Source organism: Clytia hemisphaerica, unplaced genomic scaffold (genome assembly GCF_902728285.1).
Source record: "Clytia hemisphaerica strain Z4C2 unplaced genomic scaffold, Clytia hemisphaerica genome assembly, whole genome shotgun sequence".
Taxonomy (NCBI): Eukaryota; Metazoa; Cnidaria; class Hydrozoa; order Leptothecata; family Clytiidae; genus Clytia; species Clytia hemisphaerica.
In genome coordinates this window covers 3649-118474 of record NW_027104192.1, presented here as the reverse complement: position 1 = coordinate 118474, position 114826 = coordinate 3649, and the positions used below count along the sequence as shown (strand labels likewise).

General features: G+C 35.4%; 14 protein-coding genes across 14 annotated transcripts; 7 read left to right on the top strand and 7 right to left on the bottom strand.

Annotated features, from left to right (window-relative positions):
* Nucleotides 1–8811: 8811 nt before the first annotated feature.
* Nucleotides 8812–19025, bottom strand: LOC136815123 (protein mono-ADP-ribosyltransferase PARP12-like). Its single transcript, XM_067071565.1, has 11 exons — nt 18919–19025; nt 16797–17200; nt 16528–16645; nt 16095–16270; nt 15050–15173; nt 14567–14789; nt 13657–13849; nt 11730–11914; nt 10899–11108; nt 10160–10415; nt 8812–9894 (listed from the first exon to the last, which is right to left on the bottom strand). The coding sequence occupies exons 1-11, from the start codon at nt 18941–18943 to the stop codon at nt 9733–9735; spliced, it is 2076 nt and encodes a 691-aa protein (XP_066927666.1). The 5' UTR covers nt 18944–19025; the 3' UTR covers nt 8812–9732.
* Nucleotides 19026–29514: 10489 nt separating this feature from the next.
* LOC136815091 (3-hydroxyisobutyryl-CoA hydrolase, mitochondrial-like) lies at nt 29515–37169 on the top strand. Its single transcript, XM_067071530.1, has 13 exons — nt 29515–29589; nt 29647–29766; nt 30059–30143; nt 30730–30804; nt 31308–31360; nt 31729–31807; nt 32139–32216; nt 33159–33226; nt 33439–33525; nt 33772–33827; nt 34182–34278; nt 34504–34608; nt 37051–37169. The coding sequence occupies exons 1-13, from the start codon at nt 29515–29517 to the stop codon at nt 37126–37128; spliced, it is 1056 nt and encodes a 351-aa protein (XP_066927631.1). The 3' UTR covers nt 37129–37169.
* A 2114-nt stretch (nt 37170–39283) lies between these two features.
* LOC136815121 (uncharacterized) lies at nt 39284–41735 on the top strand. Its single transcript, XM_067071560.1, has 4 exons — nt 39284–39475; nt 40361–40607; nt 40975–41125; nt 41601–41735. The coding sequence occupies exons 1-4, from the start codon at nt 39403–39405 to the stop codon at nt 41691–41693; spliced, it is 564 nt and encodes a 187-aa protein (XP_066927661.1). The 5' UTR covers nt 39284–39402; the 3' UTR covers nt 41694–41735.
* Nucleotides 41736–43381: 1646 nt separating this feature from the next.
* Nucleotides 43382–53341, bottom strand: LOC136815090 (superoxide dismutase [Mn], mitochondrial-like). Its single transcript, XM_067071529.1, has 5 exons — nt 53127–53341; nt 52742–52860; nt 45450–45556; nt 44065–44137; nt 43382–43628 (listed from the first exon to the last, which is right to left on the bottom strand). Exons 1-5 carry the CDS (start codon nt 53339–53341, stop codon nt 43483–43485), a joined length of 660 nt encoding a protein of 219 aa, XP_066927630.1. The 3' UTR covers nt 43382–43482.
* Nucleotides 46010–47911, top strand: LOC136815088 (uncharacterized). The gene is made up of 4 exons (XM_067071527.1): nt 46010–46410; nt 46534–47358; nt 47692–47771; nt 47900–47911. The coding sequence occupies exons 1-4, from the start codon at nt 46185–46187 to the stop codon at nt 47909–47911; spliced, it is 1143 nt and encodes a 380-aa protein (XP_066927628.1). The 5' UTR covers nt 46010–46184.
* On the top strand, nt 47628–48792 carry LOC136815087 (uncharacterized). The gene is made up of 2 exons (XM_067071526.1): nt 47628–48268; nt 48696–48792. Exons 1-2 carry the CDS (start codon nt 47970–47972, stop codon nt 48790–48792), a joined length of 396 nt encoding a protein of 131 aa, XP_066927627.1. The 5' UTR covers nt 47628–47969.
* A 350-nt stretch (nt 53342–53691) lies between the features above and the next one.
* LOC136815119 (superoxide dismutase [Mn], mitochondrial-like) lies at nt 53692–62164 on the bottom strand. Its single transcript, XM_067071559.1, has 4 exons — nt 61918–62164; nt 55247–55353; nt 54417–54489; nt 53692–54044 (listed from the first exon to the last, which is right to left on the bottom strand). The coding sequence occupies exons 1-4, from the start codon at nt 62144–62146 to the stop codon at nt 53902–53904; spliced, it is 552 nt and encodes a 183-aa protein (XP_066927660.1). The 5' UTR covers nt 62147–62164; the 3' UTR covers nt 53692–53901.
* LOC136815082 (uncharacterized) lies at nt 55749–59586 on the top strand. The gene is made up of 7 exons (XM_067071524.1): nt 55749–56115; nt 56333–57157; nt 57324–57900; nt 58205–58297; nt 58765–58882; nt 59219–59389; nt 59560–59586. The coding sequence occupies exons 1-7, from the start codon at nt 55890–55892 to the stop codon at nt 59584–59586; spliced, it is 2037 nt and encodes a 678-aa protein (XP_066927625.1). The 5' UTR covers nt 55749–55889.
* Nucleotides 62165–62481: 317 nt separating the features above from the next.
* On the bottom strand, nt 62482–71904 carry LOC136815118 (superoxide dismutase [Mn], mitochondrial-like). Its single transcript, XM_067071558.1, has 5 exons — nt 71649–71904; nt 70672–70788; nt 64198–64304; nt 63291–63363; nt 62482–62835 (listed from the first exon to the last, which is right to left on the bottom strand). Exons 1-5 carry the CDS (start codon nt 71875–71877, stop codon nt 62693–62695), a joined length of 669 nt encoding a protein of 222 aa, XP_066927659.1. The 5' UTR covers nt 71878–71904; the 3' UTR covers nt 62482–62692.
* Nucleotides 65592–69942, top strand: LOC136815117 (uncharacterized). The gene is made up of 9 exons (XM_067071557.1): nt 65592–66037; nt 66205–66781; nt 67224–67316; nt 67764–67881; nt 68185–68355; nt 68587–68720; nt 68938–69069; nt 69357–69449; nt 69700–69942. The coding sequence occupies exons 1-9, from the start codon at nt 65605–65607 to the stop codon at nt 69749–69751; spliced, it is 1803 nt and encodes a 600-aa protein (XP_066927658.1). The 5' UTR covers nt 65592–65604; the 3' UTR covers nt 69752–69942.
* Nucleotides 71905–72298: 394 nt separating the features above from the next.
* LOC136815116 (general transcription factor 3C polypeptide 5-like) lies at nt 72299–74433 on the bottom strand. Its single transcript, XM_067071556.1, has one exon. It carries the CDS (start codon nt 74331–74333, stop codon nt 72768–72770), a length of 1566 nt encoding a protein of 521 aa, XP_066927657.1. The 5' UTR covers nt 74334–74433; the 3' UTR covers nt 72299–72767.
* Nucleotides 74434–75296: 863 nt separating this feature from the next.
* On the bottom strand, nt 75297–82255 carry LOC136815115 (small glutamine-rich tetratricopeptide repeat-containing protein beta-like). Its single transcript, XM_067071555.1, has 10 exons — nt 82102–82255; nt 81568–81683; nt 81148–81196; nt 80876–80975; nt 80394–80498; nt 79885–79939; nt 77867–77957; nt 77074–77179; nt 76578–76811; nt 75297–76405 (listed from the first exon to the last, which is right to left on the bottom strand). Exons 1-10 carry the CDS (start codon nt 82202–82204, stop codon nt 76273–76275), a joined length of 1092 nt encoding a protein of 363 aa, XP_066927656.1. The 5' UTR covers nt 82205–82255; the 3' UTR covers nt 75297–76272.
* A 22063-nt stretch (nt 82256–104318) lies between these two features.
* LOC136815114 (large ribosomal subunit protein uL14-like) lies at nt 104319–109178 on the bottom strand. The gene is made up of 5 exons (XM_067071554.1): nt 108993–109178; nt 108556–108765; nt 105783–105854; nt 104924–104965; nt 104319–104424 (listed from the first exon to the last, which is right to left on the bottom strand). Exons 1-5 carry the CDS (start codon nt 109003–109005, stop codon nt 104342–104344), a joined length of 420 nt encoding a protein of 139 aa, XP_066927655.1. The 5' UTR covers nt 109006–109178; the 3' UTR covers nt 104319–104341.
* A 7-nt stretch (nt 109179–109185) lies between these two features.
* On the top strand, nt 109186–112316 carry LOC136815089 (carbohydrate deacetylase-like). Its single transcript, XM_067071528.1, has 4 exons — nt 109186–109554; nt 111198–111563; nt 111660–111670; nt 111906–112316. Exons 1-4 carry the CDS (start codon nt 109186–109188, stop codon nt 112192–112194), a joined length of 1035 nt encoding a protein of 344 aa, XP_066927629.1. The 3' UTR covers nt 112195–112316.
* The last annotated feature ends 2510 nt before the right edge of the window (nt 112317–114826 follow it).

Genomic DNA, 114826 nt, shown 5'->3' with positions numbered 1-114826 from the left:
AAGGACGAGAAAGTGTTCATTCTCCTTGACACAAACCACACAAACGTAAATTGCGCAAATATGTCTACTACAATAGGATAAGTTTATTTATATCTAAGTTTCTATTTCTTCAAAACATCGTTACGAGCAAAGTTTTTACCAAGAGAGTTTGATGCATAAAATCTGAAGTTTGTCAAATGTTGAATAACTTCTGAACGCACGCTGACTGATGGATCAGACTTCACAAGCATACTATACTGGCTCCTAATTTCTTAAATTTATGCAAAGCTTGACGCGGATCTCTGAAGTTGTTCAGAAAATCAACTTTTTCTGCTATTTCTCCTAACTAAGCTATCGATTTTATCTTATTTAGGATAAACCATCCTATTTAAGCGAAATACAAACATTTCTCCTAGTTTGCAATAGTACTTGACTGTTTTATGTTCTGGTTTACAGCCTGCAGAGCCTGGTCTCCCTAGAGCGTTTTGAATTCTCCATATGAGAATACAGTCCGCTTGCTTGCGCTCACTTCTCTAAAGCCGTAAGGACCAATCTACACGGTGTGGAGCAATTCTGAAGCAAAAATAGGATAGTCCTCCACTTGCTAGTGAACATAGAGCTTTCTGTTACATGAAAACATGAAAAAGAAGAAAACAGAGGCAAGTTCATTTTCCAAGAAAACATGGTTTGATGGTTGGTCATGATAATGCATGCAAACTTTTTTATGGGCTTTGGTGTAATCTTTGGATGTTTTAAATAGTTTTAGATCTTGTAATAGTAGGGGGAATTTTGTTCGATTTTTTGGAATAGCTTGACTGTTTTGTTAGAAGCACTTGTTATACATTTTTGGAAAGCTAAGGGGTAGGGGAATCGAAATTACTATGTTTCCAATTTTTTTTCGGACACTTTGGTGTGATTTTCGGACAAATATGACGGTCTCACGCAAAAATCATAGGGTTAAAAATTAATGAAAATTTAAGCTCGAGAAAACGGAGACCTGTTGTATATTTTTGGAAAGCTCTCAAAAAATTAAGATTAGAGATATATTGCAAGTATAGGTGATTTCAGTGTCTAACTCGAGATATTAACCCTTGAAAACCGTGTTTTTCAGCCAGAAACAGCTATTATTTTGTCCAGTTTTTGCGCTTTTTGAAGCTCAATATCTCGAGTTAGGTACTGAAATCACCTATACTTGCAATATATCTCTAATCCTAATTTTTTGAGAGCTTTCCAAAAATATACGACAGGTCTCCGTTTTCTCGAGCTAAAATTTTCATTAATTTTTAACCCTATGATTTTTGCCTGAGACCGTCATATTTGTCCGAAAATCACACCAAAGTGTCCGAAAAAAAATTGGAAACATAGTAATTTCAATTCCCCTACCCATTAGCTTTCCAAAAATGTATAACAAGTGCTTTTAACAAAACAGTCGAGCGATTTTACAAAATGCCCTCTACTATAAGACTGCTTTTTATTAATTTCTGTTTTTGCTGCCCTGGGTTGGCTAGGAAACATGGGTTTGCACTTTCTTTCTCTAGGGAGACCAAGCTCTATAATTTTAGAACTTTGTATGTTGAGGTAAATTTTGTTTTTTCTAAAATTTTTAGCTTGGATATCCAGGCTATGCAATGGTAAGCAGTCGAACTCGAAGGGATAAAATATTAAAAGCTTGAAAACCTTTTAGTGTCTGTCGTAAAATAGACTCGAAAATCAATATCCCATATATTCTACCACGCTATTCATGATATTCATCACTGCAGTGTCTTCTAACATTACATCACGGACAAAACAGCTGATTGGTTGAAAGTGACGTATTGACTGATATTACGTCAATTAAAATTTCAGCATCTAAAATTAAGCCAATCAAAAGTTATTTGAAAAATAAGTTTTGCTGACGTCAACGTTTTTACATTTTTTGCATTATTTATCCATACACTGTAAAAAATAATTTTCTAAAAAGTAGATAAAAATTCTTAATACTAGATAAATTATCCCGCTTTCAAGATAAATTTTCTATTCCGATGGGTAAGAAATTTTATCTTGATTTGAGATGGCATAGATTTTTTATCTAGAAGAATTTTCTTGTTTTAAGATTAAAACCAAGTGCACATTTCAACCTAAATTATCTTGTTTTAAGATGATATTTTTCTCAAAACAGGATAATATCATTAGATATTTTTTCTTGTCATATCTTGTTTTTAGATATTTTCACAATAGAGATCTTTCTTGATTTAAGTTATTGTATATGGGAATTACCCAGTTGACACATTGTAAAGACAGAAATGGGTACCGACAGAAATGCGTGATTTTCAATAAAATTGAGTCTGTATAATTTGAACCAAAAGGCTGGTGTTTCATCTTTTCTCCGTGATTAAAATGCCGCAAAAATCTCAAGCTCGACAGACCAACAATGCATCCATGGACGAATTGAGATCTTGGATCCTATCATCAACAAAAATAAAGTAGGCCTGTTGAAAGCCTTTCATATATACATCTTTAAGAGTAATAACAATTAACGAAAATATTAACATGTATACACCTTTATTTATCTGTACGCAAAAATTCCATTCAAAAACAATTCCAAGTTAAAATCCTTAGTGTATGCGAGACTTTGCTCGATGAAGGGATGGTTAAATTTAAGGTACAATAGAACTACAAAAAAGAAACCCAATGATATGGTCATTCGATTGCACTGAAAAAAAGTTTGAAAAGTACGAAAACGAACTGTATAAATTATTAGCAAAAATAAGCTCTACAAAAGTTCTAAAAAACTCGATAGTAGTTATAAAAATAAACCACAAAATGAAATACACCCCTGTCTCACAGCCCCGGTGGAACTTTTTTCCTCATTGGGGATAAGAATTTCAGTGCGAATAGTTTATTTCGAATAGGGAAGGAATCAAAGTTAATTTCCCAGCAGTGGGACTGAAATTTCAGGTTTTTTTCCTACCGGGACGAAATTTTTGTCAAATTTTTCAGTTGGGCGGGGGTCCCAGCGGCTCTGTGAGATAGAGGTGTCGAAATCGCTGGGTAGAAATTCTGAAGTCTTTTTACTGCATTATTAAAGCTTTCGTAATGAGAATCTTTACAACAAGTGTCTTTGAAGACGATCCGGTGCTAGATTGTCATGCATGCAGGTAATCAGCTCTGTCTGTTGGATAGTATTCGTGGAGCAAGTAAAACAAAACCATTAAACATAAGAAACCGAGTGGAAGCGGCTCCACCGTCAAAATCTTGCTACCGCACACGATAAACGATTTTCATGTCCTAACTTCTACCATTAGTCTTGGCATCTCAGGCAAACAGTTCTTTCTTTCTTGCGTTCGGTTGATCAGTCTCCTGTAGAAAAGGAAATTAGAATATATTAGACTTCACAAGCCAACATAGCTCAAAGATAAGTAAGTGCTTCTTTCCACCTACGTTTGCTAAATGACTCTGAAGAGATTTTGTACTTGGAGTGATGAAGACGCAAATATTGAAGGTGCTGGGTAAACAATTCAGAAGTTTTCTTACCTTTTGAAGACGACTTGTAGAGATGTAGACAAGTAGATGACGTTTCCCTTCAGGGTTTGCACTTCACTTTTCCTGAAAAAAAAATACAAAGAGCTTTGATTTCAATATAAATGGCTTGTACCAGAAAAAGTCCAAAATAGTATTCAAGGTTTTTACGCAGAAGCAAACGAGCTACTCCATTAAGGTAGCCCGGTAGTCTGCACAATTTAGGTAGCAGACATGACTACAAATTGTTTCCACACTGACTTGCCAATGTTACTGTTATCTTTCTAAGGTTTTGTAGAAACAAACGGGCCTTTCCATTAAGGTAGCCCGGTAGTCTGCACAATTTAGGTAGCACATGACTACAAATTGTTTCCACACTGACTTGCCAATGTTACTGTTATCTTTCTAAGGTTTTGTAGAAGCAAACGGGCCGCTCCATTAAGGTAGCCCGGTAGTCTGCACAATTTAGGTAGCACATGACTACAAATTGTTTCCACACTGACTTGCCAATGTTACAGTAATTTTTCTAAGGTTTTGTAGAAACAAACAGGCCGCTCCATTAAGGTAGCCCGGTAGTCTGCACAATTTAGGTAGCACATGACTACAAATTGTTTCTGCACTGACTTGCCAATGTTACTGTTATCTTTCTAAGGTTTTGTAGAAGCAAACGGGCCGCTCCATTAAGGTAGCCCGGTAGTCTGCACAATTTAGGTAGCACATGACTACAAATTGTTTCCGCACTAACTTGCCAATGTTACAGTAATTTTTCTAAGGTTTTGTAGAAACAAACGGGCGCTCCATTAAGGTAGCCCGGTAGTCTGCACAATTTAGGTAGCACATGACTACAAATTGTTTCTGCACTACTTGCCATGTTACAGTAATTTTTCTAAGGTTTTGTAGAAACAAACAGGCCGCTCCATTAAGGTAGCCCGGTAGTCTGCACAATTTAGGTAGCACATGACTACAAATTGTTTCTGCACTGACTTGCCAATGTTACTGTTATCTTTCTAAGGTTTTGTAGAAACAAACGGCCGCTCCATTAAGGTAGCCCGGTAGTCTGCACAATTTAGGTAGCACATGACTACAAATTGTTTCTGCACTACTTGCCAATGTTACTGTAATCTTTCTAAGGTTTTGTAGAAACAAACAGGCCGCTCCATTAAGGTAGCCCGGTAGTCTGCACAATTTAGGTAGCACATGACTACAAATTGTTTCTGCACTGACTTGCCAATGTTACTGTATCTTTCTAAGGTTTTGTAGAAACAAACGGGCCGCTCCATTAAGGTAGCCCGGTAGTCTGCACAATTTAGGTAGCACATGACTACAAATTGTTTCTGCACTGACTTGCCAATGTTACTGTTATCTTTCTAAGGTTTTGTAGAAACAAACGGGCCGCTCCATTAAGGTAGCCCGGTAGTCTGCACAATTTAGGTAGCACATGACTACAAATTGTTTCCACACTGACTTGCCAATGTTACTGTTATCTTTCTAAGGTTTTGTAGAAACAAACGGGCCGCTCCATTAAGGTAGCCCGGTAGTCTGCACAATTTAGGTAGCACATGACTACAAATTGTTTCTGCACTGACTTGCCAATGTTACAGTAATCTTTCTAAGGTTTTGTAGAAACAAACGGCCGCTCCATTAAGGTAGCCCGGTAGTCTGCACAATTTAGGTAGCACATGACTACAAATTGTTTCTGCACTGACTTGCCAATGTTACTGTATTTTTCTAAGGTTTTGTAGAAACAAACGGGCCGCTCCGTTAAGGTAGCCCGGTAGTCTGCACAATTTAGGTAGCACATGACTACAAATTGTTTCTGCACTAGCTTGCCAATGTTACAGTAATCTTTTTAAGGTTTTGTAGAAACAAACAGGCCGCTCCATTAAGGTAGCCCGTAGTCTGCACAATTTAGGTAGCACATGACTACAATTGTTTCTGCACTGACTTGCCAATGTTACTGTTATCTTTCTAAGGTTTTGTAGAAACAAACGGCCGCTTCTTAAGGTAGCCCGGTAGTCTGCACAATTTAGGTAGCACATGACTACAAATTGTTTCTGCACTAGTTGCAATGTTACGTAATCTTTCTAAGGTTTTGTAGAACAAACAGGCCGCTCCTTAAGGTAGCCCGGTAGTCTGCACAATTTAGATAGCACATGACTACAAATTGTTTTCCGCACTAACTTGCAATGTTACATAATCTTTCTAAGGTTTGTAGAAACAAACGGGCCGCTCCGTTAGGTAGCCCGGTAGTCTGCACAATTTAGGTAGCACATGACTACAAATTGTTTCTGCACTAGCTTGCCAATGTTACAGTATCTTTCTAAGGTTTTGTAGAACAAACGGCCGCTCCATTAAGGTAGCCCCGTAGTCTGCACAATTTTGTTAGCACAGGACTACAAATTGTTTTCTGCACTGACTTGCCAATGTTACTGTTATCTTCTAAGGTTTTGTAGAAACAAACTGGCCGCTCGTTAAGGTAGTCCGGTAGTCGCACAATTTAGGTAGTACATGACTACAAATTGTATTGCTGCCACGCATTTAAATGCTTGCCTATACAAGTGGTCTCATTCAAAATATTGATATCGTTACGAATCTTGCTAGAATAGATCCCTTATGCTTATTGTGATCATTAAGTGAAACAGGCTCAAACCAATTTGTAAGATTGTAGGTAGGTAGGTAGGTCAGTAAAGTTAACATATAAAAAAATACTTATCTTATAATCGCGTCGTGTCTTTGCTCTTCTTCCTCCCTCAAAAAGAATCTCTTCAATATACATACAAAACTTCTCACAAAAAAAACTTCAAAAAAATGTTAAAACCTTCGTAGTGAAATTTTTCATTCAATAAACTATTCTTTTGATTAAAAACAAAGAGTTTTTCATGCTTTAGTAAATCCTTTTATTCGCTTCGCGCCTTTCTCTATAGCTCTAGATATTTTTATCTGACCGCCCTAGAATATAAGAAATTTATCTAATTTTAGATAACGTACACTTATTTCAAAACTCGAAAATTTTAATCTTAATTTAAGAAATGAGTTCTTAAAATCAGTTAAGTTGTCTTAAATTGAGATGACTATCTAGCTAAGAAAATTATTTTTTAATATTGATATCGTTACGAATCTTGCTATAATATATCCCTTATGCTTATTGTGATCATTAAGTGAAACAGGCTCAAACCAATTTGTAAGATTGTAGGTAGGTAGGTAGGTTCAGTAAAGTTAACATATAAAAAAAATACTTATCTTATAATCGCGTCTTGTCTTGCTCTTCTTCTCTCTCTCAAAAAGAATCTCTTCAATATACCCCACAAAAAAAACTTCAAAAATGTTAAAACCTTCGTAGTAAATTTTTCATTCAATAACTATTTTTGATTAAAAACAAAGAATTTTTCATGCTTTATAAATCCTTTTATTCGCTTCGCGCCTTTCTCTATCTCTAGATATTTTCTCTGACCGCCCTAGAAGAAATTTTATCTAATTTTAAGATAACGTACACTTATTTCAAAACTCGAAAATTTTAATCTTAATTTAAGAAATGAGTTCTTAAAATCAGTTAAGTTTTCTTAAATTGAGATGACTATCTAGCTTAAGAAAATTATTTTTTACAGTGTATATCTTTATTTAGGCAAATAAAACAATTATCGAACAGCACTTTTCATATTCTACACCCTAATACGCTTCCAAAGGTATGAATGAAAACCTCTTGCGAGTGCTATGGTTAAAAATTACGAAATTGGACATGTCTTAAATGCCTGAATGAAAAATTCAGAAATGTCAAAAAACCGGTCTTTCCGGATTTTCCTGCATTTTTGCCGGAAAAAAAATGTTTTTCGAAAATCAGACTCCGTCACATTTTAGGTATTGTCATTTTACATCAGTGTGCAAAAGTACAGCGCGAGAAATTCAAAAAATACTGTCTTTCCGGCAAAAATAGGTCGTTCCGGCGATTTTTAAACAGTTCCGGCTTCAATAATCTATGTTACTGAAAATTGAAACATGCTTGCATGGTGGACATTGCTATTAATAATGTTTTTGAATGAAAAAACAACAAGTTATAAGGAAAAAGTCCAATGAAAATCCAGAAAAACGGCGATTTCCGGCATGTTTCCGGCATTTTCGGCCGGAAAAAAACTTTTCTTAAAAATTGGACTCGACCATGTTTTGGGCATTGTTAATACGCATCTTTAAGCAAAAAACCATAAAAAAACTAATGATAAAATCTCGAGAAAATGCCAAAAACCCATTTTTCCGGAAACTTTTTTTTTAGAAAATCGGGCTCCGTCACTTTTTAGGAATCATCATTTTGCATCATTGGGCTCTTCCAGAAAAAAATTTTACATGGGGGGTGGAGGATATATTGTCCGGGGGTAGCAAAAAATCATCAAAATTTGCCTTGTCCAGGGTGTAAATTTGCTCTGCCCGGGGGTAATTTGGTGTGTCCGGGTGGTAAAAACTATTGTCTGGGGGCCAAAAGTCACCCTGCCCGGGGGGTAAATCACTAAAATTGTTATATCTTCCAACCCCCATGTAAAATTTTTTTGTGGAAGAGCCCATCGTGCCAAAAAAACAGAAAAAAATAATGAGCCAATCCCGAGAAAAGCTGGTAACAGACGAACGAACGAACGAACGAACGAACGAACGAACGAACGAACGGAACGAACGAACGAACGAACGAACGAACGAACGAACGAACGAACGAACGAACGAACGAACGAACGAACGAACGAACGAACGAACGTGGGTTGATTTAAAGGTCATCCACCGGGGTACCCGGAGGTAGGTCCAAAAAGATAAAAAAAATTAAAAAAATTGAAAAGAATTAAAAAATACATATAGTAGGTCCGATTATACATCGGACGAAGGATCGAGACAAAAATACCATTAGATGCTAGAAAATTGATCAGATTGGTGTAATTATAATGTAAAATTTTGAACAAAGCTGCAAATTTGGACGGCCTAACACCCTATGGATTCATTATTCCCAGGCCTCTCTTTGGTCGTCTGGCGGACCTCTGGAATTTATTATCAAACGTAATATCTATGGAAGTATTCCTCGATGCTACAAATACATTTTAAAGAAAGAAATTTTGGCGGGAACTTAATTTGGCGGATTTGGTCAAAATATGCCAAATTAAGTTCCCGCTAAAATTTAATAACTTTCCCGTCATCCGCCAAATTCAAATTGCTCTATTTATTCCCCCAATGTGTGCTGTTTCAGGCTTTAAAACAGGTTTTTCCTAATTAATGGCGTTTTTGGACGCAAAAATGTCCTTCATCCGCCAAATTAAATCCATTCCTTTTATACTTTTATACTGTACATGTACGTGGAAAGCAGGCTATAGTCAGTATTCCATTTTCCGAGTGAAATTAAAGAAATAAAACAAAATGATTCCTTAATAAAGTTATCGTAAAGATGAAATAAAGAAATTTTAATCTGAAGCATCATAATCATGATGAGGATATGAGTGTCGATTCATAAACTTGTACAAAACTGGAGCTATTCACAGTTCTGAAATCCTTTTACAATCGCCACTTGTACTAGGCTCGTTCCCTGTACATTGTCGGCCTCTTGAATTTTAATGATAGCGCCAGACTACCGGATAATAGTGAGTTTACGTATTGGAGGATATCGAGGGCAACGGTAAGCGAATTCCACGCAAAACGCAAAAGTCGATAGTTGATGTACGGCTCTATTTCACCTTATGTGACACGCATCCCCTCTGATATGTTTTGATAAAGAGAAAACGTATCGTGTATAAAGTGCCTGTCCGAGAGTTACCCCAATTTTGGGGTAACCTGTTGCAATTTTCTTAAAAAACTTCAGAAATCCAATGATTTTATTAACTTCTAGCCATTCAAATTTTTTAATTAAAATCTAATGAACCTTGAGGATTCCTCAAACTTACTAATCAAGCTAATCAAGTTTCTAAAACTCAAAAACAAAAAAACGGCGGTAACTCTCGGACGGCGCTTTTATACGCGATACACATCCCTTATATCAAAACGTGTCAGATGGTATGCGTGCAGCCTAAAATTGCCTTTGCTAACCTAAACAGATGACGGTATTATTTTGGTGTTTTTACCGTCGTCAACCAAAGTGGACGGTGATTTTGGTGACATGTCAACTTTGCTTTATTATCATACCGTTATATACCGTCTCCTTCGATTTGTCTCGAATATATGAACTCGCAAATGTTCTAGCGCCAACCATTGACGTAACCTAAGGCCTTTACACAGGGATGATGTTACTCTCATTTTTCATCTTCTCAAAATTGAGCGTTTGTACTTAATCAAATATCTTGGATAGAATTGATCGCGTTCAAAAATGACGAAAATTGACGGATCTATGATGTCATTAACACAGCTGTCATATAGAATGTTCTTCTCTCGTTCTGGTGGTCGTGTGTAAGTTGAACAACCCTGTGATAAGAAAAGTAATACAAATATAATCTTTTTCTTATCAAAATTTTATGTTAGATATATTAAGAAAGGCTGACCACGATGTTTGCATAATGGTTGGCTATTCAAAAATGACAATTATCGGAGTTTGCAGCCGTCATTGTGGCTGTTTTATTTCAAATTTATCTTCCATTTCTCATATGCCGATTAAACAAACAAGGAATCAGAACTTAATTGGGTAAGTATAACAGTACAATGAAATGTTAACTAAAAAAATCAATTTTACCTTTGCACAGTAACCAACCAACACGTCTGCGTAAAACATTGAGCAAATTCCCGATACAGGATCAGAACTTGTGTAGGAGCAGCTGTAGGAAGTCTTCTTAGCAAAATAACTTCCTTTACCAAAGCTATGCTTTTCAACCATACGCCAATCGAAATTTTGTTGACATATTTTCTCGACAATATCGTTTCGAGTGCCATGCCAAAGTTGCATCTCCTTGACCTGACCTTTATTGCTTTCCTCCATGTTTTTCTTCTTGCTATGGTGTTTAATTAAAAATGGAAAAAAAATGTTGTGGCACTTAACATCTTAATAAAGAAGCGTCAAGTAATACCATAACACTAATAGCACCCGTGTCAAACGGAGATAAACATGTTTGAAATAATTTGTACACACGCTGGTTGTCTGAACACACAACAGATCATCAATTCTGTACACGTCACGCTCTTCCCTAAAGGTATGTGGCGAATGGGGCGTTCTGACCTTGCTTATAGTAAAATGTGTGTCATATTTAAGGTATGAAAGACATGAAATGAGATACCTTATTACACGAAAGTAAGTAGACACATAATCAACGACCTTGAAATTAACATGCAAAAAATTAACACGAATTTTATTGCTTTTCCAAGGAGACCACGGCTAGTTTTAATTAAGGGGGCGGGTTTTTATTAACACAAAATTTTTAAATTCGTGTTAATAAAATGACGTGTAATATTCGTGTAATGAGGTAATATTTACTGACCTTACATATTGTCGATAGAGCTGTCTGTTACAAATTTCTTCGACTGAAATTATATTGTAGTTCATTCGGCCTTCCATCGTTTGAGCAAAATCTCTTTCAATTTTACTACGGACGTCATTTTTGACCGGAATAGCAATATATCCGGTGACTGGGGCGGAAGTCCAGTGAACTGGAAAATCGTCTAATGAAGCAGACAGAGTCCTCTGTTTACTAAAAAATGAATTTCAAAAAACATCACTTTCATAACTACTCTTTAACTTTTATGGTAGAAACAAAAAAACATTGTTGAAGGGATTATTAGATAGTCTTTTCAGTCTAAACAAACCTTTCATATTGCTTCCTATTCTTGCTTAAGTCTCATCTATTAAGATGCTGCACTGAAAGCTGAAAAAGTTTGGAAGAACATTCTACTTAGCTTTTATTCTTATTATACGCGAGGAAGAAAGAAATTAACTACTTTTAATTGCTGCTGTTACCTGCCGTAACATATCTTAAGATATACCTACACATAAATTCCATCGCGAACAGCCCCGTCGTTTTGCATTTAATTCTATCACCGGAAAAAAACTAGGACTCCGGGTAGTTGAAAAATGAGCTTTGGAAAGTTGGACAGTTTCCAATATTAAGCCAACACCAGATTTTACGATTTTAGATTTTACCCTTTTTAATGTCATGCCGGCTATCCTAGGAAAAATAGCAGACATTTTTAGGGAAGATTAAGTAGAATCTCAGTCAGGGAAGTCAAATCCTATATGCAAAACGGCGAGACTCTTGACTATCCCTAGGTGTGGAGAAATACTTAAAACTTTGTAATTCGGAATTCTAATGTACCTTTCATTTTGAAATGGAGCTGGTCTTCTTCGAACACATCTTCTTTTATTTGTCTTGAGATTTTTTTGATTCATTAATTTGAATCTCAAACTGTAATAAAATTGAGCCGTTCTGAAATCCATTTTCGTTGGACCATCGTGGTTCTTGAACATGTCGTATTTATTTTCTATCATTTCAGACGTAGCCTAAAAAAATCAAAGAAAATAGCAATTTGATAAACATATATCGAAATTTGTAAGAAGATGGCCCAAAAATCCTATTTATAATATTACTTACAATTGACTTTAGACCGGTTTCCACTTTCACGCGAAAATGAGCGAAAACTTTTTGTCAATCGTTTTTGCCTGCAGAAAAGATTAAGTCATTAAAAAAGTTTCGAGCAAAAAATAAAAAGTTTAAAACCGTTAGCGTTACATCAGACTTACTCAATGGAATTGCTTTGTTTTTCAACCGACCAATGACCTTACAAAACCGTTAAAAAGTTTTCGCTCTTTTCGTGCGAAAGTGGAGACTGGTCTTTAGGAAGTATCTAACAATTTCTCAATTTAACTTCTCCACAAAACTCTCAGTTTTTCCACTGAATTCTAATCAACCGAGATACTGGAAAAGTTGTCGTGAATAGGTAATCAAAAGGCAATCGACACTAAGGAAAACATATTTATCCAAACATACTTTTCCAAGGGTATGTTTGCTACACCTCTGTTTCGCAGCCCCGGTGGAACCTTTTCCCATAGTCGGGATAAAAATGTCCATTAAAATCCCAAGGGGATAAGAATTCTATTGTTCCAATCTCAAAAGGTTCAGTGTGGATGGTTTTGGAGTGGGAGGTACTGGAAAGATTGCCGTGAAAGAGAGAGAGTCAAAAAGCAATCGACATCATAGCGAGCACCTCACTAAAAACCGGGATTTTTTTTAGTGAGTTCCACTTTGACGATTTTTGAAAATAGAAGCCTTTCAAGTATTTTGACGTAAATTCAATTTTTTTTTACTGCAAGGGCTTCAAAAGTTTAAAGTGACGTCAAAAAATTGAATGTTTGGAGCCCGAAAACCTTAGCCTGTTAGATGAAAACCGCTTTTTTATCGCAAGGTTTTGAATTGTGGAAGGAATCTACCTAAATTTTATTATTTTTATCTAACTTTCCTTTATATATTATATATTAAGATTTTACAGTCATGGTCATGGTTTTATTACAACTTTATAAACTTTGATAAATTTTTAAGTAAATAATGATGTAGCAAGTATCTATTTCTATTTTGTACCTCTGTATCTTGAAATTGCACGAGATCGACTTATTCCATCAAATACTAGTCTTGGAATCCTCGTTATTTTACATCCCTGTTTCAAAGACTGGCTATGGCTAGTGTTGAGAATTTCTTTGATTTTGGTTGTTTCTCTGCAAGAAAGAAAACCTTTGAAGAAAGGGGGTTTCCTTTATTAAATTAAGAGCCTCTCTTGATAATACCATTAATTGGAGCAGCTTGGAGACTTTTTTGCTTCTACAGTTCTTTCGTTATAAGGGCTGTATCAAAATCCCGAGGATTTTTTTGTTTTGATTTTATGCACGGATCTCTAAAATTAAGACTAGATTTGACATCGACGCGTAACCTCTCCATGAAAAAATCCTATTCGGCTGTCCATTCCAGTCTTTTCTTTCGAGTTCCGTGTTTTCTCCCCTTTATGCACTCCGCACGGAATCGACGTCACCCTCCACCGCAGAGCGAAGACTCTCGACAAACGCTTCAAAGTGTAACTGACCATAAAACAAAGAAAAAATTTGGTTTGTGGGAAGGTACTGGCTAGAAAACCTGGGCTCAAAGCATTCGAAAAAGTCACAAAGTGGAATAGACGTTAATTGCGTAGAAAGAACGCAGATGACGTCTAGTATAGGCTATCGACACCAAGGACAAAATACAAATCTAAAAATACCGTTCCAGGTAAATGATATTCGTGCCACGTTTCGTCGTCGTACCAATACCATTTCCATGTAGTTGTCAAGGGTTCGTTTGTTCCTTTAGATAATGCAGTAGAAGGCGTTGATATACGCTTAAATGTTGCTTTCAAATCACTGTATCTTGATTGAGTCAGGTCTTCGAAATTGACGCGAAAATTGGACGTAGCACTACATACATAAAAATAAAAACCCGATATTTAAGATAATAAAACGGTAAAAAGTTCTTCAAGGTTATAGCAAATTCGTAAAGAAATTTGAAATAGATTACAGAAGAAAGTTTTATAATTCTAATACTTTAAAGGAAAACTTCGAAAAATCAATGAAATTTCCTTCTTTTTTTCTCTAATTCCCCGTCCAGAACGGTTTTTCTTTTTGTTATACCTTTACGGGAAGGCCCTTATTTCACACTTCCCCGTTACCAATGCAGAAAAAAGAAACATCCTTTCACAGTTTTCACGAACTTTACTTGGTGCGCCAAGAAAATGGATACATGTTTTTGTCAAGATATTGAGAGGATAAAGATGTTTTTGTAGATTTTTAATTATTCCATAGAGGCAAGCTCAACTTAAATTTTGGTATTTAAAACTTTAAAATTTGTTCACTCAATCAAAAATTATACTTAAAGACTGAAAACTTTTACCTACCCAAAATGACAAAATTAATCAAAAACAGTTTTTAGTCAAAATTTAAATGAAGAATCGAACCTATTATCAAAGGTAATTTCAATCAAAATAAGATTTTTAAGCAAAATTGTTTTTATGTTTTTCGTGATCCTAAAAATACCATTTCGTATGAAAAGGATCTAAAAAGGCGCGCAAACTAATGGCATCCTCCCCATTTTCAATTAAGCCTAAAAGTATAAATAGAAATAAAATAGCTACATACAAATCCGTAGATTTAACGTCTCGAAATTTTTCCTCGATCGCTTCTGTAACATCTTTTGGGCATATACTGACTTCCGTTTCTCCTTGGATCTGATAGTACCAGCAATAAGGAAGGCTGTATGGAGGGTGGACGGCTGAACAGTTGTCCCCGTTAATGCATAGATTCTTTAAGTAAAATCCACAGATAAAGTCCTTTTTTGTTGGTGTCAAAAGTGACAGGGAACCTAGAATGACACACAGAGTATACAAAATTACAATAGGATTGAAGATAGAAAATTATGAAATAAAGAAGAAATACAAATAAAAACACGCTTATTGAAGCATAATTTTGTCTACTCTCCAAGTTAAATGTGCGTTATCAAAAGCGTTATTTCCACATGGGAAGTAGCTAAAAACAACTTTATTTAACGAGAATCTCTTTCTTTTGAAGGTACACGAAGCTTTACTAACATTAACACATCAAGCGGATTGTTACTTTACAAACCTATATCAGGTGTATATAATTTTTTGCATTGGGTTGACACCACAAAATAACCTCTGCTTTCCGCACAAGAAAAATATTTCTTCCCTTGAAAATTACCATTACACCCTCCGTCAATTGCTTTGTCCTGTTCAAAAAAAAAAATTAAATTGGGCGATTTTATAGAGTAGATAAAAAGTGTAATACAAACCATGGAGGTATAAAGAAACAGGAGAAGTATGCTATTGTAACCATGTTCGCCCTACGATTAAAAAAATTACGAGGTATGCATGCTCATAATCTCATATATCGTGCATTTTAATGAGCTCTTTTGTTGATAGGTGTAATCTTTTTGGCTAACTCAAGTGTCGGAAATAAGATGAGACGAGATTCATTGTTTCTGACATCGGCGTAAGAAAATATTTGGACTAAAAAAGGGCCTGTAAACTTTGCAATCCTTCATCAAATGATAAGATTTTTCGATCAACATTTTCTTTAAGGTGAACTCTATTGCTTAATACTTTCCTCCAAAATTCTCCAGCGACTTTTTGTCTACAAGTTGGGTCTGAAATTGTGTGTGCTTATAAAGAACTTTTTATTTTATGGCTGGAGAAAATATATTTTCAAAACAAAATTTAATTGATGACAAAATTGAACGCAAACTTATTTCGTGGAGCTAAATTTTATTTTATTCTCGTATATTAGAAGCATGCTTCGATGCTGATAGTAAGAATGTTCAGAGCAAACTTGAGTTCTACTAAAAAGTCGTATTTCATCGGGCGAGCCTAGAATTTCTTTTGATTTATTATATAAAAGGAATCAAAAGACTTTAACGACCAATTACCAACAAATTCATCTCCTGTCTTTCTTTATACCTCTATGTACAAACTATCATTTCAAAACTCCCTGTATTATGACAAAAGAGATACGGCAATCGGTATCGCGACTTTCAATTCCTTTTCCTTTGCAAGTTTCCAAACCAAAAATTATTGTTAACCCGAATTATCCCATATAAGAACAGGATATTCCAGGTTGAATCTACCTTTAATAAACTTCATGATAAACTCACCAGTTCGATTCCGGCCATTGAGTTATTCATTTCTTCAATGAAACCACACCAGCGAACAATCCCACGATATTGTTTTGAATGAATTGTCACCTCGACTGGAGTATTGACTTTCAAAGTGGCAGGTTCACTGGGAGATGCAGTAGTGTTTGTAGGCAAAGATTGCTTTGAGGGCAAACCTGAAATCAAATTACTTTATTTTTATTTCATCAAAAAATGAGTATTTATTATCGATACCCATTAAAAATGCTTCCCAGGTAGTTCAGGACTAAGAGTTAAAATAAAAATATGCCAACATATTTCTCGTTTGAGGCGGCATTTAAAAAAGTCCGAACTGTTTGGCTGGCTATTAGACAGAAATTAAAAAAAAAAATTTAAAGTTAATAATAAATCTTTACAATCAGTAAAAAAATATTTCTGCTTTCTATGTACTTACTTCCATTCTTTTTTGGGGGATGCAAGAAAGGACAAGTGATATTTTTACATGTATCACCTCTCCAAGAATTGCATATTTCAGCCTTTGTATTTGATGGATGACGATAAGCGCAACCCTCCTGAATTAAAGATAGATGAATATTAAATTAGGATAGAAACCTTTGAACGATATGCTGTAACGCTAACGCTATAGTAATAGAGTATAGTTTTAAAATGTCTAAGATTTGAGATATCAATTCGATCTAATGTGGTTGTATGATATTGATTAACCTGTTTTTTGCATCTTCCTTGCATGTAGAAATTGCAATCAGTTATTGGACGATAATCTTCACTTCCGTTGTTATCTTCCTGAGATGAAGAGCTGATACTTCTTTCCACTTTTTGAACATAGTCCTCAACTTCTATCCTACTACCATCAATGACTCGGCCATCCATGCTAACAATGGCTTTTTGAGATGATGTTGGGTTGATATAATTAACATAGCCCATACACTTTGAAGTTCCATCGTTATTTTTCAAAATAGTTACACCATTAGGAATGATGACTCCAAATCTTTTGAAATTATGAAATAATGTGTTTTCATTTGTTTGTTTACTGAGTGATTTGATCACAACTGGAAAGCTGGTCTGCGTTTTCTGTTGAACATTAACTGGATGAGGATGTGGCGATGATGCTGGAAATACAGGTTGTTAAATCTTATACAAGGTACATCACAAAAAGATTCTTTTCTTTTAACTTGATTTTCTCAAACTCTATGGACTCTAAAAGAAAATGAATTCTTTTACATAAGGGTAGAAGAAGGATCAGCTGAAAATTTTGATGGATCTTTTTTTATTTGGTTCATTAGATCAAAAGTTCTGAATGATTAAAAAGGTTTGTTTATATTGTAGAATTTTTTCGAATAATTCGAAATCAGCTTGTATCAAATATATATTGTAAGATTACATCATTTTCTTTCTAAAGTGAGCTTTTGCTAGGCAAAAAATACTTCAATCTCAATAAATAAAACCTGCTAGAAAATGCCAAAATTCCAAATTCTAAATTCCAGTATGACAGAAAACTTTTACGAGGAGAAAACTTTTGCAAATGACTCTCCCACTTGATTGGATGGTGCATGATTGGTTTCAATAATTGAGTATAATCTTGAGTATAATCTTGAGTATCAATTGATCATTGATTGATTTGAACAATCAATTGAACTTGCAGTCATTAAACAATATCCATCTCAAAGCCAATCGATAATTAATTGATTCAATGAGACAAAAAATGACGGATTGCTAAACGTGCAGCAGCGAGAATCAACCAAATGAATTTTGCCATTCAATTACCAAGACAACACTACGATTTGTTAGGCCTTGTTTATATGATAAAGTAAAAATAACTCTGTACATGTAAATGGGTCAGTGATTGAGGTACGGCAAAATTTCTGGGTGTGTGGATCTAGATGGGTTCTGTCTCCAACGTAGATTGAAATAGTCTTAAAATTACCATAATTTTTGGATCGCATTAGTAGACAGAAAATGAGCAAAATTTTTTAACGTGTCGTTTATACCTCCAAAACAATTTTATACACAATGGTGGAGCGCACATTTTCTCGGGCCATTTCTGAGAAGTTTGAATTATGGGAAAGGTGTATTACATCCTGTAGATGACTGATGTTGTTTTTTTCTGAAAGCTTAATTTCCCTAGTGTGACTAAACTAACTGTCTGTGTTTTTAGGTAGACGATTCGTCAACACGATCCTTGGATTTCACAATACAGCCCCTCCTTTTTTGAAATGCGATATCTCGGAATAATCAGAAAATAAAGAAATTATCAGTCGGTTGGACGTTGAACTTTCCAAAGCTAATATTTGACTACCCCGAGTCCTGGTCTTATTCTGCTAGAAAATTGGCAGTTGAATCTTATGGGCAGGAATTAGAATCCAATGCAATACAAAAATATTTTCAAATCAAAAAATGTGATGGACTATACTAGACATAAAAACAGACAAGAGCAGCCAACGGCTAGGAAATACAAAATAACTGTTCGGGAGGCCTTTTTTCACTGGAAAATATGAACTGTTATTTTCATAACCCGCTCCTGGGAAAATATATCTGTTCTGGGAGAAAATTAGTGTTCCTGGAAAACATGTATCTGTTCTGGGAGAAAATTAGTGTTCCTGGAAAACATGTATCTGTTATTGGCAAAAATTAGTGTTCCTGGAAAACAAGAATCTGTTATGAGAGATGGTGATGCTCCTCCTGGAAAAACCTGTCTGTTCTGAGTTGAGATTGCTCCAGTCACTCCTGGAAAAATATGTATGAATGAACTCAAACGAAAACAGTGTTACTTACTCTAGCTTGATCTGACATTTCATATTACAAATATAAATAAAATAAAAAATAATACCTTTTTTACGTGTAGAATATGCCATTTGTGGTCTCAAACTTCTTATTTTAAAATAAGAGATCAAAACCAAACCTTATCATACCGATCCTTGTCAAAAAAAGAGAGGGTCGATACTTTCACTTTTGATCGAATCAAAAAAAAAAATTAAAAGTGAAAGTACAAACAGTACATCCAGTGAATTTGAGATTACGTCATTGAAGTTCGAAATTACACAACAGTCCATGTTATGGTTAAGGCTCTTTCCTCGGCCCCAATGAGCATGGTCCAGTATAAGAGAAGCATTTTCCAAGTCCGATCCCCCTTGGTCGTGGCTTCTTCATAAAGACGAAAGACAGATCTGGACTTATTTCGTACTTTCCAGTCTCTTGTTCGTAGTTTTTCTGACTTTCTGGTTCTTTCTGAGTTATTTTCTATGTTTTCAAACTTGCTGAATGACTTACCAACAGATCGCCACTGGTGGGATTCGAATCCACTAAATGCAAAGTTCCGATGTTCAGAAGCCCAATGCCTTATCCACTGCGCCACGGATTCATGCCAGGTCGCCTGCGGGTCCTGACACTATTCCCGCATGCCGGATCCGAAAAATAGATACATGTCTTTCGTTTTTATGAAGAAGCCTTCGCCATCTCGGTCCCAGACACAGATCATCATTTTCCAGAAAGCTGAAAGAGGATATCAACATAAAATTTATTTAACCAATCTCACTGCTCAACTTTGTGGCAGAAGATGGTGAGATTTTTATTATCATTTTCATCTGTTGTTGCTACCTTTACAAGGGAAGAAATTTTTGCGGGAAGAAATTTGTTTGTGGAACAAGTTTTCACGGAATTTAATTTCGCGTTTTTTTTTACAAATCTGATTTCAACCATAGAAACTTGCAAAGTCTGCGAATAAGACCAATACCTTGATTAGCCTTTGTTTATTTTTTCATAAAGGTCAAAGGGGATGTCCAGCTTTTGTTTTTGATCAGGTATGAGACCCAGCAGGACCCAGGCCAGGCAGATAAGATAATTTATCACGTTTTTATCCAGGCGGTGTCAATCGAACTGTTCGATTATGGAACTAATCAAACTAAATCGAACTTTCTCGAACGATAGCTGTTCGATTACCAAACCCAATCGAACACCTATCGAACCGGGAAAACTTTCGTAAAGTTCGATGACTGTTCCATAGACCTTGAATTGTATGCAAAAATATAGGAACGAAAAAGCCGTGGTTGGATTTAGTTGGAAAATATGCAAAACATATGCAAGTTTACACAAAGATTAAAAAGACAACAAAGCATCTTATAAATAAATTTTATAATCATTAGAACAATAAAAGATGGAATTTCTTGATCCAAAAAGAAATATTTACCGAATGCGAACAACAAAATAGTCCGGCGGCGATCCAGGATCACCCTTACAATTAGTAAATATGGGTTTTTATTTTATTTTCCCATCATATGGTCCCTTGGGACCCCAAAACCAGTTTTTGCCAAGCTGGCAAAGCTTAATGGGGGCTTAAAGGGGGTAGGGTCATTTTAGCCTGGGGGTCCTTAGAAAGTCGATTTTTGAAGTTCTCATTTAGCTAAAACTGATTGTGCCATCAGATAGAGCTTGAAGAGTAGATCTCCAAAATGGGATCATTTGTCACATTTGGCAGACAGTATGGCAGACAATATGGCAGACAGTCTCCCGGAATTGGCTAATACGTCTTCAAAAATGCAATATTTTATGCTGACGTCAGCATTTTTGAGAGAATTTCCAGCGAAAAATACCAGTTTTAACAGATGCGTCTCGAAGTGTACTATCAATTAGAGGGGTCATTTATAGGGTTTCCTAGGCTACTATCAATTAGAGGGGTCATTTATAGGGTTTCCTAGGCTAGATCATGAGATATTTGAGTTTGAAATTTTGCTGACTCAGCATTTTTCAACGTTTTTTACCCTTTTCTGCTGAGTCAGCAAAATTTCAAACTTGATACAAAAAAGCCCTTTTCGCCGCCGGACTAAAAGCCTTTTAGGAATTTGTTCTTCAAGACATTGCATATTCTGTTTTCATGCCATTAAAAAATTCCACGAAGACGGAGTGCACACATCAACTTTCAAAACACGCAAACTGAAGGCAGTAATTATGACGTCACGCATTCAGCGGGTTCAGATCGATGTTTTGATTTGATTGTTTGGCGGTTCTATTCCCAGGAGAATAATTTACCGTCAGCCGAATAAGGATTATTTTTGTACCTTCGTGGGTGATTTTTCAGCTTGAGTTTATGTCTAATGTTATGGTTTTTTGAAGTGCTTGTTCTAAGAAGTGGGCGAATTTGATTATATATTTAATTTTTCTTCTACAAGATTACACTTTAATATAATGCTAATTATGCATGTAAGTTTCATATTAATACTTTCTTTTTGCATATGTTTTGCATACTTTCTAAGGGAATTTCACCACGGCAATTCGGCCACCATAATTTTTGCATACAATTCAATATGGCGGATGGAAAGGCAAAAAGGTTAATTATACAATTATAGTTGGATCGCAGTTCGATGAATACGATTGAGGTTCGATCAGTTCGATTAAGATCGATGAAGTTTGATTGGTTCGATTTAATCAATTTATACCTTGCCGCCCAATTTTTTATTTGTATTCCAAGGGCGTATTGTCATTGGCGGGCAATTCTAGCGGGCCATCCTAGCGGCCCATCCTATATCTATCCCATCGGATGGGACAAGCTGGAGCTTTTACAAGCTCTTTGGTCGTTAATTTTGTAAAAAAAAAAGATTTTAATTTTTATTTCTTTCTTTAAAGAAAGTGTCATCTCCAGACGATCTCAATCGAACGGAATCGACGATCGAACCAGTCTAACCATATCGAACGCAATCAACCGATTGAAATTCGATTGTCGAACGCAATCAAATCTCAATCGAACGTCAAAATTCTGGGTAATATTCGATTGGTTCGATTGTTGTTCGATTGGTTCGATCGTCAATTCCGTTCGATTGAGATCGTCTGACTTTATTCTTGCAGCTTTCCAACATCCAAGCTCTGAAACATCACAAGCCGAATGAAATTACTTTCGATTTCCCGTAGAAATTATGCAATGAACAATCCGGGGGTCAATGAATCAACGATCGAACGCAATCGAACATCAATCAAACGCAATCGAATATCAATCGAATCTGAAAATTGCGGTAATATTCGATGGAGATTCGATTGCGTTCGACAATCGAATTTCAATTGGTCGATTACGTTCGATTTGGTTCGACTGGTTCTATCGTCAATTCCGCTCGATTGAGATCGTCTGGTCATCTCTATTATTTCAAATGAGCAAATGAGTGAAGCATACGGTGCCTGTGTTTTGATTAAAAACAACCTCGTAATTTTCTGAAAGGTAAAGAAAAGTAGAATCAATCCGACACAATCATCGAACCACATCGAACTTTCATCGAACCACATCAAACTTAAATCGAACTCATCGAACATCAATCGCAGTTCATCGAACAAAGAACACTTATCGAACTAAATCGAACTTTTCGTAAAGTTCGATAGCTGTTCGATCAGGTTCGGTAAGCAAACAGTCATTGTTCAATTTTGTTCGATAAAGTTTGATGGTTCGATAATGAAAATCGGTTCGATAGGGTTCGGTTGACACCGCCTGGTTTTATTGGCTGCTGAGGGAAAGTAATGCATGCGGAGTGGTTGGTTATTCAATAGGTCCTCACGTTCTCCAAAACAACTATAATAAACCTTGATGGGGGGGGGCACTGACCTTAATGGTTGGCAGGGAGTAAATTTAAGATGCTCTCTCTAACTTTATCTTTATGTGCGATTTGAATTAGTTTTTTATAAACCACGAAGATGTCTCATAAATACCTTTTTATGCTTCAAATGGAATAAGAGAATTGGACTTGAAATCTTCACCATAAATATGAGCTTAAATAATAAACCTTCATGAGAGTTTCTTCAGGAAGTTTGATAGCGATTTCAATTTTAATCGAAAACTGGAACTTATTGACGTCAATATATCATTGCAGTGTATTTAAGAATATAAATGATATAAAAATGTTGCTGCATTTACGAATTTGAGGTCGATATGACGCGCCTTAAAAGACCAAATAATAAATACTTTGATTTCAAAACAATCATGGGTATATCCGAACTTACAGGACAACAACTTAAATATTATATCCACTTATTCTAGCGCGAAAGACCTTCGTTTTTTCCTGTGAATTGACTTTATTTTAAAAACTATTTTTTGTTTTTACTAACTTTTTCGTAGAAAGTGCCACACCTTCTACAGTTCGAAAGTTTATGTCACATGGTGTTTTGAATAATTGACGTCAGAATTATTTTTGTTAAAAAGTCACTGTAGGGGCTTCTTCAATTCAAACGTCAAATCCTTTTTTGAGAATAAGATTTTTTTTGTCTTAAAGGGGAATTAACGTTTCAAATTTGTCAACAAACAAATGACAGATTCAAATAGAGTTCACTGAGGCGATTTCAAATATATATGGTTTATAGGGCTTTACTCTTCTACATCCGGAATAAGAGTTGTTTGAAAATTCCCTTGTGTTACTATGGATACGAAAAATGTGACGTAGGGTGCGAGCTGTGTTTCCCTTTTTTATAAGGGAAGAGTGGTGAATGATGATCTAAAATGCAGTTTTTGAGTTTCTTTTTACTGTTAGAGAATTTACTGCACCTTTGGAATACTAACTACATTCTCCTAGTTTTATGTCTTCAACGTTTTGCTATAATTACTCTAAAAAAGATTCATTTCTAACGTTTTATATCTCTTTTACAACCAAATAGAGTGTAACAGTGAGAATAGTTGGAGCACACTTTACGTCACAAAATACACAGAGGGGGAGTTTTTCTCCATTGTAGAGTCAAAATTGTGAGAAATTAAAGATTGAATAACTCAATGAATAAAAGACATTTTGAAGTGGTTCTTTTTTTGTTCGATCACATTTTTCTTCCTCTTTAATATTTCGAAAAAAAATTTCAGGGTTAATTCCAAACGTTAATTCCCCTTTAAAACTGCACGAAATCCCTCTTTCATACAACCCCCTAGCAAAATTTGAGAATAACAGCTCAGCTACCATCTTGTGTTACATACATTTTTCATAAACTCATTTTATAGTAAGATATAACATAGTGTGCACCCCCCCCCCACTCTGCAGGGGGGGGGTTTGGATTTTTGGGTCCAAAACAGCCAGGTGGGAGTCTGAAATTTTGGACTTTCAGGTGGGGGAAATAGGTTGAGGTGGGACTAGAAATCTTTAGGTGGGACTCTTATGGAAATCTTGAAAGAAAAATTATTTTAAATTTTAGATTTTTACATATTTGTCTTTGAATCCTGTAATCTGTTTTTATGATCAATCTCTTTCATCAGTCTGAAACTAATAAATTACTAAAACTTTGTTTTTTTTTCATTTTTTTTCTATAAAGTTTACCTTCATGATTTTAAGAATTCTTTAAAAATATTCCAAAGCATATATAGGTTTTAATATTTTTGTTGAGTTTTTGATTCTTGTTAACCTTAGGTTACAAGACTTAGATTATAAATGAAGGATTGATAAAGAACTCTGCATTAAAAACTTAAATTCATATCACAGTTTGTTGTTGTTGAATTGTATTGCTTTACATTTCCTATCCGTGAACAAGTAAAAATTGAAGGGGAGGTCAGCACATCGAAATTTGGTAATTAAAAAATTTTTATTAAATAAAATCCCTATTTTAGGTGGGACTTGGAAAGTCAACTATCAGGTGGGAGTTTCTCAAGTTCTGGGACCTGAAATTTTAGGTGGGACCGTGACCCCCCCTGCACACTATGTTATAACTATTTAATTTTAAATGTTAAAAAAATTTGGAGGAAAATAAACTTGAGAAAAATGGTGATTTAAAAGATTTTACTTTTACTGTAATCAAAATAACAATTTAAAATCTTATTAAATTTTATTAGATTTTGAATATATAGCCCCATCCCCATCTCATTCAACAATCCCTACCTAAATTTGTAAAATCTTCAAACCACATCCTGATTGCAACTAAAATAAAAAATGTCACCCCTACCTACCTACGATTTCCCATCAGTTGCACCCCCACCTTTTTTTGAAAATCTAGGTATAATATAGGTTACCCGGTACACTAACAAACAAATAAGACGAAACACTACTGACAAAAAATAATAGCCTTATCCCCCCCCCCCCGGTAGGCACCATAAGGGATATCGCCAGAGGTACAAGGCCATATGAAAGAAAAAAAATTTTTGTTAGTAAAATTAATCAAAATAAACACATTAAGAGCCATTTTTTTTAAGAGTCTTCAGGGTGTGATACCTCATCCTCTTGGATTTTGATGAAATTTTGACCAAATGATCCATCACACAAGAAAATAAGACCCTGAAAATTTCACCTTGATATCTCAAGTAGTTTTGAAGATACAGCGTCTCAAAGATAGGCTACTAAGCGAAAATTGACCCCTAAAAATCATGAACTCTGGTGGGGAGCAGATTTTGAAAGCCAATGAATTTTTATTCAAGTACATTAGAAAGCTGATTTACAGTGGATTTCAAGAACTTTTTGTAGGGAATCAGAAAAAATCAAATTGAGTCTCCAAAATTTTCCCCGAAAATCTCTAGCACCTCCTGTAGAGGGCTTCAAACTTTGTGTAATCTTGGTTTGGAAGCACTTTTAGCTGTCTGCTGATGGTCCTTGGAGACTTTTTTGAAGCAAACTTTTGACCTGGAGTGGTTTACTGGTGGGTTTTGGCCACAAAAATAACATTTTCAGGATTTCTATTTTTGCGTAACCGTCAAAAATGGCCGAAAAAATTGCTATTTCGGCTGATCTGGAGCAAAATTCAAGATGGCGTATCTTTTTTAACCTTCTACAAATTTTTTTTGAAACTTTCAGTAATGCTTCCTTAGTAGGTCTAGTTTATAACCTCAAAAAATCTCAGTGGGGCCTGGAAGTCTCTTAAAGATATGATAAATTGAAAATTTGCTTAACTTCGTTGTTTTTTCCCTCCTAAAATGCTAAATCAGGCCCACTTAAGGGCTCTAAAGGTAAATTTTTGTCAAAATATTGGTTGATCTTCTCTAGCCAACTAATCATTGGCATTAAGGGAAAACAACTGTAAAAAAATTCAGGTCATTTACATTAACAGATGACATTTTATGACTGTTTCTTTATTTTTTTAAGTATAGAATATGTAAAAAAATGGGACTGATATCTGGCCTTTCCTACCATTCCAGGGCCTATATTTTCAGGAAAAGCCTCAACCTTTCACAGTTTGGTAAATATTATTCCTAAAAATAAGCAGGTTACTTCAACTAAATGGGTTTAACAGTACTTAATTCCTATTCAAAAACTTTTTAGACTCATTCAGAAATCCTACTTTGACAATAATTTGCGCTTTACCGCAAAATTTCTATGTCCAAGTGTCGTGATTAACTTTAGACTGTCCAATATTTCTTGTCCAGAAGATTTAAACATCATTGTTTGCAGTATCTCATAAAATATCACCCTAGTAATGTTGCTTAGTTATTTAAGAATCAACAAGTAAGGCTGTCAGTGTACACAAATATAGAGATATTGGACAGTCTAAAGTTAATCACGACACTTGGACTTAGAAATTTTGCGGTAAAGCGCTAATTATTGTCAAAGTAGGATTTCTGAATGAGTCTACAAAGTTTTTGAATAGGAATTAAGTACTTTTAAACCCATTTAGTTGAAGTAACCTGCTTATTTTTAGGAATAATATTTACCAAACTGTGAAAGGTTGAGGCTTTTCCTGAAAATATAGGCCCTGGAATGGTAGGAAAGGCCAGATATCAGTCCCATTTTTTTACATATTCTATACTTAAAAATAAAGAAACAGTCATAAAATGTCATCTGTTAATGTAAATGACCTGAATTTTTTTACAGTTGTTCCCTTAATGCCAATGATTAGTTGGCTAGAGAAGATCAACCAATATTTTGACAAAAATTTACCTTTAGAGCCCTTAAGTGGGCCTGATTTAGCATTTTAGGAGGGAAAAAACAACGAAGTTAAGCAAATTTTCAATTGATCATATCTTTAAGAGACTTCCAGGCCCCACTGAGATTTTTTGAGGTTATAAACTAGACCTACTAAGGAAGCATTACTGAAAGTTTCAAAAAAATTTGTAGAAGGTTAAAAAAGATACGCCATCTTGAATTTTGCTCCAGATCAGCCGAAATAGCAATTTTTTCGGCCATTTTTGACGGTTACGCAAAAATAGAAATCCTGAAAATGTTATTTTTGTGGCCAAAACCCACCAGTAAACCACTCCAGGTCAAAAGTTTGCTTCAAAAAAGTCTCCAAGGACCATCAGCAGACAGCTAAAAGTGCTTCCAAACCAAGATTACACAAAGTTTGAAGCCCTCTACAGGAGGTGCTAGAGATTTTCGGGGAAAATTTTGGAGACTCAATTTGATTTTTTCTGATTCCCTACAAAAAGTTCTTGAAATCCACTGTAAATCAGCTTTCTAATGTACTTGAATAAAAATTCATTGGCTTTCAAAATCTGCTCCCCACCAGAGTTCATGATTTTTAGGGGTCAATTTCCGCTTAGTAGCCTATCTTTGAGACTCTGTATCTTCAAAACTACTTGAGATATCAAGGTGAAATTTTCATGGTCTTATTTTCTTGTGTGATGGATCATTTGGTCAAAATTTCATTAAAATCTAAGAGGGTGAGGTATCACACTTTCTTTATTCTGAAGATTTTTAAAAAAAATGGCTCTTAAGAATAGATGAAAAAGGTGAGCTATGATTTTTGATATTAAAATAGTTTAAAATAGTGCCCCACTGAACCTACCGGTTTCATGCATAAAAGTAACCAAAGTCAAAGAACAAAGAATTGCTTGGTTTAGAAGTGAAGTTAGGCTTTCATCACCATATGATAAAAGCCGACAAAACTTAAAGGGTTTAAGTGGGAAAAAATTTATGCGTAAGGTATGAAGCTTGTTGAATAGAGATTGTCTTTCATGAGAATATATAGAGCAATGCAAAATAAAGTGATTAAAGTGATGTGGATTTTCAACAGAGTTTGTCTGACAACCACAGAAAGGGTCTAAAGTATCACTAAAACGGTGCCTAAACTTGTGCTCATTGAGATGACTGAATCCAACACGAAGCCTATTGTTATTGAGAAGGACAACACCTTGATTATCTGGGACATCAAAAACGTGACACTGGTTCGGTCTCAAGAATTTATAAATAGCTTTCTTAAAGGTTTTAATAGAAGGTGATTTCTTATATCATCGTCCAGGATATTCCACTGCAGTAGGGAAAGAAGGGCTTTCAATGCACAAGCTAAACTGGCAATTGCAACAACAATGGAAACTATCTAGTTCTAAAACTAGACCTTTTAATAATCAGGATGTCATATTGTGTATAATTAAAAACATCAACAGCATTAAAACAATGACACATTAGTGCATAATTTATAAGTGAGCATTATTTTTTTCTTATCGTTGTTTTAATGCTGGAATTTTTTATTTTTTATTCAACATGACATCATTTATTAGCAAAAAGGTCTATTACCGTAGGAATGTCAACTTTTTTAACAAGTTTCTTAGTTCTGGAGATGAATTGTTTAGACAATTATTTAGACACGTTGGTAGGTTACCATTCCCCTTCCTGCAAAAGGCCAAGTGTATGCCCAACTCTATAATATATTGATGCACTTCTAGTTTACTTGTTTACCTGGGTTAAAAAGTCTTATATCTTTGCATGTTGTCTTTTTTTCAGGAAATACATATAAAAACATTACAATATTAATTGAATGATGTTCTTGAAACCAAGATATATCAGCTCGCCATTTCAGGTAAGATTTTTAGTTTGTACAATAGATTTGTTATAAATGGTGTCCACTGAAAAAAATTAAGTTTGTTGCAAATACCTGTTGACAAAAAATAAATCCAGACATATGTCTGGAATTAAAAGTCTTTTGTTCTTTTTTGTGACAAAGTTAAAAATGATAAACGATGTAGAACGAAAACGTTTTCATTTTTCATCGCTTATTTCTTTTCACCCTATTGCAAATAAAACAATAGGTTTTTAATTCCAGACATCTGTCTGGATTTATTTTTTGCGACAAATTTGCGATTAACTTGTTTTAGTAACCAAATTTCAATATTATCAATTATTTTTAATTTTCTGACAGCTAGACTTTATTTTAATTGAAAGTCTTTAAAAAAAAAACTTATAACTTTACTTTTAGACTTGCAAGAGGCTTTTCTCAAAGACATCAATAATGGTAAGTATTTTGATATGTAACCTAGGAAATAATTTCATCATACAAACAATTATACTTTTTAACTTTTTGGAAGTTGTACATTTTAAAAACAGAAGTGAGCTTTAAAATAGTTCTCATCTATATTGCCGGAAGGCTGGGTGTTTTCTCCAAAGATTTTTCAAAAAAGAGGGGATCTAGTGAGCTATTTCACAAAGGGGGTAATAATTTATCTGTGGGGGGAGCCTAAAGTTTTTGGGGGCTGACTCAGGAGGAAACTATGGTTTTATACTTTCTCTGATCATTTCTGTTTAGATTATTTGTAATAAGCTATTTTACAAAGGGGACAATAATGGGGAGATCCTATAATTTCTGGGGAGGAAAGAAAACTTATGGTTTTTTGCCATTGAAAAATACTTTCATTTCTGTTTATATTATTTGTAATAAGCTATTTGTTCATGTACTCTCTCCTTCGAACTGTTAGGCCTCTGATGAAGCATTGCTTGAAGTAAGAAAAAAGACAGGTTTGATCACATTAAATCGTCCAAAAGCTTTGAATGCGCTTAATCTGCCAATGATCAGAACCATCCACCCTGTTTTAAAAGTAAGTCATTATCAAAGAATCATACAATGTTTGGTAAAAATGATTCCTAGGTAAATATCTCTACCATCTCGTTCTATTTACGGACACCTTATCAATATATTGCTGGAACTCAGCAATATATCGTCAATATATTGCCAATATATTGCTTGGCAATATATTGTGTAGTGTTTGTAGCCCTTATAGTTAATTAAGTATCAACGAGAAAAAATAAGGAAGAAAATATATGGGTCAGATTGAGCTGTCCCAAAACTAATTACATTGAAAAGCTCTTTGATTGATTTACATTTTGTAGGCTTGGAACACAGACAACGACATTGGTTGTGTTATAATTAAAGGAGCTGGTGAAAAAGCTTTTTGTGCTGGTGGTGATGTTAAATGTAAGCACTCAACAATCTTATACTATAATACCGAGGGGTACTAGGCTTGCAAGGCGACAGAAATCGAAAATTGACCAGAATCGAACCTTAGATAGACTTTTTTCAAATCTTTTGTCAATTTTCATTCGATTTTTGTCCAAATTTGGGAAAAGTTGAGAGATTTTTGGACCCTTACTTACAGAGACTCAATTTAGCAAAACTTTGTATACTGTATATGAAAATAAGAATTAGTTTTTTTGTGGTAACAACATATTTTCTAACATGATCATTCTGGATCATTGATCAACATGAAATTTTCTCGAATCATGGTTTAAATTAGAACTCAATACTCCATTGTATTAGGGGTGATAAAGAGGATTTTCTGAACATAAGTAATATTGCTTTCTCGTGTCGCATGCCTTTTTTTCCAACTCTTATATTAGTGAATGATGGTTGTTCTTATTGGATTTTATATGTTTGCCTGATCGTTAATTTCAAAATTAAATTAACTTTTAGCATCATAGTGCTGACGATTTTATAAGAGAACAAACGAGTTTTGCTGAACAAATCCTTATTTAATATATTTTCGTTTTGCTTTTTTTTTCAGCAATTGCAGTCAACAGAGGGAGTGATTTGGGAAAAGAATTTTTCAAAGAGGAGTACAGGCTCAATCTAGAAATTGGTTCGTTGTTTTTGCTTTGCATGTTTTTATCTTTTTATAAGCGTAACGTTTACTGACACCTAGATAGATACGGTGAAAAAATAAACATATCATAAGCATATTTTATTAGTTTTGTTATGGAAGGATTTTTTTTTTCTTCAGAAGTATATCACAAGCATGATTTGGGCTTGATTCTAAAATATAAGCTAAGCATAACTGAGCCTATTTTCCAAAAAGTATGCTTATAAGAAAAACATGTACTGTGTCAATTCACTGTTCAAATTTCAATGATAACTTTCTAATCGTATGGCCAACTAATCTGAGTTCTGAGAAACTTCATTGAGGATATTGAAAGAATTTGAAAATTGATTATTGCATTTACAGAGTTTGCATTTTTCTTTCTTGGAGGTTTACAACATACCTTACTGTGCGGCTTTTCTTTTTGAGAGTTTTTATTTTTTTAACCCACATGTTTGTGCTTTGACCTTCAAATATACCTGAAAATTTGTATTTTTTACTTACAGGACAACTTTCGAAACCTTATGTGGCATTGATCAATGGTATTACGATGGGTGGTGTGAGTAAAAATTTATCAGTAAAATAATCAATAAACTTCAACCTCTACTCAATTTTGAACTTTAAAATAAAGCACGGAATTTAATGTTTTAAGTATGTTAAGGAAATCGATTTTTCACGCTTTCAAAATTGTATTATTCTAATAATTTCTATAGAAATATTTTCTAGTAGAGGTCTTTAGAAAAAGTCACTTACTGTTAAAACTGGATTTTTTACACTATAAAATTGCTACTTTGAAATCAAAAAAAAAATTCTAAATTGAAAATATGATATTGATAATTTGAATAATATAATCAAAATATGAATTCATACTTACAAAAATATCAAATATATATATTGCATTTAAACAAATATCTCATTCTTGCACAGGGTGTTGGTCTATCAGTGCATGGACGTTACAGAGTGGCTACTGAGAAAACTTTGTTTGCTATGCCTGAAACTGCTATTGGTAAACTAACCAAGTTGTTGTTTTCATTCTAATGCTTCTAGTTTTATAGAGTCTATCTGATTTCATATAGAATCATTGTTCTGTTTTCATCCATGCTCTACATTGAAAATGATTTTGGGTCAGTTTTGGCAAAGAAGTTTACCACAAACAGTGCAATATTTTTTTTAAATATTTAGATATGAAAACTAATGGCCAGTTATCTGCATTGGTAAAACTGAAGAGAACATGAAAATTTTGATGGTTGAAGTAATAAAATTTTTAACTCATTTAAAAGACTGGAGAAAATTTAGTTGAATCTTTTTTGTGGATGACGTTTTCTTCTTTTTTTCAGGTTTGTTCCCCGATGTTGGAGGCGGTCATTTCTTACCACGATTGGAAGGGAAATTGGGTCTGTTCCTTGCATTGACAGGTAATATCATATCCTCCGGGATGATAAACAAATTTATAATATGCAGAGTTTTTTTTTTTTTTGATAATTTTGGTATTAAGTTCTTTAATTTTGTGCTAAATTTCAATTAAGCTGGTACATGTTTGAGTATTCTTGTCAAAAACATGATTTACTAATCAGAATAATTGGCTCAGAAGGTAGACTTTCTTAGGCTACGTCATATCTTTCTTCGTTTCGAGCGTAAAACTCCTACTCTTCGGGCTATGAGCACTGCTCTTGTTTTGAATATTGAAATTCTCCAGATAAATCGCATGCGCACTGAGGTTTTAATAGAAACAATAGAGAGTTTCGAAACCTAAGCCAATCAGCTGTCTTTTAAGCATTCTTTTATTTAATATCTCTATTGATAAACATCTTTTGTGAATGTTGTCTATTATGTTTAAACCTATTAATAAGCAATTCCCGGTGGGGGTCACTAGTGGCCGCCTATAGCGGCCACTAGTGACCCCCACATGACTTACATGATTTACTAATCAGAATAATTGGCTCAGAAGGTAGACTTTCTTAGGCTACGTCATATCTTTCTTCGTTTCGAGCGTAAAACTCCTACTCTTCGGGCTATGAGCACTGCTCTTGTTTTGAATATTGAAATTCTCCAGATAAATCGCATGCGCACTGAGGTTTTAATAGAAACAATAGAGAGTTTCGAAACCTAAGCCAATCAGCTGTCTTTTAAGCATTCTTTTATTTAATATCTCTATTGATAAACATCTTTTGTGAATGTTGTCTATTATGTTTAAACCTATTAATAAGCAATTCCCGGTGGGGGTCACTAGTGGCCGCCTATAGCAGTGCCTATAGACCAAGAGTAAGGCCTAAAAGCCTGGATCTGTCTATTGTGTAGACTAGACTTTCTTAAATAAAGATAACACTTTGAATCTTTCTCTGCGTTTTAATTTCCAGGAAATCGTTTAAAAGCACGTGATTTGTTATTTTCTGGAGTGGCTACACATTTTGTTGACACGCGAGAAGTAAGAAACTTTTAGTTTGATTTATTTAATTAATTTTCCACACACTTGCTTCACTCCCTCTGCGAGGACAAAAAAACATACTTAGGGCTCTTTTTTACCACTACCATTAGCCTCGCAACAAATTATATTTGTCTGTTGGTTTTTTTGTTTGTCTCAGAAAACAAAGTATAAGTAATCAACAATGGATTTTCTTAATTCAAATATTCTTATAGCTTCCTTACTTGGAAGACGAGTTGTTGAATTTGGAAGACCCAAGTCACGAAACCGTCAAAGACGTTCTAGATTCGTATCATAATAAGGTGGTTGTAAATTCTTTGTGTATTTTCTTTGAGGAAGCCACCAAACTAATAGTGATTTCTTTCAGAGTTTTTTTCCTGATTACTTTCTTCTGGCGCTGTAAAAAAGATATTCATTATAAACTCAGATAAACTTGATCCTATTGATACTAGCTAACATTATTCTCCCCCCAAACCTGTTATTCCTTCATGTATGCGTTCTTCTGTTTTTCAATATAATTTAAAAGTTTCTTCCCTTCTTCTTTCTAGTGTCACGATCCAGAGACTCTATTCACACTACACGATAAAGTTGACACCATCAACAAGTAAGTTTCATTCAAATTCCACTTGTTAGAAATTTTCATGTTGTTTTTGAGTCATTCCTGCTCTTTCAGTTTTTGCAGTAAATTTTGATGGAGCCTCTACATTAAATTTTTTGTTTGATCCCATTCGACTTATAATGGTCAAAAATTAAAAATCTAGACTCTGCTACTGGAATTGTTATTCAGTCACTTATAGCTTTGGATCACAAATTGTGTCTCTTACAGAACATTTCTCATAAAGGACTTGGCCGCCAGTCAGCTTTGGAACAGATGAACGCTATATTCTTAAATATTCAATAACCTATGATTAAAGAGTCGGCGATTTAAACAAATATATCTTTATTTCTTTATCTTTAGATTATTTGGTGGTAAAGATATCGAGAGTATATTTCAAGCGTTAGAAAACGATGGTTCAGAGTGGGCTGTCAAACAATTGGAAACTCTAAAGAAAATGGTATGTCCATCTATTAAATTAAGAAATAATAGTGTAGCTTTAGCTATTTTAATAGCGTTTTGAGAGTCATAATTTAATGCTATTGTCATTGACTTTTGAATGATTGTATTGTGGATACTGACGCTAATTAAACGAAAATTAAACAAAAGTTATGTTTTCGGGAAAGAAATTCTGAATGTTTTTTAAATATTCTCTTCAATCTCCCGTTTCTTATCCTTAACTTAGAGTCCAGTCTCCATGAAAATCACAATGCGACAATTAGAGGAGGGTGGAAAACTTTCATTAGCTGAAACTCTAAAAATGGAGTATCGAATGTCTCAAGGATGTATGGTAAGTGATCTGGAATGTCGTGATCAGTGCACATCATCTTTTTATTGTAACTTTGCTACATCTATATATTAATAGCCGTAGTCTGTATGTGTGTTTGTTGGTTTGTTTGTTTTTTGTGTGTCACTTTCGTTTTCGCAAGCAATGTTTTGTTCTTTTAAAAGATGACTTTTATTTTGTTCTTGCTCCACAAATTTGTTTAACAATATTCGCGCCGTTTTATAAAGACTTTGTTTTGATTGATAGATGGATTAGACTTTTTCTTTTTTTTTCTTTCTTTTCTTTTGTTTTATGTTTTCGAATGTAATTAACGACCCTATTTGATTTGAGACATTCGAATTCTTTTCAAAACAAAAGAAATCTTTTAAACATAATCTATTAAAGAAAAGAACAAATTTGAAATAAAACACAAGAATCACATAACAAGTTTGTTAGAACAACAGCAACATTATAAATATATATATTCAAAAGGCAGTAAAAACTAGAATTCTTTCTTCGTAAAATGGGACCTTTAAACATGTATGTCGATAATTATTTTGCTGTAAATCTAAGTCATTGTTGAATTTGAAAAATTAGGGTATAGACAAAACGCTGAACGGCGGAACGACGGAATGCCGGAACCGGAATAGCTGTTCCGGCCGGAATAGCTATTCCGCGGAATATGATTTTTTTTAATGTTTTGTATTCCGCGGAATATGATTTTTTTTATTCTGCACATAATATGATTTTATATCTTTTTTGTGTAGATTCCAAAAGGAGTGGTCCGAAGTCCTGAAAAGTTCATGGCAATGCTCTAGTGGGGGGGTCATAACTCATCGTATTGGAGTCCCCGGTGGGATGGAAAGCAGTGGGACGTTTCTACAACTCGTGAACCACTTGGTGCTGACGTATACCTTCAGCCAAGTCTAAAAAATACTCTGAGGGGTCCCTATTGAGCTCTGGGCCAAGTCAAGCTAGCGAAGGTATTAGATGGCTGAGAAATAACACTTTTGTACGTACGGAAGTTGGCCCAGTGGTTTAAGGCGCTGGGTTCACGCACTAGTGATCCTCTTATCGAAGCGTGTCAAAGTCACCTGTGAAACTTTTATCCAAGTTTTGATGGTTCATGTTTTTTTGGGTGTAAATTCCGAAAAAATAGGTCCGAAGTCCTGAAAAGTTGACGGAAGGGCGCTACGACGAGACCGTAAATGACCCCCTCCTCTAGCGCCGGACTGGGTAGCGTAGGTCTCACGACTTGAAACTTTCTGGAGACATCAAGCATATCGAAGGGGGGTTTCATCACTTCCAAATTTCATCACTCCACCGGACCGCGCAAGGTACGCTGCATCATATTCCGCGGAATAGCTATTACAAAAAATAAAAAATATTAAAAAAATCATATTCCGCGGAATAGCTATTCCGGCCGGAACAGCTATTCCGGTTCCGGCATTCCGGCATTCCGCCGTTCAGCGTTTTGTCTCCACCCGAAAAATTATTGAAGTTATGACGAAGTTATTTTATAAAAAGCAACATAAAATTGCGCTATCACGCTTTTTTGTCTGCGTGTCCTAGCTGCCTTCCGGAGGGACTATGGTTGCGAGCTGACTTTCGGCCCTGCCCCTCGGACCCTTAGCAGAATAAAGAGGAGAAGAAACAAGGGAATTTGTGTGAATTTTAATTCACTTTTTGGAACTAATTTGACCAAATTTCTATTTTTCTGGGGGCAAAAAGTTGAAATTTTCCTATTTTTCTAATCTTTAGTGGGACTGAAGTTTGATTTTCCGATTTTTCAAACTGCAATGTTTCAAAAAAGGCACCCTTAAGGCCGGCACATACCCATACCCATAGCCTTCTCTTGCCCCCCCCCCCCCCCCGGGCTGCCTTTTTTCGAGGAATCGCGTGTCATGTCTATTCAAATTTCACTCTGCTTATCTTGACATCAAAGTTTTCTTAAACATCAAGAACTACGGCAAATATAACGCGAGCGAAGCAAGAAAAAAAATCTAATTACAGAGCCGTCTCGGACGTCGCTGGTCGCCGGTCCGGTGTAATTTGGGAATGACGCCCTTTCTGTTTTCTGATCATTTTTACCACAAAAATCTTTTTCAAAATATGGTTAAAAGATACGTCAGCCGGGAGGGATAGAGTCAAACTTTGAAGATAATTATTCCCTTTAATTTTGATTTCATCGTGTTTTAAGCCACCTTCCCAACATACCAAAAGACTTTAAATGCGTTCAGCAAACAGCTAAACCGGCGTGCGACGCCGGGTACCGGCTAGTTCTTATTAATGATGAATAGAAAGCTCTCTGCTCTGGCCCAAAACATGTCCATTCTTTCAAAAGGTAGCTTAGTACTACTGGGAAGGAATGTTTTAGATACTAATTTGAGGCTTTTTTTCTCGATGGATCAGTTTCCCTTTAGCACCAAAAACTACCTGAGTATATATTCTTTTGCAATCTTTCAGGAAAATGATGACTTTTATGAGGGAATCCGTGCAGGTAATAATTTTGTTTCAACAGTGTTACATCGACTAAGCTTCTGACCTATAAGACCCGGAAGACATGGTGCTTTAACAAGAATCCTTCCCTACTTTAAAACCGATTTTAGATCTCCACTTTTACGATTGCTCTGCACCAACTCCGAAACATATTCCGATACTATATATTCATACCCTGCTGCTGTGTAACATCTCAATACCATAATGAAGGGCTTTCCCCATTAGTCCAGGGAAAGCCTAAAAGCCCGAATACGTTTTTAAGGTTCCTAAGTAAAGAAAAATCTGAGAATTCAATTGATAAAGATTTAAGAAGTATTTTCCTTTATTTTGTAGTTCTAATCGATCGAGATCATAGTCCAAAGTGGAGCCCATCAACGATCGAAGGTGTTTCTCAAGAATTAGAAGATTCTTATTTCCAAAGACTTTCTGAAGATAGAGAGTTAGTTTTCTGAAGAGATACAAGTGACATATGACGTGAGGAGATTTATTTCATATGCTATATGGGTACAAGGGTAAATTTGGGTAGCTGGCAGTTAAGGGTGATTGTCGTACAATCCAAGGTGTCGGCTATAATGGCTAAATAAAGAGAACATAGATACTATGGTGTAAGCCTTATGAATTTCATTCAATATGATTAATATGATGTATTCTTGATATGCACCACTGGAGAGTCTTCTGAGAACTTTTAAAAGTTTCCACTATTTTAAACAATAGAAAAAAGTGATGTATTGGGTGGAACAAAACAAAAAAGTTGCATAATTTTCGTGAAGTCATTGCAGTGGTGAATATCATGAATTGGCGCAATTATTTTTAAATTGACGTTCGAGCCTGAGCTGATTACTCGACCTCTTAAATTAAAGCATACACACTCTTCTCTGAAATTATTTTACTGTTAAGTTTTGTCTCAAAAACTCATTGCCATTGTTTAGAAATATTTTGACTGAGATTTATTTTTATTACCGCTTTTAATCGACGGTTTTTATTTGAAAAAAAACTGAAAATTTTGTATCAGATTTTGTTTCTTTTGGTTCTTTCTAGGTATGATTTTTTTTTAATTGATAGATAGTAAATATTGAATTGAAGATTTTTATGAACTGACTCTCTTGTTTATTACTTTTTTTTCGAATATGTTTTGCCAGATGTTTGAATATTTGTAACGGCTGAAAAATTATTTGAAGTGCTCGTATAAGTTATAGTGTTGCATAACTAAAAATCTGCTAGCTTTTTAGGGGCGGTGACCCAGTGGTATAAGGCGTTAGGGCGGCCACAAACACGCCCTTTCCCGTGTTCTGTCCATCCGAAAAGAAGCTGACCATGGACTCGATGAAAACAGTTGAAATATTTTAACTTTAACGTCCATGTTGCTGGGTTATTATACGTAAAAAATATAGAATCTTTTTATTAATTTTTTAAACTTTTTTTCTGAAAAAATTAAATTTTCTGGAGAGACTCTTGTCAGTTGTCTCTTTCAAAATATTTCGAACTTATACAAGTATTATAGTCATAAGTGATAGATAATCCTATTTAAAAAAAAGTTTACCAATATTTATATATTCTTTGGTCTGTAACACATTATTTAATTCATTCTTTTCTCTTTTAGGTTTTAGGTTCATATAAAGACTTCGTTTGTCCCACATATCCACTCAGTCGGTTTGATGATGAGATTTTGATTTTTTGATATATTTTACTGATTACTTGATTTCATTATTAAGAACTAACTGTCTCTAAACGCTTTGAAGATATATATGTTTTTTATAAGAACAAGCGATGTAAGAACTTAAGGCTTCGATGGCCAAAATTTAAGAACAATTTAAGACCAGTCTAAGGCTTTGTGAATTTTAAAATACCAAACTTCTTGAGAATATGCAAAATATTCACAAAATGGTGAAAATAAGAACACTTTGAGAACATTTTGAGTTTAAAACTTTTTTATATCTCTTTTTTTAAAGATTTTTTTCTCTCAATGTTAGTTGCCTTAATAAAGGTTTTTTTTTTAGTTTTACAACAAAATTCCTTTTGACACCCTATCTAACCTACATAACCTACTATTACTGTCGAAATTGATTATTGATGTGTCTTTTCTCTTGAGAAAACGTACGGGATCAATATTTAATGAGATGCACAGCTGTGTTTTAAGATTCTCACAACATTTATATAAAACAATATTGTACAAACTAATACAAACTAACTCTTTAATATTTGTAGCAGATTTTTAGGCTATAAAAACTTTGTCTCTTTTTCTTGTCTATCAGTCATCACAGATCTCTGCTTGCACAACGTTTTGAAGCAGTATTGTATTGAATTGACAGCAAAGAAGCAATGATGAAGTTGATTTTGGGGATCGTTTTTGCATTGATTGCATCAATCCAAGCTGATTTGAGTTGGAAAAACTGTAAGTGTCTTGCTTGAAATTTAACAGATCGTATTTTTCCAGTCAAGTATAGATAAAACCAATGAAACAGATATAATTTTCTGAAGAAAAAAAGCAGATTAAAAAATTAACTTTCCTGTAAGATCGTATCCGTTTTACAATCCTAAACAGATCATTACTATTTCTTTCTTTGAAACTGTCTGTTTTTATCATTTACATACCAGCTAGAAAAACGCTCTTAACGCAGAACGTATTTAGATTTCAAGCTGGAAACATCCAGAGGTTTTTAGTTTTAAAAAAGCTACTGTAAGATACTTCATACCGTAACATGATGACACTTTGCTGATGGACAAAATTTGAAGAAGGTGCACATTGATTACGTAACACGGGGAATTTTGGAGCTAAACCACATCACCGATTTGTTCATCAGACTCCCCCTCAGATTCTATGACTAATGAGTTAGTTAATAAAGTATCACACTTGGTCCATCAGACACCTTGCATTTTTTTTTTTAGTCTTTTTCGATTCCATCGTTTTTTAATAATTGTGAAAGTTGATGAAAATGGCATTTTCTTTTTACCGAAAATCTAAAAACCTTTCAATAATATATAGCTAATTTTGATCGTCTCATTCTGAAATTTTTTAATGTTGCAAAAAATGAATGGTAAAAATTTGGGCAGACGTAATAGACGTAGTAGTAGAGTAATTATGGACTAAAACTATTTAATTGTTTAGAGCAAAATAAGGGACTCTATTTTGACATATTTTCAAAAATTAATAAAGGGGGATCCTAATAAGGTCCGAGTGGTGTGAAAAAAAATTAACAAACGGGGGGGGGGCTTTTATTAGGCACCTGTGGAGTAATGCCCTTCCCTGGATGTATTTCTCTTTTTTTTATTTTCACAGGTGATAGTAAATCTTTCATTAAGATCGATGATATTTCACCCAGAGGAGAAATCAACAAGGATACTCAACTTAAAGCTAAAATTACTTCCACCTCGACATACACTGATGCCAACATGAAAGCCGTTGTCGAAGTTGTGGTGAAGAAGGACAGCTGGTTTGGTATGATTACTATTCCAAAATGGGTGATGGGAATTGTCGCACCTATCATCGCCGCACAAATCCCTGGAGTCAAACACTTGAGCGGAAAGTAAGTCTTCACTTTTTTCAAGTCAATTCTCAAGTCTAAAATCAAAAATTCAGAGTTGAATCGTTTGTTTTTTTCATGGCAGAAGTAATTTAAAGCAATTAAAAATCGTTTTTGATGGTTTTTACAGGGAATTCCACTTTTTCTTCGGTTTCTTAAACATTTGGTTTTTTCCAAAAATCGTCCGTGCCCTCTCCCCCTGTTGAGGATATCAGCCATCCATCATTCACTTTATTAAAGTGACCATGACCATGCAGCGTCGCTTCCTTTCTTTCAAATGCCCCTCATAAATATCAAAACATTTAAAGGGATATTTGGCTTCTCCCGGACATAAAGTTTTCACATTAAAATTACTGTTATTGTTTTCTAGCAAATTCGAAGTGGGATGTGAAGCTGCCAAGAACTTTTTACCAGAATGCCCACCAAAAGTTGGCACATATGATGTAGGACCAGTTGACTTGAAAAAAATATTCGAGCAAGTGAAAGCGAAAGGTGGTATCGCCGTCACTTACATTGGATCCGTAAGTTTTGTATTACATTTCGAATTAGGTGTACGTTTGCAAAACTTTGAAGCCTTTGGATGTTCTTAACTTTTTGATATTCTTAGCATAATCTTATTTTCACTATTTTGTGAGTATTTTTTTCTTATAAAAAAACGTGTATTTTCATATACATGGGGGACGAGAAGTTTTTTTCGCGTTGGTGCAATACAACATGCTCCATCCGACCAAAACAAGAAAAAAAGTGCGTGTCTTAAGGTGTTTTTTTTTTATTCATAAGCCAAAAAGTGTGGGAAATATATACCCAAAAGACACGCTGATTTTGTCCCTGGGACAATGGAGCAAAATTGATTCGAATCAATTTTGAGAGAGCGTTTCAGGTTGGTGGGATGGAGCATGTTGCATTGCACCAACGCGAAAAAAACTTCTCGTATCCCCAAGCCTTAAAGATATTACTTTTGATTACCAAACATCAAATATTTCTTCTTGATTTTAGGGAACTTATGAGATCAAAGCTGACGTCACTATTTCACAGACGCAAGAAACTTTGGCTTGTTTGGAGCTCGACAACTTGAAAATCAAAATGTAAAATTATTTTCATAACAAGAAAAAAGAAAGTAAAACACAAAAACCAGTGTTCATTATTTTCCCTTTCCTAAAGTTTGGCTACGGTCATAAAAACTTATTTCAGAGAACCTTGCCCTCGTATTCTAGAAAAACTGGATAGATAAAGCTAATTTGCAAGTCTCAAAAACCTCAATCTCGAGGCCCAAATCCCCCCTAAATTTTTGTTCTCACGTTTTAGTATCACCATTTTGGATCATTGTGCAAAACATCAGAAAAAAATACCAAGCAAAATCACTAGGAATGCTCGTTTCCCTAAAGGGGCCGTCCACATAGTACGTACTCACTGGGGGGGGTGGCACTCCAGGTAAGTGACCTACCGGACGTGCGGCCCTTCAGGGTAGGTTTTTTGGACTTTGGAAAAAGCACTGTAAGGGTTGATTTTGATTTGTGAGCAAGTAGGAAAATTTTGAGGTAAAATTTGAGAAATTTCAAAAAAATTGCACTGTAAGGGTCCGAAGGGTCGATTTTCAGCCAAATTTTTCCTTCACTGTGAGGGTCCGATTTTAGAGACCTGATTTTTGGCCGAAGGTTCGGTCGTTTTCAAAATCGAGTGCAACCCCGGGGTTCTTCTCAAAAGCGTATTCTTGCGTCCAGGGGGAGGGGAGGGGTCAAAAGAAAATTTACGTACGCAAGTTTTTTCATTACTCTTTTTTGCTTGTTTTTTTTTGTCGATTTTTACGCTTCTTATACGAAGCATGTATGATATAAAGGTCCAAGCGATTTGAATTCGAAATTTTCTTCAACCAAGGAGGAGGGGGGTGTGTGAAAAAGTACGTACTTACCAGGGGCTTTAGCCATTTGCTTAAGCTTGCGTTTAGGGGGGAGGGGTACTCGATTTTCTATATTTTAGTGCTTTACGTACTATGTGGACGGCCCCACACAAGTTCGAAAATCTGATATTTTTAAGGCCAAAAAAATCTACTACTACTTTAGCTACTTTTTAACGATCCTTACTCTCTCTGTCCTTAAGCAAAATTTGAAAAAAACTAATGAAGCAAATTTGAACCAGGGTTAAGATTATTTTTTATTTGGTAATATTCTATATTCTTGAATATCTTTTCAACGAGCAAGAGACCGCTGTTTGTTCAAAATTCTATTAAACATTATATAGGGTGTCCCAAAAAAGAAGAAGAGGTTGTTGCGTGTGTTTAAAAAAATGTAAGAAAATATATACCAACACGATAATTGTTTTTACAACAGTCATTATGATTAAAAAGAATCAACTTTCTTTACAATTTTCATGACGTTAAAGTTATCGAGAGATGTTTTTTGTGAAAGTAAATCACAAAAGATGTCTCATGACAATTAATATGACACAGTACTCTTAGGTTCCAAATAAACGGAGGGGGTGGAAATTTTTCTAGATTTTAATAAACGGAGGGGGGCCTAATTGCCGGGGGGTTGGAAATTGTACTTCTGAAACTCAAAAATAAGGTAAAAATAGGCTAAAATCATGCTATTTAGAGCAAAATAAGGGGCCTTCTCTTTGACAGCTGAAAATATTCTTAAAGATTTTAGAATAAATAGAAATAGGGAAGAAACAATTTCTAGTTGTTAAAAATATATTCTTTTTAAAATTTCTAATAAATAAATTTTAATTCGTAAATTAAAAAAAAGAGTTAAATTCATCATATTTAGTTTTTTACAAAAAGTTCCAATCAATCATAGCTCTCAGCCTGTCAGCGCTGGATTTTAAAGAAATTTTCCACGAGATGACAGAAAATGAAGACAGTATAATAAGGTCTTTCCTACTATCCCATAGCGTTCTCGTATCGTTCAGATACATTTGACCAGTTGACAATATCGAAGATGGCTTTGACGTAATCCGGACGAACGTTCTTATACTGTAGGTAATAGGCGTGTTCCCAAACGTCAATACCAAGCAACGGGATACGTCCTGAAAAAAAGAAACGGAATGAAAGACATTATTTTGATGGGTAGCCTGGCTCTTGGGGACGAGTTGGAGTTTTTACAAGCTCTTATTTGATTTGGTTGGTCGTTAACGGGTAATAAAACAATTTTGTTACTTTTTCTTAAGAACGCGTCATTTTTATTACTTCAAATGACCAATTATTAAAAAATCTTATAAAAGCTCCATCTCATCCGGGCTCTGGCGATTTGACACTAAGGGTTTACAATGGTTAATCTAATGTCATGAAATTTCTTGAATGGCCTGTTTAAAGTAGTTTTAGCATCCTTTTCTATCATAATCTTTATTTCAGTAATTTTCAGGGATAATAAAGCTAGAAAATTAAGTCTCATTTTACCTAAAACTTTACAAAAACTTAAATTCATGATTGTCTATATAAAAGATACTAATGCATTTTTCTTACCGGTGGTCGATTGTAGAGGATCTTGGTTTGGCATGGCATCGATTGTCAACATTGAAGTCTTTTTATCATAACCCTGTTGGTTGGTAAAGAAATTGTTCAATACAGTGGCTCTCTCTTTTTAATTCTATTATTCGAACCTTTCCTTAATCCAACCTACTTCTTGTTTCTGGTCAAGGAGAAAACAATATAACACATTTCCTAACCCAAGTCTAATAGACTCCCCACTACTGTAGAGTTCGAATAGCGAGTGTTATAAAAGAGGAGTGGGCCAAACCAATATTTTGATAAAAAATCAACGAAATGCATTTTTAAGGAAAGTAATTTTCGCTGATTTTCGTAAATACACTTTTCTCGAAAACGCATATAAAATAATTGAAAACCTCGTTTTAAATGATTTATTGCTACGATACTTGAAACTCGTTAGACATAATGTTTGCAATATTTAGTTTTACGGTTTTATATCAAAATACGCGATCTTTTGGGAAAACATATTAACATATTACATATGTAAATGTGGTTTGAAGTAATTATTTCGTTTGAAAACGAGGCCCGCAATGCTGTTGATTTATCTTAAGAAGTGTGTATTTGACATTTTTCATTCGTAGGTTTTTAGAAATATTATACGCGACACATTGTGCTTCACGGGTTTTAATTAACGTGGTTTTATAACAAAACGACACGCAATAACTAAAGTCTGTTCACGATAAGTGTGCACTTTTTTTTCTTTTACCTATAACTTTTGAAGGAACCCTTCAATCTTTATAAATTTGGTATCATTCGAAAGATATTAGTGAGTGGAACAATTTGAAATAAAAAAGTTTTTAAAAAAATTCTAAAAATGAAGATGAAAATGAAGAAGAAAAAAATGAAGATTTTGTAGAAAAGTGCTATAACTTTCATTTTCACTGGAGAGATTCTTTGATCTTAAGAGATCATCACTGTGAAAAAATTTCATTAAAATATTTATTCAATATAAAGTTATGATACAAAGTTAATAAGTGATTGACCGCAAAAAAACAGCAAAAAACTGCAGAAAACAGCGTTTTTAGACGTCAATCAGCTTATAACTTTGTTTGATATCTTTTGACTTAATGTTTATTTTTGAGAAATTTTTTCACAGTGATGACGTTCGATAATGAAGGAGTCACTTCAGTGAAAATGATAACTATAGCACCTTTCTACAAGATCTTCATTTTTTTCTTCTTCATTTTCATCTTCATTTTCAGAATTTTTTATCGATTTATTTAATCCAAATTGTTCCACTCACTAATATCTTTCTAACGATACCAAATTTATAAAGATTGAAGAATTCCTTCAAAAGTTATGGGTAAATGAAAAAATAGTGCACACTTATCGTGAATAGACTTTAGTTATCAATCACTTACCAGCCATCCCCAACCAGAGCCTTGAAAAGCAACAGTTGCATTTGTCAATTGTTCTTTCATGTTTGCAAATGATCCGAAATCACGAACGATTGCTGCTAACAAATCACCTGCAAGAGATAAAGAGAATAAAATAAAATACTTATGAGTTCTTCATGATCGGGATGAAGCAGTTTTTCGATTTTTTGTTGTCCACCAACTTCTGTAAAAATTGATTACAATCAAAATCTATTGAAATCGCTTAAAATTCTTATCTTAAAATTATCCTGAAATATCTTTTATAAAACTATTTTCAAGAAATATTTTTTTTCAGTCTTTCGCCGTATTGATCAATAAAGACTTATTTTCGCGATAAGAAAATGCCAAAATTCGATGAAATAAATATATAATATTTGGACCAAGAGATATACATTAGAATAAATCTAAATATTATAAGACTAAATTAGTTAAAAACGAATAAATTCGATGAAATTGATCAAAAATTGACGTCACAAAAACTTATTGACGTCAAATAATATAAAGAAAGCCACTTTCATGAATTCAATTCAGTTTCGTTTGAAAACCCAACCTACCAAGCCATAAAAAGTTTGAAAGGAGCTTTTTTGAAGTTGGAGTTATAGTGAAATATATTTTAATTGGATTAAAAGAAGTCAATTCAATTAAAAATTAACCAGACTCTGTTGCAGGAACAGAGAATTTAGTTTTTTTCAAAATAAAAACCATCGGTTCGTCATAAAAATGAGGAACTCTTTAAAGGTTTTTGTTTTGCCGTGCCAAGACTTGGGTCTTTGGCAAGAGGAGCGGGATGTCGTTGAACAGGAGATTCAAGAGAGATCCTTCCTATTGAATCAAAAGCGAGAGAAGAGAGAGTGGGAAAGCCGCTTTAACGCGCCTGAAAAACAACATTACGACAAGAAGCAAAGTCGCGTAAAAGAGATGGAGAAACGTGTTCAACATATAATTGGTAAATTAATTACTTTCTTCGTTCTTCTACTGATAAGAAAATAAGATTTTTACTTCAGGATCCCTCCCCCAAAAGAAGGTGAACAAAACAAAAACCTGACCATGTTTCTTTTTATTCCTTCAGAGCGAGAGAACCGCATCAATTTGAGCGGGGGTCGACGGAAATCAATGCAATGCATCAAACCCAACGTTAATTTCTATGAGAACTGTCTAACAAGCGGAGCCGTGGCAGATAGTAAGTCAAATTTATCCAGGTACTCAAACTCCACTGTCTTTGGATGTTTAAACATATCACAAGAACCATCATTGGTATCATCATATCATAAAATGAGATTCTCTAGATACATGAATGACCTTGAACCTAAGCAAGTTGTATCAAGCACATCATTGAATTTACGACCAACTCCATCTGAGAAACGAATGAAGACATCTTCCTTGCAATACCCAGAGTCGTCCGGAATGCCCAAGGTTCAATCAGAAGTCAGTGTTGAATTGAAACATCTAAAAGAAGTCGAAATGGAGGCTAAAGCTCAATGGAAAGCTAGAGTCGTGTTTAAAGATTGCTTGGAGCTCTGCACTCCAGAGCTTAAGGATGAGTTGAGAAAATTGGACTCCACCATTAGCGAGGAGGCTTTGGATAAAACCATGACGCGTTTCATGCAGTTCGATTCCGTTCGTCGAAGTTTGACTGAAGTTGAGCGTATTACAAATATCATGGACCCAGGACTTTTGTCTGGTGAACGTGTCAAGCATTACCGTGCGATTGTTAACGATTATCTCGGAGAACATGGACTTTCAGATGAAAATGGACCAGTAAAGGATCGAGAATTGAGCAACGGTTGCAAGTTGTTTCATGAGATGGACGAGGAAGACCAAAAGACGTTAGATAAATTTCAAGAAATCTTGAAAAAGAAACGAGAAATTGCCAAATCTGCTAAAGATGATAAAGGTGAGGAGACTTTTTCATTGTGTTGTTCAAATACATGTTTTTTTTTTATAAGCAAGTGTCTGCCCCTACATCAGGCTCGCAATATGCTTAGCATTATATTGTTCTCAAACAATAGAGCCATTGTTTAGGTACCCAAAACCGAGCCTGCATATGCTTATAAACGTTATGCTTATAAAAGAAAAAACATGTAACATATCCTAAAGTTTCGCAATTTATAAGTTTCAAAGAAAGAATTTAGTGGAATCTAAACTTAAATGAGAAACGTTGAAAGTGTCTCCTAATAAGGTCACTGTCAATAATCTAAACATTTTGCGTTACTTTTTGGTTTCACAGATCAAGCGAGTGAGCGAAAAGAAGTTTTGCCACAGCTTCCAATCAAATATAATGTCCATCCAGAAACATACAACGACAAAGTAAACAAAGCTGTAGCGCAAGTCAATGCTTCCGTCAAGGAGGCTACGGTCTACGTACCACAAAAAACAGGCAAAGAACGAAAAAGTGCTTTCTATAACCTGAGCAAAAGGTTTGACACTGATCTCAGGCGACAACATGAGAAAAAGAAGGCCGAACGCGAAAAACAAACCGGCCTATTCATTGGAAATCGGACAATTATGCCGGTCCCAAAACATCGACGTTACGAAGCGTCCGCAATGACGTTAGATGAACGCCGTGAGAACGCCGAAGAATTGATGGAGAAATTTCGTCACGAAGTCGCGAACGCGCTGACGATTGACGAAGGTGCCGGTCACCGTATGTCTGCAGACGCGTATTGCAAGTTCTTGATCGATAACGCTTATGATTACGGCGTACCACCACGTTACGTCGAAGAGCCGCGCGTCCGACGAAAAATTCAAGAAGGCAGTTATCCTAATTGGACAGTAAAAGAGGAGGAACTTTCCGCTATTTTGAGGTATGTCCGTTTATGAATGACAAATTATTCTGTTGATTTTCATTTATTATGGTAGACAATAAGAACTTTATTTTGGCTTTTTTGGTGCTCTGTACACAAAAAGTCTACACCGTTTACTGTAATACAGTAGAATCGTACAATCTGTGTTTATATTGTTTCTTTTGAGAAAGATTATACGTCGAACCTTAGTAAGGAAGATAAGACACGTTTTTTATTCTGCTACTGCCAGGTGGCAATATTCAGGCAACAAAATTACTGGCATTTCTATACATGTATCGAACACCGTAAAAAAAATTGAAGAAAAACTTACGCCAAACCTTAGATTTTTTATATAGATATGGGTTCGGGTATAGGTACAGACAGAACAAAGCAAATTTAAACACAAAGACGAATAAAGATCAATCATTTTACTTTTTCACTTTTTTAGATTCGCCTGGAAAGGCAAATTGAAGAAATTGCGTAAAGTGTTGAAAGAAGAGAAATTTCAACAGAAAATCAACAGAGTTGATCCACAAAAGAGGTAAAATGATGGATTAAAATATGAAAGATAGTTCTAAGAATTTGTCGAGTAAACTAGAAGGGTTTTTATGTTTTGGGCCGTTTCCTTCCGGGAATGCTCACACGGAGAAACCAAAACATTTGAACAAGTCATCCATTATTTTCCTTATTTACACTCTAATGAGGTGGTTTTACATCGATGGGGACTATATTTTTCAATGTGTTTCTCTTCACATTAACAGGACCGCACTACATTACGCTGCTTCTTGGGGATGCATTAAAACTTTAAATATCTTATTGAGATGTCCTGGTATCGATGTCAACAAACAAGACTACCATGGCAAAACTCCACTCTATAAAGTAAGTGACTATGGTCATTTCTGTTTGCCGATGTTCAGACCGAGTAACTTTCATGATTTTCTTAAACATGTTTTTGTTTTAGCGAAAATTATGAATAAGGATCAATTCCATCAGGGAAATTCTTCTACGTTGGTATATTTTTTCAGAGAGCTTGGGCTGTGTTTTTCAATGGAGATTCAATTGAATATTAAACCTCTTTTTGGTGATTCTGGCACCATCAGAACGAGCTCGACAATACACTGTACAATGATAATCATATTTACTACATATGAATAAATTTCTTCTATTTAGGCCATGGAAATCGGTTCCATCGAGTGCGTCAAAGCGTTGATCAAAGCAGGCGCTAACACACGTATCAAGGCACAAGATTCTCGTGATGCTTTGACTCATTTATTGCATTTCTATGGTGATGAACGCTTCGAGATGTTCAAACTTCTGTGGGATGTCTCACCAAGAACAAACGTAAGTTACACACCGCACTCTCCCTTTAAGAGGCCTAGGTCCTAGATTAAAATGTGAAGGCATCTTCGACAGGCATTGAGGCAAATTTCTTCCACTTAACATTGTTCAAAGTCTGCTTATAACACTCCCGAAAAATGTGTTCCCATTTCGTCTTCTAGGCTCTTATCTTAGCTATTTTAATGTAATGGAATAGTATGTTGACTTAAAACTTATTGAAATTTCAATGTTCAATTTTCCAATTTTCTTCACAGGCTGAAAGCAGATTGGGTGAAATGAGCTTTCTACATATGGCTTTGATGAACAATAAACACATTGTCGTTCTGAAGTGTATCGATTACATGTTGCACCAAGGACTCGGTGTGAACGCCAGAGAAGGCAACGGACGGTAAGTGATTGCAACAACATTATTTTCTACTAGTATCTACTTTTATTTTGGCTTTGTTGGATTTTAAAGCTCTTCTGCATTTTTAGTTCCCCTGAAGAACTTCAAGGGAAATTTTAATTGTCCAATTGGCAAAAAGGATAAGATTGTTAACATTCAAACTCACGTCTTATTACATCGTTGTTAGAGACAAGAATGGGGAATCCAATATATCTCCATGATCTAATTTCCATGCTTTAAATCTTTCAACTTCGACTTATAGAACCGCAGCTCATGTTGCAGTCATTGATGGACGAGCAGATATTCTTCAATTATTGATGGCTCACCAGATGAACCCTCTTTACGAAGATCTCGACAATAAGACTGTCATCGATTATGCTCAACCCGACTCCAAGTAAGTCTTCGTGCAATCGATTCTTTATCACACGATCGCAATCGATTCTCTATCACATGATCGCCTTTACAAGGAAAATAACACAGACCGATCGAATTCAATTGAATATCATAGTTTCTACCCCCTACATTTAGGGGGGGGGGGTCTATACTGATTTCCTAAGAGGGGGTGTGAAATTTTAAATGAATTTCCTAAGGGGGGTTAGCACTTAAGGGGGGGGGTCCTCTTACCTAAGTAGGGGGGTCTTGACCCCTCTAGAAACTATGAATATAATTTGAATCGAAGTAGCTGTCATTTCGATTTTGTTCGGTATATTTGTTCTAAGATTTATCAAACTTCAAGCGAGTTTAATGAAAATTAAGGAAATTAAGGTGGAGGTTGAATTGTTATATTACATTTTGAATTCAAAACTAATGATGATAACTCATTTCTTCATTTTCTTCGTTTTTCAGAATTTACAACGTTTTGCAAAATTATTTCGAGTATGGTCCAGGTGACATTGCAGAAGCCTCTAACCTTCGTGATGGCTCAAACAAACACAATATGTAAGCAAGTAGATTTCAGTAGAATCTTTCTTTCTTTGTGTTTCCATTATTAATTAATTAGACCTGATTGGTGAAGTGGTCAATCAAGAATGTGTCTATGTGATAATGGACAAGTAAATTTAAACTGGCAATGCCTTCAATACAGTAAACAGCAAATGTATCTGAGACAAAACTCACTTTGAAATGGAGGACGTTTTCCTTTTTGTAGGCACTTGACTTAGACTCATTGTACAATATTTTAATCGTTGGTCTTTCTTTTCTTTCGTTTTCAGCCGACAAGCAGAAGCATACCGAACCAATTATTTCGGACATAGATTTCTCTGATTCCATTCATCAGCCGTTGTGTCTATATATTTATATAATTTTTTATCAAACGTTTTTTTGATATTTTCATAAAAATCAAAAAATTTTAACCTAGGATTTTGTAATAGCTTTTTCATAAATAATTTTGTTTTTTCTTCGCAGATTTTTTCCTCATTTTCCAATGTTTGTATATTATTTTTCTCATCGTGGATTTTTTTCTTAATTATTTACCATTGTAAATATATACCTATACCGTAAATTTATTAAAATTCTTCTTCACTCGTCTCATATCCGTCTTTTCTCCTTTATCTTTGGATACGCCAGGTTAGACCAGCAGCCGAGGCAGTGGATTGTGTCACTTCGTAGGGCACCCCTTAGATCAGGGCAAATTTTTGATATTATGCTCCTAATAGGGTGTAGAATTGACAAAAAAAATTGCCCTTCGAATCTCCTGCAGTTTTCGAGTGAATCGATTTTTAGTTAATCGATAGAACTTATCAAGGGTCCCCCCTTTACTAACGGTTTTTTCGAAGTCTGAAAATCAAATATCTGAGGATACCAACGGATTCAGCGTGAAAAGTAGATAAAGAAAATTGGGTTATTTGTTAAGTTTCGACCACCTGGTGCTGAGAAATGGCATTTTTAAGGCGAAAAATCGATGTTTTTGGCGTTTTCCGATGACGTCAGCATTTTCCTATGAGCATTTTCAGAAAAAATCATTCCCACAACTGGATAGCCCTGAATTAGAAGTATCCAAAAATGGTATGGTTTGTTAACTTTCGATGTCTAGATCTCGAGATATTTTAGTTTAAATATTGAAAATTATGGATATTTTTTGCTGAGTCAGCAGTTTTTCAGCATATTTATCCACCTTAAAAATGCATTATCTCGAGATCTATACATTGAAAGTTGACAAACCATATCATTTTTGGATACTACTAATTCAGGGCTATCCAGCTGTGGGAATGATTTTTTCTGAAAATGCTCATAGGAAAATGCTGACGTCATCGGAAAACGCCAAAAATGTCGATTTTTCGCCTTAAAAATGCCATTTCTCGGCACCAGGTGGTCGAAACTTAACAAATAACCCCATTTTCTTTATCTACTTTCACGCTGAATCCGTTGGTATTCTCAAATATTTGATTTTCAGACTTCGAAAAAACCATTAGTAAAGGGGGGACCCTTGATAAGTTCTATCGATTAACTAAAATTCGATTCACTCGAAAACTGCAGGAGATTCGAAGGGCAAATTTTTTTTTTCAATTTTACACCCTATTAGGAGCATAATATCAAAAATTTGCCCTGATCTAAGGGGTGCCCTACGAAAACCATTTTAAAGGCCTTTTTTGAATCTCGGACGCTGGTCTAGTATATATAAATCGACCACGTTTTAAATCATAGGACAATTAGTTTCAGATAACCTTAAGTGGATAGATTTTCGCGTAGAATTATTTTCGCAAATCAGGTAGAATTTAAAGAACCTAATCTCGGAATAACAAATCTGGCCGACATATAAGGAGTGTCTTTACCTTCGGGTTCGCCTCCACCGTTGGGTGAGAGATTGGTCCAGAAAGATGGTGTGATTAGACGTGGAATCCTCCGTTGAATCGAAGTGCTGGTTGAAGTCATATCACTTTTGGTACGTCGCCTGAAGAAATAAGATGCCAATCAACCAATGAAAAAGTTCAAGTAAAAGATGGTTTAAATACCTACCTCTATAATTCCATCAAGGGACCAAGACTTCTATTAAATAATAGAAAGATTTGGAATAGGGAGTATTTTTATACTACTTTTAAGCAAAGGGGGCCTAATTCGAATTACAGAAAGAATTGACCCAATCGGTCCAGTTTGAATTGAACAGGTTGAATTTAATGAAAATCTTGAAGTAGAATCTGTGAGATTAAATGACATTACTCGCCTTGAGACAGAGCATCTTGTAATTGTTCTTCCGCGGCGTTCAAATTATTAACGTACGTTTGATGATGTTTAGAATGATGAAGGGTCATAATTTCTTCAGGGATGATTGGTTGCAATGATGAGTATTCAGTGTGTTTTGATGCAACTTGCACTGTTTGCAGAGCTTGTTTTGAAAGTGCACCACGCGTGTTTCGGGCGACTGTCGATAGCATTTTTATGTTTTAATTATTAAGTCTCTGTAAAATGAAAACATTTTATAATATATTAGAGCAACATATTAGTAATATCAGAATCAGAAAGACTTTCCTATGAAGACCAGATAGCATAAACTAAAAGAAAGTTTGATAATAAGTCATGTTACCAAAAACATTGTTTCATTAACGGGACGAGGCTTTATTTGAAAAAATGTCTTCTACGTCACAAGTCATAGATAGACAAACAGTTTGCATAGAGGTCTCAACCGAATTGTAATCTGAAAGATAATTCAATGCAGCATTTCCTTGTATTTGTATTTGTTCAGACAATGGGTGGGGAGAGAGTAACCGAAATATATTTTGACATATCTAGTTGTTAAAAATATATTCTTTCTAAAATTTCTAATGAAGAAATTTTAATTCGTAAATTAAAAAAAAAGTTAAATTCGTCATATTTAGTTTTTTACAAAAATTGATCCAGACCTGGATTTTCAAAATTTTTTGAAGAGATTACCCTTGACCTGGTCATTCAATCCAGCCAGGAAATGAAAACAGTAATTTAAGTTCTTTCTCTACAATCACATAGCGTTCTCGTATCGTTCAGATACATTTGACCAGTTGACAATATCGAAGATGGCTTTGACGTAATCCGGACGAACGTTCTTATACTGTAGGTAATAAGCGTGTTCCCAAACGTCAATACCAAGCAACGGGATACGTCCTGAAATAAAGAAACGGAATGAATGATATTATTTTGATGGGTATCCTGGCTGTGGCGATTTGACACTAAGGGTTAACAATGGTTAATTTAATGTCATTGATTTTCTTGAATGACCTGTTTAAAGTAGTTTTAGCATCATTTTCTATCATAATTTTTATTTCAGTAATTTTCAGGGATAATATAGTCTACATAATATACAGCTCCAGGCTTTTAGGCCTTACTCGAGTAGGAGTTTTACGCTGGAAACGAAGGAAGATATGACGTAGCCAAGGATAATAAAGCTGGAAAATTAAGTCTCATTTTGCTTAAAACTTTAAACATACTTAAAAAATTTATGAATGTCTGTAAAAGATACTAATGCAATTTCCTTACCAGTGGTCGATTGTAGAGGGTCTTGGTTTGCCATGGCATCGATTGTTAACATCGAAGTCTTTTTATCATAACCCTGTCGGTTGGCAAGGAAAGAAGTGTTACAAAGAGATGGCCAAACTAATATTTTAATAACAAAACCGACGAAATGGGCTCTTCCAGAAAATATCCGTACATGGGGGGTGGAGGATATATTGTCCAGGTGGTAGGAAAATCATCAAAATTGTACGGGGAGCCAAAAGTCACTTTGTCCGAGGGGTATATCACTGAAAATTGTTATATCCTCCACCCCCCCCATTTTTAAGGAAAGCAATTTTCGCGAATACACTCTTCTCGAAAATGCATAAAATAATTGCAAACCTCGTTCTCAAAGACTTACCTTATCGGCCCTTTTTACGCCGGCCCTTTATTGGCGTTATTTTTGGGCACGTGGCGTAATAAGTGCCAAGATTTTGCAATTTTTACCTAAAAGTGGCGTTCATTTTCTATCATTATTTTTCAATTTAAAGGATTTTAGGTATGATTCGAAGACAAAAATTATCCATATCTAAGACCTTACACGAAAATCAGTAATTTTGAATGGGATTTTCAACAATTTACTACCGAATTTTTTAAACATTATTTACGAATTTGAAGTATAAGTAGCCATTTTTACAAATTTTGGCGTAAAAGGGGCCCGCGTTAAATTAGGGCCGGCGTAAAAGGGCCAATAAAATATATTAATATTATACGCGATACATTGTGCTTCACGGGTTTGAATTTACGTGAATTTATAACAAAACGAAAAAAGCGAAGCGACTTCTTCGCACAAAAACTAGTTATCCAGCACTTACCAGCCATCCCCAACCGGAGCCTTGAACAGCAACAGTTGCATTCGTCAATTGTTCTTTCATGTTTGCAAATGATCCGAAATCACGAACGATCGCTGCTAACAAATCACCTGCAAGAGATAAAGAGAATAAAATGAAATACTTTTGAATTCAAGATCGGAATGAAGCTATTTTTCGATTTTTTGTTATTCACCAACTTCTGTAAAAATTGATTACAATCAAAATCTATTGAAATCGCTTAAAATTCTTATCTTAAAATCATCCTGAAATATCTTTTATAAAACTATTTTCAAGAAATATTTTTTTTAGACTTTCGCCGTATTGATCAATAAAGACTTACTTTCGCGATAGGAAAATACCAAAATTCGATGAAATTGATTTAAGATATCAAAAATTGACGTCACAAAAACTTATTGACGTCAAATAATATAAAGAATGCGACTTTTATGAATTCAATCCAGTTTCGTTCGAAAACCCAACCTATCAAGCCGTAAAAGTTTGAAAAGAGCTTTTTGAGTTGGATTTATAGTGCAATATATTTTAATTGGATTAAAAGAAGTCAATTCAATCAAAAATCAACCAGACTCTGTTGCAGGAACAGAGAATTTAGATTTTTCAAAATAAAAACCATCAGTTCGTCATAAAAATGAGGAACTCTTTAAAGGTTTTTGTTTTGCCGTGCCAAGACTTGGGTCTTTGGCAAGAGGAGCGGGATGTCGTTGAACAGGTGATTCAAGAGAGATCCTTCCTTTTGAATCAAAAGCAAGAGAAGGGAGAGTGGGAAAGCTGCTTTAACGCGCCTGAAAAACAACATTACGCTAAGAAGCAAAGTCGCGTAAAAGAGATGGAGAAACGTGTTGAACAAATCATGGGTAAGTTGTTTAATTTCTTTGCTTTTCTTAGGAGTGAATAGGAGCTATTTTTCTCGAATGAAATCCATTTACGCTGTCGAATAATTTGCATGATTTCCCAAGTTCCGTTGGGTCGAGAACAAGACGGCTCAGACGTCTTGAAATCACATCAGTTCAGATTCTTTCACAGCAAAGTGACCAAAATAAACTTGATTATGCTTTAATATTATTTCCACAGAGCGTGAGAACCGCATCAATTTGAGCGGGGGTCGACGGAAATCCATGCAATGCATCAAACCCAACGTTAATTTCTATGAGAACTGTCTAACAAGTGGAGCCATGGCAGATAGTAAGCCAAATTTATCTAGATCCTCAAACTCTACTGTCTTTGGATGTTTAAAAATATCACAAGAACCAACATTGGTATCATCAAATCATAAAAGGAGATTCTCTCGATACATGAATGACCTTGAACCTAAGAAAGTTGCACCAAGCACATCATTGTACTTACGACCAACTCCATCTGAGAAACGAATGAAGACATCTTCCTTGCAATACCCTGAGTCATCAGGAATGCCCGAGGTTCAATCAGAAGTCAATGTTGAATTGAAACATCTAAAAGAAGTCGAAATGGAGGCTAAAGCTCAATGGAAAGCCAGAGTCGTGTTTAAAGAATGCTTGGAGCTGTGCACTCCAGAGCTTAAGGATGAGTTGAGGAAATTGGACTCCACCATTAGCGAGGAGGCTTTGGATAAAACCATGATGCGTTTCATGCAGTTCGATTCCGTTCGCCGAAGTTTGACTGAAGTTGAGCGTATTACAAATATCATGGACCCAGGACTTTTGTCTGGTGAACGTGTCAAGCATTACCGTGCGATTGTTAACGATTATCTCGGAGGACATGGACTTTCAGATGAACATGGACCAGTAAAGGATCGAGAATTGAGCAACGGTTGCAAGTTGTTTCATGAGATGGACGAGGAAGACCAAAAGACGTTAGATAAATTTCAAGAAAACTTGAAAAAGAAACGAGAAGCTGCCAAATCTGCCAAGCAAAATAAAGGTGAGGAGACCTTTTCATTGTGTTGTTAAAATAACATACCCCGCAATTTTTAAGTTTCAAAGAAAAATTAGTGGTATCTAAACTTAAATGAGAAACGTTTAAAGTGTCTCCTAAGAAGGTCACTGTCAATAATCTAAACATTTTGCGTTACTTTTTGGTTTCACAGATCAAGCGAGTGAGCGAAAAGAAGTTTTGCCACAGCTTCCAATCAAATATTCTGTCCATCCAGAAACATACAACGACAAAGTAAATAAAGCTGTAGCGCAAGTCAATGCTTCCGTCAAGAGAGCCACGGTCTACGTACCACAAAAAACAGGCAAAGAACGAAAAAGTGCTTTCTATAACCTGAGCAAAAGGTTTGACGCTGATCTCAGGCGACAACATGAGAAAAAGAAAACCGAACGCGAAAAACAAACCGGCTTATTTATTGGAAACCGGACAATCGTTCCGGTTCCGAAACATCGACGTTACGAAGCGTCCGCAATGACGTTAGATGAACGCCGTGAGAACACAGAAGAATTGATGGAGAAGTTTCGTCACGAAGTCGCGAACGCGTTGACGATTGACGAAGGTGCCGGTCACCGTATGTCTGCAGATGCGTATTGCAAGTTCTTGATCGATAACGCGTATGATTACGGTGTACCACCACGTTACGTCGAAGAGCCGCGCGTCCGACGAAAAATTCAAGAAGGCAGTTATCCTAATTGGACAGTAAAAGAGGAGGAACTTTCCGCTATTTTGAGGTATGTCCGTTATTGAATGACAAATCATTCTTTTAATTTCTTTTTACTATGGTAGACAAAAAAACTTCGTTGATGAAAGTCAATTTTGGCTTTGCTATTCTGTACACAAAAATTCACACCGTTTAAAGCAGTACAATCATACAATCTTTGTTATATATTGTCTCTTTTGAGAAAGATTCTACGCAAAACCTTAGAAATTCTGTATAGATGTGGGGTCGGTTCCAGGTAGAGACAGACCAAAGAAAATTCAAACACAAATACGAATAAAGATTCATTTTCAATCTTTCTACTATTCTACTTTTAGATTCGCCTGGAAAGGCAAATTGAAGAAATTACGTAAGGTGTTGAAGGAAGATAAGTTTCAACAGAAAATCAACAGAGTTGACGCACAAAAGAGGTAAAATGATGGACTAAAATATGAAAGATAGTTCTAAGAATTTGATGAGTAAGCTAGAAGGGTTAAAATACAAAGCAGAGTAGTCTTATGCTACAATTATAAAACAAAGCCAAAAGGTTTACTCGCCTGGTTTGTCCCAGGATGATAAAAATTGTTAATACGGTTGACTTTCTCTCTGTCTAATTCGATCTTCGGTGGACCAAAAATGTTATCAAATCGGAGAAATATTCGAATTACAGAGAGTAAATTAAACTACTTTTCAACCAAAAGGGAACAATATTTTAGTTCAAATTACAGAAAGATTCAAATAATAGAAGTTCGAACTAAAGCGAGTTGACTGTATTAATTTTGGACTGTTCACACGAAGAAGCTTTTGAGCATCATTTATCGTATTCGCACTCTAATTTGAGGTAATTTTATATCCATGGGGACTATATCTTTTAATGTGTCTCTCTTCACTTTCACAGGACCGCACTGCACTTCGCCGCTTCTTGGGGATGCATTAAAACTTTAAATATCTTATTGAGATGTCCTGGTGTCGATGTCAACAAGCAAGACAACCATGGCAAAACTCCACTCTATAAAGTAAGTGACTGGTCATTTATGTTTGACGGTGTTAAAACCGAGTAACTTTAAAGGTTTTCTTAAGACAGGTTTTTTTTTTAGTGAGAATTATGAATAAAGATCAATTCCATTAGCTAGGAACATTCTTCTACATCAGTGAATTTTGTGACATATTCGTTGTCCGAGATTTTGAGCTGTATTTTCAATGGAGATTCAATTGATCGTATAACATGTAAACTCTTTTCGGTGATTCTGGCTCCACCAGTTAACATAAAAAAATCGAGTGTGTTCTCGAGTGCCGGCTATACACTATACAATGACCATATTAACACATATGATGAACTTTCTCTCGTTTAGGCCATGGAAGTCGGTTCCATCGAGTGCGTCAAAGCGTTGATCAAAGCAGGCGCTAACACACGTATCAAGGCACAAGATTCTCGCGATGCTTTAACTTATTTATTGCATTTCTATGGTGATGAACGCTTCGAGATGTTCAAACTTCTGTGGGACGTCTCACTAAGAACAAACGTAAGTTATACACCGCACGCACCCTCCCTTTGGGAGGCCTAGGTTCTAGATTGAATCATAATGACATCTTCGATATACATGTTTATCACCAAGAGGCATTGAGGCAAATTTCTTCCACTTAACATTGTTCAAAGTCTGCTTATAACACTCCAGAAAAATTTGTCTTCTAGGCTCTTATCTTAGCTATTTTAATGTAATGGAATAGTATGTTGACTTGAAACTTATTGAAATTTCAATATCCAATTTTCTTCACAGACTGAAAGCAGATTGGGCGAAATGAGCTTTCTACATATGGCTTTGATGAACAATAAACACATCGTTGTTCTGAAGTGTATCGATTACATGTTGCACCAAGGACTCGATGTGAACGCCAGAGAAGGCAACGGGCGGTAAGTGATTGCAACAACATTATTTTCTACTTATATCTGCTTTGTTTTGGCTTTAGTTGGAAGATAATCTCCTATATTGATAGCTCTCCAGGGCTTTTGAGGAAATCGCATATCCAATTGCCGAAAAAGATAACATTGTTAACATTCAAATTCAAGTCTTATGACAAAATGGAATAAATGTATCAATATGCAATTCCCATCCTTTAACTTTTTCAACTTCAACTTATAGAACCGCAGCTCACATTGCAGTCATTGATGGACGAGCAGATATTCTTCAATTATTGATGGCTCACCAGATGAACCCTCTTTACGAAGATCTCGACAATAAGACTGTCATCGATTATGTTCATCTCCGTGTAATCGATTCGTTATCACACGATTGCAATCGAAAAGAAACGAACACCAGACCAATCGAATTAAATCGAATCTAATTGATCAATTAAAATTTGATTGTCGAATTTGATTCGAAGTAGTTGTCATTTTACCGTTTTCGATTTTGTTCTTCGGTATTTGTTCAAGCAAGTTATCGAATTCCAATCGGATACACCTCTTCTCGAAAATGATTAAATAATTACCAACCTCGTTCTCAATGACTTGTTGCCAGGATACTTCAATGTCGTCAGACATAATTGATGTTTTCAAGAGTTTGCGGTACTGTATCAAAATTGAAAACGGTCTTTTGGGAAAACATATTACATGTGTAAATGTCGTTTGAAGTAATCATTTCATTTGAAAACGAGGCCCGAGATGGTGTTGACTTATCGCTAGAATATTGTATTGATAAAATTACGCGATTAATGTTTGGATGACATTATAAATCAAAAACGAATGATGATAACTCATTTCTTCATTTTCTTCGTTTTTCAGAATTTACAACTTTTTGCAAAATTATTTCGAGGATGGTCCAGGTGACATTGCAGAAGCATCCAACCTTCGTGATGGTTCAAACAAACACAACATGTAAGCAAGTAGATTTCAGTAGAATCTTTATTTCTTTGTGTTTCCATTATTAATTAATTAGACCTGATTGGTTAAGTGGTCAATCAAGAATGTGTCTATGTGATGATGGACAAGTAAACTTAAACTGGCAATGCCTTCAATACAGTAAAACAGCAAATGTATCTGAGACAAAACTCAAAAGTTTTGAAATGGAGGACGTTTTCCTTTTTTTTGGCACTTGACTTAGACTTTTTGTATAATATTTTAATCGTTGGTCCTTCTTTTCTTACGTTTTCAGGCGACAAGCAGAAGCATACCGAACCAAATATTTCGGACATAGATTTCTCTGATTCCATTCATCAGCCGTTGTGTCTATATATTTATATATTTTTTTATCAAACGTTTTTTTAATATTTTCATAAAAATCAAAAAATTTTAACCTTGGATTTTGTAATAGCTTTTTTATAAATAATTTTGTTTTTTCTTTGCAGATTTTTTCTCATTTTTCAATGTTTGTAAATTATTTTTCTCATCGTGGATTTTTTTCTTAATTATTTACCTTGTAAATATATACCTATACCGTAAATTTAATAAAATTCTTCTTCACTCGTCTCATATCCATTTTTTCTCCTTTATCTTTGGATAGGCCAGATATATAAATCGACCACGTTTTAAATCATAGGACAGTTAGTTTCAGATCACCTTAAGTGGATAGATTTTCGCGTAGAATTATTTTCGCGAATCAGGTAGAATTTAAAGAACCTAATCTCGGAATAACCAATCTGGCCGACATATAAGGAGTGTCTTTACCTTTGGGTTCGCCTCCACCGTTGGGTGAGAGATTGGTCCAGAAGATGGTGTGATTGACGTGGCCTCCTCCGTTGAATCGAAGTGCTGGTTGAAGTCATATCAATTTTGGTAAGTGGCCTGAAGAAATAAGATGCCAATTAACCAATGAAAAAGTTCAAGTAAAAGATGATTTAAATACCTATCTCTATAATTCCATCTTAAAGGGACCAAAACTTTATTGCATAATAGAAAGATTTGGAATAGAGAGTATTTTTTATACTACTTTTAAGCAAAGGGGGCCTAATTCGAATTACAGAAAAAATTGACCCAACCGGTCCAGTCCAGGTTGAATTTAATGAAAATCTTGAAGTAGAATCTGTGAGTTAGATTAAATGACATTCCTCATATCACCTTGAGACAGAGCATCTTGTAGCTGTTCTTCCGCGGCGTTCAAATTATTGACGTACGTTTGATGATGTTTAGAATGATGAAGGGTCATAATTTCTTCAGGGATGATTGGTTCCAATGACGAGTATTCATAATCGAGAGCTGGTAAAGTGTGTTTTGATGCAACTTGCACTGTTTGCAGAGCTTGTTTTGAAAGTGCACGACGCGTGTTTCGGGCAACTGTCGATAGCATTTTTATGTTTTGATTATTAAGTCTTTACAAAATAAAAACATCTTATAATATATTAGAGCAACAAATTAGTAATATCAGAATCAGAAAGACTTCCCTATAAAGACCAGATAGCATAAACTAAAAGAAAGTATGATAATAAGTCATGTTACCAAAAACATTGTTTCATAAACGGGACGAGGCTTGCTCTACGTCACAAGTCATAGATAGACAAACAGTTTGCATAGAGGTCTCAACCGAATTGTAATCTGAAAGATAATTCAATGCAGCATTTCTTTGTATTTGTATTTGTTCAGACAATGGGTGGGGAGAGAGTAACCTAAATATATTGTGACATATCTAGTTGTTAAAAATATATTCTTTCTAAAATTTCTAATGAAGAAATTTTAATTCGTAAATTAAAAAAAAGAGCTAAATTCATCATATTTAGTTTTTTACAAAAATTGATCCAGACCTGGATTTTCAAAATTTTTTGAAGAGATTACCCTCGACCTGCTCATTCAATCCAGCCAGGAAATGAAAACATTAATTTAAGTTCTTTCTCTACAATCACATAGCGTTCTCGTATCGTTCAGAGACATTTGACCAGTTGACAATATCGAAGATGGCTTTGACGTAATCAGGACGAACGTTCTTATACTGTAGGTAATAAGCGTGTTCCCAAACGTCAATACCAAGCAACGGGATACGTCCTGAAATAAAGAAACGGAATGAATGATATTATTTTGATGGGTAGCCTGGCTCTGGGGGACGAGATGGAGTTTTTACAAGCTCTTATTTGATTTCGTTGGTCGTTAACCAGTAATAAAAAATTTTGTTACTTTTTCTTAAGGATGCATCATTTTTATTACTTCAAATGAACAATTTAATGTCATTGATTTTCTTGAATGGGCTGTTTAAAGTAATTTTAGCATCACTTTCTATCATAATTTTTATTTCAGTAATTTTCAGGGATAAAATAGTCTACATAATATACAGCTCCAGGCTTTAAGGCCTTACTAGAGTAGGAGTTTTACGCTGGAAACGAAGGAAGATATGACGTAGCCAAGGATAATAAAGCTGGAAAATGATGTCTCATTTTGCTTAAAACTTTACAAATACTTAAATTTATGAATGTCTGTAAAATATAATAATGCATTTTCCTTACCGGTTGTCGATTGTAGAGGGTCTTGGTTTGCCATAGCATCGATTGTTAACATCGAAGTCTTTTTATCATAACCCTGTCGGTTGGCGAGGAAAGAAGTGTTACAAAGAGATATCCAAACTAGTAATTTAATAACAAAACCGACGAAATGGGCTCTTCCAGAAAATGTCCGTACATGGGGGGTGGAGGATATTTTGTCCATGTGGTAGGAAAATCATCAAAATTGTACGGGGAGCCAAAGTCACTTTGTCCGAGGGGTATATCACTGAAAATTGTTATATCCTCCACCCCCCCCCCCACCCCCCATTTTTAAGGAAAGCAATTTTTGCGAATACACTCATACACTCTTCTCGAAAATGCATAAAATAATTGCAAACCTCGTTCTCAAAGACTTACCTTATCGGCCCTTTTTACGCCGGCCCTTTATTGGCGCTATATTTTTGGGCACGTGGCGTAATAAGTGCCAAGATTTTGCAATCTTTACCTAAAAGTGGCGTTAATTTTCTATCATTTTTTTTCAATTTAAAGGATTTTAGGTATGATTCGAAGACAAAAATTATCCATATCTAAGACCTCACGAAAATCAGTAATTTTGAATGGGATTTTCAACAATTTACTACCGAAACTTTTAAAGATTATTTACTAATTTGAAGTATAAGTAGCCATTTTTACAAATTTTGGCGTTATTAACGGCCCTAATTGGCCTAAGCCCAAAATTAGACTGTGGTGTAATAAGGGCCCGCGTAAAAGGGGCCCACGTTAAATTAGGGCCGGCGTAAAAAGGGCCAATAAGATATATCAATATTATACGCGATACATTGTGCTTCACGGGTTTGAATTTACGTGATTTTATAACAAAACGAAAAAAGCGAAGAATTGTTCGCGCAAAAACTATTTATCCAACACTTACCAGCCATCCCCAACCGGAGCCTTGAACAGCAACAGTTGCATTCGTCAATTGTTCTTTCATGTTTGCAAATGATCCGAAATCACGAACGATCGCTGCTAACAAATCACCTGCAAGAGATTAAGAATCAAAATTTATTGAAATCGCTTAAAATTCTTATCCTAAAATTATCCTGAAACATCTTTTATGAAACCGATGAAACTATTTTCAAGAAATATTTATTTTCAGATTTTCGCTGTATTGATCATAAAGACTTTCGCGAAAAAAAAAGAAAAAAATACAAAAATTCGATGAAACTTGATAACATATCAAAAATTGACGTCACAAAAACTTATTGACGTCAAATAATATAAAGAAAGCCACTTTTATGAATTCAATTCAGTTTCGTTTGAAAACCCAACCTACCAAGCCGTAAAAGTTTGAAAAGAGCTTTTTGAAGTTGGATTTATAGTGAAATATATTTTAATTGGATTAAAAGAAGTCAATTCAATTAAAAATCAACCAGACTCTGTTGCAGGAACAGAGAATTTAGTTTTTTCAAAATAAAAACCATCAGTTTGTCACAAAAATGAGGAACTCTTTAAAGGTTTTTGTTTTGCCGTGCCAAGACTTGGGTCTTTGGCAAGAGGAGCGGGATGTCGTTGAACAGGAGATTCAAGAGAAATCCTTCCTTTTGAATCAAAAGCGAGAGAAGGAAGAGTCTGTAAGCCGCGTCAACGCGCCTGAAAAACAACATTACGAGAAGAAGCAAAGTCGCGTAAAAGAAATGGAGAGACGTGTTGAGCAGATCATGGGTAAGTTGTTTAATTAACCTTAAAAAAGTGAATAGGAGCATTTCTTCGATTTTTCTCGAATGAAATCCATTTACGCTGTCGAATAATTTGCATGATAGCGTGAATTGAAGTTCCGCTGGGTCGAGAACAAGACGGCTCAGACGTTTTGAAATCACATCAGTTCAGATTCTTTACAGCAAAGTGACCAAAATAAACTTGATTATGCTTTAATATTATTTCCACAGAGCGTGAGAACTGCATCAATTTGAGCGGGGGTCGACGGAAATCCATGCAATGCATCAAACCCAACGTTAATTTCTATGAGAACTGTCTAGCAAGTGGAGGCATGGCAGATAGTAAGCTAGATTTATCTAGATACTCAAACTCCACTATCTTTGGATGTTTAAACATATCACAAGAACCAACATTGGTATCATCAAATCATAAAATGAGATTCTCTAGATATATGAATGACTTGGAACCGAAGAAAGTTGCATCAAACACATCATTGTACTTACGACCAACTCCATCTGAGAAACGAATGAAGACATCTTCCTTGCAATACCCTGAGTCATCAGGAATGCCCGAGGTTCAATCAGAAGTCAATGTTGAATTGAAACATCTGAAAGAAGTCGAAATGGAGGCTAAAGCTCAGTGGAAAGCCAGAGTCGTGTTTAAAGATTGCTTAGAGCTGTGCACTCCAGAGCTTAAGGATGAGTTGAGGAAATTGGACTCCACCATTAGCGAGGAGGCTTTGGATAAAACCATGATGCGTTTCATGCAGTTCGATTCCGTTCGTCGAAGTTTGACTGAAGTTGAGCGTGTTACAAATATCATGGACCCAGGACTTTTGTCTGGTGAACGTGTCAAGCATTACCGTGCGATTGTTAATGATTATCTCGGAGAACATGGACTTTCAGATGAACATGTACCAGTAAAGGATCGAGAATCGAGCAACGGTTGCAAGTTGTTTCATGAGATGGACGACGAAGACAAGAAGACATTGGATAAATTTCAAGAAATCTTGAAAAAGAAACGAGAAGTTGCCAAATCTGCCAAGGAAAATAAAGGTGATGAGACCTTTTCATTGTGTTGTTAAAATAACATACCCCGCAATTTATAAGTTTCAAAGAAAAAATTAGTGGTATCTAAACTTAAATGAGAAATGTTTAAAGGGTCTCCTAAGAAGGTCACTGTCAATAATCTAAACATTTTGCGTTACTTTTTGGTTTCACAGATCAAGCGAGTGAGCGAAAAGAAGTTTTGCCACAGCTTCCAATCAAATATTCTGTCCATCCAGAAACATACAACGACAAAGTAAACAAAGCTGTAGTGCAAGTCAATGCTTCCGTCAAGAGAGCTACGGTCTACGTACCACAAAAAACAGGCAAAGAACGAAAAAGTGTTTTCTATAACCTGAGCAAAAGGTTTGACACTGATCTCAGGCGACAACATGAGAAAAAGAAGGTCGAACGCGAAAAACAAACCGGCCTATTTATTGGAAACCGGACAATCGTTCCTGTTCCGAAACATCGACGTTACGAAGCGTCCGCAATGACGTTAGATGAGCGCCGTGAGAACGCAGAAGAATTGATGGAGAAATTTCGTCACGAAGTCGCGAACTCGTTGACGATTGACGAAGGTGCCGGTCACCGTATGTCTGCAGATGCGTATTGCAAGTTCTTGATCGATAACGCGTATGATTACGGTGTACCACCACGTTACGTCGAAGAGCCGCGCGTCCGACGAAAAATTCAAGAAGGCAGTTATCCTAATTGGACAGTAAAAGAGGAGGAACTTTCCGCTATTTTGAGGTATGTCCGTTATTGAATGACAAATCATTCTTTTAATTTCTTTTTACTATGGTAGACAAAAAAAACTTTGTTGATGAACGTAAATTTTTGCTTTGCTGCTCTGTACACAAAAAATGTCTACACCGTTACAGTTACAATCGTACGTAGTCCGTGTTTATATCGTCTCTTTTGAGAAAAAAGGTTCTACGCCAAACCTTAGTAAGGAAGAAAAGAAACGTTTCTTATCCTCGCCAGGTGACAATCTTCAGGTAACTAAAAATTACTGACATCCCTCTACATATGTATCGATCACTGTAAAAAAAAACTGAAGAAAAACTTATGCCAAACCTTAGAATTTCGGCATAGATATGGGTTCGGGTTTAGGTACAGACAGCTCAAAGCAAATTCGGACACAAAGATTAAAGGATTCATTGTTAATCATTTTACTTTTTCACATTTTTAGATTCGCCTGGAAAGGCAAATTGAAGAAATTACGTAAAGCGTTGAAAGAAGAGAAATTTCAACAGAAAATCAACAGAGTTGACGCACAAAAGAGGTAAAATAATGGACTAAAGTAAAATATGAAAGGTAGTTCTGAGCATTTGACGAGTAAGCTAGAAGGGTTCAAATACAAAGCAGAGTAACCTTGTGCTACGATTATAAAACAAAGCCAAAAGGTTTACTCACCTGGTGTGTTGACTTTCTCTCTGTCTAATTCGATCTTCAGGGGACCTAAGATTTTTCTTCAAATTGGAGAAATACTCGAATTACAGAGAGTAATTTGAACCACTTTTTCAACCAAAGGGGACCAATATTTTAGTTCAAATTACAGAATGATTCAAATAATAGAAGTTTAAGAGAGTTGACTATATTAATTTTGGACTGTTCTCAAAGCAAAACTTATGAACAAGTCATCCATTATTTTCCGTATTTACACTCTAATGAGGTGATTTTATATCCATGGGGACAATATCTTTCAATGTGTTTCTTTTCACTTTAACAGGACCGCACTGCACTTCGCCGCTTCTTGGGGATGCATTAAAACTTTAAATATCTTATTGAGATGTCCTGGTATCGATGTCAACAAACAAGACTACCATGGCAAAACTCCACTCTATAAAGTAAGTGACTGGTGTCACCGGTGTTAGGTAGCTTTCAAGATTTTCTTAAGACAGGTTATTGTTTTAGTGAAAATTATGAATAAAGATTAGTAATTCTATCAGGGAAATTCTCCTACGTTGGTATATTTTGTGACTCGTTTTCAGAGATTTTGAGCTGTGTTTTTCAATGGAGATTCAATTGATCATTAAATCTCTTTTTGGTGATTCTGGCACCATCAGTTAACATCACGAACTCGAAAATACACTGGATATACAGTGTACAGTAAACATATTAACACATATGTTGAACTTTCTCTCGTTTAGGCCATGGAAATCGGTTCCATCGAGTGTGTCAAAGCGTTGGTCAAAGCAGGCGCTAACACACGCATCAAGGCACAAGATTCTCGTGATCCTTTAACTTATCTGTTGCATTTCTATGGTGATGAACGCTTCGAAATGTTCAAACTTTTGTGGGACGTCTCACCAAGAATAAATGTAAGCTATACACCGCAATCTCCCTTTAAGAGGCCTTAGAACCTAGGCATCTTAACAACATCTTCAGTTTGTATTTTTAGCATCAAGAAGCATTTTGGGATAAAATACTGTACTCTCTTAAAAGTAACATTGTTTATTTTCTGCATGAAAAACTGGATCCATTTCGTCGATTTTAGCTATTTTTGATCAAATGAAATTGTAGGCTTATTGAAATTTCAATTTTCTCCACAGGGGAAAAGCAGATTGGGCGAAATGAGCTTTCTACATATGGCTTTGATGAACAATAAACACATTGTAGTTCTGAAGTGTATCGATTACATGTTGCACCAAGGACTTGATGTGAACGCCAGAGAAGGCAACGGTCGGTAAGTGATTGCAACCATATTATGTTCTACGAGTATCTGCTTTGTTTTGTTGGAAGAAACTCTCCTACATGAGGAAATCTCATGTCCAAGTGGCGGAAAAGATAACATTGCTCACATTCAAATTCATATCTTATGACATATTCGTTTAAAGACAAAATGGAATAAATGTATCAATACGCAATTCCCATGCTTTAACTCTTTCAACTTCAACTTATAGAACCGCAGCTCATATTGCAGTCATTGATGGACGAGCAGATATTCTTCAATTATTGATGGCTCACCAGATGAACCCTCTTTACGAAGATCTCGACAATAAGACTGTCATCGATTATGCTCAACCCGACTCAAAGTAAGTATCTTCGTACAATCGATTATTTATCACACGATTGCAATCGAAAGGAAACGAACACCAGACCAAATCAAATTAAATCGAATCTAATTCATCAATTAAGATTTCATTGTCGAATTTGTTTCCAAGTAGTTGGCATTTTACCGTTTTCGATTTAGTTCGATGTATATTCTAGGAGTGATAGAATTCCAACCGAATTCATAAAAATTGCGCAATCAAGGTTTGGATGACATTCTGAATCTAAAGCTAATGATTATAAGTCATCTTCCGTTCTCTTCGTTTTTCAGGATTTACAACCTCTTGCAAAATTACTTCGAGTACGGTCCAGGCGACATTGCAGAAGCCTCAAACCTCCGTGATGGCTCAAACAAACAAAATGTGTAAGCAAGTAAATTTCAATAGAATATTTTTTACGTGTTCCCCTTATAATTAACTAGACCTGATTGTTAAAGAAGTCAATCGGGAATGTGTTCAAGTAATGAAGACAAGTAAATTGACAATCCTTTCAACAAAAAGATCTGTCTGGAACTAATTTTTAATGTTTTGAAGTGAAAACATTCTTCTGTTGTTGGCACTTGACACAAACTCATCGTACAACATTTTAATCACCCTCTTTTTTTTCGTTTTCAGGCGACAAGCAGAGGAATACAGAACCAAATATTTCGGTCATCAATTTCTCTGATTTCATTCATCAGCCGTAGCGTCGCATTTTATATATTCTTTATCAAACGTATATTTAATATTCTCATAAAAATCAAAAAAATTTAACCTAGGATTTTGTACATAACTTTTATATAAATAATTTTGTTTTTTCTTCGCAGATTTTTTTCCCATTTCTCAATTTTTGTAAATTATTCTTCTCATCATGGATTTGTTTTTATTATTTACCTTGTAAATATATACCTATACCGTAAATTGAGCGAAATTCTTCTTCAGTCGTCTTATACAGAGGTTCTCTCGTTTATCTCATAAGCATTATCATGGTTTCAGCCCACTTTTCAGGTGCCCCCATTGAAGCATGGTGCCCCCAACGAGTTAAGGCCCATTGAGAAATTGCTTTGAGTTAAGTACGCTCTTTCTTATCATAAGGTTTTATCTTCTCTATGCTAGCGCGGGAAGCGCACACGCATGAGAAAAAAGCTTTGTTATTATGCTATTAAGATGGCGGCTGTAAATCAAAACAATCACATTTGAAAAATATAGCAAAAGATGACGTGGAAAGAATTAAGAATCTAAATTGGATGGGAAACTGGGTGCTGGGGTAAAAAATTCAATAATTTTAAATATTTTGAAATATTCAATATGGAAAATATACACAGCCCCCAGAGCTTCGATCAAAACAGCTAGGTACCCCAATGAATAGGTAACCCCAAAGATTTGCAAAATATTAGCCCCCAATCCCTAACCTGGTCTAGGTGCTTCTTAGATTTCTGGGGGGCTGACACTATGATTATAATAGCATCATCTCTAGACAGGCCAGAGCTAAGCCATATATGAATCCATCATGTTTCAATCATAGGCATAAAGTTAGTATAAGAGTTTAACCCAATCTTGGGCTAAGCAATTTGGACCAGCACAATGATGTATCAAAAGTGTCTATACCTTTGGGTTCGCCTCCACCGTTGGGTGAGAGATTGGTCCAGAAGATGGTGTGATTGATGTGTCCTCCTCCGTTGAATCGAAGTGCAGGTTGAAGTCCTATCACTTTTGGTAAGTCGCCTGAAAAAATAATGTATACCGAGTTTATCGTTCTACGTCATCTGCAATTTCAGCTTTACTTAACTCATTTGGCGTCAATCGATACTTCGATTATCAGCCGCATCGAGAGAGAGAGAGATAATGAGTGAAGAAATGAGACGCTTATCAACCAATGAAAGATCAAGTACAAGATCGTTGACTCTCTCTAATCCGATCTTAAAGGGATCAACACATTTGAATTCTAGAAAGGTTCGGATTACGGAGAGTATTGTACACTATTTTTTAGCTCAGAGCACCAATGTTTTAATTCGGATCATTCAAAGATTCGAATAATATATGTTCAAATTAGAGCGTGTAGATTTCCTTCCCACCTTTAGGTAGACAGCTTAAGAAAAAGCAAATCTTCGGGTCGCCGTTGACTTCATTCGTAAACATACTTACTTAGATTATCTAGTTTGGTTTATAATTATGAAATAAAGTGACCGTCAGGAAACCCAATCTTAGCTCAAAAAGCTATAAATGGTGACACAAATCAATTTATTAAGTTTATCTTTAGAAGTCGGCCATCGAATTTTAATAATAAATCTTAAGAGACTGTCCAACTAACGTTTCCAGACCATCTAAAAAGAACGACAAATAACTATTGAAAACGACAAAAAGAACGACAAATGAAAAAAAGGCAAAGAACGACCCCCGACCTCAGAAATGACACCACCGCTACTTATTCATTCCTTTTACTAAATTGCGCTAAATAACGCATTTTTAAACATTTTCAAACATGGGATTTTGCTAAGCATAATGAGCCTCGATCCGATTTATAAAAAAAGAGTGTGTATAGTTAAAATTATAATCTGTAGGTTGAATCAAATGACATCCCTCACCTTGAGACAGAGCATCTTGTAATTGTTCTTCCGCGGCGTTCAAATTATTGACGTACGTTTGATGATGTTTAGAGTGATGAAGGGTCATAATTTCTTCAGAGATGATTGGTTGCAATGATGAGTATTCATAATCTAGAGCTGGTAAAGTGTGTTTTGATGCCACTTGTACTGATTGCAGAGCTTGTTTTGAAAGTGCACGACGCGTGTTTCGAGCGACTGTCGACAGCATCTTTTATGTTTTAATTAATTAGTCTCTGTAAAATAGAAAAACATAATAATATTAGAAACAGCACTGCGATATCAGACTACAGAAAACAACAAAACCGTGACTTTTTTATTAAAGCCAAATAATAATGCAAATGGTCAGCATCGAAAGCTCATACGAGTCATTGATCAAATGTTTTGAGTACAGTAAACTCTCTATTATCTTGAAACTCTCTTCAATTCGAAGCTCTCTGTAATCCATTATCCGCTATCCACAGCCCCGACTCGGATGAGTCCACTCCATTGTTTTGATTTCTCTTTGTTTAATAATACAAAGAATAACTACATATGGTTAAAAGAGACAGAACGCATGCGTGTTACAATTATGCAGGATTCTTTACAGGAACAGACTGTAAAATAGGATAAGAAAGGAACAGACTACCATCAAACCGTGTACAATAGAGTATTTTGTATATGTGTACAATTAGGTTCAAATCCTAGCAATAATAGTGACTTACAAAGTTAATGAAAATACAAGATTGCTGAGGGCGTCACATTTCATGGTCACATGCTAGCTACACACAGTTTGGGTTCGACTTAACAAGAGACAAAGCATCATATGTCTAAAGTCATCGCGTTGAAAAGATCATATATAGAACTATTAGATACAGTGGAGCCTCTTTAACTCGAAACAGGTTTTGGTCCCTTTAGTTAACAATGCTTATAAATCTTACTCCATAATTTGAAATATCCTTAACTCGAACAAATTTGTGTTTCCCCATGCGTGTTCGAGTTATGGAGACTCCACAGTAAATTCGAACCAAATTCTCTTAATCCTCTTAATAAAACTTAGGGCCCTTATCTAGCGCAAAAAAGGTGTGATCAAATCCGAAGAGAATTTATGATTTTCAATTCTCAAGCATAAACATTAAATTCTTCTTCATCATAGAATTGGCCAGTATCCATACTATAATCATCATCACCTTGTAACATTTGTGTGTAGCTTAACATCTGTGTGGAGGAGGGCGGTTCCGTGTCTCGTTCGTACATGTCTTCGTCGTAAAGCGCTCCTTCACGGAACCTCTCTTCCTCTTTGACACCGCCTCCTTCACCCTGTACATCAGAATGAACGCCTGCTTCACCGCCACCAGTTTTATCACTGCTGAGATTTTCAGATTTTTGTTTCTCGTATTGCCTCTCAAAATAGGCGTCAACCGTTTTCGTCATCTCGTTACGGATCCGTCCCATTGTACCTTGTGGAAACCATCCCTCTCTCTCATCGCACCTGGTTTCCATACCGTCATTCTCAACGATGATTTTCTGAACAGCTGGATCGTGAATATCACACAATTGTAACATCATACTCCGCGAATGAATCATTTTATTTGGATGAAAAATATACGGTTCTTTATCACCTTCTTCTTTGTTCTCTGGCTCATTACAGGCGGCGAGGACTGACTTTGAGGCCGGTGCCCTGGACACAATATTTCTCAAATTACGAGGTAAGTAATCTTTATTGGATCTTCGAGCGGGTACCATCATCTTATAGCATTTCTTATTCTCTTTTGATCGTCTCAAACGAAACTCAACCATTTGATAACGTTTAGCTTTCGGATCTTTTCTCGGGTCGTAGCCCATGCGACACCAAAGGGTCCTCCAAGGTCCACTTAACCAGTAATAAGCAAAATACTGTAAGACTTTCTTCAATCGCTCAGGAGTGACATCCACCAAACATGATATTGCAAGCTTGGACCATAACGGTCTCTCGTTAAACATAAGTTCGAGTTGTTTTATTGCATCCGCATCTGGACCTTTATTCAAATTTTCAATAATGGTACAAGCTTTTTCTGTAGGTTTACTTGGCACATCTGCACTTGAATAAAGGGCAGCCATAGACTCTGTATGACGACGCTTCCGTATAGAATCAATACCGATTTCCGGCGCTTTAGCAACTGTTTTAATCCCGGTAACTAGATCCGGTTTGTATTGGTAAACTCCAGCGGAATCGAGTCTCGCGAAGACAGGCGGTGCAAAATAAGGTGGAAAGTCAGTGTTCCCTAGCTCACTAGTATGAATTGATTTAAAATAATTCCATAGCGGTTCAGGTGTCAAATATTGATAGTCCATGAGAGTCTGAAACCGATAACGATCACGTGATATACCTACAATGTCTTGTTCGTATTCGAATTCATCAGTTCCTTTCTTTCTTCGGCGCCGTACTTTTAATAATAAACCAGTAAATGGTAGCAAATCGGCGCATGCGTTATGAGCATTTAAATCTTCAGGTCGATACGTCATTTGAAGACGTTGTTTACCGCTCCGATAAGTTTCAGAAATTTTTTCTTCACCACCCAGGGTTGCCAGCATTTTGTCTACATTCTTTATGAACCCAGGGTATTCGATAAAGACAAGCCTTTTGGTTGTGACTTTTTTGAAACGTGATGGGTCATTCTGTATCTCATCTTCAATCTTGACTTCCATTTTTATTTAACTGAAAATAAATAACCCAATAAAAAAGGTTTGAATTTATGATCAGTAATTGGCGAAGAAAATGATGTTGAGTTTCCCTACAGAGTGCAGAGAGTTGAACCACTATAATTATAAGAGCCATAGAACTTCAACAATTTAAACCACATTTCATAAGCGATGAAAAAATTATCCAAAGGCAACTTCTTTGAAATCGAAGACACTTATGCAATACTAGCCGTAAAAATGCAAGCAATCTTTGAGGCAAAACTTTTAATGTAATAGCTCTTGTAGTTACATGGAAATTATAAAAAAAGGATCTAAAAATATGAAAAATATACAACATCCACAAAAAAAGAATTTTCAAACACATTAAAATCTTCTTTGTTTACGAATCATATTCTGCTCTCGAATTTTCATTTTTCGTTCTCTTTTGAAAAATGCTTTCCCATCAACCTCGGGTGACATGTCTTTGAATTCACGTTTAGGGCCACCCAGGGTCCACAACCAATCCGGGTATTCCGAATCGGGTTTTAACTGGGTTTCTTCGCCTTCTTTGAAATAATTTGCACCAGGGCATGTTGTTGGAAAGTTTGTTGATGAATAACAAGCTCTGCACATGTTCATGATTGACTGTGGTCGCTTTAAAAAAGGCTGGATCCAAGGTAGCATTCTTTATTTGTTTGTTTATTTAATTTTTTCTATTTTACTCTGTAATGAAAAAAGAAGAATATAAGACTCGTAAGATTCCTTACAAGATTGCTAAACTTTAAATTAAAACTTCAAACCGAACAACTGTCACTACTAGACCCTATTACTACGTTCATACAACCTAATATGACATTGTGAGATTTTATAAGCTCTGCTTTGAATAAAATCTTAAGTTCAATTCATTTATATAGCATAAAGGTTTTCAAGGTTTGGCTAAGTTAAATGACTCCGCCATTATAAAAGAAAAACTCAACTCTGAAGAGATGATTCCTTATGCAAGTAAGTCGTGTTCAAACGCACCTTAAAATAATTTAAAGGGTTCTCAGGAAAATAAAAATGATAAATGATAAAAGTCACGACCGGTGAAAGAACAGATTAAAAAGAATTTTCCGCATCTATTTAGAATGACTTGCCAAACGCCAAAGTGGGCATCCAAAGTAAGCAGCCAGAATGATGAAAAATATTTGCATCTAGAAAACAGGTGCCTAAATAATTCTATATAAATGTAACTGAAATAAAAAATATACATTCTACAAACTAAATTTCGCCATAGTCCTTATAAAAAACACTGGTCTGGAAGCTTATTGTTTTAACTTTTTGTTAGCTTTTCCTTTGTTAATATCAAAAGGTAAAATCGATTTGCTCAGTTTTTGATCACGTTACCAAGTACTCCTCTTGGGATTGGTTTAAGATTTAATCACATGATCAAACTATTTTTCTCAACACAAGTTCAAGTAAGAAACAATGGAAAGAAACAAAAGGCTTCCAGAGCAGGGTTCTATATACGGACTATGATTTCACTTATAAGGAAGTTAATATTATGACACATGGGTTAGGTTGATTTGAAAAAAGTTTCAGCTCAGCTAAGAAACCTGAGGAAGAAATTCGAGCAATATTGCAATCAGAGCATTTTGAAAGAGTTAAGAAACTAAAAATTGGCATATCGTTTAGATATCCCCTGCCTATACCGATAAAGATTGTATCATTATGTATTTCTTTTTTGAAAGATGATCTTGAAATTGAACGGTTATTTACTAAACTACCGCTAGGGATTTGATGTAAAACATCACCATCAGCCACCAACAGTAAACTTGACCGTGCAGTGAGAATCGGGTCTTCATTAAAGAAGAAACTCTGGTATGCACCATTTTAAAGGTTTCCTTCGTCTCATTTGTCAAACTGTCACCATTTGAAAGACATTTTCAATTTCAATAATTTCATTATATAAAGATTTTATTTAATTTTATTTTTGATTATTTTCATCAGAAGGAGGGGGATTCTTTGGATCTTGGTCTTGTCCTTGTTGAAACTGTTCGCGAAGTGACTCAGCTAATTCTGGATTTTGCTCTCTTAACTGGGCAGCAACTTGTTGGGAACTAAAGAAACGAAAAATTGAATGATGCTATATTGGACTTTGTAAGAATTATGTACCAAGCAATTTTTAAACGTTTAAAAAAATTTGTAAATAATTTTCAAGCAAACCTATTTCGTGATTTTTTCTTTAGAATCAAATCAAGATTACATCTTAATCAAGAGTAAATAACATACGCATTCATGAGATTGCCAAAGTCCAATCCAGCTGGCATTTGGAAGTTTCCTGGAAAGCCACCAGGCATTCCAGCTACAGGATCTCCTTCTGGTGGAGCTGGTCCTTCTGTGGGCTGTCGGTCATTTGTTAAAGTTTCTTCATCTTCTTCTGGTAGACTTCCAGCTCCTGGCATTCCCGGCATACCTGGCATTCCCGGCATACCACCGCCCATACCACCCATCATGCTTGAAAACCTGGTTGAAATACAAAATTAAGAAGATTTGACAGGCATTGTAAATACCTGTATTATAGGGTATTTACACTCACAGAATAATGAAACTTTGCATGCTTTTTAACTGCTGCAGTATATACCCATACATTTATCAAAAAGAAATATTGGAGGATCATTTTATAAATTAAGATGTACATTATGTTATTTAATGGTTTTAAAGAGTTTCAAATAATGGAAGCTCTTCAAAATGTTGATTATAAGAAGTCTGTAAAATAAAAGCTTACATGTTCTGCATGGCTGGGTTTGTCATGAAATTTTGTGCCATGTTCATAACAGCTGGATTTGATAGTAATGAGTTGATATCCAGTCCAGCCAGTGGATTACTTTGTGCTGAAAATAAATAATTTGGCTTAAATAACTTTTAGTTTAGGAGGGTTTATGGTCTGACTTATATTTTCAAATAATCATATTCCTCATATTAAATCTTCAAAAAAAATTTCTCCTGGTTCAAAAGTTATGACATGACACAAGAATATTTGAGAATTGCTGATTTCAAAAGTGTGCTCAGATTTCTGGGACAAGATGAAGTTTTTACAAGCTCTTATTTGATTTGGTTGGTTCGTTAAGATGTAATAAAAGAATCTTATTACTTTTTCTAAAGAACGAGTCATCTCTATCACTTTAAATGACCAATTAGTGAAGTATCTTGTAAAAACTCCAGCTCATCCCAGATTTCTTAGATCAAAAGTTACAGCCCTGTAAGGTAGGTCTATTTAAGCTATCTTTGGACATTGACAGTTTCCCCTACGGATTACTTAAAAGAAAATATTTTTTCCGAGGCAAAAGTATTTTTATATGTTTTCACATATGTTTTGACTAGTTGTACTCCTCATTATTTTATCATTGACTACATCATAGGTTGCTCTCAAAAAAACTCTCAAAAAACTCTAAAAAGTAGGTGGAAACTAAGGTGGAAACTTTACTTTTTTAACAATTTCTTAACGTCCTTTTTTACTACAGTAGAAATTTATACACCGTTGAAAAGAAGCTAAAAGAAAGCAATAACGAAAAATTTACTTGGTTGTGAGGGCTGTTGGCTTTTTAATTGATCTTTCGCTAAATTCAAATTAGTTTTGTATGATGCATTTTCTGGTTCGAGAGTTAGTGCCTAAAAGAAAAAAAAGAATATGATAATATGATTAACAAGTTGAGATGAGATGAAAGCTATTCAATAAATAGAAGAATCCCAATTCCAAACACAGTATCTTTTTATTATCTTAGGTTAGGATAATTATTGTCAAACTCTGCTTCAAACTTTTGCTTGGCGCCAACTTAACTGTACTTAACGACGCACGAAAAAAATAAATTGTATTGTATGGTCGACCTTGACAAATACTGCTTGTACATCAAACGAGTACATCATAGTGCTGGCATTTTATCCCTGTATTTCTTAGTGTGATTGAAACTGGTAACACTGTTTATTGAAAGTAGAAGAAAAGATTTGCAAAGGAAAACTCATTTTGTGTCTTCGTGGTAATCAAACCTCAGCCTCCAGCATGGGTAAGTAGATAATCACTCTACGCTACTATGTAAAATGAGAATTAAAATTTTAAGAGCCATTTTTTTTAAAAATCTTCAGAATAAAGAATGATACCTCACCCTCTTAGATTTTGATGAAATTTTGACCAAATGATCTATCACACAAGAAAATAAGACCTATTCAAAAACTTTTTAGACTCATTCAGAAATCCTACTTTGACAATAATTTGCGCTTTACCGCAAAATTTCTAAGTCCAAGTGTTGTGATTAGCTTTAGACTATCCAATATTTCTTGTCCAGAAGATTTAAACAGCATTGTTTGCAGTATCTCATAAATTATCACCCTAGTAATGTTGCTTAGTTATTTAAGAATCAACAAGTAAGACTGTTAGTGTACACTATTATAGAGATATTGGACAGTCTAAAGCTAATCATGAAAATTTTGCGGTAAAGCGCAAATTATTGTCAAAGTAGGATTTCTGAATGAGTCTAAAAAGTTTTTGAATAGGAATTGAGTACTGTTAAACCCATTAAGTTGAAGTAACCTGCTTATATTTAAGATTAATATTCACCAAACTGTGAAAGGTTGAGTTTTTTTCTGGAAATATAGGCCCTGGAATGGTAGGAAACGCCAGATGTCAGTGTCATTTTTTTACATATTCTGTACTTAAAAATAAAGAAACTGTCATAAAATGTCATCTGTTGATGGAAATAACCTGAAATCTTTTTCAGTTGTTCCTCTAATGCCAATGATTAGTTGGCTAGAGAAGATCAACCAATATTTTGACAAAATTATCCTGTTAGAGCCCTTAAGTGGGCCTGATTTAGCATTTTAAGAGCGAGAAAACAACGAAGTTAAGCAAATTTTCAATCGATCATATCTTTAAGAGACTTCAAAAGCCCATTGAGATTTTTTTGAGGCTATAAACTAGACCTACTAAGGAAGCCTTGCTGAAAATTTCAAAAAAAATTGGTGTTGCCTTAAAAAGATACGCCATCTTGAATTTTGCTCCAGGTCTGCCAAAATAGCAATTTTTTCGGCCATTTTTTATGGTTACGCAAAGATGGAAATCCTGAAAATGTTATTTTTGTGGCCAAAACCCACCAGGTCAAAAGTTTACTTCAAAAAAGTCCCAAGGACCATCAGCAGCCAGCTAAAAGTGCCAGATTACGCAAAGTTTGAAGCCCTCTACAGGAGGTGCTAGAGATTTTCGGGGAAAATTTTGGAAACTCAATTTGATTTTTTCTGATTCCCTACAAAAAGTTCTTGAAATCCACTGTAAATCAGCTTTCTAATGTACTTGAATAAAAATTCATTGGCTTTCAAAATCTGCTCCCCACCAGAGTTCATGATTTTTAGGGGTCAATTTTCGCTTAGTAGCCTATCTTTGAGACGCTGTATCTTCAAAACTACTTGAGATATCAAGGTGAAATTTTCAGGGTCTTATTTTCTTGTGTGATAGATCATTTGGTCTAAATTTCAGCAAAATCCAAGAGGGTGAGGTATCACACCCTGAAGACTCTTAAAAAAAATGGCTCTTAACTGTAACCCTTACATGTTCATAGCTATCTATTGATTTTTGATACTCTTTATTTGCAAGATGTGCTAACCTGGAAAAAAAATTAAAGTTGGTAACATAATGAAACTCCAAGAGTGAGACGAAAAGACAAAGGATGAATGGGAAGTTATAAAACATATGAATTGTTATGAATAAGTGAAAAATAAGAGACAGAGACAACTTGCCCCCTGAAACCCCCCCCCCCTCCCCCCTGGAACTTTGCCCTGGAGTTTTGCCCCTGTCACATTTAGATAAAAATGTCTTCAGGGAGGTTTGGGTAAAACCAAAGACTCCTTTAAAATCTGAGGTATGCAGTATAACTTAATAAGATAGAGGACTTGCTACGACAAGAGTTTAAGTCTTGAAACTTTAGGTAAAGCTTTGAATGCACCTGCAGGCAACACGTTTTATTGTTTGTCATCAAAAGAGACAAAAGCATTTCAAATATAGTTGACCTGAGACTAAAATAAATTAAAGAACTATTATGTATTAACATCATGACATACCCCATTCTACCATAAGCTTTCCCATAGGAAGGGTCTATTCGTATCGCTTCTTTGCAATCATCTACTGCTTGTGTATGTTTCTCTAATTTTGTATATGCAGCTCCTCTAGAAAATTGAAGATAAAATACTTATAAACCAAACCCTAGTTACATACATCCAAATTACACACAACATTTTATACAGCATGAAACTATGACTATATATACTTACTACAAAATCTAAAAGCCTCATTCTTAATAACTTAAACATCTCTGTCATATCATCGAGCACTTTTGGCACTAAGAAAAACCAGAATGGTGTTGGTATACATTACTATATTCAAATAACGTGAAACAATTTTAGTTATTTGTTATTTTTATTGGTATACTTTGAGCACTATAATTTCAAATATTGCACTCCTTCTTTCTCTTGTCGACCCAACTTCAACTGGAGCTTTTTATTATTGCTTATTGGAATTCAAAAGAGAAATTTGCAGTCCAAACCTGTTGCAGTAATATATTGCATTTCTACTGTCGAGTTTGATGGCCTTTGTATAGCAATCAACAGCCCCAGAATAATTTGCTTCTTTCATTAAACCATTTCCTGTAAAAAAGTAAAACTTGCATTTTCAGCCTAATAAAGCCAGCAGAATTTGCTAAATGTCGGTCCAGGGAAACCACAGATATCTTATATAAAAAATAGAAGATCTATCTAGTGTTTTACAACAGCTTTTGTGGAGCAAACCAGGAAATTTATTCTATGATAATAAGATTACCTCTCAGTTTTTCTTCTTCAGCTAACCTTTTTTCTTCTTCAGATGGTCCCTAGAATTAAACAAAGAATATCGAGCTCCATGATATGCTTTGTTTATTTTTTAAATAAAAAGACGTACATTTGTTACATCAATTTTGCTTACTTTATTGCGTAAAATGTATTATATATGATGATCTTTCATTTTTTTAGTTACCAAATGTCACAAAAAAGTAGTGAGAACCAACCAGTCATACTTGACGTGCAAATCCAAATAATTGTCAAATCAAATGACAATGAAATTAAATGACAATGATATTAACATTCTTCAATTCTTTTTATTAATTTCAAGCTAAAACATTGAGTACAAAAAAAAATTTCAAGTATGGGACAATTGCAAAGAAAATCACACTTGAATATCTTAATTTATAGTCAACTTCAGTACCTTATTGGTTTGAGGAGCTGGCGAACAATTTTCTTGATAAATATTGAGCAAATTCGTGCCATGTGGTGGTGTAATACCTTCAATACTGTAAGCGCTCTCCAAACATTGCATAGCAACTAAAAATTTTTTAATAAAAAAAAAAACAATCTAAATCAACTGACGTCCAATATTTGAACAGTCAATTAATAAGCTCTACTCTTTGATATTTGATATATTGTAATAAATATTTTTGCAGCATCGAAATTAACTATATTATGATATTTTGATGGCCATCTAAGGTGTATTAAAGGTCTTTAATAAACATATCTTTCCCTGCATGATAATGCTGGTCGCTGGTCTTTCGAAAGAAAATGAGTAGCCATTCTGTTAACATATCTTAATGTTTATATTTTATAGGGAACATTATAAAGTTAGTTGACTGGCCTTTCTACATTTATTCACACCACATTTCCACACATTCCATAAGTTCCATTTTATGACTCTCTTGTTTCCTGGTTATAGAATCTAAGATAATTCCAAAAGGAATGTAGATACCTTCTAATCCTTCTGCTGCATCTTCTCCAAGTTGGCCACTTTGAATTTCTGATTTCAAAAAATCAACAAAAGCTACTACAAGATTTCTCTTAATATCACTCATTTTGTTTGTTAGTTATATTAAATAGTAGAAATCTAAAAAGAAAATAGAGAGAATCAATCAAATGCAATAGAACAATTTGGCAAAATCCAGTTAGGTACTGGCTTTTTGACACCTTGGAAAAATAGCAGTCACAAAACTTTTATTTGTTTCAATTGTTGATTCTAAAGATTGAATTTTTTCTTATCTTTAGTTCTCAAACGAAAGCAAGAATTTGAAGTTAGCCCTATTTTTCAGAGAATCCTTTTTAATTGGATGGAAGTGTCAACCTTCATTTGATTGGACACTTCTTTTTTAAACAATCATATGACAATTTTTTGATTGGGCAAAATAATGGAGCTTTCACAAGTGTTTGCGATTGAACAAAATAAAGCAATCAAAATATTTTCCAAGGGGGATGAATTTTTAGTTTTTCTTCTAGTTCTTCATGCTCGCCAATCCGAGGAGTCTTGATGGTGCCGTAGTATAGTGGTATACCTTGACTTCTGTGCAGACGGCAAGGGTTCGATTCCCACTCACGGCAGTTCACTTGGCAAGTGAACGTTCCTTCGCCCGGGTCAACCCATGCCATGTGAGGGGAATTGGGTAGTCAGTTCAAGGTGCTGACAGGACGTTCATTAGTAAACGTCTATAGTTGCAAAAATAGGCCTCTAAAGCCTCCTGCAACTCAACCAAATAGAAATAGAAATAGAAATTAAGAGAACAATTAAAATGACGTGTCCAAAACAAACTTGTAAAACAATTGAAACAATCAAAATTAATCATATTTGGTTTGATTTTTTATTTTGACATGTGACATTTGTTTTGATTTTGTATCCGCTGCATACAGTTTGTTTACAAATTTCGCAAGTACTGTTACGTCCCTTTAAGCTATAATATGATGTTGGTTACTTGATTGGAATACTGTTTTGTTTGGTTACATTCTGGTCTTGATTATTCTGGTCTGTAAATTTTCATAGTGTCCTCCTAGGTTGGTTCCCCCACTAAAAATCAAGATTTTTCTCCATATTCCCCCCTCTTTTATTTCCCCCACCATATTTCAAAATTTTTCGGTTCCCCCCTCTTTTTTGAATTCCCCCAGCTATTTGAAGATTTTGCGGTTCCCCATATGGTTAACATAAAAATGCCTTAAATCAAGTTTGAAATTTTGGAAAGCTTGAAAAAATAGCCTTGAAAGTGCTGGAAAAATGAAATTGTATTGAAAAGTTGGTTTATCCCAAAAGATTTGCTGATTTTATTGCTTAAACAGGTTTTGCAACAAGATCATCTTGAGATCAGTGAAGTTCCCCCAGTCAAAATCTCCTAAATTTATGGTTTTCCCCCCTCTTTATTTTCCCCCAGCAAATTTCAAATTTTTCATTTTCCCCCATACTTTAAAAAAAGGGCCAAAATCAGAATCACTATGATTTTTAAAGTAGGAAAGGAAAAAAGCAGTAGATTTTCACTACCTGTCAGAGAACAGCAACTGTGACAAATGTTTTGTGATAATCTTAAATCTAACTTTATCAAACCATCAATGAAAGGTTTTAGCACCATATTATAATGAAATTAAGTGTCATTTAACAAAATTAAGGGTGAAAAGTGGTACCCCAATAAGTACCCCAATTAGGGTACCATGCTTTTTAAAATAACCCTAAATCTCCAGACGGTGTCAATTGAATGATTCCAACATCAATTGATCAATCAATTGATTCAATTGCATTCACTCACTTTCATCAATGTTTGGGAGGAGGCAACGGTCTTTTGAATAACTAATCACTCCAGCAGAATTTTTCCTAATGATAACGTCATATTATTGATATGTCTCTCTAGGGGTAGGGGGTAGAGTAACTTTTTTGGGGGTATCTTCAGATCTTCTTCGCCTGGTGTTTTTTCTGTTCCATATAAAGATAGAAGATATTTAAAAAACCCCAGGGGGTTTGGCCAATTTTGGACTTCTGATCTTAAAAATTGCGCAGAATGCATCACAATAGGTTAAATTTTCATAAAAAAACACTAAATCTTGAATTTGAGCAAGTTTTGGAAGAGATATGAAGAATAAACCTCAAAAAAGCTGATTTTTTGGTAAAAAAGCCCCCCGGCCAGTTTTTTGGGCTGGAATTCATCAAAAATGCATAAAATTTAAAAAAAAAATTTTTAAATGTCTTCTATCATTATATGGAACAGAAAAAGCACCAGGCGAAGAAGATCTGAAGATACCAACTTTTACCCCCTACCCCTAGTCTCTCACAACACAGCTGTTACCTACCGTCAACTGCTCTAACTTGGGACTATCTGACAAAACATGGGACGGCAATTTGACCACCATTTCACCAAACCTCCAAATTCATTTGATTTGAATTAAGGAACGGCGCATCTAAAAATACACGATTTCTCTTACGATTTTACAGTAGAAAATACAGACCAGATATATGCAACAGTCCCATGTTTCTGTCGATATTGTTACTAACACATTTTATCTTTTGTTCTTATAGAGTAGATTAAGAGAGAGGGCTTGGTCCCCAAAATATATATTATACGAAAGCTAAAAGTATATGTGTCAACTTCATCAATGGTAGCAGAATGGCTATGAAGATTAAGACACCAGAGTACAAAAGTGGTTACTATGAGAGATATCGGATTGAACTCCAAGCGTGGCGAGAAATTACCGACCTAGAAGCAGAGAAACAGGGCATAGCTATAGCCCTCACACTCCCAGAAGATGATGAAAGTGGAATTCGAAAGAAAGTTTTTGATGAGCTGTCTATAACTGACTTAAAAGGACAAGATGGTTTGGACAAATTACTGAGATTTATGGATAAAAAGTTAAAGAAGGACGATCTTGCCGACAGCTGGGAGAAATTCAAGCACTTTTGAAGAATACGAGAAAAAGGAACAGTCTATTACTGAATACATTTCCAAATTCGATCAGAACTATAACAAAATGTCGAAAAAAGGAATGACCCTCCCTTCAGAAATACTTGAATTCAAGCTGTTGAAACAAGCCAATTTGGGCAATGAAGAGAGACTTCTAGTGTTAACTGGAATGGATTACAAAAACAAGAAAGAACTTTATGAACAAGCGAAACTTTCTTTGAAAAAGTTTAAAGGGGACCAAGTCTCTGAAATTTCCAATGGTGTGAAAGCAGCAAATCTTGAAACTGTTTGCTTAACGGAAGATGAAGTCTTGTATACAAATCACCGACAACAAAACAACAACGGAAGACGTGGCCGTGGCAGTTATCGTGGAGGTGCTCATCGTGGAGGTGCTAATCGAGGTGCTTATCGAGGAGGTGCTCGTTCCAGACCACAACAAAATTGGCAGCAGCAAGAATCTGATTCTACACGTCCTTCCAGAAAGATTAATCCAAAGAACTCTGAAGGGAAACTATTGACATGTGCAAGCTGTGGTTCATATAAACACTTACTTCCTGAATGTCCAGACAGCTGGGAAAATCTTGCTAAAACTAACAAAAACAATTCGCAGGAATTCTGTCTCTATACTGGAGCAGATACATCCAAACCAGATAATGCACTTCTTCGCTCAGAAGCTGCATTTTGTGCCGTGCTTGACTGTGCTTGTTCGAGCACAGTTTGTGGAACATCCTGGTTTCAGAACTATACTCAAATGCTCAATGAAGAGGAGAAGAAGAAAATCAAGCAGTTCACTGGAGGCAGACTGTTCAAGTTTGGCGGTGGTGAAGTTCTTTCCTCAATTGCCTGTTACGAAATCCCTGCGTATCTTGCTGGGAAAGAGATAACAATCGTTACTGACGTTGTCGATTCTGACATCCCTCTTCTGCTGTCCATCAAAGCAATGAAGAAAGCAGGTATCATCCTCGATCTGGTCAACGACTCAGCTGAGATCTTTGGCAAAGTTGTATCCTTAAATCATACATCATCAGGACACTACTGCGTCTCAATTGCCAAAGAATTTGATGTTTCTCAAGTGTTTGCAGTCAAAATTGCAGAACTGGAAGATAGTGACAGATACAAAGCTTTACTGAAGCTGCACAGACAATTTGCGCATCCATCGATGGTGAAGCTGATATCCCTTCTCAAAGATTCCAACAGTTGGTCAGACGAATTTAAACCCCTGCTTCTGGAAATCCACCAAAGATGTGAGCTGTGCAAGATGTATCCTACAACCCCTCCACGACCAGCTGTTGCGTTGCCATTAGCAGCCCAATTCAATGACAAAGTTGCCCTCGACTTAAAGAAGTGGGAAGATAAATGGATTCTCCACATGATAGACATGTGGTCTCGTCTCACAGTGTCAAAGTTCATCTCTCGTAAGAAGCCAACAGAAGTCATCGACAACATCATGCTGCACTGGTGTGGTGCAGGATATGGCATTATGTAAAGTATCGTTACAGACAATGGAGGTGAATTCAATGCTGATGAAATCAGAGAAGTGTCTAGCATCTTGAACATCCAAACAATTACAACAGCTGCAGAGAGTCCATTTCAAAATGGTTTGTGTGAAAGGAATCATGCAATTACTGACATCATGCTTCTCAAGTTGAAAGAACAATGTCCACGAACACCAATTGACGTTCTTCTAGCATGGGCAAACACACCACGAAACAGTTTGCAAATGTGGCATGGATTCAGCAGTTACCAGCTTGTCTTTGGCAAGAATCCCAACGTACCAAATGTTATGACAGACAACATTGCGGCTTTGCAAGGCACAACATCTGAAACCCTTGCTACTCACCTAAATGCTTTACATGCATCAAGAAAAGCATTTATTGAATCTGAATCCAGTGAGCGTATTCGACGTGCTCTCTACAGCAAGATCCGAGTATCTGAGCAGATCTTCAACAATGGCGATCGAGTGTTCTACATGCGTGAAGGTTCAAAGAAATGGCTTGGCCCAGCCAAAGTGGTGTTTCAAGATGGCAAAGTGATATTTATTCGTCACGGAGGAATAATGGTTCGTGTTTCTCCAAATCGTCTCATAAAAGCACCAGAGGATCCAACACTCACACCAATGGAAAACAATGCCAAATCGCGTGGAGAAGAATTTGAGCAGCCAATACAGACACCAATCAATCATAAACCCTTGGTTGAAGTTTTGTCAAAACATGATGGATCCAGATCAAAAACATTCACTGAGGAAGATGTTAGTATCAATAAAAGAACCGCCAGAGGTGATAACGATCCACCAAATCCAGACGAATCAAAAAGACCAGCAACACCAACAACAAGACAGGGACCGTCATTATCTGTGTCTCCAACAGTTAATGATGCAATCTCAGTTCAATCATCATTCCAGAAAGAAGCCACATCATCTCAACAATCGCCTATCATCTCTTCCAAAGCTTCACCTAAAGATTCTACATCCAAACGTTCATCGAGAAATTCATCAATAACAGCTCCATCACCAAAAGATCCAACACGTCAAACTGTGAAATTTAAAGACTCATCCTTAGAAACATCCACATCAAGAACAAAACAGACAGCAAAGAACCAGACGTTTCCAAAGAAGGGTGAAACCATCTCAATCAAGCAATCCTCAGAGTGGCAGTCTGCAAAGGTAATAAGTCGTGCTGGTAAAGCCAATGGGAAGTTCAAAAGCTGGTTCAACCTGGAAAGCTCAGAAGACCAATCTCCGATGGCTATTGATTTAGAAAAATGTGAGTGAAAGCAAATTCCTGATGCTCCTGAAGAAGTCAATATTGTTATCATACCAAAGAATCAACAACAAACACCTGACTGTGAACGAGCAAAGCTGGAGGAGATTGAGAAGCTCAAACAATTCAATACATTTTCAGTAGTTAAAGACGAAGGGCAATTTCGTATATCAACAACATGGGTGTTATGGGAGAAGAATGGTGGTGTCCGAGCACGTCTTGTTGCAAGAGGCTATGAGGAATCATTCAAAGAAAGGACAGACTCACCCACAGTTTCAAAGAATGTCCTGCGAACATTTCTGGCAATTGCGCCAAACACGAATTGGGATGTCAAGACAACTGATATCAAATCTGCATTTTTGCAAGGAAAAACAATCTCAAGGGAAATACATGTGTCTCCTCCAAAAGAAACTGAGTTGAAAGGAAAACTTTGGAAACTACAGAAGTGTCTCTATGGGTTAAACGACGCAGCCCGACAATTCTACGCAAGTGTTGCAGATGAGTTAACAAAGCAAGGATGTATACAATCAATTTTGGATCCAGCAGTCTTCTACTACAAGTTAAACGATTCTCTCCAAGGATTCATTGTGTGCCATGTTGATGATTTTCTCCATGCTGGAAACAATCGATTTGAGACGGACATTATCAAACCACTTCACCAAAGATTTCATGCTGGAAGATGTGAAGAAGAAACATTCAACTATGTTGGTTTTCACCTGACTCAAACATCAGATGGCATCACTATCTCCCAAAATGATTATGTTCAAAGTTTACCAGATGTTGAAATATCACCAGAACGAATGTCTCAAAAATGTGAAAAGTTAACTCCTGAAGAAACAACAACATCCAGAGCTTTGGTTGGCAAACTTAATTGGGCTGTTCAAGGATCAAGACCAGACTTCGCCTTCCACGTTGTCTATTTCAGTACAAAATTTAATGATGCAACAGTCAACGATCTAATACAACTAAAGAAATGTATCAGAAAACTGAAAGAGAGTTCCTGTGAAGTGATATTTCCAACCCTTGGTCACCCAGGATCCTGGGGTATCACAGTGTTTTCAGATGCTGCACATGCTAACCTCAATGGTGTGAACAGTACGTCTGGTCATATTGTCTTTCTCACTGGAGAAAACCGACGTTGTGCATCGATGCTAATCAAAAATAGTGTGACATTGGAAAAAATGGCCAAAAACAACCTTTTGAAATAACTCCCCAGGTATTTTGAATCTAGCCTTCAAATCTCAGAGGCTTATAGAACTCAAGACGAGGATATGATTGAAAAAAGAAATTTTGTTAATTGAGCCAAAATTGTGGCTGCAAATCAAAAAATGTCGATTTTTTTAGAATGTAAGCCACATCAAAACTAGAGATGATACAAAAAAGAAACCTTCAGCTCTCGATGGTAGAAAGATTGAATTTTACGAAAAGCATTAAATGTACATGATATTCCACTGTTAAACGTTCTATTTTGTGGCTTACATTAAAGGAATATTTTTGTCAGAAATTAAGCGTTTAACCTGCTCCATACGCTTCTAAAACATTTGTAGCTACTCAAAATGATCTAAAATCCAATTTAGAATCACCAGAATACTTTCAAAATGTTGTGAAGTCGTAATTTGAGCACAAAATGTGGCTTACTTGGAGGTAAATGCAAGATAATACCGTTAACATGACAATACAGATAATTGATCCATTAAGAAAGCAGGGTTTGTATTTTATATCAAATTTGAAAGGAAACCATCAATAGTAGTCTTTTCATGATTAGATGAGCATTTTTTGTGGCTGACAGACAAAATTAAGTTACACTAGGTACTGTTCTAGCTTCATAAACCACCACTGAAATCGATTTGAATCACATTGTTTGATAAATGCTTTACAGTCATGTTTTTGGATCTGTAAGCCACAATAATGTGCATTTATAATTACAAAATATAAGGCTATTCTCTTTATATTTGATAAATAATCAAAGAAATAGTTTAAGGCTTGATAGTCAATGGACTTCCAGCCTGTATAATTTCTGATTATCTCCCCCGCTGTAAGCCACATTTTTTACTCACAGAAGGGCAGTAAGCCACGATTTAATACAAAATGTAATGTGTCAATAAATAAATAAACATTCGGCTATCCATTACTTGGAAAATCTAAATAAAATCTTTGTCAAAGATCTATAATGCATTTATATCCATTTTAATAGAGCTTCTTATCGAGTCCGTAAGCCACCAAAATGTACTTTTATCAACTATATTTTACTTTTTTCCTTGATATTCAGCCATAAATTGATGGTTTTCCTAATCAAAGTGAAAGAAAATATTGAAATAAAAAAATCACAGCACTTTTATGATGTAAGCCACATTTTCTCTCATTTAACAATATGTAAGCCACATTTTTGGATTGAATATGAGAAATCCAAACCTTTTCTGAGAACTTGCAGAAGGAACTAATGTCATATCTAATTCCATTGCTGAGAAATAGCTTCTCAAAGATTGCAGGTAGGGTAAGCCACTCGGCATGTCAGCCACAGAATTTACTCACACTTTAGACAGCTATAGATCAATTTTGAGTCAGCCACAAAATTTCATTCTTTTTGCAACAGAAAGCTGAACTATTCAGCTTAACAACAGATGCATTTACAAATGTAAGCCACAAAATGGTTTCACTCTATGAGCAAAGTTGTGGCTGACTGTAAAAATGTCACAAAACAGGGGTTAATTTTTGATTAGCATCCATCGCTCTCGTGGAGTTGCAACAAGATCAAACGTGTGGTACATTCTTCCTTGGCAGCAGAAGCATTGAGCTTACAAGAAGGACTCGAGGATGGTTTATATCACCAATCTATGATACAGGAGCTATTTGGCAAAAATTGTGCAACCAACATCAAGGCTTACACCGACAGTAAAAGCCTCATTGAAGCCATAAACTCCACAAAGCTAGTTGATGACAAGAGATTACGTATTGATATTGGTGCCATCAAGGAATCTATTCAAAAGCATGAAGCCGACGTTCGCTGGTGTCCAGGATCAAAACAGCTGGCAAACTGCTTGACGAAAAAAGGTGCCCAATCGAATGACCTTCTCCGTGTTATTCAAACAGGTCGCCTGGATTGAATAATGAGACTTTATACACAAAATGTTGTTATTCTTATTGGTGATGATTTTTTAGTGACAGCGAATGTTCGAATTCTCGCTATTTTCTATTAACATTGTGACATTTTCTTTACAACGAATGTTGAAATTCTCGTTGTCCATTAACATTGTTGATCTTGTTGATCGTGATACAATAAAAGACCTTAACTCATGTTGATTAAACATGTCTCGCGTAACAGTTGTTACATCACCATAGACATTGATCATTTTATTACATGGTCATGATTCATTTTGAACATATTAAAAAAAAAAAAAAGGAAGATCCTTCAATGGTTGGGATCATGCCTTTACTTTTATAGTTTTTGTTAGTTTTTATTTTTCACATTTTTATCCTACTGTTTACATTTCTTTTTATTTTCTAGTTTTTAGAGTTAGTATTTTTTATATCAAACATTCAAGAAACTAGTATGAATGTCGATATTGTTACTAACATATTTTATCTTTTGTTCTTATAGAGTAGATTAAGAGAGAGGGCTTGGTCCCCAAAATATATATTATACGAAAGCTAAAAGTATATGTGTCAACTTCATCAGTTTCGACCAATCGTCCCAAGTTAGAGCAGTTGACGGTATTCATGAAAGGTTCAAGGTTTGTTTACTTTTTATTTCAAATTATTTCATTGATTTTATTGAGCTGCAATAGCTGATTGAAAAACACAGATTTTTGATAGTTATCAGCGTGGGCTTGGCCGCCATTTTGAATTTCGATTTTTTTTCTCCTGACTCGGCAATTTAGAGGTAGTTCGTAATACGCGACTTGGCTTACGCGTAACACTTGTGGGTACTTGAAAACATATCCAAAAACGAGAAAAAAATCTAACTATTGGACTTGCCCCAAACTGCCTCATTCTTAAAAAAAGTGGCTCTTGAAAAAGACCTTTTTTCAAAGAGGACGTCCTGTTGAATAATTATGTAGTCCAGCCATAAAAAACGATGATAGAGCTATGCATAATTACTGTATCATGCATATTGTAATAATTATGCATGGTTTTATCATTGTTTTTCTGCTGGACTACATAATTATTCAACAGGGTGGCCTCTTTGAAAAAAGGTCTATGAGGCCAGGCCAAATTGATAGTTTGGTTTGTGTCCTCCAAACAACTCTAAATATTTGAGAAAAAGTGTTTCATTTTGAGTCAAAAAATCAATTTTCTTTACACAGAAAATGTCCCGGCGGGTGTAGTCCGCCATCCCTTAAAAACAAATATTCTAAGCACCTAAAAGTGAAAAGCAGAGACTCAAGGCAGCAAGGCTGTATTCCATTAAGCACATGCCGCGTTTCTTTACATTCACGGTTTGATTCCAAAATTGCGCGAAAAATTGCTCAAGGAATTTCAAAAATTGAGGTTTTTGGTGACTTGGGAAAATGAAAAAGTTTTAGCTAGCTACGACCTACCGACAGACCCATTTTTAAAATCTTCTAGACCAAGCAAACAATCAATTGGGCCTGGCCTGACCAAAAATCGACACCCTGTCGCCTGTCCTCTAGTCTGCTGGAGACCATACATCTTGTACAAAAATATTTCTATCCTGTTAAAATCCCAACAACTTCACTGAAATACAGTATGGAATTATTGACTCGATTCAAATCACTTCAAATCACAAAAGAAAAAACCGTTATTTTTTCAAACCAATGTAAAAGCTCGCGCCACTTCTTGAAACAATAGAGCTGTTTGACGTCATACTTTTGTTTATCAAATCATAACATAACAATAAGATATTAGCCAATCAAATTCTGCGATTAATTCTTGCATCTTGTATAATTCCAGACGATCTCAATCGAACGGAATCGACGATCGAACCAGTCGAACCAAATCGAACGCAATCGACCGATTGAAATTCGATTGTCAAACGCAATCGAATCTCAATCGAATAATACCGCAATTTTCAGATTCGATTGATATTCGATTGTGTTCGATTGATGTTCGATTGCGTTCGATCGTCGATTCATTGACCCCCGGATTGTTCATCGCATAATTTCTACGGGAAATCGAAAGTAATTTCATTCGGCTTGTGATGTTTGAGAGCTTGGATGTTGGGAAGCTGCAAGAATAAAGCCAGGCGATCTCAATCGAACGGAATCGACGATCGAACCAGTCGATCGAACCAGCCGAACAACAATCGAACCAATCGAATATTACCCAGAATTTTGACGTTCGATTGAGAATCGATTGCGTTTGACAATCGAATTTCAATCGGTCGATTGCGTTCGATTTGGTTCGACTGGTTCGATCGTCGATTCCGTTCGATTGAGATCGTCTGGATAATTCCCGGCTACTACTGTCTATACTTTGATATTTTTTTGAAACCACATAGACAGAGAAGTCGGGTCTCCCAGCTACCAGTCGGGTGTTTAAGATAAAAACTGCAATTATTGCTCTTTTCGGAAATTATTGCCGAAAGCGGCAATTTTTTTAACGATGAAATGCTGAATCAGCAGAAAAATAAAAAAGTAAATAAATGAAAGTTGCCGTTTTCGGCAATTATTGCCGTTATTGGAAATAAAAGTTGATTTTATTATTGAACACGTGGTATTTGACACCCTCGCGATAAGTAGGCCCACTGTGCCTCGTTTAGTTTTGTTTTCAACTGGTTTTTGTTGGAAATGCAGATAGCAAAATCGAGTCATATGTAAACAAATTTACAACGGGGGTTTTGTTATCTCTTTCTGGCTGTGTTTCGGCATCGATGCAGGATCTTTTAACATATTATTTTAGAACTTTTCATGTTATTGAGCAACGAAAAATTGAAAAAATTACTTTTAAAAATCCGAAAAACCTTTTTCTCGATGCAATTTTACTGTTTTCAAACACCTCTGACATCTTTGCCCTTAAAAGGACAACACATTTTGCTGATTCAGCATTTCATCGTTAAAAAAATTGCCGTTTTCGGCAATAATTTCCGAAAAGAGCAATAATTGCAGTTTTTATCTTAAACACCCGACTGGCTACCTGTCCTCCTGCTGATGCTGTCAGTAGGCCACATCTTGAAAATTAGTAAATTTGGGACTCTGTCAGATATCTCTTGAGTCTGAAAAAAACACAACAAAATATTATATTACCAAGGAATAACTAAACAAAACAAAAAGAGCACCAGGGTTTTCATAATTTCAAAATATAAAAGTATAAACGTACACAAACCTAAAACCTAAAACGTGCGCCATGAATGGTGTTGCACAGCTCAGTGTTGCAGTATGGCACGAATCCACTTCACGACTACTTTGTTCGTAGCCTGAAAAATGTACGTCGCCAAATCGGGATACGACATTTTTGAGCAGTTATTTTTGGCGGCCGCCCTCTAGACACCACGTTATTGGCTGGCTCCGTACCGGGGCGAGTTGTATTTCAATTTTATTGAAATTTTTTTACTTTCGTTTTCAAAAGCACCAAAACAATGGAATATATTCTAAAAACCCATCATGGGGTGGGACACGAGCGTTTCATGTTGGTGAGATCAATGGTTTATCATAACCCGAAGGGCTAGATCCGCGGCCTTAATCGAAAAGTAAAGCTAGTTTTGGTGGGATTTCCTACCTTGTAGTTCTAGTTCTAGTTCTAGTTCTAGTTCTATTAAGTGATCACATAATACGCTAACGTACATTATCATGATATTGAAAATAAAAAGTTATAAAAAATACCTAATACTAGTCATAGCTTTCACTAAATGCCCCCACAGAAAGGTCATGTCATGCAGTTATAAAGCTTTTAATGCTTTAAGAATTAAAGCATAAAAAATAATCAGGAATAATTGATTGATTTAATTATTTATTGATTGATTGAAAAAAAATCATATTCCATTAACAAAATACTTGAAGAATTCATGCAGCTTGACAATTTAATAAAATTCAAGGAAAAGCTGAAAAAGCTTCTCAAAAACATATTTCGAAAATCATGGTATCATTATCTTACTGACTTTCACATCTCCTTGTTTGTTTGTTTTTTCTTACAACAATATACAGTATATGGCCCCCAAAACGGAGACGGCCCCCAAAACGGAGGTTTTCATTGAAATGAAGATTCTGACTTGTAGATTTATCAGAATCAAACGATTTTTGTTTATTTTGAAAGAATCATGGTTATACTTAAAAATGAGCATGTTTTTGCTGGTTTGAGACAGATTCAAAATAACATATTTGCGTCTAAAGGAAATATTTTAGCACCAAAATTAGATAAAAATTGCATATAACTCACTCTAGCTCCTTGGATATTGAAAATAAGTTATGAAAACGGGGTATAGGAAACTTGCTACACCTAATGCCGTTCAGAAAATGCAAATACATCTGTGACTTTAGAGGCTGGGTAAAAGATATAGCATCTTGAAGGTCAACCAGTATTTTGGAGCCCTAGAATCAGCATTGACAAAACCGAAAATTCTAAATATGAGAAAAAGCAAAAAATCTTGGAATTCTACTCCTACCACCTTGAGTTAATAGTTTATAACAAAAATTAACATTATATATAATATTTTTCGTTGAATCAGCAAAAACGGCAAATTCTGTCATTTTATTTGCAAAATATAGGAGAAAAATATCTTTAAAGGTTAATATTTTCAGTTTCAGTTAAGCTTTTTTTCTAAAATTTTCACAGCTTATTCCATACATAAATGGAACTATTTTCAAAAGAGATTTGTTTTCAAAAACTTGATTAAGACGTTGTTAAATCAAAATTGTCATTTTGAAAATTTCTAAATTTTCAGTTTGGACTTTGCAATATCGAAAATCTTGAAATATTTCATAAAAATCATAAATTTTACATCCATCAGGTCGTAAATTCAAGGGAAAACACAAATATGTTCATAGTTTTCCCCCCTATTACCACTGGGCTTAATAATTTGATTTTAACTACACCTCCGTTTTGGGTGCCCCAAACCTGCATTTTGACAACCAGGGATATACTGTAAAAATTTTATCAAATAAATTTATGCCCAAAACCCTCTAAATCATATTTCAAAACTATGGTCAAAATTTTGTATTCATATCTTAAAGATATCTCGAGAAATCGCTAAAATTTCAAACCTCCGTTTTGGGGGCCATTAGAAAAAAGCTACCTATCTTTAAGCGATTGAAAAATATTGTTGAAATTGAAAATTTTGAAAAAGAACTTCCAGGAAATAAAGTAGAGATGTTAAAGGTTTTCATGCAGTAAAATTTTTTGTAAAATCTCTTTTCCTCTAGATTTGAGAGAAACTTCAAATTTGATCGCCGTTTTGGGGGCCACATACTGTATGTCATGATCATTCACTAAATAGACCTTTTCCGATAATGCTGCAGACATCTTAGATTGTAGGCAAAATATATAGCGGTGCGGTGAATAAATCAACAAGGTAACCAATCAGAAATAGCTTGTTTATTTTTCATTGGCTGCTATATATTTCAACAACTCTCTATTGCTACTTTGCCTAATAAACAATAGTAAGATGATAAGATGATACTGCGTATAACATTTATCAAAAAGTTCTGCGCCATCTGAAATAGACCAATCCTAGTTAAGGCCCGGGTTCCACTTGCGTACGCTGTGATTGCAGTCAAAAGAAAAATAAAGGAATGTCATTGTGGTCCATTCAGGCGTACAGTCGAAAAGTTGAAATGTGCCTAATTTTTTTTCAAGTGCATAGTACTTTTTCATGATGCAATATTTTCTCCAAGCTGAAAGGATTGAAGCCATTAAGATATGATTGCAGCGCAGACAATGAAGAAACGGGCCTTCAGGAAACTAGACTTTTGGAGTTTTTAGCTATATACTCTCACTTTATGGTGTTCCTGTATGACTGTCTCTGTGCCTACTCTAACCACCGTTAAATGCCTTAACTTGGAAAGCTAGAATTGGAGCTATTTCAACAAACCCCTAGAGCGTAAGTTATTTAGGCTATGGGGCCATCCATACACATACAGTACCCCGGGGGGGGGCACTGGGTTTGCGGACTGACGGTATGTGCGGGCCAAAAATTGGCTTTTAAAATTGCACCCTTACAGTGCAGCAAAAATCCGTGAAAATCATACCCTTAGAGTGCATTTTCCCCCAAATTTTCGATCCCTTTCGTGCAAAAATTGGTCAAAATTCTACCATTTTTGGTCAAAATATCTAGATTTTTCAAGAATTTTTTAAAATTTCTACCCTTACAGTGCATCTCTAGTTTTTCCGACCCTTACAGTGCATTTTAAACATATTGAAAAAGGTACCCTTAGGACCCGCACATACCCGTCGGTCCTTTTGCCCAGCTGCCCCCCCCCCCCGGGTACAGTACGTACGCAATGAAGGGGGGAGAGGGGGGTATAGCAAAAGCCTACATCTATTGTTTAAATGACATCATCTCTATTGTTCTCTGCGTACAAGGTGGGAGGGGTATCAAATTTTTGGAAAATCTTTCGTACGTACTATATGGCCTATATGGACGGCCCCTATCACAACTGCATGAAAAAGTGGAACGTGCGCATGCAAAGTTAAACGAATGTAAACAAACTTTTTTCAGGCTTTTGAAATAGATTTACCACACAAACAGTGAAAACACTCTAAGTGAGGTAAATCTATTTTGAAGACCAAAAAAAAAATATTGATTGACATTCAACACATTCAACCACTTTTGGATTCAACTTTACTCATGCAGTTAGTCACACTAGCGTCCCGCCAAAATGCGTATCAATGATTAATGCTGCGAAAGCGCTATATCGTTTACTTGACTCTCAAGCAAAAAAATGCGCCGCAAAACTTCTAAAGGGGTTCGTGAAAAAATAACCCGGCGCTTTTTAATGAAATTAACATTTTCAAAAACTTTGAGAAATTGCCTAAAATTTGAGCCATAGATGAAAAAATTTGAGCCAAGCCAACCTTGAAAACTAATTTGAAGATCAACTTCCCAAGAAAAAGATCTACGGGGGAGGCGGAACCCACCTAGATCCGCGCACCGCCGGATAGGCTATCTCCCGGAAATTTTGCCGGACCTCAGCAATGACCCATTTACATGTGCGGAATTGTTTTTACTTTAGCGTATAAACAAGGCCTTAAAAATCGAAGCGCTGTCTCGGGAATTGAATGACAAATTTTGGTTGGTTGATTTTGGCTGTTGCACGGTTTATTTTGTTTCCAACTTTCAAGTTTTAATCAATATTGTCTTGCAAACTTGATTCAGGTAACTCTCATCCTTGTTGTTGAAATGTATCCTGTAGATGACTGATGTTGTTTTTTCTGAAAGCTTAATTTCCTAGTGTGACTAACTGTCATGTGCACATTCAACTTTTTTTGTACTTTGCCGGTATCGTTTTTCCAAATTAAGAAGGACTTTCTCGAGTTACGACCATATGATGGTCTTTAAAGCTCAAGAAGCTCTATAAACAATAAAGCTAGTTATTAATATAATAACAGACAAAGATAAATTACATGGATTACAGTTTGAACAAAAATATCAAATGTACATTTGAAAACTTGAGCAAACTTCTTTAAAGATTCCAGAAAAAGAATTGAAATCATTGCTGAAATGAACTTCTGACTAAATTATAGTATTTAGTATTCAGTTTGAAAGACAAGAAAGTAAATTTGACATACAAAACACTTTTTTCCAGTCAATGAATCAGCTCATCATCATAACCAGTCTGCCATTTTGTTTGTTTTGATTTGCACAAGTAATATTGTAATTCGTGTTATGGTGTAATCACTATACTTTTTCTATAATTTGCATTTATAACACTCGCTTCAGCTTTTCAATGCTAAATCGAAACTAATAAAATGTAATACGCAATAATGGTAATAGCATATAACGTAATATGAAAATATGTATAACATTTACCGCTGTATAATTTACCGCCATATTTTTGCGGAACACTTAAATGGCCGGAAAGCCAATTACGACGCAAACACAAAAACAAAAACAATTCGCAAAAAATCGAGATTCCAGTCCAATATATTGCGTGAAGCTATGAGTGCCTCCTCAGTCGCTGCGCTCCTTGCGGGGGCAAAAATGAAAACAACTAAAGCTAAAAGTGGCTGTAAGAAGAAGTAGTAAGATAGCGAAGTAGCGAGATATGACTGAAACTGAAAGACACCACCACAAGGATTTAGAATAGTATGTAGTAAACGGGAGGCTAAGATGTGATAATGTAGACCTGAAAGACTTGTGATTTGATGAAGTTAATAAGATATAAAATATACATTTAAATTTTTATATAATATATAAATATGATTACTTAAAATTAAATATTATGATTCAGTATTATGTTTATTATAGGCTAAAAAGAAAGCAGAAACATTAATAGTAAATAAATAACTTTTGCCTTGAATGTACGACCTAGCTGCTGAGCTGAATAGAAAAGAATAGAATTAGTGAGAGTTTGAGATTAGAGGATGATGACTAGATTGAGACTAGATACTAAGGCACAGCAGGAATAGAGCTAAAATAAAAAGCTTAAAATCAGGAGTAGTTATGAGCAAAATGGCAAAATGTAAACAATTAAAATGATACATACAAGTTAAGTATAGTGCTCATTGACACCTTTACAAAAAGAATCATAATTTAACTCAGATATGAGATTCACGGGTAATTCATTCCACAGGCGGATGGTTGACGGGAAGTAACTGAATTCATATGTTTGAATCCTTGCATTGATTGGAATAAGTTTAAGATGAGTGTTACGTGCACGAGGTGCAAGAGCGGATAAAGATTCAACTTTGCCATGAAGAATTTTATGCATGAATTTAACTTTATTTGCTGTTCTCCTGGTTTGAAGGGTTTTAAGTTCAAGATTACGAAGCATCAATGAGGGACTACTCATTTGCCGCCAGTCATTCGAGATGAAGCGTGCAGCTTTCCTCTGAACCATTTCCAGCTTATAGATGTTGGAGGCTGAGTGAGGGTCCCATACGACTGATCCATATTCCAGGATGGGTCGGACATAGGTTTTGTAGCATTGAAGCTTTGTATTTGGGTGACATGATCTGAGATTCCTTTGTATGAAACATCGAGTTTGGTTGGCTTTCTTAACAGTATAGTCGTTATGGACATTCCAGGAGAGCTTTTTGTGGATATACACACCTAGATATTTCGCTGAGTCAACAACTTTGAGTACTTGGTTGTGCATTGAATATGGTCGAATGATAGTATTACGCTTGTTGGTGATTCGTAAAACTTTACATTTGTCCGGGTTGAACTCCATTGACCATTCATGTTCCCAATTCATGAGTTGGTTTAAGTCTTCCTGAAGGCTTATGGCATCATTAATTGAGTCAATGACTCTGTAAATGAGTGCATCATCAGCAAACAATCTTATTTTACATTTAACCAATTCAGGAAGATCGTTTATGTAAACTAAAAACAAAAGAGGGCCGAGGACTGTGCCTTGAGGAACTCCAGAGATAACATTAGCTTTTTCAGATGACTTGCCGTTAACGATAACAGTTTGAGTGCGATCGGAGAGGTAGTTGGTGATCCATTCAAGAGTTTTACCCCTTACGCCATAATGATGAAGTTTTAGACAAAGTTTTTTGTGGTCAACTTTATCAAAAGCCTTTGAAAAGTCAAGTAGAATTGAGTCCATTTGCTTAGCTTCGTTCAGGGACTTAGCAAGGTCTTGGATGGTTGTTACAAGTTGTGATTCACATGACCGATGTTTCCTGAAACCATGCTGGCTATCTGTCAGAATATTGGTGTTGTCAAGGTGGGCCATAATGTTGCTGTGTAAAATATGCTCCAAAATTTTACAGGATATGGAGGTAAGACTGATAGGCCTGTAGTTACAGGCTTTGGATTTGTCGGATTTACCAGGTTTAAACACAGGGGCAACCAGGGCATGCCTCCAGTCATCTGGGATGGAAGACTGTTTGAGTGAAGCTTGCATCACTAAGGTAAGACCAGGAGATATTTGGTCAGCAAACTCTTTGAGAAATCTTGATGAGACACCGTCTGGACCAGCAGCTTTGTTAGGGTTGATATCGTTGAGGAGTTTCCGAACACCAGGTTCTGTGATATTAATTTCTGGCATGGGTGTATTCGCTTGACCCTGCAGGGGTGGGATTCGATTGTCAGGAATGGAGAAGACATTTGAAAACTGTTTGTTGAGGATGTTTGCTTTCTTGGTGTTATCAATGTGTAAGCTGCCATTGTCTCGCAGGGGTGCTACTCCATCATTTTCACATTTACGAGATTTTATGAATCGAAACAGTTTCTTAGGATTATTTACCCCATCTGGGCTTACACAGTTTTTGACAAAGTTATTGAATGCTGATTTGCAAGCTTTCCTGCATTCGTTTGTTAGCTTTTTGAAGCGATCCCAGTCTGCAGGTTTTGATGATTTTTTGGCGCGCTTGTAGGCCCTCTTCTTTCGCCGAGATAACCTTTTACATTTCTGTGTTATCCAAGGTTGAGAATAACGACTTGATGTGTATTTTGAAGGAACGGATAGCATGGCATTTTCGATAAGAGCTTTGAGGGCTTTCCACATGTCATTAACAGGGGATTCAGAGTTGTAAGTAGTGGTAAACTCAGCAATTTCAGCAGAGATTTGATCTTTGATGGACCCAATGTTTGCTCTGTTCCACATGAAGATTTTGTGTTTGCTAGGTTTGGATCGAATAGGATGACATACCATGTCAAGAAGAACAGCTGTTTCGTGGTCACTGAAACCTGGGTGAGGGGCTATTCTGCTGACAAAAGTTGGTCGATTTGTTGCGATGATGTCAAGAGTGTTTTCCTGACGTGTAGGGAACTTGACTAGCTGCTCTAAGCCACAATCGTCAAAAGTCTCGAGGAAGCCTTCGCTGATGTTCTTTTTGTAATTATTGCTAACAATAGTGTTATTGTTCCAGTCTATATCTGGAAGATTTGTATCACCACCAAACCAATGTGGAGAGTTTTTGAATGTGTTATTCAGATCTTTGATTTCATTACAAATGTTGGTAGCTACAAGAAGATTGGAATCAGTAGGTCTGTAGCACGAAGTGATGATTACTGGGTGTTTATGTGTCTGGATTTTGATTGAGACAAGTTCGCATGTCTCTGATTTTTTGACCTGTTCTGCAATGAACGTTGTACGACAACAAGCATTTTTTTCTGGTTTGAGAGATGCGAAATAGTGATTGCCACCTACTTTTTTTGATCTCGCACTCCGAAAACAATTAAAATGCTAGATTCTATCCTTCGGCACGAAGTCGAATTTTTGCTTCACTTTTTTTTGCTGGAGAAAGCTAAAAAGTGCCTATCTAAGATCTGTGGGTGGGATGGAGACTTGGCAACACTTTGAGCAAAGTAATGAGTCAATCTCGAGAAAAGCTCGTAACAGACGGACAAAAGTTGACTTTAATTTTATACCTCTCCAGTTAGGTCCAAAAAGGCCCATGGGATTAATTTAAAGGACCTCCGTGGTAGGTCCAAACATTTACATTAGAATTTTTTTACTGGCTCAAAAAATCATGAAATTCTCGAAATTGTTTGATTTCGTATGAAGTAGGGTTAAATCATGGAGGTATGAATAAAAACAGGAGTTGAATGTGCCGATAATTGGTCGTTAAAGTCTTTTGATTTCTTTTATAAACTGTATTCTAGCCAATGAAATAAGACTATTTAGTAGAACTCAAGATTGCTCTGAACATTCTTACTATCATTATTGAAGATATTAGCCTTCTAATATATGAAAATTACTTTAGACGTATAAACTTTCGCGAGCAAAAACTTTTGCCATTTTCGCGAAAGTAAATGTATTTAAAAATTCTAGGAAGAGCCATTCGCGAAAATTTCTTGCCAAAATAAAAAATCTGTAAAACTTCAAACTTTGAATAAAATTTCATGGCACTTTTTAGCCTGCTAAGAATAATTAGTCAAAGGAAAAACTTTTTACAAAACGTTGTAAACACACACGTTTTAACGTATTAATATATAGACTTCGTCCGCAAAACAAGTTTATGTTCGATTTCGTTATCCGTTAAATTTCGTTTTGAAAAGGTATTTTCTCAAACCAGGAAAAAATGAAAAGTTCGGATGATTTCAGACTCAATTTGTAGACATAAAGAAGTCACTGGAGAATATTGGAGGAAAGTATCAAGCTATAGAGTTCACCTTAAGGTATGTGTACACCTTTTTTCCGATTTTTTGTCAAAAAATTTTTTTTTAGTCAAAGTGGAAGAAAAGTTACTGGATTTCATTTTGGTAAAATCGCGATCTTAAAATCCTTTTTTGATCGAGAGTTATAACCATTTAAATTTCAAAACAAAGTTCGTCTTATGATGGATTATTTACTCAAATAATTGTCTCTTTCGGAAACAACACATCTCGTTAAAAATTTCAAATTGATGTAGAAAAAAACGAAATTTTACCACACCATACTACTTTTAACGAAGTTAAAGTCACCCATAGCATTTAGATATCGACTTCATTCTTTTTTTATGAGATTCCCAAAAGATCAAACTTAAAAAGTGTCTTAGGATTTTATTTCTAACCGAGTTGTTTTTCCTCAATTTACAGATAACTGAAAAAATCACATTGGGCTCTTCCAGACGGGTTATACCCCTGGACAAACATCAAATCAACCCCGTGGACACAAAAAATTACCCCTGGAATTTACCCCCTGGACATTGCAATCTTTTGGTATTTTTTCAATACCCCTGGACAATTCATCATCCACCCCCCATGAACGGATTTTTTCTGGAAGAGCCCATTTAAATTTACTTTTTTATCGATATTTTTACAGAATTTAGGATTTAAAGAGTTAAAGTCAATTCCAAAAAAAATCCCAAGACACTTTTTTAGTTCAATCTATTGGGAACATAGTATCGAAATTATTTTTTCAAAATTCAAAAGCTATGGGTGACTAACTTCTTTGAAGTAGGTAAGGTTAAAATTCTTAAGATTTTAATTATATCCTGCCCAGTTTTTTAAATTCAGCTGAAACTTTTACCATTAGAAAGAGAATATTATTGGCTTTCAGAAAATATATACTTTTGATATATAAAGATTTGTTGTTCTAAAGATATGATCAATTAAAAAGAATGTGTCAAGGAAGGCGATCGAAAAACCTTGTCATTTGATGAAGGATTGTCAAATTTACAGGCCTTTTTTATTCAAAATATTTTCTTATACTGACGTCAGAAACAATGAATCTCGTCTCAACTAATTTTTAAAGCTTCAATGAGCCAATAAGATTTCACCTATAGATAAAAAAGCTCATTAAAAATGCACGATATATGAGTTTATGAGCATGCATACATCATAACTTTTTCAATCGAAGGGCAAGCCTGGTTACAACAGCATACATCTCCTGTTTCTTTATACCTCCATAGTTAAATACGGCCAAAACACTAAAATAGTCAAATAATCAAGTTTCAATGACCTTTAATTATACAATGATCTCAACAGGGAAGTAAATACTGGAAACAAATGAATATTCTTTTAAAGATTTTTTTCCAATTAATGAATACTTCCAGCATTGGAGGCGATCCTGGGCCACAGTTCCGCACATTCCTTTGCAACTGGGCCGTTGATAGCAGAGCCTAAAAATAAAAATAAGTTGGGTTACAAAGACCATATTAATCCCAAAGACAAGTTCAACTTCTGCAAATAGACTGTTAAAATAGACGAAAAAATTGGGCTGTCATATTTTGAGCATTGTTTAGTATGCAATTCTGAGCAAAATTTCAGAAAAATAATGATAAATCTTGGAGGCAAATACATGTTGTTTTATAAGCAAGTGTAAGCTCAAGTTCTCATAGCATCCAGACATAGCTTATGCTTATTATATGCTTATGAACGATGCTTATAATTCACACCAAGCCAAGTTTTATTGAAATAATTTCCAGATTATTAAGGAATTTTCATATATCAAAAAAAATTTAATCTAAGAGCATGTTACCACTATGAAATGATTTTCAAAAATATTTCATTCAGAAAATACAGAAAAACTTGTCTGATCAGAAAAATTTCAAAATGAGGTCAGCAAAACATGCTCTTAGATTTTTTTGCTAGAGAGGAATGTTAAGTTTAATAGCCTACCTTTCATCTCTCCTTTGTTGTTAACAATGACTCCAGCATTATCTATAATAGAAAATCATAGTTTGGTTAAATCCCACCAATTCACCTTCAGTTTTTTCCTTTTTTGATGGGAGTACTTGTTTCCATGCTTTCAGATGACAAAACACTTGCTGAATTTCACAGACATAGGCAAATCCTTTAGGCTGACCCTAAAATGTTTTTCTGTTTCCTGTCCATATGAGAGCTGCCGGCCGGGAAAAAAATTTTTTTTGTCCTTTTCTTGATTTAGGAAGAAAAAAATCATCTCTCTGGCTGTTAGTGTTACCCCACATTCTGTCCTCTTTATATTTTTTCTCTCTTTCACTGAAAGAAATGTGTTGCTATAAATTGATTTAATATGCATAACACTATTTATTTGACTGTAACGTCCAGAAAGCATGCTAAATAAACAAACTTTTTGAAGAGTGTAATATAGGAATGATTTAACAGTTTGAATGAGTCATGAGTAAAGGTTTTTAAGAAGAAAGTTTCATCTGTTATCTTTTTGGTTCTAAAAAAATGCGGTCGGGTGACGACAAAACAAAATTTCACCCAGCCGGTGGGCCGGAAAGGAAAATTTTTTTAGGGTTGGCATAACCATAACCATAATAATATGGTTAATTTTCCCAAGATTTAATTTAACGAAACAAAAATGGAAATTTTCTCTCCATTATATCTTAGGCAAGCCAAGGTATGCAAATTTGTTAAAATGATTTTTTGATAATTAGTCTGATTTGATACAGTATAAACTATCACCTCCTACCAGTTCCAAGATCGATAATTTTAGAAACATTGCATATTACAAAACTGAAAATGAAAGTAAAACTCAGCATAATATTACCTTCAAAGTAGATGAAGACGCCATTCTTCCTTCGGAAAGCTTTTCTTTGTCGGATAACTACGCCTGGCATAACTAGAAGGAGTAAATAGTAGAATTATTAACGCATTAATTATCAAAGCATCAATTACTACAGCATTTATATACAAGAGAAAACAGCTAGCAATGTAGACTTTAATAATTCATTATTCGACAATGAACAAAATCTTATCAACCAAAAACATGGTTTTTTGACAATGAACAAAATCTTATCACCAGGGCAGCAAATAAGCGTCATTGGTCAATAGAGACTTTCCTCAGCCACAACGAGAACGGCAACGAGAACGGCAAAACTTGTGAAATAACATATAGGTGTGAAAAATTAGAGAAGTTGCCGTTGCGGCTCATTTTTGATTCCGCAATTATTTTTCTCAACGACAACGTCCATCATTTTTTTAAAGTATGAAAAACGAAAAATCCTGGAGAAAATATTGAAACTTTTCTTTTTCAATGCAAACTAAAAATACTGTAAGGATCAATATTATTTGTAATGTTATTAGTAACGAGATCAACAAACTGAACAAATTTAAAATCAGGATTTCAAAAATTTAATACTTGAAACTTACACATCTAGCACAAGAAAAAAGCTAAAAATGATAAAAAGTTTTAAAGATTCTGAAAAATAGTTTTCAAAATTGTCTGATTTGTCTTTAGATCAAAAGTTATAAACGATTTTATGGTCAAAAATTGATTGAAAACAGGAAATTTCCCCACAATCTGCATAATTTATGCAAAATTATAGTACTTTTTTACCACAAAAACGCCCATAACTTTTGATTAAGACAAGTGATACTTTTATGGACCTACCTGGTTATGCATCTAACACATATATAATTGATATCTACATAGGCGTGACCATTAAACAATCATTCAGAACACAAATAGTGACGATCTATTAAAATTAGTTGTTTGTTTCTTATAAAAAACACGTTTAGAAACCAAAATTTCATGCTCTTGAAATATTCTTTCATATTCAAGACATCAAAAACATCTCTTTTTAGCCTAAATTTACCCCAAATTTTTTTTCCAAGAATCGAGCTCCGTCACATTCAAGGGTTTATAGTTATGCATCTTTGCGCAAAAAATCATAAAGAATAAAAGAGCCAATCTCGAGAAAAGCTAATACCTAAGTAATTGATAGTGTGCTTATAAAAAATATCGAATTTGGCCAGCTTTTCTATAAAAACATGTCTAAACACATATATTCTTTAAAAGTAAGCCCTCGTGAGCAAAAAAAACATCTCATAAAAAAAATTGAGTAATTTGACTAAGAACATTGATGTATGCTTATTAATAGTGATTCTTATAGATATACATGCGAAAGTCCAAACAACCCATTTTTTAGCCGTTTTTTGGCCCAAATTTGCCCAAAATCTTTTTTGAAAATTGGGCTCTGTCCCATTCGAGGCACAAAGTCCAAAAAAACCCATTTTTTAGGCGTTTTTTGGCCCAAATTTGCCCAAAATTTGCTCCGTCACATTCAAGGGTTTATAGTTATGCATCTTTGTGCAAAAAATCAGAAAAAACTAATGAGCCAATCATGAGGAAAGCTAATAACAAACGAACGAACGAACGAACAGACGAACGGACAAAGGTTAATTTATAGGACCTCCACCAGGGTAGGTCCAAAAAGTTGAGACTTTGATATAATACATTTTTTTGCTCAGTTTGAAGAGCTCTATCATGTGGTATAGGTCTTTCTTGATTTTGAAGACCCCCCCCCCCCAAAAAAAAAAATCATGAATTTTCAGGGCTTACAATTTTGCCTAAAAACGCAAAAAATTGCAAATTACGTAAAAACTGCGGATTTTCAAGCTTGGTAACATTCAAATTCAGAATCAGCACCCTCAAATTGACCAGAATGATATCAAATGTTTATTCACCGACATTTTGAAAAAAAGTGAAACGTTTTGATGTACCTGGCCATGGTCTAAAAGGAACTGTTTTCAAAACAGACGAAGCGATCAAACAGAAACACGATTGGATTTGAAAAAAACGTCAACAACCTTTAACCCATCCACCTACTATCGTCAATTGATGTTTTTCAAACCTAAATTCGATTTGTAAGTGACCCCTATCTAAGTCATTATCCCAATCAAAAAAGTTCGGGATCATAAGTTGGAAGCCAACAATCCCAATCACTCATTTAGGCAAAAACTAGCCTGGATATCCAAGCTCAAAATTTTAGAAAAAACAAAATTTACCTCAACATACAAAGTTCTAAAATTATAGAGCTTGGTCTCCCTAGAGAATGAAAGTGAAAACCCATGTTTCCTAGCCAACCCAGGGCAGCAAAACAGAAATTAATAAAAAGCAGTCTTACAAGATCTAAAACTATTTAAAACATCCAAAGATTACACCAAAGTCCATAAAAAAGTTTGCATGCATTATCATGACCAACCATGTTTTCTTGGAAAATGAACTTGCCTCTGTTTTCTTCTTTTTCATGTTTTCGTGTAACAGAAAGCCCTATCTTCACTAGCAACTGGAGGATTATCCTATTTTTGTTTCAGAATTGCTCCGCACCATGTAGATCAATCCTTACGGCTTTAGCGAAGTGAGCGCAAGCAAGCGGACTGCATTCTCATATGAGAATGCAAATCGCTCTAGGGAGACCAGGCTGTAAACCAGAACATAAAATATCAAAAACTAGACTGTGAAATAGTTTACAGCCTGGATATCCAGGCTAGGCAAAAACAGACAACTGAAACATTTCTATTTATTCAAATGATATTACCTTTTTTACGAAGTTCTGGTTTACCCTTCTTGACTGAAGCAACAAAAAGATCTCCTGAGGCAGCAGCAGGCAATCTGTTCAATCTAGCTTGGGTACCATTTACAGCAATAACGAACAAGTTTTTGGCACCAGTGTTGTCAGCACAGTTCATGACAGCCCCAACGGGCAAGCCAAGTGCCATGCGGAATTTTCCTCCGACTCTTCCTCCAGCTATGTGACAAAAACATTTCGTTGATTACAATTTGAAGCATTATAAGGTAGAGCCTTGATTAAAGTAAGTTATCTGAATAAAGAACGTACATATTCACGAATTAAACACTTCATCTTTAACAGGAGAAATGAATTTGTAACTCTTTGTAAATTTCATGAAAATACATCCATCGATCAAATAGATAGGGTATGATTTTGTAGTGGCAAAATAGGTATATTCTTCTCACCTCTCTTCGACATCTTGGAAGTTTAAAAAGAATTTGAATGATCGAGACTTCTTGCTAAAAAGTCACCAGATAAATCGAGATCAAAACAAAAAGGCTGGACGCGGGATTGTTTACATCAAGACCACAGGCTCTACTAAATTGTGGAGCAATCACTATTATTAATTAATTCTCGCGCCAAAAAAACAAAACAAAGATGGCGCTAGCAGTTGAAGAAAATTTTGAACCAAAACAATTCTCACTTGGAACAATTATTACCATCAAGGTTACTGCTGATGATTACGGTTATTGTCCCCAACGAAACGAAGGAATCTTAGAAGCTTTGAATGATGGAATTGTTAACAGTGTTTCCGTTTTAGTTAATGCAGCATTCGTTGATCCCATTCCTTTGAAATGTTGTTTGAAGACAGCAGTCAAAAAACTAAAACTTGGACTTCATCTGAATTTAACAGAGGGGAGACCGGTCACATCTTTCGACTCTGTGGAGACATTGCTAGATCATGACAATGAGTTCTTTCCAAAGGCATTATTTCAAGAACATTTAAAGTTATTTAGTAAAACTCAGGTAAGTAAGACGACGCGACAGTCCATATTATTTTGTGAGCTGACAATTTATACTATTTTAAGAGCAAGTACTTTCATTCAACAGTGCTAAAGTGATTTTGACAGTGCTTTTGTACTTCCTAATCATATACTTATTGTTGATTGGTCTGTTATTTGATGGCTATGCAATATTTGCCTCCACTGATGCAAGACGACCCTGGACACCGCCGTACATTGCGCGGTGGAGACCGGTGGGCGTCCGGTGGGTGTACGGTGGGTGGAGCCTAACCTATTTTTACCACCGTTCATGTCCCACCGTACACGAAAAATACCGCGGTATATTGTACGGTGGGAAGTGCGTACATCCATGCGTACATCCACCGGACAATTACGGTGGCAATTCCGTGTACGGTGGGATTCTGTACGGTGGTGTCGTACGGTGTTTTCGATCTAACCTAAAATACCACCGTACACCCACCGGACGCCCACCGGTCTCCACCGCACAATGTACGGCGGTGTCCAGGGTCGTGATGCAAGTTACCCGACTTCCTGCTATAATACCATCTACAGCTATTTACATTTTTTCTTTTTCATGTAAAGCATAGCTTTTAGCTTTTGCCACCAAAAAAATGGGACAGCTAAAAATATTTGGGTTGCTTGACTAAATATGTATTTTTCAGAATGATTTATTTTTATCAATTTTCAATTCCCAGAATTCCTGACGATATCATCCACCAGGATGCAAGTGAAATTTTCCAATCTGCAGACCTAAAGGGGGTTTGGTTATTATCAGTTAGGCCTTCTTAGGGGCATTCGTACCCTGAGACTTAACTTAAGGGCACCGGTCTAGGTCCGCAGATTGAAAATTTTCACTTATATAAGTGCGCTTAAACTATATCATGAAATCAAGAATTACCAATTATAAAGCCAGTGTCCAAGGCGTAGTGGTAAAGTGGTTATTGTCCTTGACTTCCGTCTGAGAGGCCTGAGTTGGATACTCACCGTGTCACTGTGATTCACTTGGCAAATGAATATACTTTCGCCCGTGTCAATCCATGTCATGTGAGGAAAAATTGGGTATCAATACCCTGATATAAAAGGGTTGGATAGATGGAACAGGCATCGTGACGTGCCGTGGTGCTTACGAGGCTCGACTTCGCGTGAGCATCGCTCCCCCAGTGTTGTTCAAGTGTCATGGTATACTCCAAGGCTTGGCGGTTTGCGTCTGTCAAGTTGCAGTGTCTGTTAGCGCCGTGGTTCCTAATCCTTATTAGATCCACCCCAAATGTTCATACTGTAAACTTCTTTTTTTCATTTTCAATATAAAAACCATCCTTCCTGTCCAGCCTTGTGGGTATCTGTGTGGTTTAGGTTTTAATGATCACTAAGCATTCAGAAGGCATTAAGCTGGACACAACATAAAGAGAAATGTATATCGTGAAGAAAAATAATAAGAAGCACATTAGAACTGTTGTACTTTTAAGTCAAAAAAGCAAAACTCTAAAGAATCTCGGAAAGAATGTAAGATCGAAATCTACATATCAAATGATCTTTTATTTTTGTAATTAGTTTGCTATCTGTTACCAAAGGTTTATTTTTTCTTTTTTATATCCCATGCATGGAATTATTTGCGTTTTTCATCTTTCAATATTTCATATTCTTTAGATATACCAAGAAATCAAAAATCAAATTGTGTTATTTAATGAGATATTTGGCAAAAATCCAGATTACATCGATGGGCATCAGCATTGTCACATATTTCCTATAATAACAGAAGAATTGGTTAAATGTATGGACGAATTTGACATCCAAGAGACAAGGATTCCCCATGAGATTGTCGATTTGGTCGATTTGAAACGAAATGGCTGTATCACAGAAAATCAAGAATACTTCTTTCAAACTGTGCTGGAAAATTGTATCACTGCAAAATCTATATTTGATAAACGAGAAATAAGGTATGTCAATTTTCAGGTTTCAAAATGTTCGAATTTATTTTTACAGTCAAAAAACATTAAACTAGAAACCGAAGTGGTTTGAAGGCCAAGTGACAGTCAAGTAATATAGTCAAGGCCCCATTACATCCAAAATGAATTGACAAAGCGCTGTTTATTCGAAACGGACATACAGCACTACGGACAGCGACATTCTAAAAAAAGGGATACATACTGGACAAATAAATTCAAATAGCTTTGGGTTCTCGGATATGTATGAAAAAGGCATGTTCAATTAGTTTCGACAAATCTTTATTGACAAAACAGAAATCGACTAACCTTACTCTGATCTTGAATCCTCAATAATTCTATCAAATGATTGAAAACTCGGATAAGTATTTTCGCATATCTGATTAGAAAATCGTTAACTCTTTTTTTTCAGATATCCGCATTATTTCATCGGACTTTCAACAATGTCAAAAAGTATGACTGAATCTTCCATGCGTCAAGCAATAAACATTATCAAGGACAATTTAAGGAAGAATCAACCTTTCGAATGGACCAATAAAGGTGACATGTTTGTGGAGTTGATGGCTCACCCTGGCTTCCCCTGTGTAACCAAAGATGCTGGTTGCAGTGTTAAAGGTCCAGATGATTTTGCAAAATCTCATGATAGACTCTATGAGTTAAATTTTCTGAAATCTCAAACAGCTTTCAAACTTCTTTATTAAATATCTGATGTAATAAATGATGTTCTATCACAATAGAATTGCATTTTAACCTAACAGAGGACTCCGGTTATTTGGAGTTCAATGGATCATATTAATTTACGAATAACTGAATAATCTTTTAACGCATTATCTTTTCTAGGTACTTAATTTTATTTGGAGTTAAGTTTTTTCCAAAAAATTGGGACTTTTTATTTTGAACATTGTCAATGAGACTTGTTTTTTGAAAGACGAAAATACTTTATCAACGAAAAGCTTGTTTTTCTAGGATGTTCCAATATACTCTCGGGTACCTAATAGCCGCCCCCCCCGCTAATTAATCTTTCGAAATTTTTCCACCCAAGACATTCTTATTCTTATTCCAACCCACCCGCTTATCAATTTTTGGGAAAATGTTTTTGAAAGTTCCCTCTTTTGTCCTAATTCTGCTGTATTAGCCTCCTTTTCAAAAGTTTTCCACCCAGGACATTTCTATTCCAACCCCCCCCCACGCTTATTAAGTTTTGAGATTTTTTCCAACCCTCCTGCTTATTCCAAACCCCCCCGGCTATTAGGTACCTGAGAGTATTCCAGGATATTCCAATATCGAAAAAAAACGGAATCCAGCTCAAATTTAGCTCCACAAGGATTAGAAACCTTTTCAAATCACTGAATTTTTGAATAATAGACAATAAATCATCAATACTTCAAGATTGTATATGAACGTGAATTCTGTATTTTGAACTGTTTGCAGCTTCGAACCTACCCAAAGGAAGAAAAGATTTAAACGTTTCACGTACATCAGCAAGAAGTAGTAAAATCAAAAACAAAAAGAACAAAACTTTTTCATGATTTATACACGTTAAGGCCATCAGCTTGAAACTTTCAGTTTGAATACACCCTAACTCCAAGATATATCTCGAGTGCTACTGTTTTATTGAATTTGAACATTTTGTGACTTGAATTTTATTTTATTTGTTAACGTCTTAATGCACTGTGAACATGGCGTTCTAAATTTAGAACGCCATGACTGTAAATTAAGATTTGGAATTGAAAAATGAAATTATTTTTCAAACCATGAACATATAAACGACTGGACATCCATCTTCTTAGTTTTTTTGTAAAAAGCACTGCTAGCTTCGTTGCCGCCTCGTTTAAGACATAAAATGAGACATTAAATTTTGATGATATACCTCTTGGGAATACCTTGCAAGCAACATCAAAACTTCGACAAAAGTCTCTGTTGTTCTACTCTTATCAAGTCTTTTATCTATATCATAACAAAGATAACAGAGGCAAAGTCATCGTTAGCTTGTGAAACTCCGACTAATATTTCTAGATTTTGATATTCTTATGACACAGGCTCTCAACTTTGGCAAGATATTTTTTTCAAATCATTAAGAAAATTATTGGAGTGACAAAAATGATTTCAGGGGTGAAAGTGTTGATAAAATATATTGCAAACTACAGCGTTGAAAAATTTTGTAAACTATCAATCTTTTTATCTAAAAAATTGTGACGGAATATCAATTGAGCTGGTATTGCAATCAGATAATCGAAACCAGCATTGAGCTAGAGGAAGTGCATCCACTGTGTCTGAGAATAATTAGTGCGATCATTACCATGTGTGGTTGCTATCCCCCTGAATTTTTCGAGAGGTATTTTTTAGAAAGAATGTTTTAATTAAATTTACAGTTAGGCCAAACTTCTCCTCGCCGTCTTAGGCGATTTTTAAATACCCCTTCTTATCATCTCTTAACCGAGGAACTAAGTTTATGACCAGTAGATTGACCATAACCCAGCTGACAATGCCCTAATTTTGAATTCAATTAAAACGCTTTTTACCAACCGGGATTAACCCACTAGACTCTTCTGACTGGAGAATTATATAACCTCATCCAAAAAACCTCTTTTACAATAACATAAGCAAATTAAATATAATATAAATATGGATACATGAAACAAAATTCATCTGTGAAAAAACGAGATCCGTCTACCTCATCCGTGCTCATTCGCCGCCTTGTACACTTATTAACACAGCTAGAACGATGAAAGTAAAACTGCAGTAAAAAATGGTCTCCATGCTATCTCATCCACCACCTTGAAAAACTGATAAATAATAGTCACTGCTTTTTCAAGTTTTCTTCATTCGTAATCGTATATTTGATGTAAAAGCTCTTGTTCACCAACAAAAATGCCGCTTTAACTTAAATGCTAATGAGACTCTCCCCCAGCGACAACTTCGGCGATCACGATATGACGCAATTTTTTTATCCTCAATTACGATCACGTAAAAAAAGCAAAAAACTTGGATAGTCAAGCATCCCTTGAAAAACGTCCAAATCACACATCGGCTCGAAAATCTTTCCGATCAAATAGACCTTTTTATAAATTACGTTACGAACATCACTTGCCTCGTTTTGAAATCGTTGCCATGGTGATTAACTTCCATTAGCCTGGTTAACCAAGCCGCAGTTTTTATAACGCCAAGATACGGCTGAAGACAATATAGCGTTATCGGTGCTTTAATGATTTTTTTGATGTACGGAATTTTAAGTTTGCCTTGAAAAACAGATATCCAGTCACAACTTACCATCAGATTTTACTAAGTGACTGAATCAATCTGGCTTAGATTTCTAAGCTAAACTTCCATCAG

What these genes read in the sequence shown, in the direction of transcription:
- LOC136815087 (XM_067071526.1), top strand. Translation starts at nt 47,970, where the DNA reads ATGCCGGTCCCAAAACATCGACGTTACGAAGCGTCCGCAATGACGTTA. An exon ending in GAACTTTCCGCTATTTTGAG is followed by an intron (nt 48,269 to 48,695) that starts GTATGTCCGTTT and finishes TCACTTTTTTAG; the next exon opens with ATTCGCCTGGAAAGGCAAAT.
- LOC136815090 (XM_067071529.1), bottom strand. Translation starts at nt 53,341, where the DNA reads ATGCTATCGACAGTCGCCCGAAACACGCGTGGTGCACTTTCAAAACAA. An exon ending in GATGCTCTGTCTCAAGGCGA is followed by an intron (nt 52,861 to 53,126) that starts GTAATGTCATTT and finishes TTATTTCTTCAG; the next exon opens with GCGACGTACCAAAAGTGATA. An exon ending in TCCTCTACAATCGACCACCG is followed by an intron (nt 43,629 to 44,064) that starts GTAAGAAAAATG and finishes TCTTTTTTTCAG; the next exon opens with GACGTATCCCGTTGCTTGGT.
- LOC136815123 (XM_067071565.1), bottom strand. Translation starts at nt 18,943, where the DNA reads ATGGCATATTCTACACGTAAAAAAG. An exon ending in CTCTATCGACAATATGTAAG is followed by an intron (nt 10,416 to 10,898) that starts GTCAGTAAATAT and finishes TAAACACCATAG; the next exon opens with CAAGAAGAAAAACATGGAGG. An exon ending in TGGTTGGTTACTGTGCAAAG is followed by an intron (nt 9,895 to 10,159) that starts GTAAAATTGATT and finishes TTCTTATCACAG; the next exon opens with GGTTGTTCAACTTACACACG.
- LOC136815115 (XM_067071555.1), bottom strand. Translation starts at nt 82,204, where the DNA reads ATGAGTGATATTAAGAGAAATCTTGTAGTAGCTTTTGTTGATTTTTTG. An exon ending in TGCAGCAGAAGGATTAGAAG is followed by an intron (nt 81,684 to 82,101) that starts GTATCTACATTC and finishes AAAAATTTTTAG; the next exon opens with TTGCTATGCAATGTTTGGAG. An exon ending in AACCCAGCCATGCAGAACAT is followed by an intron (nt 76,812 to 77,073) that starts GTAAGCTTTTAT and finishes TATTTCAACCAG; the next exon opens with GTTTTCAAGCATGATGGGTG.
- LOC136815116 (XM_067071556.1), bottom strand. Translation starts at nt 74,333, where the DNA reads ATGGAAGTCAAGATTGAAGATGAGATACAGAATGACCCATCACGTTTC.
- LOC136815117 (XM_067071557.1), top strand. Translation starts at nt 65,605, where the DNA reads ATGGAGGCTAAAGCTCAGTGGAAAGCCAGAGTCGTGTTTAAAGATTGC. An exon ending in ATCTGCCAAGGAAAATAAAG is followed by an intron (nt 66,038 to 66,204) that starts GTGATGAGACCT and finishes TTGGTTTCACAG; the next exon opens with ATCAAGCGAGTGAGCGAAAA. An exon ending in AGAGTTGACGCACAAAAGAG is followed by an intron (nt 67,317 to 67,763) that starts GTAAAATAATGG and finishes TCACTTTAACAG; the next exon opens with GACCGCACTGCACTTCGCCG.
- LOC136815118 (XM_067071558.1), bottom strand. Translation starts at nt 71,877, where the DNA reads ATGCTGTCGACAGTCGCTCGAAACACGCGTCGTGCACTTTCAAAACAA. An exon ending in CGGTGGAGGCGAACCCAAAG is followed by an intron (nt 64,305 to 70,671) that starts GTATAGACACTT and finishes AATCTCTTGCAG; the next exon opens with GTGATTTGTTAGCAGCGATC. An exon ending in CCCTCTACAATCGACAACCG is followed by an intron (nt 62,836 to 63,290) that starts GTAAGGAAAATG and finishes TCTTTATTTCAG; the next exon opens with GACGTATCCCGTTGCTTGGT.
- LOC136815088 (XM_067071527.1), top strand. Translation starts at nt 46,185, where the DNA reads ATGAGGAACTCTTTAAAGGTTTTTGTTTTGCCGTGCCAAGACTTGGGT. An exon ending in ACGTGTTCAACATATAATTG is followed by an intron (nt 46,411 to 46,533) that starts GTAAATTAATTA and finishes TTATTCCTTCAG; the next exon opens with AGCGAGAGAACCGCATCAAT. An exon ending in ATCTGCTAAAGATGATAAAG is followed by an intron (nt 47,359 to 47,691) that starts GTGAGGAGACTT and finishes TTGGTTTCACAG; the next exon opens with ATCAAGCGAGTGAGCGAAAA.
- LOC136815121 (XM_067071560.1), top strand. Translation starts at nt 39,403, where the DNA reads ATGATGAAGTTGATTTTGGGGATCGTTTTTGCATTGATTGCATCAATC. An exon ending in GTCAAACACTTGAGCGGAAA is followed by an intron (nt 40,608 to 40,974) that starts GTAAGTCTTCAC and finishes ATTGTTTTCTAG; the next exon opens with CAAATTCGAAGTGGGATGTG. An exon ending in CCGTCACTTACATTGGATCC is followed by an intron (nt 41,126 to 41,600) that starts GTAAGTTTTGTA and finishes TCTTGATTTTAG; the next exon opens with GGAACTTATGAGATCAAAGC.
- LOC136815091 (XM_067071530.1), top strand. Translation starts at nt 29,515, where the DNA reads ATGGGGAGATCCTATAATTTCTGGGGAGGAAAGAAAACTTATGGTTTT. An exon ending in CAGGCTCAATCTAGAAATTG is followed by an intron (nt 30,805 to 31,307) that starts GTTCGTTGTTTT and finishes TTTTACTTACAG; the next exon opens with GACAACTTTCGAAACCTTAT. An exon ending in TGGAAACTCTAAAGAAAATG is followed by an intron (nt 34,279 to 34,503) that starts GTATGTCCATCT and finishes TCCTTAACTTAG; the next exon opens with AGTCCAGTCTCCATGAAAAT.
- LOC136815119 (XM_067071559.1), bottom strand. Translation starts at nt 62,146, where the DNA reads ATGCTATCGACAGTTGCCCGAAACACGCGTCGTGCACTTTCAAAACAA. An exon ending in ACAAGATGCTCTGTCTCAAG is followed by an intron (nt 55,354 to 61,917) that starts GTGATATGAGGA and finishes TATCTCTTGCAG; the next exon opens with GTGATTTGTTAGCAGCGATC. An exon ending in GCTCCGGTTGGGGATGGCTG is followed by an intron (nt 54,490 to 55,246) that starts GTAAGTGCTGGA and finishes GCCAACCGACAG; the next exon opens with GGTTATGATAAAAAGACTTC.
- LOC136815114 (XM_067071554.1), bottom strand. An exon ending in ACCAGAACTTCGTAAAAAAG is followed by an intron (nt 105,855 to 108,555) that starts GTAATATCATTT and finishes TACTCCTTCTAG; the next exon opens with TTATGCCAGGCGTAGTTATC. An exon ending in CAACAAAGGAGAGATGAAAG is followed by an intron (nt 104,425 to 104,923) that starts GTAGGCTATTAA and finishes TTTTATTTTTAG; the next exon opens with GCTCTGCTATCAACGGCCCA.
- LOC136815089 (XM_067071528.1), top strand. Translation starts at nt 109,186, where the DNA reads ATGGCGCTAGCAGTTGAAGAAAATTTTGAACCAAAACAATTCTCACTT. An exon ending in AGTTATTTAGTAAAACTCAG is followed by an intron (nt 109,555 to 111,197) that starts GTAAGTAAGACG and finishes CATATTCTTTAG; the next exon opens with ATATACCAAGAAATCAAAAA.
- LOC136815082 (XM_067071524.1), top strand. Translation starts at nt 55,890, where the DNA reads ATGAGGAACTCTTTAAAGGTTTTTGTTTTGCCGTGCCAAGACTTGGGT. An exon ending in ATCTGCCAAGCAAAATAAAG is followed by an intron (nt 57,158 to 57,323) that starts GTGAGGAGACCT and finishes TTGGTTTCACAG; the next exon opens with ATCAAGCGAGTGAGCGAAAA. An exon ending in GAACTTTCCGCTATTTTGAG is followed by an intron (nt 57,901 to 58,204) that starts GTATGTCCGTTA and finishes TTCTACTTTTAG; the next exon opens with ATTCGCCTGGAAAGGCAAAT.